At 51.7% G+C, this 143,683-nt stretch overlaps 1 long non-coding RNA gene across 2 annotated transcripts; it reads right to left on the minus strand.

Annotated features, from left to right (window-relative positions):
* Positions 1-1,755: 1,755 nt before the first annotated feature.
* Positions 1,756-66,139, minus strand: LOC138848808 (uncharacterized). Of its 2 annotated transcripts, none has more exons than XR_011386903.1 (4): positions 66,002-66,139; positions 53,737-53,874; positions 6,487-6,611; positions 1,756-1,891 (listed from the first exon to the last, which is right to left on the minus strand). It is a non-coding gene; the product is annotated as an uncharacterized lncRNA (long non-coding RNA). The 2 variants fall into 2 exon arrangements; XR_011386904.1 differs by lacking the exons at positions 1,756-1,891; positions 6,487-6,611 and adding exons at positions 13,273-15,613; positions 23,253-23,339.
* Positions 66,140-143,683: the final 77,544 nt, after the last annotated feature.

A 143,683-nucleotide genomic window follows, 5' to 3' on the forward strand; every position in this document is an offset into this window, starting at 1 on the left:
TGGACTTGAATGTCAAAAACAAAATTGTGAGCTAAAGATACCTTTTCTCCCTCTTTTTAAAAGATTTTATTTATTTATTTGAAAGTCAGAGTTACACAGAGAGAGGAGAGGCAGAGAGAGAGAGAGAGAGAGAGAGAGAGAGAGAGAGAGAGAGAGAGTTCTTCTATCCGCTGGTTCACTACCCAGATAGCCACAACAGCTGGAGCTACACTGATCTGAAGCCAGGAGCCAGGAGCTTCTTCCAGGTCTCCCATGTGGGTACAGGGACCCAAGCACTTGGTCCATCTTCTACTGCTTTCCCAGCCATAGCAGAGAGCTGGATGGGAAGTGAAACAGCCGGAACTCGAACCAGCATCCATATGGGATGCTGCCACTGGAGTCTGTGGCTTTACCTGCTATGCCACAGCGCCAGCCCCACCTTTTCTCTTTATAGAGGTAGTTGCTTCAGGAACTTTGTGGTAGTTTAAAAAAAAACACTGACTAGTTCAGTAGTTCAGGGTCTATCTGCTTGAATTTTGTGTTCAAGTTGGCTTCTGTGACCTCTTTTGGCTGTTAGACCAGAGCCACAGGTGAGTGCAGGATAAAGCCTGTTTTTCTTGAGCTCATTTTCTGGAGAAAGTAGCCCTCTGGGCTTCTTGCCTTTGCAGTTGGTCCTTCCCTGGCCTCTCCTGCTCTCTCCTAGCAGGCGGCTCTGGTGCACTCATGGCAGGTGTCCCTCCCTGGCCCACCTGGTCACATGAACGTGCATTCCCTCTCTCACTTTCCATAAGTCCTGCTCTCCTTGGAGTTCCTCACCTATGCCTGTGCTTGGAAGGCTCGTCTCTCTGGGGGCAAGCACTTGGAACACAACTTGAGATGCATCGGCCCACAGGAATCCCTCGAGTGTGGCACTGTCCTCACACAGCTGCCCAGAGCAGAAGAGCAATCTGAGGTCACCCTTCCCCTGGAAGCAACACCTACCACTTCCTTGTGTTCTTCTCCTTCAGCCGGACTGGACTTGGGCTTCTACCACCTTTATCACATTTGGTTGAATTCTTGGTTGAAGCTGAGTTTGCTTCGGATGCACGATAGCTTATCTGCTTGGGAAAAAGCGCAGAGCTCCGCAAGACAGGACGTTTTCCAAAGCACTCCCTCAGCAGATGCAGCCAGGCCTCCTAAGTTGGCCGCGCCTTCCTCCTTTACAAAAGGCAGCCCGAGTTTACCACTTGCTCTCAGTGTGTCAATTCTCTTCCCCGCAGCTCTCCCGAAAGCATCTGACCTCAGCAGTCAATACAGCTCTCTGTGGCGGCTGCTGCAGCTGCTGATCCGGGCAGTGTCTAACCTGTGGTCCTTGATGACTCCTGCCAATGCAATCCCCCGTTGGTGTACATGTGAAGTCACAGGTGAGTGCCCAGTATGTCTGGGTGAGGTCCGGGGGGTCAGCAGTGCTTGCTGACTCTGAACTTGATGCAAGAGAAATTCCACCCCGGGTCTGCGCCAGCTTTGCCTCCTTTGTATTTGAAATAAGACCATTGTATCTTATCTGGGGAAGGTCTCAGCTCTCCCTTCCAGATCTTTAATGTCCTCTTGGGGTTTTCCAGATGTTGCAACAGACGGCAAGGAAGGGCACCGGCTTTCCCATGGAGCGCTTGGTCCTAAAGTTTTCCGCCGTGTTCGCCGTGTTCACGTGTGTTGGAGATGGAGTCCTTCTTGTTTGGAGTGGTTTTGCTTGGACTCCACCATGGAAATGGCCTTTGTGTGGCGCCGGGACTCATGGCAGCAGTCAGCACCCACATGCTGGGTCCCTTTGTGAAACGACGGGGGGACTGTTGTGCCCATGCACCTGAGCTGCCTGAGTGCATCTTCCCCTCGTCTTCCCTTGGCATTCTGGCTCGTCGGTCTCCCTTCTGCCCTGAAACACAATGATTCTGTCGTCACCTCAGGGCCTTTGCACTTGTCAGTCCTGTACAAGAAAGCTCTTCTCAGGATCTCCACAGTGTAGCAGTGCCTCATCACTCAGGCCTCATCCCCTACACACACACACACACACACACTCACACACACACTCACACACATACACACACTCTCACACACACACTCACACACACACATTCTCTCACACACACATACACACACACATACACACTCTCTTACACACACTCACACTCACACACACTCACACACATACACACACTCACACACACTCTCACACACTCACATACACTCACACACTCACACTCACACACACACTCACACACATACACACACACTCTTACACACACTCACACACACTCACACACATACACACTCTCACACACTCTCTCACACACACACACTCACATACACTCACACACTCACACTCACACACACACACACATACACACACTCTCACACACACACACTCACACACACATTCTCTCTCACACACACACATACACACACACACATACACACACTCTCTTACACACACTCACACTCACTCACACACATACACACACTCACACACACACTCTCTCACACACACACACACACACTCAAGGCCCAGTGCTCTACCTTGATTCTTTTGTAGTGGTGATGGGTGCTTTGGTAGCTCCCATCAAAATGAAAGTTCCCCTCCCCTTGCATGTAGTGTTGAGTGCTCAGTATCTCTCTCCCTGGTAGGATTTTAGCTCTATTCAGGCAGGAATCTTGACTATTCCTTGCAGTCACGTGCCCATTGCAATGCACAACACATACAAGCACTGTGTAAATATTTGCTCAAACGAATTGTGTTGAATTCAAGTGAGGGATTTCAAAGGAAATCAATAAAGCTATTAAAGGTTGACTATATGTTTGGTCTGAGGGGCCACACAACCGGAACGAAGCCATTAAAATAAATGCCTTGAAATGAATGCCTCTTAACTTGGGATAGAAAGGAACATCCTACAAAAGCCACACTCAACAACGGAAGGATGGAAGGGCCAGCGCTGTGGCAGAGTAGGCTAAGCCACCGTCCACAGTGCCGGCATCCCGTATGGGCACCAGTTCAAGTCCCGGCTGCTCCTCTTCCAATCCAGCTCCCTGCTATGGCCTGGGAAAGCAGTAGAAGATGGCCCGAGTCCTTGGGCCCCTGCACCCACATGGGAGACCTGGAAGAAGCTCCTGGCTCCTGGCTTCGGATCAGCGCAGTTCTAGCTATTGTGGCCATCTGGGGAGTGAACCAGTGGATGGAAGACCTCTCTCTCTCTCACTCTCACTCTCTCTATCTTTCCTTCTCTCTGTGTGTAACTCTGCCTTTCAAATAAATAAATAAATCTTTTAAAAACTGACCATTGTTATTTTTAAAAAGTCTATGAAATCATTAGCAGTAGAGGGAACATGACAGATCTGGCAGTGCTGGTTGGGTTGACCAGATGTGCCCCTGACCAAAGAGATAAAGGTGGAGGTACACACAGACACAGACAGAGATAAATGGGCAGTCCACTTGGAGAGCTGAAGGGAGGTGCAGAGGATTAGAATCTGAGTGGCAAAACTGTACCACTGAGACCTCTGAGAGGCAGCAAAGGTGTGTACACAGCATGTGCTCCAGGAAGAAATTAATTAGCACATGTGGATGAAGAAATGTTTATTGGTAGGGAAAAGACTGGGCCGGAAGTGTTGATACATTGTCATTAAAGACCTAGTTCTCACAGGGCATGGAAATGCTGAATCTACAGACGATTAAAAGGAAGCAGCGCAACCCAACGATGATAGTGCACCAGGAATCAGGGGCCACAGCTACTGCAGTTTCATGCACCTCAGGTCTGATTTGCAAAATAAAGTGATTGGCAGAATATATCAGAAAAGACTCATTGCATTTATTTGAAAGACAGAGTTAGAGAGAGGGACAGAGAGACAGTGAGATCATCCATCTGCTGGTTCCTGCCCCAAATGGCAGCAATGGCCAGCGCTGGACCAGGCAGAAGCCAGGAGCAGACAACTCCATCCTGGTCTCCCATGTGGGTGCAGGGGCCCGAGGACTTGGGCCGTCTTCCACTGCTTTCCCAGGTGCATTAGCAGGAAGCTGGATCAGAAGTAGAGCAGCCAGGACTCAAAACAGTGCTCTAATATGGGATACCAGTGTCCCAGGTGGCAGCGTACCCCGCTACACAATAGCACCAGCCCCCAAGATTTATTTATTGGCCAGCGCCATGGCTCGCTTGGCTAATCCTCTGCCTGCATCGCCAGCACCCTGGGTTCTAGTCCCAGTTGCTCCTCTTCCAGTCCAGCTCTCTGCTGTGGCCCAGAAGGGCAGCGGAGGATGGCCCAAGTGCTTGGGTCCCTGCACCCACATGGGAGACCAAGAGGAAGTACCCAGCTCCTGGCCTCAGATCGGTGCAGCGCTGGCCATAGCGGCCATTAGGGGAGTGAACCAACGGAAGGAAGACCTTTCTCTCTGTCTCTCTCTGTTTATAACTCTCTCTCTCTGTCTCCCTCACTGTCTAACTCTGCCTGGCAAAAAATAAAAACAAAACAAAAAAAAAGATTTATTTGAGAGGCAGAGTTAGAGAGAGAGAGAGAGAAGGAGAGACAAAGATCTTCCATCTGTTGGTTCACTCCCCAAATAACCAAAACAGTCCACTGAGCCAAACCAAAACCAGGAACGAGGGACTTCTTCTGTGTCTCCCACTTAGGTGCAGAGGCTCAAGGACTTGGGTCATCTTCTACTGCTTTCCCAGGTCCCGGGCACATTAGAAGGGAGCTGGATTGGAAGAGGAGCAGCCGGGACTCGAACCAGCGCCCATATGGGGTGCAGGCACTGCAGGTCGTGGCTTTTACCCAGCTCCAGTGTCAGGATACATACTTTAAAAGATAGCAGAAGTCAACCTCACGGGCAGAATGCTGATGAGAGATTCTGGTGTACTTCCCTGAGTCTCCTGGGTGAGCCATCTGGTGTATTCACAGGGAGGGCAGGGAAGAAGATCCTGGCAATGTGAGAGGTTAGTAACCTGGCAAGCTGGGGGGGGGGGGGGGGGGCACTTTTCCCACAACTCTCCAGTTTGTGTTTTGTAGATTTAAAACTCTTCTGAAATGAAAAGCTTTTTTGTTTTTCTTTAAGAAATCAGGTATTTTAAAATAAGAGCAAACCTCGCAGTTCCTCGTTCAGGCCCCGGTCTTCTGATTCCGGTTCTTATCAGCCCCTGAATGATATCAGCCCCGAGACATCAGGCTTCCGCTGGGGCGGAAGCACATTTCCTAGCCGGGGCAGGCTCTCCGAAGAACGCCGGGCAGCCCCAGCACAAAACCGGACCGCGCACAGGCGCCTGGCAGCGTCTCCGGCCTCGGATGGCCGCCGCGCGTGCCAGCGCGTCTGATGCTCGGTGTGTTTTTCCAAGTCACGGCGCCTGCTCGGCAGTGGGCTCGCTGCCACGCTGACTGGGGAGAAGCGTCCGGCCCCCCCTTCAGCGCAGACACGGGCCCCCAGCCAGTGTCCGTCCAGCAGCCCGGCTGGGCAGGAAGCGGCCGCTTATGCTGCGGAAGTTTGGAGCACGCAGGCTGGCTCCGAGGCCGTTTGTTCGGCCGGCATTTACAACAAAAGACACAATGCTTTCCTGGAGAAAAATCATTACAGGAGCAAAAGTGAAAAACAAACTCCCACTCCCTCCTTCCCTGCTCGGCGGCGGGGATGGTCAGTGCCGTCTCAAACACTTGGGGCAGGCTGGGAGCAGGGATGGCCAGGAGGAGGGGCCAGCGCTCTGGCCCTGCAGTCCTTAGGGTTCAGTGCATCGCCTACACAGGAGGACGTAGCTTTCTGTGTCTGCAAACCGTGGGGCCAGAACACCTCAGAGAACTCCAAGCCAAGGGACAAAGAGCACATGGTCATTACAGACCTACAGGCCGCGGCCCTTGGCCTTGAACTAGTCCTGCCACCTCTTGGTGTCTCAGTTCCCATCTCTATAACATGGTGGTGGTGATGGTAACATTAAACAGGAATGGATGAGGACTGAACACACAGCACCATCAGTGGTGTGCAGGGTGCTCTCCGGATCTGCGGGCTGGTGTACTTAACACCCGCTGCTCCAGGGGCAAATGTTGGCTGACAGTTTGGTAGAGGAACCTGGACTCCAGACAGGTGTTGGCACGGAGGTTCAGGGTCTTTCATGGCTGCCCATAAGGAGCAGCCTGGAAGGAAACCAGCACCACTGAGGTTCATGCCTGTCCTGGGACAGTAGCCCGAGCACCAGACTGGAAATGGGAAAGCCATGTCATCCAAAGGTTCTTAGGACTTGCTGTGTGCCTGATACATTTCAAGAGGCCAGAGCAATGGGGAACTTGGAGCAAGTCACTTATCTGTGAGGTCCAGTTTCCTCATTTCTAAAGTTAGGGCCAGGGCTGGCATTGTGACATGACAAGTTAAGCTGCCACCTGCACTACCAGCATCCCCTATCAGGGTGTCAGCTGAGGTCTTGGTTGAGTCCCGGCTACTCTGCTTCTGGTTTAGCTCCCTGCTAATGCACCTGGGAAGGCAATGGATGATGGTCCAAGTACCTGAGTTCCTGTTACCCACGTGGGAGACCAGATGGCGTTCCTGGCTTCTGGATTCTTCAGCCTGGCCTGGATGGAAAATCTCAATCTCTCAATCTCTCTCTCTCTCTCTCTCTCCGTTGCTATACCTATATCAAAATAAATAAATGAATCGTTAAAAAAAAAAAAAAAAAACAGAGGAAAAGAGAAAGAAAGACACAGAGGCCGGCATTGTGGCAGAGCAGGTAAGGCCATCACGTGCGACACTGGAATCTCATACGGGCACCGGTTCGAGACCTGGCTGCTCCTCTTCCCATCTAGCTCCCTGCTAGTGTGCCTGGGAGAGCAGCAGGTGATGGCCTGAGTGCTCAAGCCCCTCTCACCCTCCCTCCCACATGGGAGATCCAGAAGGGGCTCCTGGCTCCTGGCCTCAGCCTGGCCCAGCCCTGGCTGTTGCAGCCATATGGGGAGTGAACCAGCAGATGGAAGATCCCTCCTCTAATCTGTGTGTGTGTGTGTGTGTGTGTGTGTTCCCCTCTCTGTGTAACTCTGAATTTCAGACAAATAAATCTTTAAAAAATAAATAAAAATTTTAAAAGAGAGAGAAGCAGGGAGGGAGGGAAAAAGGGTAGGGAGGAAAAGGGAGAGGAAGGAAGGAAGGAGATGGGAATGGAATTCCACTGCAGACAGGTGCTGTCTGGCGCGCTGTGTTGGCCAGCGCACAGGACTATGTTCTGAGAGCACACTTGAAGACCACACGGACGGCTTCTCCAGCCGCCACCCCCCCTCCCGGGGCAGCTGTGGCTGCTGGCTGACCTTAACAAACACACAGAAGATTTGAACCCCCCCCCCCACACACACACACCAGGTCCGTACGTGTGCAGTCAGGGGTGCAAGGGCTGTGTGAACACCAATGCTCACCTCCTGGGAGCTGTGGGCCCCAGTCAGGTGACAACACACACAGCCAGCGCTTGCCCACGGGGAGTAGCACGCAGGAAGACATTCCCCACAGAGGAAACAGCACTGCGCAGAGGGAAGTGGGGGCATGCCCTGCCGCCCAGCGGTGACGGAGGGCTTGGGAAACAGTTCCTGTACACCCCTGCTCGGTGCACTTCCTCCTAGCTGAGCCCTGCCAGGCCCATCTTCAACATGCCCTGTGTCTCTGCGATATCACCAGGGGCTGGGGTTTAAAATACCATCTGATTCAGAAAAAAAAAAGGCAAAGTGCAATACAGCAGACTCCAGGGGGAACAGGAATTGCACCAATTGCTTACCTGAGATAGAAACTGGCTTAATCTGGGAGCCTTGGTTAGGATTAGAAAAACATCTAACTAGATAACCCTTTGTTTCTACTTATTATCCAGCACTTAGAAGCTATGTAAGAAAAGATGAAACAGTGTATCTACATTTACAAACACCAATACCAACAACTTTATGGCAAAAAAGTGGGGGGGGGACACAAAAGATAAAAATCGAATGACATTAAGATCTTTACAAGCATCAGGAATTCTCTCTCTGTGTCTCTCCCTCTCTCTGTGTAACTCTGACTTTCAACTAAATAAATAAATCCTTTTTAAAAAATGTCTTAGGAATTCCTAGAAATTGGTAAGAGAATAAGATCCAGCAGGTGAACATGCTGTGAAATGGGACTGCTTGTACTGCTGCCATTACACGGAGGCCGGGAAAGCCAGAGACAGTGGCCAATGATGACACCTCCCCTGAGCCAGACGCTGCCCCCTGAAGCAGTTCACAAGGAGTGGCCAGCCCAGTGAGGCGGGCTCCACTACTGTCCCATTTATGGACAAGGAGATGGAGGCACCAGAGGCTGAATACCCTGCCCAGCATCACATAGCTTTCCCCAAGCCAAGTCTGGGGTCCCTGCTTCCAATCTCCACCCCCTGCCAATCAAAGAAGCTGATGGCTCCCACTTGGAACCAGCACAGAGGCAGAAAGAGGGGCACACCCTGGAGGACACCGTGCTAAGTAGAATCAGCCGGACCCAGGCAGAATATACCGCGTGATCTCACGTGTGTGTGCAATCCCAAGAAGCAGAGCAGGATGGTGGGTAGAGGAGCTGGAGCTAGGATTCAAGGAAGGTTGATCAAAGGATATAAAATCTCAGACAGACAGAAGGAAACAGTTCAAGACACCTGTTGTGCAGCATGATCACGATGATAGTGAACAGCCAAGTGTTGTATTTTGAAAATCCCTAAAGGAGTAGATTCTAAGTGTTCTCACTGTAAAAGAAAGGTATCTGATGCTAATTAGCTCAATTTGGGGTTGGTGCAGTGGGTCGTGGTGCAGTGGGTTAATTGACTCGATTTGGGGCTGGTGTTGTGGCACAGCGAATTAAACCATCTCCTGCATTGCTGGCATCCCATATGAGCACTGGTTCAAGTCCAGGCGGCTCTACTTCGCATCCAGTTCCCTGCTTACCCACCTGGGAAAGCAGTGGAAGATGCCAACCTGGATGGAGTTCCTGGCTCCTGATTTTGGCCTGGCCCAGCCCTGGTTGTTGTGGCCATGTGAGGAGTGAACCAGCAGACTGAAGATGTCTCTATGTCTCTCCCTTTCTCTCTGTCACTTTGCATTTCAAATAAATAAATAAACCTTTTTAAAAATTAGCTTAAGTCAATCATTCCACAACGTGTATCTATTTCAAAATAACGAGTTGTCTACCATCAGTACATGCAGTTTTTATTTGTCAGTTTAAGCAAAGAGTTCAACATCTGTGCCCTTCAAAACTAATTTGCATCTGGGTTCAAAGAACGAGAAAATCTCATAATCAAAAAGGTTTAGAAACCCAGTATGGCATACTCACTGCTTTTAGGGATTCACCTGGCACATTAGCCTATTCAAAGCTATGAGAAGTTGCACTAATAAAGCATGTTGAACTTGGCTTAAGCCCTTCCATAAGCAAAACCTATTAATAGTCTGAGCAGTCCATTTGGCAAATATCTCTTGAATTTCTAAAAGTTTGAGAGCTTGTTTTTATAACCTTTTCATCCTATTTTGCACTATAAATCCCTTTCCCTATGGCCTGGTGTCATTTTGGTAAATAACGGATCTTCCATAAATGCTAAATGAGAGGCGGTGGGTGAGAGAAAGGGGGGGGGGGTAGGACCAGGACATCTAATGATTGACAGTGAGGGAGGAGATGCTTCAGGAAGCCTGGGCAGCAGCCAGTGTCACTGCCTGGGCAGCAGGTGGGCCTGGGTGGCCCAGGGCACCCACCAGGAAGCTCAGGTTCGGAGAGACGGTGCTCCCCGGCGATCCTCTGTGGAATACTCTGCCAGGACCAGGCTCCCAGCAGGAACGGATTCAACTGCAGGAGACAGACCCTGTCAGTATTCTACTCTTACAAGAGGGAGTGGGAGAGAAGGCAAAGATGCACAGCCCTGGGTGCAGGTCCTGGTCAGAGCAATGAACTTGGAGGTCAGCCCAGAGAGCCAAAGCATGACCTCTAACAGATCCCTGCTGTTACGCCCGGACCCAGACCTGGCTGTACGGTGATGGGAGGCTGACAGCCTGTTTCCCGTCACTCAGTGAGTTCCTTGTGGAACCGAGGGGTTGATGTAAGAACGTCCCCCCTCACCCACGTGTCTCCCCCTGCTGTCACCTCGGGTGACTCACTTCAGCATCAGCGCAGACGCGGGTAGCTGTGACACTCATCTGTATGAGTTCAGGATCCACCAGCAGTCCCCACAGTGGAGAAACAAGCTATAAATAGCACTTTGATCTTGAACTGTAACAAAGAGCCCTTTCTTTCTTCTTCTTCTTTTTTTTTATTTAAAGGCATATGACTTCCTGATAATAAATTGTCTTTTCTGAAGTCATGAGAGCTTCAGACCAGGCAGGCACCACCTAAGATATGAAAGGTGTTAACCATGGGGATGGCTGACAATCAGGATGAGCTACGTAATTCTCAGCCTCAGTGCAAATAGAAACTCGGGGCCCCTTGTTTGCCACTGTTGAGAGAAGCAAGGCAGCAAGAGCAGAGCACCGAACACGCGAGGGCCCTTCCGCCTGCAGAGCCTGCACACCTGCGCCGGCTACCCCTCAAGGGGCGGGCCCTGCCTCCAAGGGTGGGACAGGCGTTTGCCTGTGCTGAGCGCCTTCTCTCCACTGGACGACTCGTGTCTCTGAGTACCGCACACTCAGCACCACAGATGGCTGCTCATGGGGCCACCCCCACCCCCCGCCAGCCAGACTGCTTAATGAGCCTGAGGATGACCTGACCACCAGGCAGAAGGGAGATGGACAGACACCACTAAGGCACCCATCCCTCCTTCTCCTGGTCTCTGGGAGACCCATGCATGTGCCTGATTTCCAATCTCACATTTTGCTTTCTCTTACAAGTATCAGAACTCTAAATTCACCGACATAGCACAGGTTGTGCCATCACAGCCCAACGTACGATAGCCTCAAATTATGCCAAGCATTGATTAGAACAAGCTCGGAAAGTTCTCCCCCTGCCACCGCTGCCCCTCTTTGATTTTATGTGTACACTGTAATGAAATACAGTCCTTTCAACGTGTGATTCACTTTTCCTCTACTAGTCAAAATATTTACAAAGCGCTTGATTCATAAGAAAGCTCTTACTACTGATGGAACTGTGAAGTTCATTTCCCAGTTCTGATTCAAGTGCAGCATAGAGCGAGCCGTGGGCAGAGCTCACTGTTTCACCGTCTGCTACCCGCCGTCGGGGAGGGCTGGCTCCTCTCGCCCCAGTCGGCAGAGCACACTGCACTGTTGCAATCATGTTTTACCAAAATGCATCTCGAGCCAGATTTCCCATCAGCATCCTCCATATGAGAGGTTAAGTGCTCATTCTCATGAAGCTGCCATTGCTTACAATAACTTTTGAAAATTTATTTGTTTTGAAAGTCAGAGTTAGAGAGAGAGAGAGAGAGAGAGAGAAGGAGAGATCTGCCATCCAATGGCTCACTCACCAGATAGCCCCGATGGCTAGCACTGGGCCAGGCCAAAGTCAGGAGCCAGGAGTTTCTTCTGGGTCTCCCATGTGGGTGGCAGGGCCCAAGCACTTGGGACATCTGCTGCTGCTTTTCCCAGGCCATTCTTAGGGAGCTGGATCAGAAGTGGAGCGGCCAGGGCAGGAACAGGTGCCCATATGGGATGCTGGCACTGCAGGAGGTGGCTTTACTGCCTACGCCACAACACCAGCCCCTTAAAACAACTTCTGAATTCACCAAGTGCCTTACTCACGAGCACCCTAAAAGGCGGCACTTTGTTTTCTGAGGACAGGCTGGCTTTCTGGAAATAGCCTGAAGTCGTCTGAAGTGAAGTGGAGACCAAAAAGGGAACCAGAAGTAAGCTGTGTCTTTGCCCTCAGCCAGCTGGGGCTCTGGTGGCCATGGAGGGAGGGCCTGGAGCCCCAGGGAGTCAGCAGGGCCCTGGATATCCAGTCTGGGCTGAGCGTGGGGCCATGGTCAGAATCCATCCACACTTCTCAGGGCGCTGCTCTGAACAAAACAGCATCTATTGGAATGTATGCATTTAGGTATGTTGGCCAGTCATGTGTTTAATCTCCTGGCTTTATAACGACATCTCATATGCATCCAGTTGTAAAGAAGCGTTAGCCTTGGCTTGCAGGCTGCTATCTTTTTAGAAACCTGACATTGGCGTGGGCATTTATCACAACAGTTACAGCTGCCACTTGGGAGGCCCACACCCCGTATCAGGGTGCCTGGCTTGAATCCCGGCTCTGCCTCCCGGCCCAGCTTCCTGCTCATGGGCACCCTGGGAGGCAGCTCAAACAACTGAGCTCCTGTCGCCCGCAAGGGAGACCTGAGTGGAGCGCCAGCTCCTGGCTTCAGCCTGACTCAGCCCTGGCTGTTGTGGCAGTCTGGGGAGTGAACCAGTGGATGGGAGAGCTCCCTGTGTCTCTGCTTTTCAAATAAATATTTTTTTAAAAAACCTACACATAAAAAAACTGTACGCTTTCAAATCAACTACCCACAAGATAAGACTGGTTGAGTGAGGAAAAGGGACCTGAATAAAGCCACCTTTTAGGGCTGGGTCTAGCCAGCAGCCACAGACAGACATCCCTCAGAGTGAGCAGCTCATCACACATCAAGACCAATGGTGGCCGGCGCTGTGGCTCACTAGGCTAATCCTCCGCCTTGCGGCGCCAGCACACCGGGTTCTAGTCCCGGTCGGGGCGCCGGATACTGTCCCGGTTGCTCCTCTTCCAGGCCAGCTCTCTGCTGTGGCCTGGGAGTGCAGTGGAGGACGGCCCAAGAGCTTGGGCCCTGCACCCCATGGGAGACCAGGAAAAGCACCTGGCTCCTGGCTCCTGCCATCGGATCAGCGCGGTGCGCCGGCCGCAGTGGCCATTGGAGGGTGAACCAACGGCAAAAGGAAGACCTTTCTCTGTCTCTCTCTCTCGCTGTCCACTCTGCCTGTAAAAATAAAAATTTAAAAAAATCCAATAAATAAATAAGACCAATGGTGCAGTTGCAAAGGAACTTGGATCATGTGCTCACAGTCCTCGTTTCCAGAACAAGTTAAAGTTGCTTGAAAAATACACACACACAGGTAACAGAGCACAAACGAACCCAAAACTTAAACCATGATGGAGTAGGAGTCTGTACTTTTTTTCTAGGGCAAATGACTTTTTTTTAAGAATCATTTTATTTATTTGAAAGACAGAGTTACAGAGAGAGATAGAGACAGAGAGAGAGGTCTTCCACTCTGCTGATTCACTCCCCAAATGACTGCAACGGCCAGAGATGAGCTGATCCAAAGCCAGGAGCCAGGAGCTTCCTCCAGGTCTCCCATGCGGGTGCAGGGCCCAAGGACTTGGGCCATCTTCTACTGCTTTCCCAGGCCACAGCAGAGAGCTGGATCGGAAGTGGAGCAACTGGGACTAGAACTGGGGCCATATTTGATGCTGCTGCTGCAGGCTGGGTCTTTAACCCACTGTGCCACAGCGCCAATCCCCAAATGACTTTCTCACAACAACTTGGGTCATCTCAGAAGTCCCACAGGGACCTTTGATGTCAGAGCCTATTTCTCTGGGTCGATGTTGACCACATCATGGAGTCCAGAGCCACTGTGGGGCTGAGAGCACTTCCCTCTGTTCCCTGTAATATGCTGTGGGTGAGCAGACAGGGCTGTGGGGAAACTGCTGGGGAAGGAAGTTTCCCACTCAAGCCCACGCTGGAAACTGGGGCCAATGATTGTCTGGGTTTTCCCTTTCTGTTGCCGAGATTGTATTTTATGTTAGCAACAGCTTCTGGCACCCCCATCCACCTGATTCACACAAAGCAACAGGGGTAACGGGGGGAACTCAGGACCCTGCAGACAGCTCTGGGGGCACATTGGGGGACATCCCTGAACACGCAGCCTGTCTCGCTGCAGCCTGAGCCTGCCAGTGGCCTTGCTGGGTGGTCCAGAGTGTGAGTAACAGCCAGGGCTTTTGTCAATTGACTGATCAGAATGTTTCAGACAGAAGCAAGCTGCTAAGATGATAAGGAATTAATAGTTAGAAATTGACAGGCCGGCGCCGTGGCTCAATAGGCTAATCCTCCACCTTGCGGCACCGGCACACCGGGTTCTAGTCCCGGTCGGGGCGCCGGATTCTGTCCTGGTTGCCCCTCTTCCAGGCCAGCTCTCTGCTGTGGCCAGGGAGTGCAGTGGAGGATGGCCCAAGTGCTTGGGCCCTGCACCCCATGGGAGACCAGGAGAAGCACCTGGCTCCTGCCTTCGGATCAGTGTGGTGCGCCGGCCGCAGCGGCCATTGGAGGGTAAACCAATGGCAAAAGGAAGACCTTTCTCTCTGTCTCTCACTGTCCACTCTGCCTGTCCAAAAAAAAAAAAAAGAAAAGAAATTGACTATAACCCATCCTGTGTCCCATCTCAGGTGCTAGGGCCAAAGCTGGGAGTTGGGAAAACGTTCCAGGTCCCCACACAGGTGGCATAAACCCAATGACTTGAGTCATCATCATTGCCTCCCAGAGTCTGCATCGGCAGAGAGCTGGAGTCAGGAGTCGGGAATCAGAACCAGCCATCAACTCCGACTCTTAAATCTGGGATGCAGAGGTCTTACCTGCTCGGTTGAATGCCCACCCCCACACTGAGCTGTTTTCCTGCCAGACATCAGGGAGGTATCTTAAGAGAGGAACACTCTTTCTTAATTGGCACAATGGCCCCACGTGGCTAACAGCAGTTGTGACCTTGGCCACTGATAGCCAGGTGGCTTCTGCCTGTAGCAGCAGAGAGGAAACCCCTCCTGGGACCAGGTGGGACGCCAAGGAAGGGGGACGCAGATGGACCTACTTGGCTCCTGCTTTTGTCTCTGATATGAAGAGTTTGCAGATATTTTCTTTAGAAGTTCATGGATTTCACTAAGTCGTCTAATTTCAGCCTGCAGGGAGAGGGATCACACGCATGAAGGCAACTTGGGGAAGGGACACTTACTCTCTCACAGGGAAGACAGAAAATGGGTGGTGCACGTCCAACAGGGCAATTCTCCAAGGTCTTCAGGAACCAAAGTCCTCCAGGGCCTCTGCTCTCCCACCTTCAGCATGCGAGGACCTTGTCCAAGGCCACGTTCCAGGAAGGGGGAGAGGTGAAAGGCAAAAGGGGAATTCTACCACCAGCTGCACCTGCCCTCCTCAAGGCTCCCAGAATCCTCACCCAGAGCCTCCACTTGTAACTCCTGAGTTGCACAGACAGCTGGGCCACGGAGTCTGGGCTCGTGCAAGGCCAACACCTGGGGCTGCCTTGCGGCCCTGCTGCCAGCCCCCGTGGGCGCATTTCCCCCTCTGGCCCAGTGCCCCACTGGCCTTGGGGCAGACAACAGGCACTAGGTCCAGTACACAAAGTGCAGCTTGGAGGACTGGGGGAGGGAATCCCCTTTTTTGTTTTTCCATTAGCCAGGCAAACATTTAACCCGGGTAGTTAGATAAGGTAGAGACAAAAAGAAGTCAGAAGAGATGTCGTTGACTTGAGTACTTCCACATGTGTTATTCCTTCAACTTCTCAGCGCAGTTCTAAGATAGAAGCAATTAGAGCCGTTTTGCACACGAAACGTCAGTGGATTTAGTGGGGCTCCAGCCTGCCTCGGGGGGCACGCTGGCAGGGCTGAGCGTGAAACCCAAGGGTCGTCTTGACTCCCAAATCTATGCTGCAAGGGAAAGTTGAAATAAAAATTCTATTACAATAACTAATAACAATTTATTATTTCACCTAAGTTGATAAAACTGTGGATTTTAAAGCCATGGAAGGGGCGCTCAGCTAGCATCATGACAACTCCCAGGTGTGCTCCCCTCCTGAGCCAGTGAAGGACATTAGACTCAGCATCTAAGCACCTTTTTTTTTTCCTGCAAATTCAGTGGCTTAAACATGAAGAAAAGGTTTATGTTAAGTCATCAACATACAGAAATAAATGCTCTTTAATTCCAAGATTAAGGAAATCAGATCCCTCGAGTGTTTGCTCAAAAAAAAAAAAAAAAAAACTGATGCAAGCATTTTCATCGTGCAGCACTAACTCGCATTTTCAGATTTCGGCTGACCCCTTCCTTTCTGATGGCCTTCTGGGTCTCCTTGTTGAACAAGCAGCAGAGAACAGGCAGGGAGGCTTTGAGCAGTCACACGCCCTTCTCTCCTCTCCACAGTCAGCCCAGCCCTGTTCTCTGGACTCCGGGCTCTCATCCTTCCCGCCCCCCACGGTAAAACTAAGGTGGCCCCGGCAGCTGTAGCAGTCAGCACTCAGGGACAGCATCACTGGGAGGTCTGAGCCCCGGCCAATCACTGGTGTAGTTGTGGCCCGCATCCGCATACTATGCATTCTGAAATCCTCTGAGGATGGGCTCCCCAGGAACTCAGACAGAGCACACCACGGCCAAGAGAGTGTGTCCTACCCAAGGTCATGCGTCCCCTGGCCAGCCCTCACCTCCTTGACATGCTGGAATGGTCCACGCACCCATGCTCTCCTTCCTTCTCTACAAACCTGTCTCCTTTGCCCAGGGGCTCCTTCCTCTATAGTCACCTCCTGTCCTGTCCAGGAGCCTCTCAGGACTGGCTCAGGCCATGCCCTTCAAACATCTCATCCCAGACACACTCCCTAGGTGAACCCAGCTTCCTTGAGCCATCCCGTGTTTCGTTTCTTCGGCAGCAAGGTGAGCACGGAGAGCACACATGTCTCACCAGGGCTGCCAGAAGAGGAGAGTGTGTGTACAGAATGCTGAGGTCAGCAGTCACAGCCCTGTTCCCAGCTGGCCTGGGCAGGTGGGGTCAGAGACATCCTTCAGACTGCCCTTGGAAGGAACAAGAGGGGATAGGATTTCCCTAGAAGAGAGGTCAAGGCTATACACCCCCTGGAAGGAAGGCAGTGGAGGAGGACGGCCAGCCCTGTGCCCGGGTGCTTCACACACTGTACTGGGGTTCCCCTGAGAAACCACGCTGATAGGAGATACACACAGAGACATGAATTTCGAGGCTTGCCGTCGTGGGAATTGGCACACCTCCTTCAGAGGCTGCGAAGACCCACGATCTGCTGAGCTAGTGATGTGGTTCAGTTCAAGGCCAGAGGCGTAGGCTGCAGGGGAGCGGATGTGTAAGCCCTGGTCCTGGTCTGCAGGCCTGAGAACCAGGAGTCCCAGGGCCCAGGGCAGGGAAGACGGACGGCTCAGCTCGAGCAGAGAACACGTTGGCTCTTCCTGGGTCCTTTTGCTCTACGGGGGCTCTGCAGGGAAAGACGATACCTGAACAGATCTCCTTACTCAGTCCGCCAACTCAAGTGCTCATTTCTTCCGAAAACACCCTCCCGGACACACCCAGAAAGGATGCTGGGCCAGCTGTCTGGGCATCCCTTCGCCCAGTCCAGCCACCACACACAATGAACCCTCAGACACACTCTGTCTCTGTCGCCTTCTTCCTCCTCTCTCTCAGCAAACGGCACCACCATGAACCTCACTGCTTGCCCTGGAACCTGGGAGTCACCCTTGGGTGCTCCTTGTCCTTCATCGCCCGCATTTTCCCCATCAGCAGACCCCACCCACTTTTCTGGATCACAGCCAGCACCCGAGCCCCAGCCACTGTCGCCCAATCCATTCCACACACACCTTCTGGAGCCTGGCCCAGAGCACGGCTGCCCGTCGGACACAGTGCAAACCGTGAGCTCCCCGCTGCAGCTGGTGTACAAGGCCCTGCACCGCCTGCCCCACCCATCTCTGCCCCCACCCCCACAGCTCCCCGACCCGCGGGGCCCTCAGTGGTGCCTCTGACAGCCCTCCCCAGCCCCGGCTCCCACACCTGCTCATTCTCATCCATCAGGTTCCAGCGTACCCTTTGCCCTCTTCCTAGTGGGCCTCCCTCAGGGCCCCGTAGAAAGTCGATCTGCTCTCTTCCTTTTACGGCCCAGATGTTTGGGCTCCCATCTCCCAGGTTCTTAAGTTGAAGCCCAAACCTCAGTGTGATATTTGAAACTGGAGCCTTGGCTGGCGCCACGGCGCACTAATCCTCCGCCTGTGGCGCCAAAACCCCGGGTTCTAGTCCTGGTTGGAGCGCTGGTTCTGTCCCGGTTGCTCCTCTTCCAGTCCAGCTCTCTGCTGTGGCCTGGGAAGGCAGTGGAGGATGGCCCAAGTGCTTGGGCCCTGCACCCGCATGGGAGACCAGGAGAAGCACCTGGCTCCTGGCTTTGTATTGGCACAGCACGCTGGCCGTAGCGGCCATTTGGGAGGTGAACCATTGGAGGGAAGACCCTTCTCTCTGTCTCTCTCTCTCTCACTGTCCAACTCTGCCTGTCCAAAAAAAAAAAAAAAAAAAAAAAAAGAAAAGAAAACAGAAAACAGAGGCTTTGTGGAGGTAATGGAAGTTAAACAAGGCTGTTAGGGTGAGGTTCTGATCCGCATGGATGAATGTACTTGTGCAAAGAAACTCCAGAGAGGTCCTCCTCCCTCTCCCTCCCTCCCTCATGCCCGCCTCTCCATCATCTCCATCGAGTTGCAAGCACAAATAAGAGGTCATGTAAGCACACAGCAGCTTCTGGGGCCAACTTGTCAAACACTGGCATCCCACACCAGAGTGCTGATTTGGGTCCCCGCTGCTCTGCTTTCCATCCAGCTCCCTGCTAGTGCACCTGGGAAGGCAGCAGACGATGGCCCCTCCCCATGCCAGGGCCCCTGCCACCCATGTGGAAGACCAAGATAGAGTTCCTGGCTCCTGGCTCCAGCCTGGATGGTTGTGGCCATTTGAAAAATGAAACAGTGGCTGAAAGGTCTCTCTCTGTCTCCTCCTTCCTCTGTGTGTAATTCTGCCTTTCAGATAAATAAACAAATCTTTAAAGGAAACAAACAAATGATAGTGGCTTCCTATAAGCCAAGGGATGAGGCCTCAGGTACAGCCCACCTTGCTGACATCTTCATCCCACCCTCACAGGCTCCAGAACTGGGAGAAATGCAAGCCCCCAGCCCATGGCATGTTGTCATGGCAGCCTGAGCTGCCCAGGATGCTCCTCGTCCTTATTGTCTGCCAACTGCTCACTTTCTCCAAGGTAGTGGTCCCCATGGATAAGTGGAAGGTACCCTGCGCTCACTACCACCCTCCCTAGGCACGGAGGAGGTGTCTGTGGAGTGAGGCAGGAACTCGACAGATCCATCAATCAGAGACTCCAAACCACCAGCCAGGAAGAGCAGGAATTGGGTCCCTCCGTCACCCCTCAGTCACCGTCCCCAGACTGGAGTCTGCCTTCCCGGGGAGCCTTTACAAGCACTACCCTCTAAATCGCCACTATTTGCCTATTTCTCATCCCAAAGTGAATGCAAGTCACTTAGGAAAATACAAATGATACAACACAATAGTGAGACAAAGAAGACAAAGCCACATGGGCGGCAGCCTGCACACGGCAGACCCCTGCTGGGCCAGCCACCCTCGGAGCAGGTCAGCCACGACACACAGAGGAGTCCCCAGCGGGCCTCCCATACAGATGAGCCCCAAGACCGAGAAAGGGCTTCAGGCAGCCCCTCCTTCCAGCTGCCGCAAGGTGAGCACACAGCATCGCCTCCAGCCCGAGGCAACACAAGCACAACACACATGCTCTCCACATGGCCATGCAATGAGGTCGGTGAGTACTTTGCGCACCTGAATTCTCTGTGTCTCTCCTGGACCCTGCTAGAGCAAACAAACCTTTACTAGACTCAGGCGACCTGGGCCCAGTGTTGTAAGGACACACTGCTGGAGAGCCAGGCAGGGAAGGTGAGGCAGCTCAAAGCCTGGGTTGGCCGCCAGAGCCCCTGTTGGCTGTGTCCTGTTGACAAGCGGCTCTGCTCTCAACCTGGGAATGAATCCTCTCCTTCCCTCTGTCCGCTGTCACCAATGAGGTGGATGGCCCCTACCCGCTCCCCACCATCAGGAAGCAGTCACAAAGCCAACTCTGGCTGCCAGTAAGGGCCGGGAAAGCGAGCCCCCGGCAGGAGCGGCTCTGTCCACAGGGACAGATGCACAGCTGTTACAGCAGCTGAGACTGTGTCCAGGGCTCAGGCGACCTCCGGAGCCAGCGGAGTCTGCAGCCCAGACCAGCTCCGCTCCCTGCTCTGTCTCGTCCAGGCGCCATCCCGCCCCATGGATGAGCTCCTCCCCAAGCACACGCTTCCCGGGCTGTGGTGACAGTTCACACTCCCCAGGTCCTCTGAAGCATTTAAAGAAGTGACTAGCTGGTGGGGCCGGCGCTGTGGCTAATCCTCTGCCAGCGGCACCAGCATCCCATATGGGCACCGGGTTCTAGTCCCGGCTGCTCCTCTTCTAGTCCAGCTCTCTGCTGTGGCCCAGGAAGGCAGTGGAGGATGGCCCAGGTGCTTGGGCCCTGCACCCACATGGGAGACCAGGAAGAAGCACCTGGCTTCTGGCTTCGGATCGGTGCAGTGCTCCGCCCATAGCAGCCATTTGGGGAGGGAACCAACGGAAGGAAGACCTTTCCCTCTCTCTCTCTCTCTCTCTCTCTCTCTCTCTCACTGTCTGTAACTCTACCCGTCAAATAAAAAAAAAAGTGACTAGCTGGGGCCGGTGTGGCGCAGTGGGTTAACGCCATGGCATGAAGCACCGGCATCCCATTTGGGCACCTGTTCAAGACCTGGTTGCTCCACTTCCCATCCAGCTCTCTGCTATGGCCTGGGAAAGCAGTAGAGGATGGCTCAAGTCCTTGGGCCCCTGCACCTGCATGGGAGACCTGGAAGAAGCTGCTGGCTCCTGGCTTCAGATCAGCGTAGCTCCAGCCATTGCAGCCATCTGGGGAGTGAATCAGATGGAAGACCTCTTTCTCTCTCTCTCTCTGCCTCTCCTCTCTCTGTGTAACTCTGACTTTCAAATAAATAAATAAATCTTAAAAAAAAAAAAAAAAGGAAGTGACCACCTTTGAACAGCCCGGATCAAAGGCAGAGACTCCGACTGTGAGCAGGTGGCTGTCCCTCCTTCATTGTGCTGTGGTTTCCGTCCTGTCCTCCTAGGCCGGCTCTGCTGAAGCCGCCGTACTTAGTTCCATCCTGGGCACTGCCCCTGCTGCCTCGCGCTTCAGGCACTTGGCCAGCGCACTCCACGAGTGTCACATATGTCTCTGTCTGCCATGTGTGTTCTCCATGCGTCCACAAACTCACAGGGGTTGAAAGAGTCCTAAGGAAGTGTTCAGTCTGGTGACCCATGCAAGGGATTCTGTGGCCAAATGGCAGTGGAAACCCAAAGGAATAAGGGAAATTTCCCTTGGGTCACTTTATATATATAAATATGTTATATATTATATAAATATATATTTTATTTATGTATTTTTTAAAGAATTCTGTATTTATTTGAAAGTCATGATTACAGGCAGAGAGAGAGAGATTCTGTCCACTGGTTCACTCCCCAAATGGCTGCAATGCTGGACCAGGCTGAAGTCAGGAGCTTCATCTGGATCTCCTATGCAGGTGCAGGGGCCCAAGCACTTGGGCCATCTCCCACTGCTTTCCTGGGCCATAGCAGAGAGCTGGATTGGAAGCGGATTAGCTGGTACTCACACTGGCGCCCGCACTGCAGGCCAGGGCTTAATCCGCTGCACGACAGCCGCCCCAGGCCACTTTTTATTTCAGGATGTCCCTGACTCCACAAGATCCATCCCTTGTCTGCATCTCTTACAGATTTTATCCCAAACTCATTAAATCATGCTTCTAACCTAGAATTTGGTAAAGCCATTCTCCCATTCTCTGGGAATCTAGCCTTGCGCACACACCTTCTCCTGTCACTCCCCGACTGACTTTACTCATGCTGATACATCTGTTTCCCCTAGCTCTGTTAGCACAGGGCCTACCTAACCTCTGTTCATCCCCTCCTAAGAAACACTGCTCAAACCGGATGGCAGAACATGACGAGAGCAGACGTCCCCGAGCCCAGCGGCTGGAGTCTGCTGCTCTGGTTCTGCCGCCTGGGCTCTGTGCAACACTGGACATATTACCTAACCTCTCTGTGCCTCAGTATAGACAGTGCAAAACAAGCTGTCAGCCGGCACCGCGGCTCACTAGGCTAATCCTCCACCTTGCGGCGCCAGCACACCGGGTTCTAGTCCCGGTCAGGGCGCCGGATTCTGTCCCGGTTGCTCCTCTTCCAGGCCAGCTCTCTGCTGTGGCCAGGGAGTGCAGTAGAGGATGGCCCAAGTGCTTGGGCCCTGCACCCCATGGGAGACCAGGAGAAGCACCTGGCTCCTCGGCCGCAGTGGCCATTGGAGGGTGAACCAAGGGCAAAGGAAGACTTTCTCTCTGTCTGTCTCTCTCTCACTGTCCACTCTGCCTGTCAAAAAACAAAACAAACAAAAAAAAAACAAGCTGTCAAGAGGGCCAACGTCATAGAGTCGAACGACAGTTGAACGTGTTAACATCAGGAAGGCTCGATAGGCTGGCTCTAGGGCTGCAAGGCTGAGCCAGGCCATGCCCCTGGCCTCAGGGAGTTTGCCTCAAGAGAAAGAGTTTCCAAGGAAAGAAACGACTTCATACAAGTCAGGAAGAAGCTGCACACTGTGGGAACGCCGAGGTTGGGGTGCTCAGTCCACCCTGAGCACGTGCACTATGCCACGTCATGTGGCATAAAGACCCGGGCGGCCCTCTGATGGGCCCTGGGTATATTTGTTTTCCACTGCTGTGTAACAAATCACCCCACGGCTCAGAGACATCAACCACGATCAACGTTCACTGTGTGACTCCGAGAGTGAGAAACCCGTGAGCGGCTCTCTGCTGGATGTTTCTGGCCCAGCCCCCCCCCCCCCGCCCCCGAGACCATGACAGGTGGCAGCAGGGGGCACAGTGGTCTGTAGTCCCCGCTTCCTATTGCTGGATGGGGTGTGTGCACTCCATGCACAGGAGGGGCAGGACGCCGGCCCGCGACAAGCGGCTGTTGGCCGTCACAGTGCCTCCCTCCCCCTGTACTGCTGGGGTGCAATACCAGGGAAAGCTGACAGCTAAGGGGATAAGCCGCTCCCCCTCCAGGAGGTGAGTCCCCATGCACTGCTATCCCTGGCCTCTCCAAACCCCGCCTCAGCGCAGGGCTTCGTGCATGGCTCAAGTTTGGGCATAGAGAAGAGCCTGGGCATCAGTGACAGCCCATGTCACATACATGTAACATGTCACATACATGTCACAGCACCCCCACGTTCAGGAAGGAAACCCACCGGCTCCCTGCTCTGCCTGCCCACCCCAGCAGCTCCAAGTGTCCCTGGCCTGTGGACGGACTCCTGAACTCCACAGCCCTCTGGCCCCAAGCTCAGCTCCAGGACCCATTAGCCACAGGCACGCTGTAGGGGCACCCACCGGGAGCCAGGTCTTCAGCTCTTGCGACTCCAGAGAGAGGGGCAGCGTGCCCAGTCGTAACTGCACACGGCGTGAGCATCTTTCTCCCTATAAAACCATCAGAGTACCTGAGTTATACATCTTATCAGGGACCATGTGCTGGGCAACTTTAAAATATCACACACACACACACCCCCCAAATACTGATGTACTATGCCAAGAAAGCGTCGGCAGTGAATTACTTCCTGCTCTAAGAGCCCGGATGCGGCTCCTGTCACCGTGCAAGTCGTCCACAGGAAATCCAAAATGGCCCATACTTTATCTTGAAATCTCACACAATTTATTGACATCTATAGCCACACAAGGGAAGGAGAAATATAATTTAAGTTCTTGTCTTTTATGACTGGCCCGAGTCATGAGAAACGCCTCGGATTTATCATCACGTCCAGTTGCCAGCGTTTATGGCAACGTTTAAACCTGTCATTTGACCCTGGACGTGTCATGGCTTGGGCCGCTCTGGGAGTTTCCAAAGAGCTCTGATTTCAGGACCAGAACAAATAGTTTAAGTACTTTTGCAGCTCATTGGAAAGCAAATTTGAAATTCGCTTAAGGACATTGCTAACCATGCAGCACGGGAACCTAGGGAAGCAGCAAGCTCGCCCTAAATTTATGTCTCTTTCCACCGGGGAATAAAGAGAGGAGTCCCTTTGCCAAAGAGTGGTACAACACTCCCTACGTGTTCATGGAAAAATAGAATTAAATGATACGTTTATTTGGGTGCAAAAAAATTCTGAAATCTATGTAGTTTTTCCATAATATGCACTTTTCTCTTCATGTTTTCAAGACTTCTCATGGGCATGGACTTCAAACTGTTTTGCAGCAAAATAAACTTACCTTTTAATTCCATTGTCCGTGACCTCATTAAAGCACCCATGTCAAAATAAACAAAACCGACAAAAGCAGGCCTTTGTGTGCCTGGAATGCAGGCTCTGTTCATTGGAAGCCCAAGGATCGGCCTTTAAATGCTATCGTCATAGCAAAGAGCAGGTACCCGCAGCCCTCAACCTCAGTGGGGCTCAGTGCACTTCACGACAGGTGTGGGCAAGCATGCAGGAGGCTGGGAGGGCCTCCCTCCACCCCTTCCCCCTCCCTTCCTTGAGGGAGCCTCCTTTCTCTGTGGACCCCTTGGTGCAGGGTTCCCTATCACCCATCAATCTTCCTTAAAGGTGTCTCCAGGACGTCACCTCCAGGCTGGAATGCCTGGAAGGCTTCCCAGTGCCTGGGCCCAGGAGATGAACTGGGATGTGCTGTTCTGCGCCGAGGCTGCCAGCCTTGCCATCCAGGTATAACTCAATCTTCCCTTCCCCAGCGTGAGACCCCTGCTCTAAGCAGCCCACCTGCCTCCAGACCTCGTTTACAACAGCCAGCGTGGCCCCAACCCTTTCTGTGTCCCTACCTGTTAAGATTTGCAAGACCCCGAGCCCTACGCTCCACGGCCCATGGGTGGGCGCACGGCTCTGGAGCTGCGCTGCCATCCTTTGGCCCCCCACCTCTCCCTCCTCCTCCCTCTACAACCTGAACTGAGCTGCGGAGGGGACGCCTGAGGGCAGCTACCGCCTCCCACAGGAAATGATCCTGCCCACGACCCAGTCCAATTCCTACCAAGAGCAGGCCCTCAAAGACAGGTTTTGAGCCCCATGGCCCCTGCACACTGTGGATACTTAATAAATGGTTGTTGAATGCATTTTTTATAAGATAGGCTTTGAAAGGCACAACTGAGTTTAACTGTAAAAATCGAATACTTGGAGGGCTGGCTCCGTGGCTCACTTGGTTAATCCTCCGCCTGTGGCACCAGCATCCCATATGGGCACCGGGTTCTAGTCCCGGTTGCTCCTCTTCCAGTCCAGCTCTCTGTGTGGCCTGGGAAGGCAGTGGAGGATGGCCCAAGTGCTTGGGCCCTGAACTCACATGGGAGACCAGGAGGAAGCACCTGGCTCCTGACTTCAGATCGGCGCAGTGTGCCGGCTGTAGCGGCCATTTGGGGAGTGAACCAACGGAAGGAAGACCTTTCTCTCTGTCTCTCTCTGTCTCTCACTGTCTAACTCTGCCTGTCAAATAAAAAAAAAAAAAATAGACTACTTGGGCTGTGAGCTAAGAAAGCTCACGCAAACTCTCTGACTTCGTAGAAGCCCGTGAAGTTTCCACCAACAGGTTCATTTTCTTACAGTCACGTTGGTGCGGAGCAGTGTTCACCTTCCCTGCAGGGAGGGGGAGGAGCTGGCAAAGAGGCAAAGCCTGGGGACACGAATGTAGAGGTCCCTGGGGGACGCTAAGCTGTCCCCTGCCTGCTTCTCTTCTGCAGAGTCTTCGTGGTGTGAAATAAAATCTGTAGAGGCCACTGGTATGCACTGGGTTCCTGCACTGGGCCCAGCAAACCAAACCCTAGAGAGCTGAATCGCAGTAACGGAGGAGCTTTAGTCGGCTGTGGGAGGCTCGGCGCACCGATTAGCCAATCAGGCTGCAACCTGGCTGCCTCTGCACCTCACTCCTGCTCCCTACAGAGCAGTCAGCTCCCGGGAGTTCTCCGAGCCTGAACGGGCTCTGAGGGCTGCCCGAAGCATGGATCCTTTTTTGGGTTTTGCTTTGCTTTGTTTTCAGTCACTCAAATATGTAAACTTGGGGCCAGTGTGCTGCGCAGTAGGCTAAGCCTCCACCTGTGGTGCTGGCATCCCATAAGGGCACTGGTTTGTGCCCTGGCTGCTCTACTTCCCATCCAGCTCTCAGCTATGGCCTGGGAAAACAGTAGAAGACGGCCCAAGTCCTTGGGCCCCTGCACCAACATGGGAGACCTGGAAGAAGCTCCTGACTCCTGGCTCCTGGCTTCAGCTAGGTCCAGCTCCAGCCATTGCAGCCATGTGGGGAGTGAACCAGTGGATGGAAGACCTTTCTCTCTGTCTCTCTGTCTGTAACTCTACTTCTCAAATGTATTAAAAAAAAAAAAAAAAAACCTTCATTGCATTTAATTCTTCTAGGGGATTTTCCTTGAGAAATAATAAGTATGAGGGAACTTCAAAAAGTATTTAGGAAAATGGAATTACAAGTTTATTTTGGTGCAAAAGTTTTTGAAATCTAGGCATCATTTTTTTTTTCATCAGACGTATTTTCCCTTGAATTGTTGGAAGACACCGGTGTATCTGTGAGATGGCAAAGCCTTCGTGCACATAGTGTGAGCTCGGGCTTTCTGTAACAGTTGCAGGCTACCGGAAACTGGCGGAGGCCTGGCAGCCAAGGAGAACACATCTCTCTGGGCTTCTAAAACCAACCAATGGGGCTGGAAAGCAGCCTGTTTGCTTTAAGCCCAGGGCCTGGGTCCTCCTCAGATGCAGGGACTCGTAGCAGCCAGAGGCAACACCCAGCATCCGCTTCCTTCGGGGCCAGCCCTTGTGGAGTGGAGAAGTAAGATGTCCTTGGACCCATGCTTCCCTGCACCTGTCCTGGGCCCTTGTGGCCTCAGAGGCTGAACCTAGAGCCAGGAGGACATGGCCACTTTTATTTTTAAACCGATGAGGAGGAGGAGGCCTTGTGGTGCAGCGGGCTAAGCTGCCCCCTGTGACACTGGCACCCCCTGGTTTGAGTTCCCGCTGCTCTGCTTTCTGTCCCTGCTAATGTACCTGGGAAGGCCTGGGAGGATGGCGCAAGTGCTTGGGCCCCTGCCACCCGTATGCAGTTTTTGGCTCCAGGATTTGGCCTGCCCTAACCTGGGCTGTTGTGGCCATTTGGGGAGTGAGCCAGCAGATGAAAGAGCTCTCTCTCTCTCTCTCTCTCTCTCTCTGAGTATCCCCCTCTCTGTCACTCTGCCTGTTGAATGAATAAATAAATAAATATTTTTTTAAAAACAACACAGAAGAACATGAGATTTGAGACAAGTCCAAGCCCAGGTGCCCAGAACCTACAGAATGTAGCCATGCCCCTGGGGTGAAGTTCACTGGGGTCCCTGACACTGAGGAAGTCCCTAGCGAAAATCCCCAGCAAGGAGGCAATCCCTAGGGATGGAGAAGCGGCAATCCATTCGGGTACAGACCTCCAGGTTGTGATCCAGGTCACAGCCATTCTCAGCCCGTCCTGCTGCTCCCCTGACTTGTGCTCAATAACCCTAACTCTGCTCAATCTCTCGGACTATGCTGCGGGATTCTTTTACCAGCGGCAACACGGATCTCAATCAATCGCTTCCCGCCACACCTGGGATCACACCTTTTGCACCAGGTAAGCAACAAAGGTTGGGGGGAGGGTTTCAGATGTGCTGGGTAGGAAATGTAGGCAGTAAGGTCCGAGGCACAGAGGAAAGAGGCACTCAGGTGAGCAGTGGGGTGAGTGGCCTTCACACACACAGGGTGGGACACACAGGCGAGGGACATTTGTCCTGCTCTGGGGGCGGGGACCGGGCATGGGACAGATGGGGGCCACAGGGAGAGGGTGCTCAGTGCAACAGCAGGTCCGGGGCGTGTTTCTAAGAACCTGGGTTCTGTGTGTTGCTTCAGACAGCTTCTTGTCACCAAGCTGGCGTATGCGGGAAGTGAAAGTGTAAAATACAGTGGTTTCAGAAATAAGGTGTTTATGCACCTCCGACGTTTTGAAAACTATTATGCTAGCAGCCAGTTCTAAAAGTTACAAAAATTAAGTGAAATGCTGTAAGTTTCTTAACTTCTGATCATTTCAAAGAAGTCCCAAGAGCATGGAAAGGCATCTTTACTTTTATTAGCACATTTCGGAGTGTTCTGTCACATAAAGGACTCAAATTTAAAAAAACAAACAAAAAAAGAAATTAAATTGTACTCTGCGTTACAAGACAAGGGGAGAACTGTCTCCAGCCTCCCCTCTCTCTGTCCCCTTGAGCAGACATGATGGGGGGTGTCTGGACAGTCTTGTTTGTCTCCCCCCAAGACAATCTCACCAGGCCCTGTAACAAGGCTGGTCCCCACCCCAGCTTTAGCAGAGAGCACAGGAAACGGACGGCTTCACCTGTACCTTGGGTGCAAAGCATGGGAGCTGGGGCAAGGCCAGGGTCCCGGAGGAACATGTGGCCTTTCAAAGCAAGCCCTGGCCCTCAGCTGCACAGAGGTCTCCGGACCAGAGGTGTGCAGATGGCTGCAGGGTCCTGGGAAAGGCCAGTGTCCTCTCCCACTTCATACAGTGAGCAGAAGGATGCCCTCAGAGCCCAAGGTGAAGGTCAAGGTCGGGATGGATAGAGTGAGATTTTTCCTCCTACAGATCACTCTTTGGGCCAGGGACACTAAAAGCTGTGTGTCTATATCACGGCCTGGAGCCCTCAATTCTGGACTTTTCGTCTGTAACTCATCCAAAACCCAGCTACATGGGGACCTCAGCATGGATCTCTCGCTCCCTTTGAGGCTGAGCACGGTCATCCTGGGAATCCCGGGACAGAACCGAGGCTGCAAATGCTAAGTTAGTGAGGAGCAGACATTTAAGTCCAGGCGCCAACACTGTGGAGCCGCAGGTTACACTGCTGCTTGCAACACCAGCATCCTACGCTGGAGCATTGGTTGCAGTCCCGGCTCTCCACTTACAATTCAGCTCCCTGCCAATGCACCTGGGGAAGCAGCAGAGGATGGCCCAAGGACTTGGGCCCCTGCCACCCACATGGGAGAGTTGGATGGAGTTCCAGGCTCCTGGCTTCAGCCTGGCCCAGTCTTGGCCTCGTAGAGATTCACTCCCTGATTTGGGGAGTGAATCAGCAGATAGAAGATTTGTGTGTGTCTGTGTGTGTGTGTTCCTAGGTCTCTGTCACCTTTAAAGAAATAAAATAAATCTTTTGCAAAATAAATAAATAAAGGAGCCGGCGCCGCGGCTCACTAGGCTAATCCTCCGCCTTGTGGCACCGGCACACCGGGTTCTAGTCCCAGTCGGGGCACAGGATTCTGTCCCCGTTGCCCCTCTTCCTGTCCAGCTCTCAGCTGTGGCCCGGGAGTGCAGTGGAGGATGGCCCAAGTACTTGGGCCCTGCACCCCATGGGAGACCAGGAGAAGCACCTGGCTCCTGCCATCGGATCAGCGCGGTGCGCCGGCAGCAGTGCACCAGCCGCGGCGGCCATTGGAGGGTGAACCAACGGCAAAGGAAGACCTTTCTCTCTGTCTCTCTCTCTCTCACTGTCCACTCTGCCTGTCAAAAAATAAAAAATAAATAAATAAATAAATAAAGGAAAGAAAAACAAGCACTGGGGTAGGTGCTTGGCTCAGCAATTAAGACGCCACTTAAGGTGAGCACATCCCACAGCTTATCTCGGTTTGATACCGTGCGCCAGCTCCTGACTCCAGTTGCCTGCTCAGACAGATCTTGAGAGGCCGTGGTGACGGCTCAGCTGAGTGGATTCTTGCCACCCATGTGGGAAACCTGGATGGAGTTCCTGTCCCAGCTTCAGTCGCAGCCAGGGGCTGCTGTAGGCATGCAGAGAACTCGCCATCAGACGGCAGCTCTCTCTCTCTCTCTCTCTCTCTCTCTCTGTCCCAGATGAATCTTAAGAACAGCATGCTCCTCAAGCAGCAGGACAAAAAGACGCGTGTTCACAAGCCAGCAAATGGGTGTGCCGGCCCCCAGCCTCACAGCGGAGGCAGCCTGGCCAATGATTACTCCCGAAGGGGTCCCCATCGCAGACCTTAAAGGCCGTGAGCAGTCTGCATGCAGCGACTAAGCTTTTCATTGTTGGAACTTTGAGAAGGTACAGACAAGCAAACCACTTGGGAGATCTTTAAACAGAACCTAGGCTGGGCTCAGGATCAGTGTAGAGCTGGACCTGACTTCTCTTTTACCCGGTCAATAACAGATTCTTGGCGGACAACTGGGACACCTCCAAATTCACATCTCCCCGGGACACTGAGAGAAGGGAGCGTGGGCACTGGGTGCCATCACCCAGGCTGACCAGGGACGGCTTTCGGGCTGCTGTGAACAACGCCTTAGCCTGCACAATTGGTGCATGACAGAAGTGTACGTCTCACAGCTCTGGAGGCTGGGAAGCGCACAGTGAACGTGCTAGCAGGTTGCTCGCTCCTCATACGTGGCACCTTCCGGCAGAAGAGGCAGGACAACTTCCTTTTATAAGGTCACCAATCCCGTTCCCGAGGGAATCGCTTCCTCAAAGGTCCCTCCTCTTAATGCTATCACTTTGGGGATTAAGCTTCCGCATGTGAATTAGGGGCAAGGTAAGAAGTCAGACCACCACAGCCAGCCCTCAGTGCGAAAGCACCGCCTTGGATTTCTACAGCTCCATCCTCCTGCAAGTGGCGCCCAGAAGTCTCGGGCATCACTGCCTTTAAGGTTCACCCATCACAGGGTTCAGGTTTGCACCCTACTCCCTCGCACAGACCACGGCTCTGGGGCCAGCCTCCCACTGCCCCCAAGGGACCTGGAAGGCAGCCTTGCTTTGGGGCCTCTGCAGGGTCCTTCCTTTACATAGTGTGAGACCACCACCTCTTCAGGGTCACCACCCCCACCCCCATGGGCCTACTTCTCCAAAGCCCTCAGATCTCAGCAGGAAAACTTCGTCCAGAACACCTGTCACTGGCCCCTCACCCACTGCGACTTCCCCCATCAAACTACTCCGCATTGCACTCCTGCTGTGTGCAGTTGCACAGGATGGGCACCTGTTATTGCTGCTCTGACAGCTACCACACACTTAGTGACTTAAAATGACGCTAAGTTACTCTGTTATAATTCTGGAGGTCTGAGGTCCCAAAAGGGTCTTATGGGAAATAAGGTGTAGGCTGGTTCCTTGTGGAGCCTCCACGGGGTAAAGAATGGATTCGCTCCCAGAATTCATTGCCTAGACAAGGAACCAGCCTTCACAAAGAGCGGCACAAATACGTTTCCAATTGCGGTTGTGACCACGTCTTGGGAGGAGAGGCTGGTGCTGGAGGGACTGATATTGGGCATCCGACCGAGACACTGGGCCAGGGAAGGCTCCCCTGAGAAGAACCACCTGGGCTTAGAGGCTGCTCAAGCGTCCACCAGGAAGCACCCTTTGTCCACAGCGTGTCCGCACTGTGTTCTCTCCCCACCTGTTAGTCATCTGAGAGACCTCTCAGTCACCAGGTCCAGTGTCACAGCATCACAGTGCTTACGTTCAAGTCACTCTTATAATGGCCCCAAAGCACAAGGCGTGGTGCTGGCAACGAGGACACAACAAAGACAAGGTGCAAAGTGCTGCCTTCAGTGAAAAAATGAAAGTTCACGACCCACTTAGGAGAGAAAAAAAACTGAAGGCTGAAGCTGTTAAAATCTACAGTACAATAAGATATTCTGAGAAACGCCGTGTTCCCGTAACTCCTGTTGTAGCATGCTATTGTAATTGTTCTATTTTACTACTAGTTATTGTTGTTGAGTCTTTCTTGCCTGACCTATAGGTTAAACTTGATCACAGGTGTGTATGTATAGGACAACACATAGTGCGTGCAGGGATCAGTATGTATAGGACAATGCATAGTGCGTGTAGGGATCAGTATGTAGAGGACAATGCATAGTGCATGTAGGGATCTGTATATGTAGGACAAGGCATAGTGCATGTAGGGATTAGTATATGTAGGACAACGCATGGTGCATGAAGGGATCAGTATGTAGAGGACAATGCATAGTGCGTGTAGGGATCAGTATGCAGAGGACAATGCATAGTGTGTGCAGGGATCAGTATATGTAGGACAATGCATAGTGCATGTAGGGATCAGTATGTAGAGGACAATGCATAGTGTGTGCAGGGATCAGTATGTAGAGGACAATGCATAGTGCATGTAGGGATCAATATATGTAGGACAATGCATAGTGTGTGCAGGGATCAGTATGTAGAGGACAATGCATAGTGCATGTAGGGATCAGTATGTAGAGGACAATGCATAGTGCATGTAGGGATAAGTATGTATGGGACAATGCATAGTGCGTGTAGGGATCAGTATGCAGAGGACAATGCATAGTGCGTGTAGGGATCAGTATGTATGGGACAATGCATAGTGCATGTAGGGATCAGTATGTAGAGGACAATGCATAGTGCATGTAGGGATCACTATGTAGAGGACAATGCATAGTGCGTGCAGGGATCAGTATGTAGAGGACAATGCATAGTGCGTGTAGGGATCAGTATGCGGAGGACAATGCATAGTGCATGTAGGGATCAGTATGTATGGGACAATGCATAGTGCGTGTAGGGATCAGTACATGTAGGACAATACATAGTGTGTGCAGGGATCAGTATATGTAGGACAACGCATAGTGCATGTAGGGATCAGTATGTAGAGGACAATGCATAGTGCGTGTAGGGATCAGTATGTAGAGGACAATGCATAGTGAGTGTAGGGATCAGTACATGTAGGACAATGCATAGTGTGTGCAGGGATCAGTATATGTAGGACAATGCATAGTGCATGTAGGGATCAGTATGTAGAGGACAATGCATAGTACATGTAGGGATCAGTATGTAGAGGACAATACATAGTGCGTGTAGGGATCAGTATGCAGAGGACAATGCATAGTGTGTGCAGGGATCAGTACATGTAGGACAATGCATAGTGTGTGCAGGGATCAGTATATGTAGGACAATGCATAGTGCATGTAGGGATCAGTATGTAGAGGACAATGCATAGTGCAAGTAGGGATCTGGACTATCCATGGTTTCAGGCATCCACGGGGCCTCTTGGAATTTCTGCCCTGCAGGTGAGGGGAGCCCACCAAAGCACTGCCAAGGTTTTGAGGCACAAAGCATGTGTTGGATGGAGACTACAGGCCAGAACACAGAGTGGGGCTCCTCCATGGCCACCAACCTGCTCAGATCACCACCTGGCACCACTGGTCCCAATCACCATGGTCCCAAATCACCAACATAATGTGAGTTGTGCAGTGCAGAACTTGAAGGTGACCAGGTGAGATCCACTGCTCCCTGCCCCTGGCTGCTCATCATTCCGACAACCCTGCTGCTCCTCCCCACCCCTGCAAGCTCGCCCTGGCCAGCCATGCTTGAGCGTACAGTCTCCTCTTTCCTCAGGTTGCCTGCAAGCACAGGCTGGAGACTGGGTCCGCGTGACTCCGGTGCCTGTGAGGCACCTGCATGAAAGTGCACAAGTCAGGGTGGGAGGTTAGGGAATGGCCAGGAGCCTCACCAACGACAGAAAGGTCAGGATTGGACTTCAGGTTCCACATGGAACAGAAGGATTTCCATGTTTTCCAACTTCAAAGTTAATCAACAATTCTCGTCTACATCAATATGTTGGGTTCAAAGTCCGCTTAAGAATGAGTGCCCTGTGCCTTCCCATTGTTACTAGAAGGAGAGTTTGACCAGAAAAAGAAAACCTGCCCTATTTGCACCACCCCAGGCAATATTCTTTGCCATTTTCCTTTTCCTTCTCTGTCTGCCATGTTTCCTTACACGTCCTGTGCCTTTGCTTACGTATGAGGGACAGATTAGGAAGACAGCAACGATAATGCTAATGATGCTTTTTTTTAATTGGAAAATGAGTCTTCAGTCCTTCCTTCCCCCAACCCACATGCATCCACACACTGGGCATCTTGCTAGTGCAAACCTAAGATCCAGACAGCAAGGCCCAACCTTGGTTCAGAAAGGAAACCTGACTACAAGGGAAAGACTCTGAGTGAGAGGTGGGATGGGGTGGGGTGTAGAAGTTACCAGAGTTCTTGTTGACAGCAATTTGGGAACAGGTTGTTGTATTTGAACGCTGAGTCGCTTCCCTGCCCGCTGGCCAAGATCAAGTGCATTTAGAACCTGAACTTGTTCATGCCCTGTGACTTAGTCATTTGGCTTTCAGCTATGCCTCACAAGGAGCAGGGATGTAGGCAAGTCTTGGGATCTCGACGTCTGGCACAGCCTTGTTTGGGAAAGCCAACAGCAGGAAGCAATCTTGATGTCTAACTGAGGAGGATGCCGCATCACGAACAGAAGGCCCACCTGTGCACATGGGCTTGCACCTTCCCTGGGCAGGCAGGGTTTCCTCTGCACCCCGCACCCCACACTAGGGGACACACAGGGAGTCCAGAGGTCCAGATGGACTCCCAGTGGGAAGGCGACAGCAAGGGGTGGCTTTGCGGCCAGAGCAGCACAGCTTCATAGCCCAGCTTGGTCTGACCTTGGCCTTGGCGGTGCTTCTATCTGCCCCTGGAGAAGGGCATTGCTGTTCTGAACCTACAGGGCTCTGGGGGCAACTGCCATTGCCCGTCAGTGGCAACGAGGCCTTGCCCAGGGTCATTGTGCTGGCATAAAGCAGAGCCAGGATTCCACAGGAGGTACAGTCAGCTCCAGAGTCAGACTTCTCTGTTCTTAGCCTGAGCTGCCTCCTCCTAGGTCATCCTCCCCAAAGCCAAGGCAGGAGCCACAGATGGACAGCCAAAAATAAGCAGGGACTCTGGCTGGCGATCTGAACCTGGTCTCTGTACTTGGGACACAAGGAGCCCTTCCAAAGGGTGAGAAAAATCAGCATCTTCCACTGGGAGGCCCTGAGTCCTGGAACTGGGGTGCTGAGGGGGAGCCAAAGAAGCAGTGGTGGCATTGGAAGGAGAGGCCCTGGACCGACCCACACTCGGGGAGGTGCACCCGGTTCCACTGTGCCACCATCAGCGTGATTCACCCACGGAGGAGGATGGAGGAAGTGCTTGGAGTGACCTCTGGAATAGGTCAGGGGCACGGCCCTGGAAGCTCCATGTCGGCAGCTGCCCCTGCCCTGCTGAGGTTCCCAGCTTCTGCTGCCCCAGACCAGGCACCGCTTCCCTCCACTGGCAGTGTTCACCTCCCCTCCACTGGCAATGTTCACTTCCCCTCCACTGGCAGTGTTCACTTCCCCTTTCCCTGGGAAGCAGGTCCTCCTCCTTCTGTCTCTGGACAGCCTTCCTCCAGGTCTCCTTTCCAGAGGGCATCTCTCCAGAGGATGCTGGCTAGTGATGATCTATTTAGAAGCAGGAAGGAACCCCTGGGACAAACTGAACATCGTTCTCGCATGTGAGCAGATCTCCTGGCCCCACAGCAGGAGGCCAAGGCAAGTAATCTGTCAACAGAACTCTCCTTCCAAGCCAGACCCAGGGAGACCAAACTGATGAACCCGCCTCTCTACCTTCCCTTCCATTCTCTCCCTCCTCCCCTCCCCTCCTTTCCCTTCTCCTTCCTTCTTGTCTCCTTTCTCCCCCCCCCTTCCTTCCTTCCTTCTTGCCTCCTTTCTCCCCTTCCTTCCCCTCCTCTTTATAGAGACCAAATGAAAATAAAGTTAAAGCACCCTGAAGATGCTCAGGGCATCAGAGCAAAACACCCCAAAAATCTGTGCAGGGACGTAGACCCCAGCATTTCTAAACAGTCCGACCCAAGACGCAGTCACCTTCCCTGTGATAGAAAAAAAATGACAGACAGACAGAACAAAGGGATGGCGGGCACCCGTATGAAGCACCCGTGGGGTACCAAGGGCACTCAGGAGCCTGTGAGACAGGTCTGGCACTTCCTGTTTGCTGGAGTTGAGAGAGAGATGGGTAGGGACATGGCTGGACCACAAGGTTCTGACTCCACAGCTCAAGCCTCTGACACCACCACTCACGTGCTACTCAAGCCCCCAAAGAGGCTGTTTCAAAACCAGTGACTTTGCCAAAAGACCACAACACAAGTAAAAGCAACCCACATATGTTCACACCTGGGAACTAAACCACAATGAGAACGAATGATACAGGGCCAGCGCTGGGGCACAGCAGGTAAAGCCGCTGCCTGCAATGCAGGCATCCCATAAGGATGCAGGTTCCAGTCCCAGTTGCTCCACTTCCAATCCAGCTCCCGGCTGATGGCCTGGGAGAGCAGGGAAGATGGCCCAAGTCCTTGGGCCCCTGTACACACATGGGAAACCTGGAAGGAGCTCCTGGCTCCTGGCTTTGGCCTGGCCTAGGGCTAGCCTTTGCAACTATCTGGGGAGTGAACCAATGGATGGAAGATCTCTCTGTCCCTTCCTGTATCTAACTCTGTCTTTCAAATAAATAAACAAATCTTTAAGGAGAAAAAAAGAAATAACTTCAGCTAAATATCCAATTTCATCACTCAAAAGTTCTACCTTCCACAAAACACAAGAAAGAAAACAAAATTCAGCCAAGTTCTTCATCAAACAAATAAATAAATAAATAAAAATTAGAAAAAATATAATGATGAATGATAAACAATGATGCAGCACGCGAATAAACCCTGTGACCCAAGTGGGAATGCGGGCTCATGGTAGCTCTTGAGAGCTGAGAGTGGAATATTCTGGAACATAGAAAGCTCATTGTCAAATCATCAGTAGCTCAAACCAGCCATGGCAGAAGTATTACCACCACTGACATTGGTCAACACAACATGGAGGCCTTACATTGCTTTCTGTTGCTTGGTTGGTTTTGCTTATTTATTCTGAGAGCCAACCACCCAGCACAGCCCTGGAGGGATCCTACAGATGCTGAAATAGCCAGATACAAAGAGGACGCTTTATAAAGAGTTCAGGAGCAGGCAAACTCATCACAGCAGTGGTCATGGGGAGGCATGGCACACCACTGGAGCTGGTCACGCTCTATATCTTGATCATGATGGTGGGTACATGTCCAGTGTGTGAATTTGCATTGAGCTGGGGCTGGGACTGTGGCATAGTAGGCTAAGCCTCTGGCTGTGACACTGGCATCCCATATAGGCACCAGTTCGAGTCCTGGCTGCTCCACTTCTGATCCAGCTCCCTGCTAATAGACTGGGAAAAGCATCGGAAGATGGCCCAAGTGCTTGGGCCCCTGCACCCACGTGGGAGACCCAGAAGAAGCTCCTGGCTCCTGGCTTCAGCCTGGCTCAGCCACCATTACAACCACTTGGAGAGTGAACCAGAGGGTGGAAGATCTCTATCTCTATGTTCCCCTCTTTCTCTCTCTGTAACTCTGTGCCTTTCAAATAAATACATAAATATTTTTAAAAAAGAAAATGTATTGAGCTTCACATCTATAGTGATGTATTTGTCACAGATACAGCTTAAGGGGAGAGGGCGAGAGACCTTCCACTCCCTTTTGTGAAAACAAAGAGACATCACCCATTCAACCTCTAAAAATGATCAAAGGAGGCTCTTCAAAGAGCACATGCCGGGCCCTCCATGCCATCAGTGCCCCACAGTCTCAGCTCAGATGTCGGCCTTGCCTTTCCCGGGGCCCCTCGTACTCCCCCCCTCCAGACCCCTGTCCAGGTCTTTCTTCCCTCTAACCCACTGTGACCATTCTTTGCATCTCTCTGTCTCACTAGATGGTGAATTCTAGGGTCGAGGGCCACTTCTTCCATTTCATCTCCCAGCACTGTTCCTTCTCCTCACCCCGCCACACCCATCGTTTTCTCAGAGTGATCTTATCCCTCCGACAACCCAAGTCTGCCAAGCATGTGTTTGCTTTGAATTAGCTGGCTGAGTTCCTTTAAGAACCGTCAAGAATAGATTTCCTGATAGAAATCAGAGTTTGTGTAGCAATAGTAGTCGTGTTAAGCAGCGTGTTCAGATGCTAATCTCACTTAAGCCCAGCACTGCAGAGCGTTTCCCAGGACGGGCTTCTAAGAAGCCAGCAGCCATGGGGCTTCAGCAGCAAGACTGGAAGCCGAGCGCACCCCTGGAGATCACGGTACTTGGTGCACATGCCCTCCGGTGATGCTTTTTCCTGTCTTTGGATCTTGATCATTTTTGCAAAATTAATAATCCGCCAAACTGGAATCTGTCACAAGCTAGTTAAAACCAGTCCATCTCTGGGGCTGACACTGAGGTGCAGCAGGATAAGCTGCCCCCTGCCATGCCGGCTTCCCTTATGGGAGTGCTGCTTTGAGTCTCCTGGCTGCTCCACTTCAGATCCAGCTCCCTGCTGATGTGCCCGTGAGGATAGCGGAAAGTGGCCCAAGAGCTTGTGCCTTCGCCACCCATGGTGGAGGCCTGCACGCAGTTCCAGGCTCCTGGCTTCAGCCTGGCCTAGCTCTGGCCATTGTGGCCATTTGGGGAGTGAACCAGGGTATGGAAGATCTCTTTCTCTGTCTCTCCCTCTCTCTGTGTGACTCTGCCTTTTCAGTAAATAAAATAAATCTTAAAAAACAAAAACAAGTACGTTTCTTATCATTAAAAATGGGATGTTATAAGTTGAGTTAGTGAGAAGATGAAAGAGGTGGGTTTCTCCCCATTCCTCCCACTAAGAACAGCCAGAGACTCCGGACAGACAGTCTTTGTAAAATAAATGCATAGATAAGAAGGTTCTAGGAGGCGGCGAGGACCTCAGGATCCAAGGAACAAAGCAACAAGGAGTTCTGTTAGTTACCTGCTGGTCTCGTACTCAGATATCCCAGACTTGGAGCTACGGAGGACATCCAACTGGAAACACCAATGAGCACAGAGACAGTGCCACAAGAGCCTGCTCTGCGTAGACGACTAGCAGGCAAACATTCAGGCGATCACCACCCTGCTCCAGCCGACACTGCACCAGCCGTATACAAGCAAAGCTGAGAGGGAAGTGGAGACTGGTCCATGCCCAGGCTCCCCAGGTGGCGTCGGGAGCTGGGACTTCTATCCACAGCAAGCCATAAGAAGCAGTCCGTGTCCCCGCGTGATGCCGTTGGAAACCACCTGGGAAGCCTGGCTTTCCATTCAACTCAGAGTAACTGGCCTCCTGCCCTGCAGGGTCCTCTCCAAGGAGCGTGGGGAGTCAGGGCTCTCATCACAGCACAGCAGTGGTGAGACCGACACCCCACCCCCAACCGGCGTGTCAGTTGAGGCCACAGGGGGAGCAGTAATGAGTCACTTCTGTCCCCTCCCAGCCAGGAAGGTATCAATAGATACCATAACTGATGGAACAAATGTTAGAATTATCTGACTACGATTTTTAAATAGCTCTCCTAAAAATGCTTCAATGAGCAATTACCAGGAGAAGTCAGTGGAAAGAAAGGAAGGAAGAAAAACAAAGAAACTCAGCCAATACATTTAAAACCTCAGTAAAGACCTACATTTACATTATTAAAGGGGGTTTATTTGAGGCACAGGTGTTTGGCACAGCATCCATACTCAGAACAAACAGAAAGAAATAGTAAAATATGAGAACAGAGATCAATGAAATTAAAACAGAAAAGAAATAGAGAAAATCAATGAAAGAAAGAGCTGGTTCTTTAAGAAACTTCTAGCAATTCTGACAATGAAAAAAAGAGAGAAAATACATATTACCAATATCCAGAATGAAATAAACTCATCACTACAGACTGTACAGACATCAAAAAGCTAATAAGATTAAACAACAGATAGAGTGTAAATTTAGCAACTTAGATAAAATGCGCCAACTCATCAAAATATCCAAACTACCACAACCTACACAAAATGTAATATATAATTTGAATAACCCTACAACTATTAAGGAAATGAAATCAATAACTTTAAAATTAAAAAAAGTCCCCAGGCCTGGAAGGGTTTATGGGAGAGAAAAACACTTTGAGGAAGTTTTTGATAATGATTTTCCATAAACTCCTGCTGAAAGAAGGAGGAAACACTCCTCAATTCATCTGATGAAGCTAGCATAATCCTGTTACCAAAATCAAGTAAATAAAGTATTTTAAAAAATCAACTGCAAATCACTATCACTTATGAACATAGATGCGAAAATTCTGAGCAAAATGCTTGCAAATAGAATACAGACGAGGGATTACGCACCACAACTAAGTGGAGTCTCCGACACGCTCAGTATCTGAAAATTAGTCAATATAACCTACTGTATCAACAGTGGGAAATCACATGACCATACCAACACATGCAAAAACAGCATTCAGTGAAATTGAACACCATTGGTGAAGAAAACTCTGGAAACTAGAGATAGTGTAACTTCTTCAACCTAACAAACAGCGTCTACAAAATGTCTAAAGCTAACATCCCAGAACCCAACCAATGAGCACACAACTACACCTGCAGCTAACTTTAGACTTCATGTGAAAGACCGGGTGCTTTCAGATGTTCACACCAGGAACAAGAAGAGGACGTCTGCTCCCTGTGCTTTTACTCAACATGCAACTGAAAGTTGTAGCCAGTAAAACACTGAAAGAAAACAAAGTAAAATGTATATACACCATAAAGTAAGAGATGCTTTCTGACTAGTTCAGATGACATGATTTCTGCATAGAAAATCGCAAGACCCTATCATTTTGTTATTTGTTTACTATTTGCTCTCTCCAATTCTTCCTCTTTTTTTTTTCCTTGACTTCCTGTGGACTATTCTGACATCTGGGAGTGTTCAATTTTTATTTAATTATATATTTTTAATAATGTTGCTTTATGCAGTTAGTAGTTGCCCTAACTATTGTCATGCACATATTCAAGAGTACTTCAAAAAGTTTTTTGTGGAAAATAAAATTAAAAGAAATTTATTATGCTGCAAAAAAATTTTTATAACCCATGTATATTTCTTCCATGACATGAATTTTCCATGACCTTTTGGAAAGTCCCTTGTAAGTATGGATTTCAAAAATATCTTGCACAAAAATAAATTTATTTTTTAGTTCCATGTTTCCACAAACTTCCTGAAGTACCCTCATATAACTAGTGTTGATGCTTTACTACTTCAAGTGAAGTTCCAACATCTCACTTTCATTTAAATCCATTTATCATCTGGCTTATTAAATGTAATCATCTTAGAAGTATTCCCTCTACATACATTGAGGACTACATGAAACAGTTTTATAACTTTCTGTTCAGCCATAAAATATAACAAGAAGTGCACAGGGTGATGGATAGTCTCTTATTTCTAGCTATCCATTTGTCTTTTCCTTTCTGAAGTTTCTAGACTTTTGCTATTAACACTTTTTTTCTGTTTGGAGAGGTTTCTTTATCATCCTTTGGGGATGACTGTACTACAAACAGATTACCTTAGCTTTCCTTTTTCTGTGAATGTTTTTATTTCTGTCAACCTTGAAGGTTATTTCACTGAATGTATGATTCTTTGTTTCCAGCTCTTGAAAAACATGCCACTTCCTTCTGACCTCCATGGTTTCAGATGAGAAGTCTGCTGTTGCTCAACTTGGTATTCTTCTACAGGAAAGGCATCATTTCTCTCTATTTGAAAGGCTTGTTCTTTGCCCTGAGTTTCCACAAGTCTTGTGTGAATTCCATTGAGTTTCTCCTATTCAGGGTTTTCTCAGCTTTATGATTCTAAAGAGTGTACCTTTTGTAAAATCTGGGGAAGTTTTCAGCCACTCCTAATCTTTTTTCAGTCCCACAGGGACACAGGGCGTTGTTGCTACTCCCACTGTAAGCAAATGGCACCACCCACTGACCTTGGCTTGTGAATTAAGCCTGGAATACAATGGGGCTCCATCTCTCCTGCTGTAAACAGGTTAAATCACCTGCAGGTGATCTGGGCATAGAGCTGTGGATGGGGGTTCCCACCAGGATTTTAATGGACTTCTTGGGTTTCTTAATCTATATCTGTTATCAATTCTGTGTTGAACACCTCCCTTGCCCCCAGTCTAAGAAATAAGATGAACAGCCAAAGAACTCACTACACTGCTGCTCTTCAGGTCCCAAGATCCCTATCCAGTCCTCCTTCTTTGCAGTCTTCTATAATGAGATCCTTTTACATTCCTCTGTCGGATGAATTCCAACAGCAGAACCGGGTATCTGGTTCTCCTGAGAGAAGGTAGACTGAGTCTATGGTGTCTCATCAGAACTGCAATGGCCAGCGCTGGTTTTTGACACGTGGTCTACGCAAGGCACTGCACTCCGCTCACAGACTTTGACGGCTGCCAGGTGCTGCCTCTGCCCTGCAGCGACTGGCTCCTCAGTGGTAGCCTTTGAGAAAGAAAACGTCTCACACAAGTGAATCTTCCTCTAACTCAAAGCTGCAAAGTCATTTTCTCTTTTAATTTCATAAGATAGAAAGATATCCTAAGGTATTGCACAGTCCTTAGTTGATGGACCAAGATCTAAATTCCTCTTGGTGTGCTCTGCCCTTTGCTGTACTTCTCTGCCTGTTTTTGGTACCCTTCCCCTGTCCAGCCTGCCAGCAGTCCCTCTGACATCACAGTGCCTACTCCTGGAAAGCTCTCTGTTTCAACCCTTACTTTTAATTTGCTGAAAGTCCAAGAAATCATACAAGCAAGACTGCTTTCTTGTGTCTAAATTAAAAGTAAATTGACTATGAAGAATACCTAAGAGACGTGTGTGTTGTGAGCCAGAGCTTGGGTGCTTAGAGTTTTGATAATATTTTGGCAGTTCAGTGGTTGTTTTGACTACATTCTTGCTTTTGGTTGGCTTCCAGATAATTGAGACTGCTAGAAAAGGGGTTTCCAGAAAGTGAAGTTTTCGCATTTTCTTTATAAACACCCTCTTTGTCCCCACCTTCCAGACAACACCTAACAGTTTGAAGCCCATGACAGACTTGAGTCCTTCTGCGATAGAATAGACTTTAAAAGTGAAGATATTATTTTCTACTTTTCTATGACAATAAAATAACTGCAAGGATTTTACTACACTTTCCAAAAGAAATCATTTCTGTGCCAAAATCAAGTATGAGACATTTCAATCCAAAATGAAATTTGACAATGCTATGGGTAACTTAATTACAGTTCTGCTACATGAAAATAGTATGGAGGCAAAAGGAGAGAGTCAGTTGAGCTTTGCTGGAAACGAAGTCCAATTGTAATTAACATTCACTGTGTACTAGATCACGCCATTTCCAAAATACAGACCACTCCTATGCCACACTCAGATTTTATTTACGAGGGACCTTCCATCACTGAGGCGAAAACTTGCAAGGCCACAGCACAGGCCTTAGAGTCAGACCTGGCTGGTCAATGGCCATGTGTGACTTACTGGGACAAAAAGAACAGATGAGCAAGTATTTCTACACTCACTCTTTTGGAGTCAAGAGAGTTCCCTACAATAACCACATATCTTAATTTCCTAATGGCCTTTGGCCAAGGTTGCTGAGTCTCTACTAATGGTGTATGTGTAAGAACTGGACAAACCATCCTTTTTTCTCTCGCTTCTGTCTTCCTCCCTCTGATGCATGATGACAAGAGCTGATCTGCACCATGTAGCATCCCCTCCAAACACACTGCGCAACCAACCATGAACTGTCAGATGATCACATGACTGTGCCAGAGTGTCCCTTTCCTACCTCGACACTGGTGATGTGGGAAATTACACCATGTCCCTTCTCAGCACTCTCTCCCCGCAGCTCAGAGAAGAGGAGCTCTTTAAGGACCTCGGCTCTCGGGGGCTGTTTACCATCCTTGCACAGCATGTGTGGCCTGGCACCACCCTGAGCATTGAATCTGGGCCAGCAGCTTCCACCTCTGGTCGTGTGTGACTGTGTGACCTCCTCACAGCTACCATGTAGGTCTTCCTGAAGCCTGAAATCCAAGGGAGTCCCATCTCGCCCGTTTAGAACCTTCGGGGAGCTCATTGCCTTACTGCCTGGAAGGGGAGTCAGGACCACCAGCTATGCAAAACTTCACTTCAACCTCAACCTCTCTCCTCCCCATAGCATAGAAAACACCCACTCACCTTTCAAGACTCAATTAAGATTCAGGTCTTCTATGAAACCTCTCGCAACGAGTCTGCACACCTTCCCGCCTTAGCAAGCAGAAGCAACAGCACATCGTCTATTCTGTAGGTACCATAACCTCATGAAGGTCTCCCTCTGTTGGATAAAGAAGCCACTGCAAAGCAGGAACTCTACACAGGATCTTTGTGTGTCCAGCTTTCTCCCAAAACACCTATTACTTAAGAGCACTCAGCAAATGTTTGACATGACAATGAGCACATCTTTCAGCTAGCAAAGAATTCCCAACACTTTCTGGAATGAAAGTCTTAAAAGGGGCGCCTGTGCTGTGGTATAGTGGGCTAAGCCTCCTCCGGCAGCACCCACATCCCGTATTTGCACCGGTTTTCATCCCAGCTGCTCCTCTTCCAGCCAGCTCTCTGCTATCACTGGGAAAGCAATGATAGATGGCCCAAGTCCTCGAGTCTCTGCACCTGCATGGGAGAGCAGGAAGAAGCTCCAGGCACCTGGCTTCAGATCACCCAGCTCCAGCCTTCGTAACCATTTGGGGAGTGAACCAGCAGATAGAAGACCTCTCTCTCTTTCTCTCTCTCTACCTCTCTCTCTCTCTCCCTCTCTCTCTAACTCTGTCTTATTTTATAAATAAAATAAATCTTTTAAAAAAGAGTTAACAGAGAAAGAGAGAGAGAGAGAGAATCTTCCATCCACTGGTTCACTCCCCAGATGGCTGCAATAGCCAGTGCTGGGCCAGGCTGAAGCCAAGAGCCAGGAGCTTCATCCAGGTCTCCCAGGTGGGTGGCAGGGGCCCAAACACTTGGGCCATCTTCTGCTGCTTTTCCCAGGCCATTAGTAGGGAGCTGGATTGGAAGTGGAGCAGCTGGGACACAAACCAGTGCCCATATGCAATGCCGGCATCACAGGCAGTGGCGTTACCTGCTATGCTACAGTGCCAGTGCCTGGGATGTTTTTTAAATTAAGAGAGTAACAAGTTGCATTGTAGAATGAAAATATAAAACAACATGGCAGGAAAAATTCAGATCAGTAATCTGTAAAAATTCAAGGTTAAATTTCTCCATAAAGGCAGAAATCCTGAAAATAGAGGGCACTCCTGAAATAAAATAATCCAAAAACATTAAAAATAAAAGGTACTAAAAAGGCATAGCAGGCAACTCCTAATAGATATCGGAATGGTAAGATTAATTTTAGAAAATAACATTCAGGGATAAATGCATCAAAGTGAATAAAGAAATTTTTTAATTTATAAAAAGTGGAATTTATATACCAGTCATCAATTTTTGTACACTTCATATTATGCACCTAACATAACTCCAAAATGCTGGAGAAATTGACTAACTCATCAAACAATGGGTACTTTTACACACCTCCTTGAAAAATCAACAGTTTGGATGGGCTCCAGAAAATTGAGGATCTAAAAGGTTTTACTAATATAATGAATAGAAATGATTTAATAGAGAACTTTTCCACTCAGTAAGCAGATAATATACATTCATTTGAAATACACAAAACTCTCAAAAAAATTGGCTTCTCAAGCTTCAAAGAAAACCTCAACAGGTCTCCCTCTCAAAGCAGAAATCTCATAGGACACCTTCACTGAACACAATTCCATAAAATATAAATTAATAGCAAAAGGAGAGCCCAAAGTCGAATTCATTGGAGACATATAAAAAAACAACTTCAAAAAACAGAAAAGCTCTAACAGTCTTGTGAACTATTTTAAAACAAACACAGGGCACTGCATATCAAAATATAAATTGTAGTCAGAGGTGTATTCTGGAGAAGATTTTTTTAAGTGAGAATTGATGCATTAATTGTCAACTCAAGAAAACAGAACAGGAAAAAAAGAAGTGCAGAATTAATGAATGCGAGAGCACAAAATTGAGATCATAAAATGTAGAGTTGTTTAATTTACCAAAAACACTTGTCATGAGAGCTAGATCATAAACTAGATAAGGGGCCAGCGCTGCGGCTCACTAGGCTAATCCTCCGCCTTGCGGCACTGGCACACCGGGTTCTAGACCTGGTCGGGGCGCCAGATTCTGTCCTGGTTGCCCCTCTTCCAGGCCAGCTCTCTGCTGTGGCCAGGGAGTGCAGTGGAGGATGGCCCAAGTCCTTGGGCCCTGCACCCCATGGGAGACCAGGAGAAGCACCTGGCTCCTGCCATCGGATCAGCGTGGTGGGCCGGCCGCAGCACCTTACCGTGGTGGCCATTGGAGGGTGAACCAACGGCAAAGGAAGACCTTTCTCTCTGTCTCTCTCTCACTGTCCACTCTGCCTGTCAAAAAAAAAAAAAAAAAACAAAAAAAAAAACAAAAAACTGCCTGTCAAAAAAAAAAAAAAAACTAGATAAGGGACTAAAAACTAGTCAAGAATTTAGAACTGAGATAAGTGTATGCATGTACGTGTGTGTTGTCAATTATGAAAATAATGGCACCTCAAAGTGAATATGAAAATTAAATGAGTTTTATCAGGATAGTCAACTATCCACCTATGGCACAATAAAGGGTAGATCCCTACCTCTCACTATAGACACAAAACAAATCCTAGATGCAGTAAAGAATAAACATAAAGCACACACTATAAAGGCATACAAAAAGTAAATAATTTTTTAAGGTAGACTAGGAATAAAAACGCACAAGCAATAAGGGAAAAGGATTATATACATTTTTCAATGCTGTACAAGGACAAAAACAGTTTGAAAATATATTGGAAAATACTTGCACTGCACATCTTAAATGATGAATTAGCATCTAGAACCTGTAAGCCATTTAATAAGAAAAAGTCACAACCTCTTTTTTCAAATAAGAGGGACTTACAAAGAGACACCAAGTCTACAAATGCATGCCCAGCCTTACTAGCGTCAGTGCTGATGCTTGTCACCTGCACCTGGCTGTGGGGAGCAGATAACAGGAAAGAAACAACAATGCCTTGCATGTGAACCCCTTTAGGAGACATGCAAAATAGCAATGGGAGGAAAAAAGAAAGCTTCCATGTTCTATAGGGAGGCACAATCCAAAGACATCTCCCACCAACATTGGAATCTTGACTTAAAGGCCCTCTTTGATCTACCACAAGTTGCATCTCAAAATTGCTCAGAACTTGGAGAGGAGCACAAATTTTTCTGTGTTTCCACCCGCATCATAAACAAGATGGCGCTTGTTTTCCTTTTTGGACTGCACATTCTGCCATGAGTCATGCAAAATTTCTCCTAAAAACTGACTCAAGTGTCAATCAAGTGCAATGATTTTTTTTTTTTCATGCAGGAAGCACCCAGGTCATCTTCCCAGGCTTGCAACACGAAACCAAGTCAACGTCTTGGCAACCACAGACCCAGGCTTGCCCACAAAAATCACCACCCCAGAGGCCCATGCCAGCTGAGCTTTGGTGGAGAGCTCTCAAACTAAGACCTAAGCGTAAGAGGCAGAATTGCTAGCTGACAATCAAGAGAACATCAGGGGACATGAACCAGGATGAAGGAAGACATACTAGTTACATCAGTACTTGCGACACATCACATGGCATCTGAGACATGAGGGCTTGCTCCAGAGACAAGACCTCACCTTCATGAATTACCACGTTTCATTATTCTATTTTTTTAATTGTGAAAAATACATGTGATTTGATATTTACCATCTTAATCATTTTTAAGTGCAGAGGACAGTGGCATTAAATACATTCACATTTTTGGCCATCCCCATTGCCATTCACCCACAGAACTCCTTGTTAATCTAACTGAAACTCCGTACTCACTCCCACTGCCCCCTCTAGCCTGTAGCAGCCATCTCTCTACGCACTAGCTGTATGAATTTGACTACACTAGGTACCTCAGGTAAGTGGACTCCTATGATACTTGTCCTTCAGTGACCGGCTTGTTTCACTTGGCATGATGTTCCCAAGGTTCAGCCATGTTGTAGCATGTATCAGAATGTCTTTCCTCCTTAAGTTGAATAATATTCCGTGTATATGTTTACGTATATTAGGTAGCGACATATTGTTCCACCATTCACCCATCTAAGAGCCCTTGGGTTGCTCCCACATTCGTCTTGAGAAATAATCCTATTTCTAAAGGCATCCAGAAGATCCCATAGGCCCCCAGTAACTCAGTGCAAAACCTTGCAGCAAGCTTTGTTGTCTTCAAAAAACTCTCGGGTCCAGCCTCATTTCTTTGTGCTGCACCTTAAGGCCATCTCCTCCTGTGTTCAGTAAAAGCTCTGCTTAAGCTCCACCACGTCCAGGCTGTAGAGCCTTGAACAATACCCTCCCACCTTTCCACACCTCCATTATCTCGTTGGTAAAGGGGGAAAATCCTTGCAGAGCTGAGTCACTTGAGTGTGTGGTGATTCGTTAACGCTGATGGTGACCGCGTTCGCGTTGCATCAGCCCTGGTGCTGTGCCTGCCCGATCATGTCTGACCTTCACAACAGTCTTGTTGGGCAACTGCCATTGTCATCAGAGAATGGAGTGTGTCAGTGGCCCAGGACGGCCGGAGCAAAGGGCCATAGACCTTGTCTCCAAATACAGTTACACTCTCAGATATAGGGGCGGTGAGGACTTCAGCGTGTGGACTTGGGGAGCTATGATTCAGCCCACGACAGAGAAGCAATGTCATAGAGAAGCTGTGTCCCTTTCCCAAGGTCGTGTAGTCACTACATGGGGAGTTGGGATTGGATTCCAAATTGGGTGGATTCCAGAAACCTCTAAGCCACTAAGCAATTAGCTGGGAAATAATTGCGCTTCTCCACAACCCAAGTCCCAGCACAGAACCACTAAAATAACTGTTGTCCCCCAAAGCATGTACACACAAGCACATGTGTGTGTGTGTGCACACAAACACACATACACACACACATTGTTGTTCTGACTGACCCAACTACATTTTTACAGTGATACCTGCTTTTGTAGCTTCAATATGAAATCACTCAGAATTTTCTAGTTTTTTAGGTTCTGGTAACACTTGACATAAACTATAAAAGAGGGAATCTTAGCTCAGTAGCTACTCCAACGGGAAAAAACATCACATGCAGGGTTGGTGTGCTGCCTAAGAAATGGTTAAAAAAAAATGCTCACGTATGTCAGTCTTGCTGCTAATACAGTACTTTACCAAGAAAACTGATAGGAAATACCACTACATACTGCTGCAGTTTAATAGTTTTGTGACTATTTTAAAATTTACTTTATATGAGTGAGGTTGAAGATCTTTTTCTTTTGATGATTATTTGTTGAACTCTTTACTTAGTGGATCCATTAAACCTTTGACTACATGTAAATTAAAATGCTACCTAGGGGGCTGGTACTGTGGCACAATGGGTTAAAGCTCTGGCCTGCAGTGTCCGCATCCCAAATGGGCACCAGTTCAAATCCCGTCTGCTCCACTTCCCATCCATCTCCCTGCTAATGTGCCTGGGAAAGGAGAGGATGGCTTAAGTCTTTGGGCCCCTGCACTCAGATGGGAGACTTGGAAGATGCTTCTGGCTCCTGGCTTCAGATGGGCTCAGCTCTGGCCGCTTCAGCCATTTGGAAAGTGAATCAGTGGATGGAAGACCTCTCTCTCTCTCTCTCTCTCTCTGCCTCTACCTCTCTCTGTAACTCTCTCAAATAAATAAATAAAAATTTCAAAATGCTATCTAAAAAAACAATTAGAAACAAAATCTACACCCCCTGGTCCTCCTTACCATAGGAGATCAAACCCACTGACCCCGATAACACCAACCATCATAAGAACCTTTTTGAGAAAAATAAGGAAAGCATATGTAAATCTAGAATAAAAATCCTTTTTAATGGAAGTGGGAGGACAGAATTTTCAAAGGATGGTGTGGTTTATTTTGCCATCTGATGAAGGTCAAGTCGACAAACATCACAAAACTAGTGATTTGACTAGTCTTTGACACTGCTTTATCACTAATCCTCAGAATGTTAAAATGGAATAAGAACCACCAAAACAAAGCACGGCCTGGGAGGGGGGCATTGGCACCGCAGCTAAGTGGCCACTGGGGGCACCCTCGTCCCACATTAGAGTGCTCAGGGTTTGAATCCTAGCTACACTGCTCCCTCTCCAGCCTACAGATAATGCACACCTGGGAGGCAGCAGGTGATGGCACACGTTGTCGGGTTCCTACCACCCACACTGGAGACCTGGAAGATGGAGTTCCGGGCTTCTGATTTCAACCTGGCCCAGCCAAAGCTGTGGTAGGAACTGTGGAGAGTGAATCAGCAACTGCAAGATCTCACTCTCTCCTTCCCCGGTCTCTTCCTCCCACCTCTCCCTCTCCCTCCCCTCTCTGTCTCTGGGCCTTTCAAACAAAATGAAAATAAATTAGTTAGTTTTAAAGACGTGGTTTTGAAGACTGTGAAAAGGGGCGTCACAGCGTCCGTCCCTCCGTGACGCTTTGTTCGTATTTGGCGCTACTTCTTCCTTTGGCGAGGGCCAGTCTTGCTACAGCAACTACGCTGCGGGCAGGGGACCCCTGCGTCAGCCCCACAGGCATCTGTGTCCCCGCGGGGCTTTGCTGCGGTCTGCTAAGACACTGCTCTTCTCACAGAAAGCTCTAGGAGATCGAGGCAGTCTCAAGGAGGAAGGATCCTTCCGTGCAGCAAAGAACAACGGGGACAGAGCAGCGGGGAGGCTGTAACCGTGTTTCCCGTGAGTCGCCTGCCAGCAGCCTCAGCGGGCAGCCGTGAGGGCACCAGCAGAGACGACTTCTCACGTCACATCCTCGTGATGCCCAGAGTCAACAGAAAAGTCAGAATTTGACTTGTTTCTCAAAAACCTCCAAGCCAAGAAGAAAGGAAGAAGTGGCTCTCGGCTATGTACCAGGCCTCAGAGCCTGTAGAAGTGACAGCCACCTAACTTGCATGGAGTTGGAAACTCTGCTGTGGCCCTGTGTGCATCATCTCATAGAGGATTCCTCACAGCAATGGCGTACGTCCCCAGTATTCATTTACGTTGTGTGTACACACACCCACATCCGGGGACCTCAGCAAATATACACAGAAATATGTGACATACATTTATGTATATTTTCTATGTAAATAAAATAACACACACAAGGAGATTTGGGTTAGTTTTCATTGCTATCCCAGGTGGATATTTGTTTGCAATTCCTTTTCTTTGTATCTGGAAAGACAACTGCATAATGCAATAACTCTAGATTTTTTTTTTTTTTTTTTGACAGGTAGAATTACAGACAGTGAGAGAGAGAGAGAGAGAGACAGAGAGAAAGGTCTTCCTTCCATTGGTTCACTCTCCAATTGGCCACAATGGCTGGAGCTGCTCTGATCCAAAGCCAGGAGCCCGGGGTTTCTTCCTGGTCTCCCATGCGGGTGCAGGGCCCAAGCACTTGGGCCATCCTCCACTGCCTTCCCAGGCCACAGCAGAGAGCTAGACTGGAAGAGGAGCAGCCGGGACTAGAACCGGCGCCCATATGGGATGCCGGCACCGCAGGCGGAGGATTAACCCAGTGCACCACAGAGCCAGCCTCAATAATGCAATAACTCTAAATCTAAGTTGATGGATATAAATGACAAAGATGTGATTTATGACAATAAGAGCATAAAGAAGAGGGAATGGAAATATATAGGAGCAAATTATTTTTTGTACTACTAAAACTGAGTCTGTATTAATCCAAACTAGATTGCTATCTTGTCACCAAAAAAACTCAAATATATGTATGTGCTATTTTACTTATATATAAAATATATTTATGTTTGAGACCCCCATTATGCATTTATTTAGACATATATATACATTTATGTATAAAAATGACAAATAAATTGGTAATAGAAGGTATCTATTTAACAAAAAGAGAATGCAGACACAGAGAACAAAGAGACATAAGGCATATAAAAGGCCATAAGGCATTTAAAAAACCATAATATGGCAAACATACACACTACATTATCAATAATTATGTCAAATGTAAATTGATTAATCTCTCCTATTAAAAGGCTGAGGTTGGAAAAACAGATTTTTTAATGATTCAAATATATGTTACTATAAGATACTGTACACATTTTATATCCAAAGATGCGAATAGGTTGAAAATAAAACACTAAATATATATGTCATGCCAACAGTAACCAAAAGAGAACTGATTGGCTATATCAATATTTAAAAAGGCTTTTAGAAAAAAATTGTTGCTAGAAACAAGGACATTTAAAGAGATAAAAAAAATTCAATCCATCAAGACGATATAACAAATAGAAACATATATGCACCTCACAATAGTGCTCCCAAAACAAATGAATCAAAAATTGGCTGAATTGAAGGGAGAAATAGACAAATCAACAGTAGGTGAGAATATTCAATATGACACTTTCAATAATGAATAGACTAATCAGACAGAAGATCAGTAAGGAAACACTATAAACCACCTTCTGTCATATAAAAAATATATATATGTATGTATGTGTATATCTATCTATATATATACACACACACACACACACACACACACACAGAGGGAGAGGGAGAGAAGGCACACTCCACATATTCAGCAGGTAAAGAATAATCTTTTAACCAAATGATGTGGAATAGCAAGATATCCACATGAAAAAGAACTAAATTGGGCCCTTACCTCACAATATACACAAAAAATAATTCATAATTGATAACAGGGGCCAGTGCTGTGGCACAGCAGTTAAAGCTGCTGCTTGAAGGGCCAGCATCACGTATCAGAGTGCCAGTTTGAATCCTGCCTGTTGCACTTCCAGTCCAGTCCCCCACTAATGTGCCTGGGAAGAGAGTGGAAGACGCTCAAAATACTTGGACCCCTGCCATCCACGTGGGAGACCCAGATGGAGTTCCTGGCCCCTCACTTTGGCCTGGCCCAGCACCTGCTGCTGTGGTGAGTATCAGCAGATTAAAGAGCTCCCTCTCTCTCTCTCTTCATCCCTCTGTAACTCCGTGTTTCAAATAAATAAGTAAGCAAATCTTTTATTTTAAAAAATTGATGAACAATCTAAAAATGAGGGCTGGGTGGATGTTTGGCACAGAGGTTAAGACCTCATTTAGGACACCTGCATCCCATATCAGAGTGCCTGGGCTCAAGCCCCACTTCTACTTCCCATTCCGACTTCCTGCTAATGCACACCCTGGGAGGTGGCAGATGATGGCTCAAGTACTTAGGTCTTTGGCACTCACGTGGGAGACTCAGAATGAGATCTGGGCCCCTGGCTTTGGCCTGGTCCAGCCCAGGCTACTGCAGGCATTTGGGGAGTGAGCCAGCAGGAAAAAAAAAAAAAAAAAGCTCGCTCGCTCTCTCTCTCTCTCTCTCTCTCTCTCTTCCTGTGTCTCTATTTCTCAGTTCCTGTGCCTTTCAAATAAAATGAAAAATCAAGGGACTGGTGCTGTGGCGGAGCGGGTAAAGCTGCCGCCTGCAGCACCAGCATCCCATATGGGCCCCAGTTCAAGTCCCCGCTGCTCCACTTCCTATCCAGCTCTCCGCTATGGCCTGGGGAAACACAAGAAGATGGCCAAGTCTTTGGGCCCTTGCACCCATATGGGAGTCCCAGAAGAGTCTTCTGGCTCCTGGCTTCAAATTGGACCAGCTCTGGCTGTTGAGGCCATCTGGAGAGTGAACCAGCAGATGGAAGAAGACCTCTCTCTCTCTCTCTCACACTCTCTTTCTCTCTCTCTCTGCCTCTGCCTCTCTGTAACTCTGCTTTAAAATAAATAAATAAATAAATCTTTTTTTTTAAAGAAAATCACTGAATAAGTAAAATTGTTTTAAAACAGAATAAAACTATAAAATACATAAAAATATAGGTATAAATTTTCAAGACCTTGGATTTATTAATGTTTACTGAATATGACACTAAAATCACTAGCAACTGAAAAAAACAGATTAACTGGATTTCATCAAAATTAAAAAGACTTGTGTGTTAAAGGATGCTATCAAGAAAGTGAAAAAAAACAACCCACAGGATGAGAAAAATATTTTCAACTTACCAGTCTGGTAAGAGTGCACTGGAGTTGTGGGCGGGGAACCTCGGGGAGGCGTGCACAGGAAGTGGGCCTGGTGCGTGGCAGCTGTGCTCATGCAGTGAGGCGCAGGTGTGGGATGAGGATTGTGTTCTCCCGCATCTTCTGTAAGGGAAGAACGTGATCATTAGCCTTTGGTTGTGGCGTGAGGCTGCACGTGGTCTATTCCTGCTGCCAGCGTGATGTCCAGGCTCTGTGTCCCTTCTACATGGGAAGGGTGTCACAGAGGAGACCAGCGGCTCAAACACCTTAAGATATCCCGGTGCAGAGCGGGTAGAGAAATTATATTTATCCCTCAAGAATCTCCAACTGCCCTGGAATCAACTGATATACTCTGCACCAGTGTCAGCCATGGTGCTTGAAACTCCAGCTCACTGACCATGCACTTGAAACCAAGTCTGCTGCTGTCTGCATTTCTCTCTGGAAAGTCTTAGGGAGGTGGTCTTCAAAGACATAAGCTAAACAAATTAAGGGAGCAAAGTCCGTTATGCAGACTATACAAAGAACATTTACCAGGCAGCAAGAAAAGGCAAATAACTCAATTTCAAAATGACAAAAGAATTTGAGTAAATTTCCTCCGAAGGCAATGTACAAATGAAAAACTGCTCAGCATCATTAGGAACACGCAAGTCAAAACTCACCAAGAGATATCATTTCACGGCTTTTACGATGGTTTTTTATTATTCTTTTTAAAAAGACAATAACACATATTGGTAAGCATGTGGAAAATTGGAGTGCTCATACACTGCTGGCTGGGATGCAAAATGCTGTAACTACTACTAAACCAGTTTGGCAGTTTCTCAAAAAGCTAAATATTGAGTTAGCACATGATCCAGCCACTTACTCCTATGCGTAAATCCAGGGGAACTTGAACAGATATCTGTAAGTCAATGTTCACTGTCTCATTGTGCACAATAACCAAAAGCTGGAAACAGTGTAACCGTCAATCAACAGATATGCGGATAAACAACATGGGGCACATACATACATACCCACAGTGGGATATTATTCAGCCATAAAAGGAACGAAGTTTCAATACATGCTACAATATGGCTAAGCCTTGAAGACATTTTGCTAAGTGAAATAGACCAGACACAAAGGGACAGATACTATGTGCTTCCACTTATGTGAGGTATTTGGAACAGGCAAAATCCGGCCGACAGAGATAGATTAGAAGCTACCAATGGGGCTGAGGGAGCGAGAACGGGGAGCTATTTCTTCATGATTACAGAGTTTTTGTTACGGATGATGAAAAAGTTTTGGAGCTCGAAGTGCTGATGGTTGTACAACATAATATGTAGTCAATGCTTTTAAATGGTTCAAGTGGCAACCTATGTGTTATATATATATACACACACATATATCCAACATTTTTAAAAACTAATAATTGAGGGGCCGGTGCTGTGGTGTAGCCGGTAAAGCCACCACCTGTGTGGCTGGCACCCCATATGGGCACCAGTTCAAGTCCCAGCTGCTCAAGTTCTGACCCAGCTCCCTGCTAATGCATCCAGGAAAGCAGAAGACAGCCCAAGCACTTGGGTCCCTGCACCTACGTGGCAAAGGATCCTGGCTCCTGTCTTTGGCCTGGAGCAGCCCTGACCATTGAGGCCATTTGGGGAGTGAACCAGTGAATGGAAGATCTCTCTGTTTCTCTCTCTCTCTCTCTCTCTCTCTCTCTCTCTGTGACTGTGACTTCCAAATAAATAAATCTTTTTTAAAAAACTAATAACTGGGCCGGTGCCATGGCTCACTAGGCTAATCCTCCACCTTGCAGCACCAGCACACCGGGTTCTAGTCCCAGTCGGGGCGCCAGATTCTGTCTCGGTTGCCCCTCTTCCAGGCCAGCTCTCTGCTGTGGCCAGGGAGTACAGTGGAGGATGGCCCAAGTACTTGGGCCCTGCACCCCATGGGAGACCAGGAGAAGCACCTGGCTCCTGCCTTCGGATCAGCGCGGTGCGCCGGCTGCAGCGCGCCAGCCGCGGCGGCCATTGGAGGGTGAACCAAGGGCAAAGGAAGACCTTTCTCTCTGTCTCTCTCTCACTGTCCACTCTGCCTGTTAAAAAAAAAAAAAACTAATAACTGAATATACAAAAAAACCACTGAGTCATGCATTTTAAACAAGTTAACTGCTGGATATGTCAGTTATATCTCAATAAAAATGTTAAATTCTCTAAGTAATAAAAGTACAAATCTTTATACAAAAAGTCATAAAGCATAACCGAGAAAAATTAAATGAAGTATGAATCAATAAAAGGATTACGATGTCATGGATCAGAAGTTCCATATTGTAGAATTTTCTGTTCTCCCCAACCATCCACAGATGCAATGAAATTCTAATCAAAATCCCAGCATGGTTGTGTGTGTGTGTGTATATGTGTGTGTGATGTAATAAGCTGATTCCAAAATATATAGAAATACAAAACTCCAAGAGTGGCCAAGACAATCTGGAAGGAGACCAAAGCTGGGGCAATTACACTGCACGTAAACCTCAGTGGGTCAGATAGTATGGTTTGTCATGACAAACAGAGGAATGGACAAATGGCACAGAACAGAGAGGACGGGAACAGATTGTCACACGGATGTTCACTGGCTCCACGCAACCATTCCATGGCAATACACTGGGGAAGGACAACAGAGCACGATTTTTCCAGTAAATGTTTGTGGGCCAATTTGACATCCCTGTGGAGAGAAGTAATCTTGATGCCTACCTGACACCCTATAGAAAGTCAATCCCAGGACTGTAGTGTCGTAAACCTAAACATGAACGGTAAAGCAGTGACCTTGAACAAAACAAAGATTTCTTAAAGAGGACACAACATCACTAGCAAGTAAATGAAAAAAAGACAGAATTCAACTTCATTAAATTGAGAATATCTGTTCTGGAAAAAAAAAAAAAAAGACACCATTCAGAAAGTGAAAAAGCAGACCGAATACTAGGCAAAAGCAACTGTAGAATATCTAACAAGGAACTCACGTCTAGGACATATAAAGACCATCTCCAAATCAGATAAAGGCTGACAACCCAATTTGAAAATAGAGCAAATAATGGGGTCAGCATTGTGGCACAGTGGGATAAGCCTGTGCCTGTGACTCCAGCATGCCGTTTGAGCACCAGTTTGAGTTCCAGCTGCTCCTCTTCCAATCCGGCTTCCTGCTGGTGTGCCTGGGAGAGCAGCAAAAGATGGTTCGAGTCGAGTATCTGGACTGCTGCCATCCACATGAGAGACCCAGATGGAGTTCCAGGCTCCTAACATCAGCCTGGCCCAGCCCCAACCATTGCAGCCATTTGGGGAATGAACCAGCAGATGAGATCTCTCTCTCTCTCTCTCTCTCTCTCTCTGCCTTTCAAATAAATGAATAAGTCTTTTTTTAAAAAAAATTTGAACAAATAATGTAAGCAGAACCTTCACAAAAGGATATATTCAAATAGCCAAAAACATCTGAAAAGATACACAAAATTATTAATTCACAGAGAACACACAAATTGAAACCTCCATGAGATCCAATGACAAACACTCCAGAAAATAGCTATCCTCCCAAGCGTTGGTGAGGACGACAGCACAAGGGATGCTCACACACTGCGAATGGGGAGATAACTTGGTTCAACCACTTTGAACCACTGTTGGGTAGTATTTCCTGAAGCTGGACAGCTGCACAGCTTACGACTCATGGCTTCCACTCCTGGCACATCCTCTACAGAAATGCCTACATATATTCTCCAAAAGACATGTGCACAGAAGTATTATTCGTGATAGTCAGAAATGAAAGCAACCCAAACATCCATCAAAGGAGACTGGGTGAATGAGTTGAATGCAAGGATAGGATTTGTACAAAGAGCTCCACACAGCAGTGGCAAGGAGCCACCACTCACCACACGGCGCCATCCCACAGAATATTAAGCAAAGGAAGGCAAAGCTGAATAAGAGTGCATACTGTGCGTTCGAGTGATACGCAGCTTAAAACAGCCAAAATTCACCTGCTGTGAGGAAGGTCTGACTAGCAGCTACCTCTGGAGGAGGCAATGCTTGGGGAGGAGCTGTGAGAACAGACTGAGCACCGTTGAAGTTCAATGCCCTTTATTTGGGGTGGTGTCCATGGAGTGCCGGCTCTGCAATCAATCATCGCAGTGTGATGCGTTGTGTCCTCCCCCCCCTCCCCCCGCCCTGTGTGTGTTCAAATGTCTACCCTCTCCCCTGAGGGAAAAAAGCATTTGAAAAGAAAAAGGTCATCCAAAAGCTTTCAGAAGGAGTGTTGGTAAAAAGTACTGCAGGTGCAGGAGAAGCTGTGCAGAACCTTCAAGCAAGACCGGATTCTTCCCTTATCAAATTTGCCAGGAGCAATCAAGGGCTTGCTCTAGCTGAAATGGAGCAGCTGCTATTTGAGTATCAGAAAGAGAGACATTTCGAAGAGCTGATTTGGGCCACATGGAAAACTTTATCTCATTTGCCTCCTCCCCCTAGTATTGAACCACCTCCAATTCCTGGCTGATAGTACAAAAGGAAGACATGTACATACACAGAAATGACAACAACAAAAAAAAAGAAGTGTCTCTGAAGATGACCAGGGAAAAGTATTAAGCAGCTTTTGGAAGGCAAGTAGGCAACACACGCTCAGCACGCAGTTCTGCACCTTGGCGCTGTCACCGCTCCTTCAACGGCACCGCTCACCAGCACAGTGGAGCGTGCGCCACATTGTCAGGCGATGTTCCGCACACTGGAAATGCGTTCACTTGGTTAATCTCACCGTCGTCATCCTCAATGAACAGTTGAGGATATTGAAGTACAACGATGTAGATGTCCGAGGGGCCCCCACCCGCAGCTGGAAGCGGGATTTATGGGGACTTGTGGACAGCAGCTTTCGGAAGTGGTAAAGAAGCGAACGCACGATTTGGAATTGAGCTCTGGCCCACGCGCTTGTGCTGCACAACCCCCTGATAACACGAGTCCAGACGGCCTCTGCGGACAAGTGGCGACTCTGCAAGCCTCTGTTCTCTCCCGGAGAAAAAGTCGTGGGGAATTCAAGTGCAGTGCACGTAACCCACGCACACCGAAGGTCCAGTGTCCATTCCTGCGAAAAGCACTTGGGTCTGTTTGATTCCCCCTCGGGGACACCACGTGGCTAATAAAAAGATGAATGGCCGCGTTTGTGTGGAAACGACCGCAAACACAGAACTTCACCGACGATAAATGATGTTCTGCTCGAGAGGGTCATGGACACGCTTCGGAAAGTTTGACTCAATCCCAGCCTCACGTGCTGCTCTTTCTTTGTTCTGTGAGATGCAATGACTGCCAGCCATCCAAAAAGACTTCTCCTCTACTGAGAACGCTGGGAGAGCCGATTTGGCAGTGCAGAAACTGGTCCGTGTTGGTGTTGCTGATAACCACCGCAGACGGTTCCCCCAGGGAGGGTGGCTACGAGGCGGGGCCCCCGAGCCCGGGAAGTGGCTCTGCACGGGCACGCAGCAGCAGCAGCAGCGCATGAGCACCGCTGAACTATGCCAAGAGCTGGCAGTACTGACGCTGCCCCCTCCCCTCCCTCCCACCTGGAGTGTTCCAGAAGCAGGCTGAAGGGGGGGTGGGGGGCAAGTGAGTAGTCTTTGCCCCTTCTCGGGGCTGGGATGTGAGAGCACAGATAGAAACTGGCCCAAGGATCCCAGCCTAACTCACTGGACCCTGGGCTGTCTGACACCGGGACAGCCAGCCTTGGGCTATAATTTGCTGCTTCATTGAGACCACATCTGTATCATGGGGGTTTTATAAATATCAGCTTTCAAAAATGTTAAGGAAGAAAAATAAGTGCAGAATTTGGAAGGCGCTGTGGATCAGTTGGGTTGTGGTTCGTAAGCCCATTACTTCCTGGTGTACAGCTGATTACTACCACTCAAGTCCCGCCCCCCCCTCCATCTACAACAGATGGAGTCAGCTCCTTCAACTATGTGACCAAGGGGCAGGGGCAATGTGTGCCCTAGAGTCTGAGGCTTCAGTTAAAACACCTGCATGAAGTACCTGGGCTCAAGTCCCACCTGTGGCTCCTGACTCCAGTTTCCTGCTAGTGTGGATTCGGGGAGCCAGCAGTGACGGCTCAGGTAATGGGGCTCCTGTCGCCCATGGGGGAGAACTAGGTTACATTCTCAGCTCCCAGCTTCCCAGACTGTTGTGAACATTTGAGGAGTGAAGCAGCAAATGGAAGTGTGCTCTCTCTCTCTCTCTAATAACTGATTAATTAATTAATTATTTAAAACCATGACCACAAAGGGAATCATTTCTCTTTATGCTAAGGTTGGAAAAGCACAATTCCACTGGGACAGAAGGAAATAAAAAGGAGTAGGAGGAGGGCAGCATTGGGTGCAGCAGGTTAAACCACAGCTTGGAAAGCCCACATCCTGCCTGCCCTGTGCTTTCCATCCAACTTCCTGCTAGTGGGCCGGGGGGGGGGGGGGCAGCAGATGATGGGCCAAGTGCTTAGCTTCCTGCCGCCCATGTGGGAGACCAGGGTGCAGCTCCTGACTCCTGGCTTTGGCCTTACCCAGCCCCGGCTGCTGCAGGCATTTGCAGAGTGAATCAGTGTATAAAACATCTCTCTCTCTCTCTCTCTCTCTCTCTCTCTCTCTGTCTCTCTGCCTTTCAAATAAATAAATAAAAGCAATTTGTAAAAAAAAAAAAATGCAAAGGAATCACATGACCAGTGAAAGTGTGATGCTGGCGTTGCTGTGCCCGAGTGGAAAAGTCTCAGGTGCCTCAAAGATCACCTTCCCAAGGAAGGAGATATGAGTCATGCCCTTACTTCTTTCCAGAACATTCTACAAACTTCATTCTCTCAACCACTGCAATACAAAGCTTTATATAAGTGGAAAATGTCAAAGCATGCAAAACATAAAAAAGTTGTTCCAATTCCTTAGAGTTTCAGTAATCATATTTCATTCTGAGGCACACACTCCTGCAAAGGTTCCATGAGCATAATCTAGTTAGAGCTGACAGCCTGCCTCCCACACTGGATGGACTCCAGGCACCCCGAAGCCTGAGGCAGGAAAAGGAAGACAAATCATGTCCTCGTCCTTCTACTGCACCTGCCCTGCTCTGGTGGCGGTGACCCAGGCGTGCTCCAAGTCCTCAGGTCAACCTCTGCAACATTGGCTGCAGGTCAGCCAGCACCAGCGAATGAAGAGAGCACCTGAGGGTCATTCCAGCTGCACTGCTCACCAGCTGGGAGAACCCCAAAGACACTGCTCAGTCTTTCTGAGCCCATCTTCATCAACCTGTAATCTCAGGCTAGTTAGATCTTTTTACTGGGTTGTGGTGAGATTTGAATAAATTAGCACAGCAAGCCCGGCTCAGAGACCAGCACAGAGCACCAGTGTCACATTTTAGCCAGACGTGGCAGGGCAGTGGCACCAGGTGGCTGTGCCATGGTAAGAGGGAACTGGCCAGGGGGTGCTTCTGTCTACTAACAACCCTGCCCCAACTCATCCCCCAGACCCCACCCACCACGCCCAGCCTCTCCCAAAAAGGAAACCAAAGAGCTGGCATTTAGCTTAGTGGTAAAGATACCTCATTCTTGGGGACAGATGCTGTGGCACAGCAAGTTAAGTCATCACTTGGGTTGCCTGCATCCCATATTGGAGTTTTTGTTCAAGTCCTGGCCACTCCGCTTCCAATCCAGCTCCCTGTAAATGTGTCTGCGAAAGCAGCAGATGATGGTCTAAGTACTTGGGTCCCTGCCCCATGTGGGAGACCAGGACGAAGTTTCTGGCTCCTGACTTCAGCCTGACCCTGATCCAGCTGCTGTGGACACATGGGGAGTGAATACTCAGATGGAATCTCTCTCTCTCTCTCTCCCTCTCTCTCTCTCTCTTTGTGTGTGTGTGTCACTGTCTTTCAAATAAATAAATAAATAAACTTTTATTTAAAAAAAAAGACACCTGAGTTACATCAGAGCACCTGGTTTCATTCCCAGCTCCTGCTCCTGACACCAGCTTCCTCTCTGTGCAGATCTTGGGAGGCAGAAATAATGGCTCAAGTAATTGGATTCCTGCCACTCATGTGAGAGACCCGGATTGAGTTTCCAGCTCCCAGCTTTCACCCCAGCCCAGCCCCAACTATTTCAGGCATTTGGAAGTAAGCCAGCAGATGGAAGCACTCTCTCTCAAGTGAATTTTTTTAAAAAATGTATTTACTTGAGCAACCTCCGCTGCTTCCCCAGGCACATCAGTAGGGAGCTGGGTTGGAAGTGGAGCAGCCGGGACCTGAACCTGCACCCATATGTGATACAGCATCGCAGGCAGCCTAACCTGCTATGCCACAGCACCAGCCCTGTCTCAAGGGAATTTTCAAATAGAATTTTAAAAAGGAAACCAAAACTCTGGTACTGATTCTGGTTCAACTACACTGTTTTGGTGGTTCTTTGTCAATAAAGACAGAGCTAATTCTCCAGCCTCGCAAAAAGAAAGCCATGCCCAGGACACACAGAGGGTTGTACTCTCTGCTAATCCAGCAGCCCAGATGCCCTGCCTGATGCCCAGAGCAGCCCAAGGCCACGGAGGATCCTCCTGTGTGGATGGGCAGTGTCTGGTCTGTGTGTCCTCGGCAGACACTGGCTGTCGAGTTGGAACCTTTCATCTGGCATGGGGTTTGCCTTTGAAACACCACCATTCTCTCTGAACACCACCATTCTCTCTGAGCACCACCATTCTCTCTGAGCACCACCATTTTCTCTGAACACCATCATTCTCTTAACATCTTCATTCTCTCTGAACACCACCACTTTTGTTTTACCCCCGTGCTTGGTATCCACAAGGCTTCATTTTCTAGAAAAGGAAGATAAGTCCGTCAACCTGAGGGAATGGTTTGGAGGTTTTTTGACCCAGATCTGATGGATAGATCATACAAAACACAAAGACGACCAAGGAGAGAACCCAGAACCAGAACAGAACCAAGAAGAGTGAAGACACACCGACGAGGCTCTTACCAGAGATTTTCCAGGCCCTCCCTCCCCAAAAATCTTCAATGGGCAGAGAAGTTTACAAATTTTGCTGAAGACCGAATTTCTTTCACAAAAAGAAAGAAAGCTACCTGAGCCATCCCCTCCTCTGCCAATGCTTATTGGCAATGCTATGGATAAAGCAAACCGCTCTCCCAAGAGTTTGGCTCTGGGACCTAATCATTTGCAATTTTTGCTTTTTAAGCTACTGCCAACTGCCACGGCGTGTGCTAGTCGTAGCTTGGTGGGCTCAGACCCCACCACAGCACAGAGACCCACAGGCCTGCCTCCTCCAGGAAGGCACTCAGGTTTCTGCACGATGTAGACCAGCTCTGACTGGAACCAGCACACAGATCCCGAAAGTACCTGCCTGGGTGTGTGTGCAGTGGGGAGGCAGGGTGAGGTGGGGGCACGTGACAGAAAAGGCGTTCTCTCTTGGGGACACACTAGTGTACCCCTCAGAGAAGCACAATGAAGAAGAGCGACTTCTCACTTCCACAGCCACGTTTGCACGAGGTCCCCCTTCCAGCTGCGGTCAGGCTGTGTCATCCCTTACTAAAAATGCAAGGAACTGCATGGCTGTTCCCTGCCAGGGGGTTCCCCGAGGCACCCTGGGCATGGGGGGCAGGGGACCGTCCTCTGCTCCCTTTCGACAACCAAGGACAACCGACGTGGGTTTGTTCCTTGTTTTCCCAACGAGGGTTAATCAAGCGATGACTGAAAACATCTTTGCCAAATCTGAACAACACAACCGCAGCCGCGAGACCAAATGGTTTCCATTCCCCGTTCGCTCTCCTCCCTTCTCGCCTTCGAGATAACTCCAAGCAGCCCGGCCCCACAGACAAGCTGATCTGTCTCCCTCAGGATGACCTCGCCAGAGCTTGCACTCCTGTTCTGTGTCACCCTGCTGGAAAGAGTTTTTCTTTTACTCCCGCCACGAGGCGAGGGTCCCCGTCAGAGTGACATCACCCGTCACGGCTCCCAGGTTCCTGCAGCTTCACCCCTACCCCTCAGCAGAAAGTGACGGAGACACCCACGACCAGCCCTGCACCAGGGCAGAGGACAGTGCCCTGGCCCTCACCCAAGGGACTGGGTCTTGCTCCCTCCCTCTCTCTGCCTCCCACTCTGCTGCAGCCACCTCAGTAGGGGTGCCTCCATACCAGCCTGCAGTTGTTAATGAAGCCCTTTAACTCTTTCTTTGCTGGTCCTTTTTAATGCAATCGACCTAAGCACAACAGGTTTGCACACTGGTTCCCAAGCGACAAGCTGAGACCTTAGAGAAGGTCACCAACCTCTGAGCCCCAACGTCCTCACCCGCCAATCAAGGGTGATGAAGATCCTATTTCCTAGCATGGAGAAATGACACGGGGCTTGTAGAGTGTTTGCCCTGCCCCTGGCACATATTAAGTGCTCAATAACCAGTTGTGGGGAGCAACTGGGAGCAACTCGGACTAAACTAAGTTACTGGAATTAAGACTTATTCTATGCATCTGCTCTCCCACAATATGGCGCTGAGAAGGGAGGAAACAGCTTCTACACAGCTGCCTCCAGTTCAACCAATAAACAGCAGGACCTGCTCCTGATTGGAGGAGAGCAGCGTACTTGGCGTGTGGGTAGCAGAGTTGGGATTGGTGGAAGAGGACTATAAAGGAGGAGAGAGGCAAGATGCACCAGGAACATCTATCTGAAGGAACACCTGTGCAGCCCCCGAGAGAGCCGGCCGGTGGTGTGCCACTCCCCCGCGGAAGTGGGGAATGTGGCAGGGGGAACCGCCCTTCCACGGAGGTGGAAGGGACGGTAGCCAACCCGGGAAGAACCAGCAGCAAACCTGGGAAGGGCCAAGCAAACAAAAGAACAGCACAGGGTCCTGTGTCGTTCCTCCACGAAGAGGGGGAGCGACATAATGGTGCCGTGACTCGGATATGAAGCCTAGGCAGGGTTTAGTGTCGTTCCCCCACGAAGACGGGGAGCGACAACCAGTACCGTTGGTGGTGGGAGGACGGTCCACTTCATAGACAGCGAGAGTTGGAGAAAAAAGTTGAATGTCACCTGATTGAAGTCCTCCATTTTACAGCAAGGCTCAGAAATTGGAAATTAGGCATTCAAGAGTGTGCAGGCACAGACAGGCACAGCTGGGATTAGAAGTCATGTCTCCTGGGGCCGGCACTGTGGCATAGTGGGTAACTACAGCCTGCAGTGTCAGCATCCCATGTGGGCGCTGGTTCAGGTCCTGGCTGCTCCATTTCCGATCCAGCTCCCTATTAGTGTGCCTGGGAAAGCAGTGGAAGATGGCACAAGTGCTTGGGCCCCTGTACCCATGTGGGAGACCCAGAGGAAGCTCCTGGCTCCTGGTCTCAGCCTGGCCCAGCCCTGGCCCTTGCAGCCATTTGAGGGGGGATGACAGTGAACCAGCAGATGGAAGATCTCTCTGTGTCTCTCTGTCTCTCCCTTTCTCTAACTCTGCCTTTGAAATACATGATATAAAACTGTCATGTCTCTTTCTACCCAATGCTCTCTCTGATGGCCAAATAGCCTAAGGCCTGCGGCTCTACATCCCCGTGACAGCCCTAGAGGGGCCCTGCCAAAGTGGAGCTGTCTGGTGGGGGACGAAGTAGGAGAACGTCTGCTCAACTTGAGCCACACTTTGTAACCCAGAGGCACCCTGGCCACAAGTCCCCACTCCAGCTCATGAGCCTGCACGGGGACATGTGTGCTAAAACCTTCCTCCCATGGGGAACAATGAGCAAAAAAGAGACAACCTTAAGTGCTGAGGAGATGTCATGGTCAAGGCCGTGGGCTGCTCCCACTAGGAAGTGGTCTTCACAGTCCTGCATACCAGGTGTTTGGAGAAGAAGTAGACCCTTCCCCTCGGAACCAAAGTTAAGGACATGACCACTGAAATGCCCTTGTCTTCTGATAGCAAAGTAGAGTTCAGTCTTGAGGCAAGCGACCATCATGCGTGTCACACTCCAGACCACCTAGATCTTTCAATCAAGACTCTCGGAAGACAGCAAACCCCAAACAGTGGCCACGTTGTCTGTCCTGGCCTTTGTAGAGCTGTGGATGCTGGGACGCTGTGCCAACAGCGTGACATCTGTGTTGTCCATGTCCCTCTCCCTCACCCCCACTGCTGCCCCCAAGCCTGCAAGTTCCAAGTCTCCTGCAGAGCCAGGCACACACCAAGCCTGGACGAGCCCTTTCCATGGAATTGGGACCACGACTCTCAAAGGCACATCCTGTCATGGTCCTCACTTACCAACAAAGGACAGCAGGTTCTGGGAAGACAGAGCGCTGCCCAGGAAGGAGGAGTCAGGAGCTAAACCCAGCAGCCTGAGAGGGGCACAGCTGTGCATGGCAACAGAAAAATACCTGTCGGTCTTTGCCCCCAGCTTCCTGTCACACAGTTCAGCACCCTTGAAACGTGCTGAGTGGCAGCAGTGCCCTTTGTGACTCATAGAGAGATCCTTGTATAACTCAGCTCTGGGGCTGTGCTAATGAAATGACCCTTGGATAGCTTCAGGGTGGCAGAGACTAGCCGCACTGGAAAGACCAAGGTGAGATTGGAGAGTTGGAACTTCCAGCCCCATACCCAGTATCCAAGGAGCAAGTTCAACCACATGGCTTGTGATGTTATCCAGCGTGCTTCTGTAACCAAACTCTAGACAACAACTTCAACAACGGGCCTTGGCAGACTTCCTAGTTGGTGAACACACGTGGGTACTTCCAAAAGTTCATGGAAGAATGGAATCGGGGGCCTGTGCTGTGGCGTAGTAGGTTAAACCTCTGCCTGTGGTGCCGGCATCCCGTATGGGCACCGGTTCTAGTCCTGGCTGCTCCTCTTCCAATCCAGCTCTCTGCTATGGCCTGGGAGAGCAGTAGAAGATGGCCCAAGTCCTTGGGCCACTGCACCCACGTGTGAGACCTGGAAGAAGCTCCTGGCTCCTGGCTCCTGGCTTCAGATCAGCCCAGCTCCGGCCATTGTGGCCACTTGGGGAGTGAACCAGCAGATGGAAGACTTCTCTCCCTGTCTTTCCCTCTCACTGTCTGTAAGTCTACCTCTCAAATAAATAAATAATCTTTTAAAACAAAAAAAGGAATGGAATTAAAGGATAAGTTTATGCAGGTGTAAAAAATTTTGCAATCTATGTATATAAGGGAGACTTTTTAAAGTTCATGGAAAACACATATTATGAAAAGGCTGCAAGGATTTTAAAATTCTTGGCCTCTAAAATGAAGTCCCCACATATTGACAAATTGGGAGGATCACACACTGACTTCATCAGGACAGAAGCTCCTGCACCTGTCACCCCACCCTCCTCCAACCCCCGCTTCCATCCCAGAACTTGCCGGCCTCTCTCCATCTCCATGTGGCATTTGGCATTGGCAGCCTCTATAATAAAACCACGATTGCTAAGTGTAGCACTTTCCTGGGCTCTGTGAGTCATTCTAGAAAATCATCAAACCCAGAGTGGGGGTCATGGAAATCCCTGCATTCCTAGCCAAGTAGGACAGAAGTGTGAGCAGCCCGGGGACCCTGGCTGCTGATGGTGTCTGCAGGAGGGGCAGGCTGTGGCCCTGAGTCCCCTAACCCATGGGTCTGAGCTAACTCTGGGTAGGAAACATCAGAATTGACTGGACTTGGAGGACACCCAGGTGGCGTCAGAGAACTGGCATTAGAACAAACAAAACTTTCATCCTCACGCTTGTGTGCTGGCCTGGTTTTCCCACCAGGTTCTCCCTGATCACATGCCTGTCTCCCAACATTGTGAAAACGACCACACTCAGGGGCTCTCTGTGTTCCACACGGGGCCAGGTGGTTACGAGACACCAAGAGTGTCACTGACCCGGAAATGTCATCACCAACAGGCAGATGATCTGATCTATCACAAGTTGGAAGACACTAAGAGACACGAAAAAACTGGTGATCTCCCCACCCCCAAATAAAAAGTGTTCTCACTGCCGGCACCAAGCATCAAGCTCAAAGGGCAGCATTCTGAACCAAAGACCCTTCGTCAAGGAAGCGCTGGGAATCTCCGTTCAGCAGCCTGTCCAGCTATCGGTGCTGGGTCAGCGGATTCACAGATGCCCAGGGATGACCTGCTAAACTGGCCTGCATTAGTGACCGGACAGGGGCCAGGAGCCTGCCCCCACCCCGGTGCTCACTTTTGTTACCCAGCAGTGTTGATACGCTTGGCAGGGCCTTTACATCAACTTTGCCTTGCCTTCATTAAACTTGAGGCAAACGTGGTGCTGGTGGGGGTGGAGGGAGTTTACGTTCTTTCCACAAATTTGTTGGGAAACACGGCTTTATTTAAGCCCATTCCTTTTGTTTTGTTTTGTTTTTGAAACCCAGCAGGCAATTCTCCATCTTGTTCTCCTAACTCAACACATAAAAGCCCCAGGTTCCTGGTGTTCCCTGCACCTCCCCAACAAAGGGGCACTGAAGGTTCTTCCGACAACAACATACATCACGCGCTCACAGACCCAAACTACTTTCACACACATCGCCCTGGTGCATTGTCTTCACAGAGCAGCAAAGCTATGGCCACCTTCCTTTCTAAACCTGAGAAGGCCAGAGCTTCAAAGAGAATGGCAAATGTTACTCACATCTGCTCTCCAGGGGCCCGAGTCTCACGCAGTTCCATGTTTGGTCTTTTCAACCAAAGGACCTATGATACTTGAGACCCACTCAGCCTGGCAGGCCCCTGGCCACCCGAACCTCTGAGCCTCAGTTGCTTCGCCTGCCAAATAAGGTTGATAAAGATCTCACCTCCTGGGAGGGGGAAATGAGACAGAGAATGGAAAGTGTTAGCACAGGGCCTGGCACGTAGTAAACGCCCAATAAACAGTATCACTGAGGATGGCGGTGGGTGGGTGCATCATTCAATTCACGGATAACAAGAGCTAAAAAAGAAAAGAAAAGAGCCACTTGGTTGAGCCCTCTCATTTTATGATGGGGACATCAAGGGTCAGAAATTAGAAGTTGGCCAGTGCCACGGCTCACTAGGCTAATCCTCCGCCTACGGCGCCGGCACCCCAAGTTCTAGTCCCGATTGGGGCGCCAGATTCTGTCCCGGTTGCTCCTCTTCCAGGCCAGCTCTCTGCTGTGGCCCGGGAGTGCAGTGGAGGATGGCCCAAGTGCTTGGGCCCTGCACCCACATGGGAGACCAGGAGAAGCACCTGGCTCCTGGCTTCGGATCGGCACAGCGCGCCAGCCGTGGTGGCCATTTGGGGGTGAACCAGCGGAAAAGGAAGAGCTTTCTCTCTGTCTCTCTCTCACTGTCTAACTCTGCCTGTCAAAAAAAAAAAAAAAAAGAAAAGAAAAGAAAAGAAAAGAAAAGAAAAGAAATTAGAAGCTAGTCTCCAGCGATACTCAAGCGTGTGTAGGCGCAGGTGGGGTCAGAAGTCCTATCTCCCTACACTCGGAGCTCTCTCCGGTGACCATGCTAACACCTGCCGCTCTGCTCCTCGTCATCAGCCCTGGGGGTCTTCAGCAGAAGAGGGCGCCCAGATCTCTGCCCTGCTTCCAGGCCTGTTCCCTTTTTCCTGGCTCTTTGCCCTTAAACCACTCTTCCCCAGCCTCCCGCTTGGGGCCCTCTGTTCTCTGAACTCCAGTCCATTCTCCAACCCTCAACACTCAAAGCTAAGCCACTGTTTTCCTCAACCACTGCCTCTGTGTGGAGACTGCAGGCAGCCAGAGGGCCAGGCGAAGGCCTTTGAGTTGTCCTGTTTGGCCTAATTACTGGGTGCAGAGTACGGGCCCAATAAATATTTGTTTACTTGAATCATAAACCCATAATGAAGAGTAACTCATGATGTGGTGAATAAGGCATTGGAACCACTAATAACAGCAGAATAAGAACGGTCATTAGTCCAGACAAGGACTGAACATGCTGTACCTCGTTTAATCCTCACCCAAAGCTACAGTAGGTAACATTATTATTATTCCCATTTTGCACCAGAGAGATCTGAGCTGCTGAGAGATCAAGTGACTTCCCCAAGATGATGTAACCAGTAAACAGTAGGGCCATGAGCCGGGTCGGGGCTCCCACTGCAACCCCATGGCTGGTCAGCCCCGAAAACCAGACCTGGGGCCTTGGCCATGGCCTCCACCCTGCCAGGCCTCGAGTTCTCGTCTATAAATTAAGGACCTGAGGGAGGCAATGGCACAAGCCCCTCCCGACTTGGGAACGCTGTGGTGCTCTCCAGACTTCTCCCACCTGTGACGTGTGTTCTGGGCAAAAGGCCACGGGAGAGAGGGTCTGGTGTTGCCCATACAGGATCCACGCGCTACTTCCTGCCAGTGCACGGCGACCTGGGCAAAGCCCTGCACTGAAATGCTGCTCGCTGGCTGAGCAAGGGCGGAAGAGGGAGGAGCAGGGGCATCTCTCCCGGAGAGTGCTTCTAAGCCTCGCTCCGTCTCGTTTGTGAAAACCCATGTGTGTGTGTGTGTGTGTGTGTGTGTGTGGTCCAAAGAACAGCTGATGTTTAAACCAGCACCAGCTTTGCATCGTAGATCCCAGCTGCTGGAGGGCCCTGGCAGTGCCCACCAGGGCCCCACCTCCAAAGCTGAGCCCACCAGCCCTGCTGCCCACTGCCTTCCTTTCTCGGGCTCCTGCACCACGCAAGTCTGCTTTGGCCCTGTCTAGAGTATCTTCCTTTCTCTTCCCCCAGCGAGTTTACCAATCCCAAGTGCCTCCATGGGCCCCAGGCCCTCCCACCACCAACACAAACTGGCACCTGGAAAGTGTGATGCCCACATGGCCACCTCCTGCGGCTCCAAGAAGTGACCGGTTCCAGGGAGCCAGAGGTGGCAAAGGGTGGCCTCGGTTTGCATTTCTCTGTGAAGAACGGAGCCTGGGCTGCGGTGCTTACAGCCCTGACACTCAGCCTCTGGGTCAAGCAGAGTCTTCCAGAGAAGGTGAAGCAGAGAGAACAGCGCAGGGACCTCTAGGAAACCCAGTTAGGGGCAGAGCAACCCACAGATGCTCCCGGAACTAGCAATGAGGACAAAGTGGCTGTTAGCAAAATGGCACCGTCTTATCAGTGGCGCCATCTAAGCCCCAGACATCATTTTAGGCTCTGGCCCCGTCGCCACCTTATACAATAAGCTTCCATCCTAAACCCAGCCCGGCTTACTAGAAATCGGGTGACCAAATGGCCCGACCACAAGCGTCAGCTCCACCCCCACCCTAACGGGATTTGCAGCTCCCACTTCCTTGCCTCTGCAAAGCTGTATAAGACCTGTTCTACCACAGGCTGCTGTCTGTCGGGTTTCCCCGACCCGACGATAAACCTCTCCCTTACTCCGGTGTTTGGTGTGTTTTAGGGTGGGATTTCCTTTTAGTGGCCCCAGAGTGCTCCATGCTGGCAGCCCCGCCTTCAAGGTCATGGTCTGTCTCTGCCTTCAGCCCCTGCCAAGAGAGGGTTCTGCAGGCAGTGCTCAGAGCCTTCCAGAGCGCTGCCTGTCAGGGCGTGAGAGGGGATTCGCTCCTCCTCTGTGCTCCCCTTCAATTCTTCACAAACAGCAGTGTTTGTGGCGATGCTGAGGACGCCACGCTGTCTTGGAGCCAGTGTGTACCCAGCAGTCAAGACACATACCCCAAACCAGAGTGCCTCGGTGCAAGTCCCAGCTCTGGTTCCTGACTCCAGCTTCCTGCTAATGCACACGCTAGGAGGCAGTGGGTGGCAAGGACTCAAGCGTTTGAGCCAGCAAACACTTGAGTCCCTGCCACCCACATGGGGGACCTGGATCGACTTCCTGGCTCCTGACTTTGGCCTGGCTCAGCCCCAACCATTGCAGGCATTTTGGGCAGTGACCAGTCGATGGGAAATCTCTCTCTTTGTCTATGTCCCTCTAATCAGTACATACTTTTTTTAAAATTTTTTAAAATGCTGACTCCCTCTTCCAGTTCTTCCCATCCACCTAGAGTCCAGTGTGGATACTTCACACCACTGTTCACGGCTTCTCCTTCTATGAAGGCCAAAGGCAGGCACAACAGGAGGAAGCAAACAGGGCAAAGCCAGTACTGCCCAGGACCCAGGGTGCCCACAGGACACAGCCCACGTCACTTTCCCACCTGTGTCTCTGAACTTGTGACCTTCCACAAACGAGCAATGGCCAAGCAGTACCTGGGCTCAGGCCTCCTTCCAAAGTCTCCAGTTTCTAAAGATTCCTTTAGGGTCTATTTTGTCTCTTGGTAGGAGTGGGAGCTCCAGTTCTCCAGAAAATATGCTTTACTTTTTGGAGCATGATGTGTCTTAAAGTCTGGATTTTCCATTGTGTTTTCTAAGTGAGACTCCGCTCTGGCCAAGTCTGCCTCTTAACAGGCCTCTGCCCAAATCTGCATCCCCCAAAGCTTGGCTTTTAGAGGACAACGAGGTTTAGAGGGAAGAGTCTGGAAAAGACAGGCCCGGAGTTGACAAACTGCTCCAGGGCCTGGGAGGAGGAGGTAGGAGGCCACAGAGCCTCCCACGGCCCCACCAACATGCACAAACTCCTCATTCATGCGGCTCATTCGCTGGGCTTTTGCTGAGCTTTGAGTAAGAGCATCACACACACACACACATGCACACACACACATGCACACACACACGCACACGCACACTGAAATCCCCACACCCAGTCTGCTCTCTCATTCCACAGGTAACCAACAGGTGATTGGGACATGGGTGGTTAGCACTGGGACAGTTAAAATACTGTTAAAACACAAGCCCCTCTCCCCATCACCAATGGCCTGAGCACAGACCTGGCCCTGGGAAAGCGGCTTCACACACCCTGGGCCGCCGGGACCCTGTCAGATCAGGCTCCTCCCCAGCACATCCTCACACGTTGGCTGTGGGGGGAAATGATCCTGACCAACAGGGACCTCTCCAGACACAGAAGCTCTGCCACTCTGTCTCCACCAGCACTGGAGCCCAGCTCCTTCCCTGGTGAGATCGGACAAGGGAAGTGGATGTCCGGAGGTCACACACTGCTCCCACACGCGTTATAATTTGGAAGAAGTAATAAGTCTCCAGCAACCAGACATTTTTTTAAATAAACATGTTTTAATTCCATTTCCTATGAACTTTTCTTTTAAGATTGATTGATTGATTGATTTGAAAGGCAGAGTTGCAGAGAGAGAGAGAGAGAGGGACAGAGAATCTTCCATCCTCTGGTTCACTCCCTAAATGGCCACAATGGCCAGAGCTGGACCAATCCAAAGCCAGGAGCCAGAAGCTTTTTCTGGGTCTCCCACATGGGTGTAGGGACCATCCTCTACTGCTTTCCCAGGTGCATTAGCAGGGAGCTGGATGGGAAGTGGAGCAGCCGGGACTAGAACCAGCGCTTATATGGGATGTCGGCACTGCAAGTGGTGGCTTTACTCACTATGCTACAGCACCAGCCTCACAATCAGGCATTTTTTAAATTTTTTTTAATTAAAAAAAATGTTCAGGAAAGCAGGCATTTAGCCTAGTAATTAGGATGCCCACATGCCACATAGCAGTGCGTGAGTTTGATTCCTGGCTCTGGCTCCTGACTCCAGCTAATGCAGACCCTGGAAGGCAGTGGCAGTGGCTCAAATACTTGGGTTCCTGGCACCCACCCGGGAGGCCTGGATTAAGCTCTCTGCTCCCAGTTTCAGGACCCCAGCTACTGCAAGCATTTGTTGACTGAACCAGTGGGTGGGAGAGCCCTCTTGCAGATAGATAGATACATAGATTGATATCTGCCTCTCAAATCAATAAAAATAATATTTGAAAATTCAGATTCTAGCTTCTCTTGCAAATAAAAAAAATCAGAAAATGTGGCAACAATGTGCCCTCACTTTCCCATGGCAAAAATTGGCTGGAGCTAAGTTCCATGGAGAACTCCACCTTCCCACACAGCCCCATTCCCCCTGTTCTGTGCCTGCTGTCACCTGCCCACCTGCAGGTATGTCACCTTGCACGCCAGGGAAGACCTGGGAACCTGGTTCTCCTGAAACACATCCTTCTCCTGCCTCAACCTCCCCACTCCCACCCCTGCTCCCCAGAGCAGAAAAAGCAGGCTCTGACTGGCATCTGGACGGTGGGAAATACCACCCCAGCTTCTCAGTGGTTCTGTGTGTGGCACAGTGATGGCTAGAAATGATCGTTGAGTAAGTAAGCGGGGGATTTGTCATCGGTACCGGACCTGCTTCCGAGTCTCAGACCTGGTTCTGAGCCTGATTTTCACAAAATACGATGTCCTGCTCTCTTTAGTCAGAGTGCGTGCATTTCCTTGAGAGATGAAAAGGGACAGAACCATCCAATAAGGCTTTCCGTGATGGGCGATTTTAGACGTGCCCTCGACTGGATGAGGAGTTGCATAGGGAATTGACGAAGGATTCCTGCTGGATTCGCCGGTGCGGGCGTTCTGCGGGAGGCGGGCGGGGGAGCCGGGGCACAAAGCATAGGAAATCTGCCCCTCGGTGAGGCCAGCAACCTGCACGCGACAGGATGGTGACTTCCTCTCTCCTGGAGCAGGGACACTTTCTTCTTCAGCCCGGTGCAGTTCTTGGCCATTGGTCCGGGGCACCAGAGTTCCCTGGCTCGGCCCTGTGGGAGGCAGATGGAGCCGGGGGACAGTCTCAGCCGTGGTTCTGTCGCTGACACTGTGACTACAAGTGACAGGCCTTGTGCTTCCTCAGTCTGCAGAGACTCCCTGGTCCAGTCTCCTTTCCGCCTGCCGTAAGTTTTCACTGCACATGGATTACAGAGTAAGTGTGCCATTAGGCAACATGGCAAAGCTGGAGGCACACACACATGTTTGAAAGGATTCTGTGTGTGTGTCTGTATGTGTGTGTATGAGCATGTGTGTACACACATGTATGTGTTTGCATATGTGTGTATATACATGTGAGTGTGTGTGAGTATGTGTATGTGAGTATACGTGTGCAACTGTGTGTGTATGTGTGTGAGTGTGTATTTGTATTGTGTGTATGTATGTTTGTGAGTGCATATGTGTGTGTATTTTGTATGTGTGAGTGTGTGTGTTTGCATGTGTATGTGTGTGTGACTGTGTGTATGAGTGTGTGTGAGTATGTGTATGTGTGTGTATATGTGTGAGTGTGTACATGTGTGTATTTGTATTGTGTGTGTATGTGTGTGAGTGTGTGTGCATGAGTGTGTTGGTATGTTCACTGTAAGGAACTGGCTCTCTCCATTATGGAGACTGAGAGGGCCATGATCAGCCATCTGCAAGGTGAGGACCCAGCACAGCAGCGGTGTGACTGAAACCCAGGAGGAAGGTGATACAAGGCCCAGTCCAAGGGTAGGAAAAATGAGATGATAAGTCCCAGCTCAGGGAGTAAGGCAGGACAAGAGGCAAATTCCTCCTTCCCCGGCCTGTGTCCTATTCAGGCCCTAATGGGCTGGAGACACCCACCCCACTGGGGAAGGCCATCTGCATCACTGGATCCTCCAACTCCAACACTAACCTGCAGCGCCCTCACCGTCACTGTGACAAGGTTTGGCCTGGGGTCCCTGTGGCCCCCTCACCTTGGCACGCTCTCTACGTTGACGCTCTCTACGACAGGGAGCCAGACTTGCAGGATTGGAGCAGCCAAGCCCACAGCTACGCCACGCTGGTGGGATCGCCGGCACCTGCCCATGGCGTGGTGAGCTTCTCTCCTGCTCCAAGTTGCACACCTGATTGGGAGGCACAGCCATAAACAGAAGATGGATCTATTGTGGTCAGCATAGTAGGGCAGCAGGTGAAACCACTGCCTATGACACCAGCATCCTAAATCAGACACAGGTTCGAGTCCTGGCTGCTCCATTTCTAACCCAGCTCCCTGTTAATGCATCTGGGAAAGCTGGAGAAGATGGCCCAACTGCTTGGGCCCCCACAACCCACATGGGAGACCTGGGTGGAGTTCCTAGTTCCTAGTTTCAGCCTGGCCCAGCCCCAACTGTTGGGATCATTTGGGGAATGAACCAGCGGATGAAGAATTCATTCTGTCTCTCTCTCTCAATCACTCTACCAGATAGATAGATAGATAGATAGATAGAGACAGACAGATTCTTCCCCTAACCACCAAGTTGTATAGCAGGTGTGATGCAGCCAGGTACCCTCGCCAGTATCGAGCCAGCTCCGGGAACACAGCCTCAGAGGGCAGACCTGCCACTGTAGGGCACAAACGGTAGTGACAACAGTGCTGTCACCGCAGGCCAGGCACCGTGCGGGGAACTAGGGAGTTTCCAAAGGAATCGGATTGAACATGAGCAAAGGTGGCCAGCTGACCTGTGGGCAGCTCCTCTAATGCACCTGTTCATGTCCTGGAAGGTATACATCTACCTATTAGTGCTACTTTACCTACCAGCTAACAGGGGCAGGATCACAGGAGGCCAAGCCCTCTCTCTCGGTCACTCTACCTTTCAGAGAGAGAGAGAGAGAGCTTTGCCTGGAGGAATGGCGTCATCACTGCTGGGGAGGCGCAACAGCAGACTTGAAGCCTGGATGGCCTCCCTCTCCCCTCTCGGAGACCTGTCCTTTGGGGGAGGCCTTTGTGGAGTAGCCTTTGTGGAAAAGGCATTTGTAACTGTTAGAAACATGAAACGACCCGTAGATGCACTTGCAATGAACCCTACATGATGAAACATCTCACAGTTCTATTTCATTCGGCAGTGGTACAAAAACTGCAAGATAAAAAATAGAGATCAAGACAAACATAAAAGCCTACTGGTCCCTTGTCTAAGAAAGCTCAGCTGCTCTTCCCGAGCCCCGCCAACATTTTAGGTCTGTTCCCAGGAGGGGTCACAAGCTCTCCTGCACACAAGGACCAGCAGTTACAGGGGCAAACGTGGAGACCCCGCAGCCACGGCCCCCTCCCATAGAGCAACCTGGTAAAGGCAGAGCTGTGCAGCCAGCCCCCTGCCTGCAGTCTGGTGCTAAACCGCCACTCGGGTTCTGTTGCGGTCCAGGGCTGTGTTTTCCTCCTGTAATCAGGGCTGTGAGAGGCAGGCTCAGTGCTGGCGCACGGCTCAGCAGCACCCTCGTGCACAGGAGTTTTTTGGAGGACACTTTGGCAGCATTTATCACAGCCTGAAATCTCTTTTCACCCTGCCAGCCCGCTCCCAGGACTCTGCACGCGGATACACAGTAAGGAGAATGACTCGTGGGCTTGTTAGAAAACACGACGGGAATGCCCCTTACTTAAAGGACGCGTCACTGAATCACCCGTCCTGAAGCAGTCATGTAAGGGCCGTGCCCACGTCCCACATCAGAGGGCCTGGCCTTGACTCCCAGCTCTGGGTCCTGACTGCAGCTTCCGGCCAGTGCAGACCCTGGGAGGCAGCTGACGGCTCCGGCAGCTGGGTCCCCGCCACCCAGTGATGAGCTCCTGGCTCCTGGTTCCAGCAGTGGCCCAGCCTGCTGTTGTGGGCATTTGGGAAGTGAGTCATCTCTTTCTCCCACCCCCCTCAAATAAATACATAATTGAAAAAAAAGAAGTGACTTAAGACTGAACAGATTGACATGGAAAGATGGACATGAAACTTTTTTTAAAAAAACAAGTCACAGAAAAATATGCATATTAGGCTCCGCCCTTGTTGGGTGAAGTGGAATATTCACAGGTTCATATCTGCATGTTTGCATATATGAAAAACATCTGGAAGGACCATCAACAAATTATCAATCGTGGCTGTGGCAAGAGTGGATTTTAGGGTGATTTGGACTTTATAGATGAAGCTACTGACTGGTTGTTTTTGTTACTGGTGTATTTTATTTGAAAGTGAAATTTTAAAAGTATCAGAGGTTTGAAAACCAAGAGATAAGCTGAAGTCAGTGTAACTGCAGGCCTGAACTCTACAAATATTGAGGTCTGGAGCCCTGCCTTGGTGCCCACCAACGACACCCCCATCTTCACCCCACCCCCTGGTGTCTGCAAATGGGGTGATCCCAGGCTCTGCTAGGATCGGGATGAATTCACTCTGTCCCAGCACCGAGACCTGCGGGCCCCACCCCTCTGTGGGCGTGTCCTCTGGAGTCTCTGCCCTGCCCCTAGTTGGCCCAGATGCTCTTTTCAAACAAGTCTGCTTTCCCTGGAGGGTTCCACCCGGCCTTGTTCCAAAGCCCACCTCTTAGGGAAAGCGCGGGGCTCCCGGCCCTCCCCGAGATGCTGAAGGCATCTCCGAGCCATCCAGAGAAGAAAGGGGCGACTTACAGAGACCCAGGGAGAGGGCAGCAAATGGCGAGTGGACTGGGGGAGCCCGGATCCACCTGCTCAGAGTCTGGCCATGAGTGGGGGGTATTAGGAGAGATTTTTGCCTCCTTCTAAGGACCTTGCTGATTTTCCTTTCTTGAAAAGTAGACAGGGGCCTGCGCTGTGGCGTAGCACGTAAAGCTGCCGCCTGCAGTGCCGGCATCCCATATGCACAGTGGTTCGAATCCTGGATGCTTCACTTCCCATCCAGCTCCCTGCTGCAGCCTGGGAAAGCAGTAGAAAATGGCCCAAGTCCTTGGGCCCCTTCACCTGCATGGGAGACCTGGAAGAAGCTCCTGGCTCCTGACTTCGGATCAGCTCAGCTCCAGCCATTGCAGCCATTTGGAGAGTGAACCAGCAGATGGAAGACCTCTCTCTCTCTCTCCCTCTCTCTATCTGTAACTCTCCCTCTTGAATATATAACATAAAATCTTTTTTTAAAAAAGGAAAAATAGACATACGTGATTTTTATCTTCAGACAACATAAGCTCTGAAAAACAGCACAGGCCTGCCCATTCCAAGTGAGCGAAATAATTGCGTGCGACATGCTTTTGTCTATTTTCATTCACGACAGTTTGACACAGACTAGGGATGAGAGCCCCGCTTAACCACGTACAAACAGGGATCTGCAGAACTGGGCGAGGGAGCCAGCATCATCCATGACAGATGCTACGTCAGTTCAAGCTTGCAGGAAGCCCTCCCATACTGGGGGCATGCAGCGATGGTGCCCCAGCCACATGGAAAGAAATGTTTTGAGCCGTGTGTGGCAATCCCAGCTAGAGTAACCACATTCTGATTGCTCTCAAAATATACATCGATTTGCAAGCAGCAAATGCAAACATGACAATGCCAGCCTGTCCATGCCACAGCCCTGACCGAGTAAGGGTGGACCTCAAAAAACAATTGCATAGCCCTGGTTATAATCTGAAATGGAAACAAACAGAAGCCTGGCCTTGTGGGAGGGGGCTCAACTGCCAGACTGGCACTGCCCCCACCCCCAAATCCAATCCTTTCCTTCTCTTCCCTGAGGAGTCCTGGCTCCTCTTCGGGCGCCCTGAAGCTTGAGGCTGTGGCTGATCCAATGGTGCTGAGCCAGGGGCATGAGTAGGTGAGGAACAGGAAGGAGCAGCACCTGCGGTGGAAGGACCAGGACTCTGCTGCTTTGGGAAACGGAGCAATGTTCTAGATAACTGAAGTCCAAAACACAACGGGACCAATGTGCACTACATTTGCTGATGGGTAAAACGCAAAGCAGCCCTTCGCTAAGCAAGCCAAGTAAGCTGTTTGCCACCTGGGTCTTGGTGATCAGGCACCTGGCTGCATGGATGCCCTGAATTCTCCAAGGAGCTCAGTCGAGCAGGAGGCAGCAGCCCCAGCATGTCCACAGGACAGAGGGACAGCGTGGGGCAGAGGGATGACTCCAGACCACATCCGCCAGGCTCCAAAGCTGTCACCTTCTCACAGCTCCAACCACAGCTGCAGAAGGTGAACACGTAGAGGGGAGATGGGGTAAATTTAATGACAAAACAAGAAAGCAAGCTTTGGGTTCCAAGTTGTATCAGTCCATGACAATTGTCAACTTTGCCCACTTCGTTCAACACTGAACTCCAGGCCTCTAAGAGTTCCTGGGACGCAATAGCAGCTCAATAAACAATCGCTGAACAAATGAACCCGCGAGTGAAATCACGGGGACAACCAATGCCTTGTAAATGCATGACGGCGTCACTCAGTCCCAAGGGAACATGGGACTTGCAAGGACACTAAGATCAAGAACCGCAGGTGCGCAGGTGCAAACAATGCATTCTCTGCAGTGCGTGTGCCTTCACACAAGAGCATGTGTCGTGCTAGGTCACGTTAGGGAGAGCAGTGATGTGAGGCGCTCTCTGAGAGCAAGTGTGGCTGTCTGGAAGCTCCAGAGGAAAACGGGACTCCCCGTGCATGGGGGGCAACGCGGAGCCCCCGCTAGGCTTGTCCGGCTGCAAGATTCTCCTCCGGCCCCAGGGAAGCGCCATGTTCCCCTAAGTTTCACCTCCATCAGAGCAATCCTAAGTTGTCAACCGTCCCCACCACCCTCCAAGGGGAGAGCCCTGCTCCTGGGTGGCGGTGACTTCTGCTGAGCTCTGGGGCGGGGCTGCAAGGGGGAGCTAGGGCAGAACTGAACCACTGCTGATAATCAGGACGGGCGCTTTGTAGCTGGGGGGAGGGAAGGCGGAGGATGGAGTGACAGGGGAACACCAGTGCTGGGACCGAGACGGACCAAGCTCAAAGCTATAACCCAAGTCAAGTCCCATCATACCCGGCTTAGGCATGTCTGCCCCCACCTCCTCAGCTTCTGCCGATGGGATGGGGTGTGGACCCTTGGGAGACAAGCAAGTCAAGACACGTACTTCCTGCATTTGCCCTTAAATTCACCCAAAAGTTGGATCCTGACGTTACCCATTCTGATAGGCAGGAGAGCTGAGAGTAAGAAATGAGCGAGTCGCGACCAACTTGCAGGTGACAAGGACGGACTGAACGCTTCCCCCAAACTAAGCCAGTTGTGTTGAAAACCTTAGACTCCAGACAGAAGACTGAGACGGGGCTCTCCCAGAAATCAGATCCTGACCCTTCCAGCCACTGAAACGCTCAAGTCATCCTGGTCATCATGAGATCGTCATCTTAACAAATGATGTTGGTGTCGGGGCCATTCGACAATGACATTGAGCCAGTTGGAGTTTTCAAGATCCCCCTTGAAAAGTGCCAGGCCGGCGTCGCGGCTCACTAGGCTAATCCTCTGCCTGCGGCGCCGGCACCCCGGGTTCTAGTCCTGGTCGGGGTGCCAGATTCTGTCCCTGTTGCTCCTCTTCCAGTCCAGCTCTCTGCTGTGGCCCGGGAGGGCAGTGGAGGATGGCCCAAGTGCTTAGGCCCTGCACCCCATGGGAGACCAGGAGAAGCACCTGGCTCCTGGCTTCGGATCAGCGCGGTGCACCAGCCGCAGTGGCCAATGAGGGGTGAACCAACGGAAGGAAGACCTTTCTCTCTCTCTCTCTCTCTCTCTCTCACTGTCTAACTCTGCCTGTCAAAAAAAAGAAAAGTGCAATCATCCAGACTGGGGTCGGGGAGCACAGAGGAGGGAGCTGTGGCTCTGGGGAGTCTGTGCACGGAGCTCGTAGGCAAAATGCTACCCCCTATATAGTGGGCAATAAAATGCAACGTTGGCCACCTCTGAGCCAGGCCACAGAGCTCGCCCCTGGAAACCCACGTAACATGGACCAGAAGGGACGCCAACGTTCTGACCTGGCTTCAGCACCCCTCCTCCAGCCCTCACCCCCGTCGCCCTCGGCCAGCATAAATGTCCAGCCATGTATATCCAAACAGGACAGTTCCTACAGAACTGACCAGAAAAACAGAAACATCACACACTTAAAGTACTGCCACTGTCCTTATGCGGCTCTCTGCTTGAAGGTTGCAATGGCTCTTCCTCTACTGCATGGTCTTCAGGGTTTGGTTTTTCCCTATAAGAAAGGAGAACTCAAACTATATGTGCAAAATGAGCATCAAGATAGAAAAGCCAAGCCTCTTAGATCCTGAGCGCTCAGTGTGTGACCTTCCTAACCCACAAGGTCCCTACAACAGATGAACACGGCCGCCCCTCCACGGGCGTTCCTAAGGGGGTGAGGTCCCCCCCTTGTGGCCACCCCGGTTGTATACAGCTCTAATTTAATGACAGCACAACACCACATTCAATTGTTACTTACAGTTCAGTGGGCCACGAGGCTGGATACGGGGTGCCTGGATTCCCCATAAAGGGTCTTACAAGACTGAAATCAAAGGGTTGGCAGGCAGGGTTCTTGTCCAGAGACTCAAGGGGAGACTCTGCCAAGTTCATTCAGGCTGTGGGACAAACGAGTTGCCAGGGTTTCCTTGATGGCTATCATGTGTGCTCCCCGCCACTTGACTGTACCACGGAGATCCTCCCCCCCCACCAGGTTCTTCTCACATCCTGTCACCAGAGGAGCCCAGACCCTTCTGAGAGCCCACCTGCTCAGGTCAGGCTCACCCAAGATAATCAATCCCCTTTACCCAAAGCCAGTTTATTTGGGACCTCAATTACGTCTGCAAAATCTCTCCCAGCGGCACCAAGGTTTGTGTTTGATGGAAAAGCGGAGAGAAGGGGCGTGCGTACCCCAGGGCAGGATTCCCGGGAGCCATCGCAGTGGCTTGGCCTCACTTCACGTGCCCCACCGTCTTCCCTACTCAAAGCGAGCAGGAAAAGTTTCCCTAACTGCTAACTATTTCAATATGCTAGAAAATGAAACTTCTTTTGGAACTGATCATCTATTCTGTGGCCAAACTGGCGAAGTTTCAGAGAGCGAATAAAGTCCAGCCTTTTCTGAAACCTGTTTGCACAGAGCGTCGTATTAAAGAACAGAGGGGCCCCTCGAGCACTGCAGGCCACTGGATGGCGCTCCCAGCACAGCCGGGGGCCGGCACAGGTGGGCGTGACGGGGGCTCAACAGCACTCACTGTCCAGTGGAGCTCTGGGTCACCACGTACATCCCCGTCCAGGCCGAACCTTGAAGATGGCTCAGGCCTGCACTACATCTCACGTTAGGGTTTCGATGTATGTGTCTCTCCAAAATGGAACCCTCTAGGCGATGGTAAGAGGTGCAGCCTCCCCTGTCCGTCTCTTTCACGATGTGAGAACACCAGGATGGCGCCTTCTATGAGGAACAGGTCCTCGCCGGACACAGAACCTGCCAGTGCCTTGACCTTGAACTCCCCAGCCTCCAGAACTGGGAGAAAGAAATTTCTATTTTTCATAAATTGCTCAATCTAGAGTATTTTTATTATGGCAGGTCTAGACAAAGACACCCAGCCAGGCAACGAAACTCCCAACTTGAGCAATGATGTGTCTGTAGAATCGCTCCCATTTCCTGCAGGTGACTCAGGGGCAGGTCAATGCTAAGCTGAACAAGTTGGTGGGCTGATGAGGTTCCCACCTATGACACAGGCCTCTTCTGCCGCCTTCACAGGGAGGAAGGCGGAGGAGTTTGCACAGAATCACTGCCCACAAAGCACAGAGAAAAAGAGGAGAAGACGACAAGGCTGGCCTGCTCACAACCCAACCTCAAACCCCCGAGTCCTCCGAGACTCCGTGCCCACGCTGTCACTGCTGCCCCGATGGGAACAGAGCAGGCTGGTGTCGGGGCCACTGTGTGTGTGAAATGCAGGGCCCGCGGCCCACCCCAGGAGCTCACACCTGTCTCTCAGAGGTGAGGGTCCAAGGCGCAGCGCCACGCTGACGGGGGCTCCCGGAGAACCACTGCTCACTGCAGGATTTTCCTCTTGCGAGGAACCAGCTCTCCACTTCCTCCTGCTCTCCACGGCCCCCATCACCAACCCCGCCCAGAAGCGGCAGCTCTGAACTTGGAGCATGGGAAACATTTCCTGATAGAGCACTGGGACTCCTGATCAGGGCCCCTCCCACAAATGGAGCAGAGCTGGGGACGCTGCCTGCTGAACGCCGCTGGGGACACCATGTGGACCTCGCAGCCTGGCGGGGGCCGGGGTCCCTGGCTCCCAGAACACTGAGACCTCTCCTGGGGAGCCGAGGGCCTCACGGTTCTCAGAGCACTTTCTCGTGCTACGGCTTTTGCCCCTGGCAAGTCTAGGAGTGGAGGCAGAGCCTACGCCCAGGGAGCCTGTGGACAATAGAGCACCCAGGACAGAATGTGTCTCTTATGCACGTGGTGATTGGACTCCTTACAGAGGGTATGTCAGTTCACATGCCCACATTCAGAAATTGGTTGCATTTCTATAATCAAGGCTACCAGGGCTGTGCTGGGGTGCAGAGAAGCATCCATTTTGGGGGGGCGGTATTTATGACACTTTTTAAGGGGTGAGGAATATGACTGTCATTCTCTCAGTTCAAGCTGTAGAAGAAGAAAACATCACCCGGGGCTGATCCCGGAAGAGACCCAGAAGTTTCAAAAGCTCTGGAATGGTACCGTGGCCTCAGGATGAAACACAGAGGCACTCCTGAACCCAATAGAAGCAGTAGAAAACACAGCCTGCCTTCTGGGGATTTGTCAGAGCAAGGGATGGAAGGCAGCGCCCCCTTGAGGACACTTAGAAAAATTGGCGGGGACTTTCCAGTTGTCACCAGGATGGGGCAGGGACACTGATGGCACTTGGCAGGTACAAGTAAGAACCCCAGGCCATTCCCTCACAACAAAGGATGGCCCACGTCCCAGCTGATCTTCAAACATCCTCATTGACATCCGCGAAGGTAAAACTCCATTCATAAGGATTGAACCTGAAGCCTAATTGCATGCAAACACTGTGCATTTTTCTCACATGCCTTGAAACACACTGCACTGCCCAGGAATGCCCCCTCTGCACACACCAAGAGGAAACTATGCTTTGAGATTTTTCCAAGAGCCCTTCTGCTGTCTGGACAATCAGGGGACCAACAGTTGCTTTCCAGGTATTTCCGACGCCGGCACCCCGCCCTGGCTCCCATCTTCACCAAGTTGGTGGTGGTTCAATGTTTAGAAGCAAGCCAGCATGATGTCATTCATAAAATCAGCTCACCAGCAGGGCGCAAGGTCAAGGGGCTCTTGGAGTGTCAGTTGGAAGGAAGAGGAGAGGAAAAGAAGGCTGAGACAGCTGTCTGTGCTCCCCCAACATCTCAATGCACCTCACTGACCCACATCACAATTTTGTCCAAGATAGAAAAATGTCTGTCAAAGTTCCCTTTGGGGAGGGGATGAGGTCACTGTAATCCAAAAATAGGTCATATTATTGCCCCCAGATCCCTTGCAAGGTTCTGTCTCCCACACCAAGAAGAACCCAGGGTTGCCAAGAGACATCCTCAGGCCGTGCTGTTCTCAACGATTTCCCTTTGCGGTTAAGTCAGACACCACATTCTCAGCTTGAAGACATAACCAAGCCGGCGCCGCGGCTCACTAGGCTAATCCTTCGCCTTGCGGCGCCAGCACACTGGGTTCTAGTCCCGGTTGGGGCGCCGGATTCCGTCCTGGTTGCCCCTCTTCCAGGCCAGCTCTCTGCTATGGCCGGAGAGTGCAGTGGAGGATGGCCCAAGTGCTTGGGCCCTGCACCCCATGGGAGACCAGGAGAAGCACCTGGCTCCTGGCTTCGGATCAGCATGGTGCGCCGGCCACGGCGGCCACTGGAGGGTGAACCAACGGCAAAAGGAAGACCTCTCTCTCTCTCTCTCTCTCTCACTGTCCACTCTGCCTGTCAAAAAAAAAAAAAAAAAAAAAAAAAGACATAACCTGGAATTGATAGCCACAGGCACGGCCCTGGTTCTGCCCCGGCACATCACCTAGCACAGGGTCAGTGGGCCCAGATCCAGGTCTCAGCTCTCTGCTTTCTGGACAGGGTCACTCTCAGCCTCCAGTTTCTGAGAGACAGCAGGAGTATCCATCCTGTAGGGCTGTGGTGTGGGGTCCTTGGACAAGGTTTAGAGGAAGCGTGCTCTCCCTTTAGTAATGATGACGGCCCCACATCTGTGTTGTCCAACACTACTGTCCTAGAGAGGGCTTGGTATAGCTTTGGGCTTGGGGGAAGGGTGAACCCTTTCCTTCACATTCCATCCTCAGTGATATCTCAGCTTGGGGGTCCCTGATACAACGTAAGGGCATCCTTAACACTCCACTGGGGTGACGCTGGGAGCACTGGCAAGCTGGGTGCCCTCAGTCATGCAGGGATGCTGCTCTTCCCTGGGCTCCTGCAGTGCCCTGCCCGTCCCCAAGGCTTTGCTTAGAAGCTCTCCCTCCATGACACTAAGCTCTGCAAAGACAGGTGATGAGCCTCATTACCTTCTGTCGCCTACAGCTACGTACAACTGGGCACTTAATAAGTGCTGGGGGTCAGCGCTGTAACGTAGCGGGTAAAGCTGCCACCTGCAGTGCCGGCATCCCATGGGGTGCTGATTCGAGTCCTGGCTGCTCCACTTCCCATCTAGCTCTCTGCTATGACCTGGGAAAGCAGTAGACGATGACCTAACTCCTTGGGCCCCTGCACTTGTGTGGGAGACACGGAAGAAGCTCCTGCTCCTGGCTTCAGATCAGCATGGCTCCCACTGTTGCAGCCAATTGGGGAGTGAACCAGTGGATGGAAGACCTCTCTCTCTCTCTCTCTCTCTCTCTCTCTCTCTGCATCTCCTTCTCTCTTTGTATAACTCTGATTTTCAAATAAATAAATCTTTTAAAAAAATTAAGTGCTGGATGGATGATTGGGTGGACGGATTGATGGACTGATGGATGGATGGATGGATGGACGGATGGATGGATGGATGTCTAGATGGACAGACAGACAGGTGGCAGCAACCTCAGCCCAGGTGGGAATGCCCATGCAAGTGACCACAGCATCAAAGGCGCTGTCTCCATTCCCCAGGAAGCAAGCAGCTCCCCTCTCCTGCCCGCAGCCCTTCTCCTAGGTTCCCTGAAGCCGCTGAGACAGGAGAAGTTGGTAGTAGTTTGGGTTCATCACAATCTCTCAAATGATTTTTCAAACTCTTGGCGTAGTACCTCAGACCCTCTGCCAAGCTCTAGTCCATTGGTTTTCAAACCCTAGGGAAACGTTATCTGAATGTTTCCAATTCATTTATGCTCAGCTCATCAAAATGCCATTTTATAAGAGCTTTTTAAACTCCAAAAGGTCTGGGAAACTTTCCTCTCATATATTTACATGTGGAAAGCAGCAGCCTGGCGTCTCCTGTTACACGAGAGCCCTGCTGTGCCACCAGGCCCCTAGCTCCCCTGGCCATCCCCACCGGCCCCAGGAAAGCCTTCGCAGACTTGGGGGCAGACGCAGCCCCGGCTCTGTCAGGATGGTAGCGTCCAGGCCACCTCACCTCCACGACCAAGAAAGAATCCTCAGGCCCTTGTGGGACGTGGAAGTCCCAATGCAAGCATTTTAGAAAGACCCCTAAGTACAGGTAAAAAGTCTTCAGAATGGCGCTGGTGAGAGAGGGGACACATTCGCCACCAGAAACTCTAACGGCATCTTTGCTTCCTCATCCCTCCCCTCCTGACAAAGCGTAAATGGGTTAAAACTGGATAGTGCCCCCCGCCAGGCACCCAGAGCCTTGCTGGATCCAGCGCCCCCTTAAAGAGAGGCCAGGAAGCACCTGGAAGGAGCCACCCTCCCCACCAGCCCCAGCTCATTCTTCACGCAGCCTGGACTCAGAGAGAGCAAACCCATGATACCTGCTCCAGTGCCCCTGCTCGCTCAGGCCACCCTCTGCCCCCTCCATCCACCAGTGACTTCCTAAATCTAAGGGTGGAGTTAGGCTCCTCACGCATCACTTCTCTACCTTCACCTCCTAACTCAAGCCTCTCCCGGGGAGGTGCAGGGTGGAGGGTACCAGGAATCAGACAAAAAGCAGAAAAACACAAAATTGAAAAAATCAAGAAAATCAATGAAACAAAATGCTGGTTCTAGGAATGGGGCGGGCGCTGTGGCTCAGTGGGTTGGGCTGCTCCTTCCTACGCTCACATCACGTGTCAGAATGCCAGCTCCAGTCCTGGTTACTGAGCTTCCACTCCAACTTCCTGCTAAAACATCCGGGGGAGGCAGCAACAATGGTGCCAGTGCTTGGGCTACGTGGGAGCCCCGGGCGGAACTCCAGGCTCTCAGCTTCAATCTGAACCAGTCCTGGCATGGTGGTCATCTGGGGAGTGGAGAAGAGGAAGAAGATCTCTCTCTCTCTCTCTCTCTATCTCTATCTCTATCTCTCTCTCTCTCTCTCATAAATTGAAATAAATAAATAAATAAGCATTAAAAAATACATGACAGGCCTATACAATTTGATCACTGAGAATAAAAACTGTTGACAAGTATGAACACCTTTTTTTTTTTAAAGATAAACCTCTAGCAAGATTGGAAAGGGGATGTGGGGGCTGGCGTTGTGGCATAGCTGGTAAAGCTCCACCTGCAACCCACATCCCATAAGGGCACCAGTTTGAGTCCTGGCTGCTTCACTTCCAATCCAGCTCCTTGCTAATGCACCTGGGAAAGCAGCAGAGGATGGCTCAAGTGCTCAGGCCCGTGCACCAATATGGGAGATCCAGAAGAAGCTCCTGGCTCCTGGCTCCAAGCTTTGGTCTGGCCCAGTCCTGGGCATTGCAGCCAATTGGGAAGTGAATCAGCAGATGGAAGATTGTGTGTGTGTGTGTGTGTGTGTGCATGCACCCATCTCTCTGTGTAACTGACTTCCAATTAAATAAATAAATCGTTAAAATAAATAAATAAGGGGCCAGCGCTGTGGAGTAGTGGGTAAAGCTGCAGCCTGCAGTGCCAGCATTCCATATGGGTGCCAGTTGGAGTCCCAGTTGCTCCACTTCTGATCCAGCTCCCTGCTATGGCCTGGGAAAGCAGTAGAAGATGGCCCGAGTCCTTGGGTGCCTGCACCCATGTGGGAGACCCAGAAGAAGCTCCTGGCTCCTGGCTTTGGATTGGCGCAACAGTGGCCATTGCAGCCAACTGGGGAATGAACTAGTGGATGGAAGACCTCTCTCTCCCTCTCTCTTTCTCTCTCTGCTTCTCCTTCTCTCTCTGTGTAACTCTGAATTTCAAGTAAAATAAATAAATCTTTAGACATAAATAAATAAATAAATAAATAATAAAAATTTATTCTAAAATTTATACATAAAAACAACAGAACCAGAATAGCAAAAATAATTTTGCAAAAGAGAAAAGTAAGGAGTCACTCTACCCACTTCTAAGGTTGATTGTATACCTACAGTCATGGAGATTGTGTGAGTAGAGAAACTGACACACACCAATGGGACGGAGGCAGAGCCAACACGCAGCCCCACATCAGAACAACCAACTCGTTTGTCAGAAAGGTACAAAAGCGATTCGACGGAGAAGAAGAGATTTCTCGGCAAATGGTGCTGGGGTACCTGGGCAGCCAAAGTCAAAGACGGAAGCAAGGAAGAAGCTGGTCCTGCGCCTCATGACGCATGCAAAAATTAACTCAAAAAGGGACCAGATACTTAAATAACAGATGTAGACCATGAACTGAAACGCATGGGGAATCTTCAGAACCTGGAGCATGGAAGAGTCCTTACACTTGAACTCCAAAAGCACCATCCATAAAGGAGCATCATTCCTAAATCAGACTGCACCAAAATTAATCTGTGAAAGACCCAGCTGGGGGGTGGGGGGACGAGCTACAGCCTGAGCTTCAGCTCCCTACTGTCGCCACAGCCGATCACCACACATGTGGCAGCTTGGGACAGCACCCACTGGCTATCCGCCGGTTCTTGGGGCTGGCTCAGCTGGGTTCCCTGCCCCTGATCCGGCAGGCCAGGAAGGACTCGCGGGATTCATCTGCGTCCAGACGCTCTCTGACTGTTGGCAGAGTTCAGGCCCCTGTGGTCGGAGGCCGGAGGTCCTCACTTCCTCACTGGCTCGCAGCCCGGATCCCGGATCCTGAATCATGCTTACCTAGACGCTTCCTGCATTCCTTGGCTCGTGCCCCCTTCCTCTGTCTTGGAGTTAACACAAGGTACTGAGCCCTGCTCACACTTGAAGTCACCCTAACCTCCTCTTCTGCCCACTCCTCTCACTCCTGCTTCCTCTTTCACTTTTAAGGGCTCCTAAAATCATTTTTTTTTTTTGACAGGCAGAGTGGACAGTGAGAGAGAGAGACAGAGAGAAAGGTCTTCCTTTTTGCCGTTGGTTCACCCTCCAATGGCCGCTGCGGCTGGCGCACCACGCTGATCCAAAGCCAGGAGCCAGGTGCTTCTCCTGGTCTCCCATGGGGTGCAGGGCCCAAGCACTTGGGCCATTCTCCACTGCACTCCCGGGCCACAGCAGAGAGCTGGCCTGGAAGAGGGGCAACCGGGACAGAATCCGGCGCCCCGACCAGGACTAGAACCTGGTGTGCCGGCACCGCAGGCAGAGGATTAGCCTAGTGAGCCGCGGAGCCGGCCCTAAAATCATTTTGGACCCATCCAGATGATCACCCTATTTTAAAGTGAACAGCTGTGATGGCATGTGGTGCTGTGGTTAAGTCACTGCTCGGGATATCCACATGCTGTATCAGAAAGCCTGCTTGCAAGTCCCAGCTCTGCTCCCCACTGTAGTTCCTCTAACAGGCACCCTGAGAGGCAGAAGGTGATGGCTCAAGTACTTGGACCCCTGCCCCTCACGTGTCAGCCTGGCCAAGTCCTAGCTGTTGCAGGCATCTGGGACATGAACCAGCAGACGGGAGCCCCCACACTCCCCCTCTCTTGCATAAGTAAAATAAAGTTTTAAATCATGAAAGCTTAGTAACATAACCTACATCTGAAACTCCCCTAAGCAGTACTTAGGCTCATGTTTGGTTTTATAGTGACGGGGTAGGATTCTTGGGTGGCATCTTTAAAATGTTGCGTATCACAAACTTGGGGAGAGCATTTGCAAACCACATAGATGACAAAGACTATCTACACTCTATATAGAGTATGCATGTGTGTGTGTATTTAACTCAAAACTCAACAGAAAAAGGTGAGAAGATATTCCAATGAAGACGATGTGCACACGCTCTATAAGCACGTGGAAGCATGGTCAACATCACACGCTATTAGGGGATGGAAAGTAAGACTACAAGGAGCCAGCACTACCCACCTGTCAGAACTGCTCAGACCAAAATAACACCACCGCCAAAGGCTGGGGAGGACGTGAAGAAACTGGATCTCCCACGCACGGCTCCTTGGATTGTAAGAAGATACAATGGTTCTGGGGAATCGCTGGCAGCTTCTTAAAGGCTAAACACATGCCTACCTTTCAACCCAGCAATTGCAATCCTGGGTTTTTTTATCCCACGGAAATGAAAACCTAGGTCCACCCAAAATCCTGGACACACGTATTTGTTGTTGCGTTATGTTGAAAGACAAAAACGAGAATGAGCCAAGAAGTCCTTCCACGGGTGAACAGTTAAACAATGATACATCCATACTGTAGATGTATTAATCAATCTTCTCCAGCAAGACAGAACAAATAGGGTGTGTGTGTGTGTGTGTGTGTGTGTGTGTGTAGAGACAGAGAGAGGAGAGAGATTTTAAGGAATTTGGCTTGTATGACTGTGAAGACTGAATGGCCCCCAAATGCGCAGGGCGACAGACTGGAAAGAGCTGACAGCTCCAGGTAGAAACCCCACTTCCTTATTCATCAGGCTGAAGCACATTGTGGAGAGTCATCTCCTCTCCTCACAGCCTGCCCGTTTACATGTTAACCTCATCCAAAAAATACTTTCACAGAAGCAACTAGAATCATGTTTGACCAAGTATCTAGGTACTAGCCAGCATCCAAGTGTAGCCATCACCATTGGGTCCCTCAGTCATAAAGAGGGCTGAGCCGTGGGTACACGCAGCAACCTGGCTGCGCCTCAGGGAAGAACACCCAGTGTCAGAAGGTCTCACGCTGCATGAATCCATTGACATAACATGTTCAAAATAACAAAAATACAGACATGGAAAACAGACGAGTGGTTGCCGGGGGTGGGGGGGAGGTGGGGGAGGGGAAGCAGGAGGGAGCACTTTGTGGTGATGGAGCCGTCTGGTCTTGATTACAGCGGTGACTGAAGGCATCCACACATGTAATACAATACCATGAATCCATGCACACATGCTGCTCCGATGCCAGCTCCTGGTTTGAACATTGTGCTATGATTACACAAGATGCAACCGATGAGCCAGCCTCAGTGGGAGGTACCCAAGACCTCTCTGTCCTATCTCTGCAACTTCATGGGAATCTAGAATTATTTCAGAGTCAAGGCTTTTAAAAAGAGAATCAGATAAATCTCTGGCACACAGTCCATATACGAGTGTCAGCAATAAACATCTATACCTCCTGAAATACTCTAAGTTATTATCCTCTTTCTGTTTTCCTTTTTTTTTAACCAACAATGTGCAAAACATTTCCCTCTGAAGGAATTTAGCCGAGCACCAACTGATAACTATTAATAACCTTGGCGGGAAGTGGGAAAGGCCCCTTAGACGCAACAGTCAGGATGTCCCTGCCGGAACACCAAGCAGCTCTGCAGTGGCCGAGGTCCTGAATGGCCCCTGGAGGAAAGGCTGACCCCTCCCTCCCTCCATCTCCGTGCTAGGTGGTCCTGTGAGTGCGGGGGTGGCAACAGCAGGCACAAGGGCACATGGGAAATGGTTGCAAAAGTTGTTATTTTCCGTTATCTTACCTTCACTTTTTAAGATTTATTTATTTATTTGAAAGTCAGAGTTACAGAGAGAGAGAGAGAGAGCGGTCTTGAGTCACTGGTTCACTCCCCAATTGATCTCAACGACCAGAGCTGTTCCGATCTGAGGCCAGGAGCCAGGAGCTTCTTCCAGGTCTCCCACGTGGGTGCAGGGGCCCAAGGACTTGAGCCATCCTCCACTGCTTTCCCAGGCCACAGCAGAGAGCTTGATTGGAAGTAGAGCAGCCGGGACTAGAACCAGCGCTCATATGGGATGCTGGCACTGTAGGCAGCGGCTTTACCCGCTACGCCACAGTGCCGGCCCCTATCTTACCTTTTAAGACAAACCAATTTCCCTTCTTTTCTTTTCTCTCCAAACCAGCAGCTGTAAGTAAAGAAGCACCACCACTGGCAAGGGCCACACGAGTCAGCACTAACAGATCCCATTCACAGGAAAATAGCAAACCCACAGGGAAGAACAGTGATTCAGAATTGTCTTCTGCAAATTGGGTAAATGATAAATAGCACAACTTTATTGGCACACAGTTCTGGAGGCTAGGACGCCCACGATGGAGGGGGTGACCCGTGGGGAGGGCCTTGGTGCTGCGTCGTAGGTAACACGGCACAAGGACAAGCGAGCGCACGAGGCAGGAGGTGGGTAAGAGGGGCTGAGCTTACAACAAGCCCACCTTTGAGAAAACCAACCTACTCTAATCCAGTGCCGCCGGAGAGCTCTCTGGGCCTAAGCACCCCTGGATAACATTGCAGTGGCAGTTAAACTCCAGCCTGAGTTTTGCAGCCGGCATTAGAACCACAGCATACCTATTCGTGCTAGCAACTGAAACACGCATGCGCGATTTGAGTTTGAGGCTGCACGGACTGGTCTCAGCTGACCCTGCAGGATGAGAGTAGACAGCATTCAAACTGCCTTCCAAACAGCGCTCTGCAGTGTGAACCAGGTAGACACGGCTTCAGGGGACCTAAAGGAGCTGCGAACAACAGGTCAGCCACCGACAGTCTCGAATCAAAGGTGGAGGGGAGGTTTGGGTTGTCATGACCAGCGCTGGCTCCTGGGAAATCAGCCCACAGTGTTTTCCCATGGTGCTGCTCAGTCCTCTGCCCAACAACCTCGCCTCCTTCTTGCCTCTCGCAGCGCCCTGGCCCTCCACCACATCAGTCAGGTGTTAACTGACCCCGGGCTCAGCACCTTCCGTTCCCTCTCCCCCACCCCACAGGCATGAGTAAGGAGCTCTCCTTCCTGCCTGTGGCTGCTAGTGAGTCACCACACCGTCCTGGGCACATTTCGGAGGACTGATGCAATGCACTTTGCATGACTCATATTTCTCTCTGTCATTAAATATTCTTGGAAAACATGATTTTTAACGGCTACAAATATGGCCAGGCCCATCTGGTGCTTGATGTTGCCGCTGGGGCTGGCAGAAGCTCCGTCCCCTGGTCCCCTGACCCTTCGTCCAGGGAGGAACGCGTGCCCATGTGTGTCCGTTCCCAGACATCCTCTCGCTCACCAGGGCCTCAGCAAACTGAGCCTGCTTTGCATGCAGGCACCTAAACATCAAAACCTGATAGACACACACACACATGCACATGCACACGCACGCGCACACACATGCACACACGAATGCACACACGCACACACACCAATGCACACACATGCACACACAAGCGCACACATATGCACTCACCCGAATGCACACGCGCGCACATGCACACACACGCACTGCACACACACGCATGCGCACACACACACAAGGCAGTCTAGCCAAAGAGGAATCAATGAATTTTCTTTCAGGCGTGAACACTGCTAGACACCCAGCACACAGGCTCAGGAAGACAACCTGAAAGAATCCTTGGCTGGGGGTGTTTTTAAAATATTACGCTCACCACATGTAAGACTCATTTAATAAGCACTAGGTGCCCCAAACCCTTAATTAGAAAGTACGAAAAGTCTAAATTACTTCAAATAAGCCTTGAACAGATACTGTAACATTAAAATTATTATCACAACACTCCTCACCTCTTAGGAATTCAAGAGGGTGAGGGGGAGAGCCAACTTTCTTTTTTATTTTTTAAAGATTTATTTATTTATTTGAAAGGCAGAGTTACACAGAGAGAGAAGGAGAGGCAGAGAGAGAGAGAGGGGCCTTCCATCCAATGGTTCACTCCCCAGTTGGCCGCAACGCCGGAGCTGCGCCAATCCAAAGCCAGGAGCCAGGAGCTTCTTTCAGGTCTCCCACATAGGTACAGGGACCCAAGCACTTGGGCCATCTTCCACTGCTTTCCCAGGCCATAGCAGAGAGCTGGATCGGAAGTGGAGCAGCCGGTCTTGAACCAGCACCCATATGGGATGCTGGTGCTTCAGGCCAGGGTGTTAACCCGCTGCACCACAGCCCCAGCCCCAGAGAACCAACTTTCTGAAATCCACAGGGCAGCAGCCAGGTCAAACCTTCACATTTGTCTTCTGCAGAGCTAAAGCAGAAAGCGAGGGGTGGGCATTGGGCCTAGCAGCTAAGACAGAGCGGTTGAGGTGCCCACATCCCATACCGTATCAGAGACCTGAGTTCAAGATCCATCTTTGCTCTCAAGTCCAGATTCCTGCTGGCGCAGACCGTAGAAAACAGCAGACAGTCACTGAAATACCTGGGTCCCTGCATCCATGTGGGAGACCTACCTAGGCAGAGTTCCCAGCTCCTGGTGTTGGCCTGGTCCAGCCCTGGTCATTGCAGGCATTTAGGGAATGAACCAGTAGACAAGAGTCAGCTCTTTCTCTCTCTCTCTCTCTCTCTCTCTCTCTCTCTAATAGAGAAAGGACACACTCCTCCTCCTCTGTGTAGAGCACTCAGCAGAAGTCATGAGAAATCAGACAAGGGTAGGAACAGGCTGGTTTACTGAGCACATATTAGGCCCCAGGCATGCACAAAGCTCTTTTACATAAATTATCATCACCCCTCATGGCAATACTTTTGGTCCACAATGGCAAGGGGAAGGACGCTTCACCACAACAGCTCAGATGCAACAGTCGGGACAGCAAGTGCGGTCAGCAAATTGTGCTCCGAGGCCGGGGTCCTGAGCCCCTGCCCTCCACGTGGGTGCTCCTGGGCCCAGGTATGACAGCATCATTCTTTCCACTCCTGGCTATTGCTGGGTTGCTTCCCTGCTGGCCTTTAATCTTCTCAAGCTTGTGCTTACCCATCCAACTGGACAGACAGAACAGGAAGCAGTACCATTCCCTTCTCCCTGCTTGCCTGGGGCAGAGGTAGACCTCCCACCCCAAGGCTCTCCTAGAACCTTCTATTCCTCCACCAAGAGACAGGATCTCACTCCCTACCTCACGGATCTCGCTTGCAACCAAAAGAAATACAGACCTTCCAAGGCTGGGAGGTAGATGGAAGTCCACCTTGGTGGCTGGAGAATTGAACCCCCAAGGACAAATCTGACAGTAGCACCACCTTGAGGCCATGACATTGAGAGAAAGCTCCAGCTACATGTGGGTGTCTGACGTCTCAGCTGATAGCCAGCATCAACCACCACCAACACAGCGACCTTCTGATACCTCCAGGTCTCCAGCTGTGTGTCCCAGTGACTGAGACCTGGACAGGCAGAGCAGAGACTGGTCAAGGAGGGCCGGGCAACCCGTGAAACATGACTACAATAAGGACATCCGCAACAGTCGTCAACAAGAGTTACCAGCTCTCAGAGTACTTGTGGATACTCCAGAAAACTCACATTTCCCTGGAATCTTACAGCTCACACCAAAAGACACTTGATAAAATAAGCATTGAATGTCCCCAAGTTTTCCAAGTTCATAGCCCCATGGAAAAGCTGAATTAGGGAACCAGGCGATGTCAGGGGCCCAGCTGGAGGCTCCTAACCTGGCCTCCACAAGCCAAGGTCTGGAATTGCTAGAGGGGAGAGCCGGGTCTGCCGAGTTCTGTTTGGAAGCTTCTGCCTCTACCCAAAGGCCCAGCAGACAGACTGCAGGCAACCAGTGGGCTGTCAAAGAGCGGATCTCAGAGGCTGGGACGGAGAGATGCGGAGAGGTGGGTAACAGGTGCAGGGGTCAGGTGGAGAGAAGGAATAACTTACTGTGCTCCACGGCACAGAAGGGTGACTGTGGTTGACACCAACCAACCTTATGTGTCAAATTAGCTACAGGGAGGGTTTTGAATGCTCCCAACACAAGATGATAAAGGCCTGAGGTGATGGGGAGGTCAATGACCCTGATCTGATACACTATACACCCGGAACCTACAATTACTGTTTATCAGTCATATAACTGAGAAAGAGAGAGCCAGGGTGGGTCCATCTCAGATGCACTTCCCCATTGCAGAGAGAGAACTGAGAGACCCTGACTCTTCCCAGTGGTAGGACTTGTGGTGCAAGTGGTTGAGGAGTGGAATTGAAAACAACACACGGGGGGCCGGTGCTGTGGCACAGCAGGTTAAAGCCCTGGCCTGCAGCACCGGCATCCCATATGGGCGCCGGTTCAAGCTGCTCCACTTCTGATCCAGCTCCCTATTGATGCACCTGGGAAAGCAGCAGAGGATGGCCCAAAACCTTGGGCCCGTGCACCCATGTGGGAGACCCAGAGGAAGCTCCTGGCTCCCGGCTTTGTATTGGCTCAGCTCTGGCCTATGGCCATTTGGGGAGTAAACAAATCAGTGGATGGAAGACTCTCTCTCTCTCTCTCTCTCTCTCTCTCTCTCTCTCCCTCCGCCTCAGCCTCTCTGTAACTCTGCCTTTCAAGTAATAAATAAATAAAATTTTAAAAAAGAAGAAAACAATATGGCAGCCACAGTCCCCCACCCTTGTGGACCCGTGAGTGTGTGGCTCTCACCAGTCTCCCATTCAGACAGGGCCTGGCTCCTCCCCAGGGCAGGTTAGCGAATTGGGTAGAGACAAAGCCCTCACCCCCACACCCCAGCTCTGAGGGAGGAGAGAGGAAGTCTCCGCCCCTGCACGTGAACTGGAGGACACTGACACCAAGAAGGGGTGGCAGCTTCTCTCCCAGGCGCTCGTGTCAAAGCGGTGTTCACAGCTCACCCTCTGCTCCGAGAGTGGGCTCACGAATTCCAGGAAACAGAGGCCAAATAAGGAAGGCGGCCTCCCACGTGGCCCCCACCTGGGACTCTCAGAGGCGGTGCTCAGCCTGGCCTCGTGCTGCCCCGCACCAAGTGCGAACTCACTCTGGTCAAGTGCTGCTTACACAGGAAGGAAGGGTCACGGCCAGTCACACGCGGAGAGAAGACACCTGCCCACCACCACCAGGAGGGGCCGACGGGGCCACACAGCACAAGCAGCAAGGCTTGCTCCAGACACACGCGACTCCCTTGGAAGCAGGAGCAGAGGAGCAGGGCGCCGGGCTCCTCGCAGGTCTCCCCTGCTCCACGCTGTGTGTCCAGGTCTGATAGACGGGAAGACCAGGCTGGGCAGGTAAGGGGCAGCAGACTCAGGGGACTGCACTCCTGCAGCTCCTGTCAGGTGGGAATACAAAAACCAGGGGCTGGATTTAAAATTAAAAAAAAAAAAAGTTTCTCTTCTGGGGGCCTCTGCCCCCACCCCCAATTATCCTAAGAATACCTGTAAGCTTCGGAGAGCATGAAGCAGCTTCCGGTGGATGGCTCACCTCGTGTGCTACCAGCTACAGATCCCGTATACAGCAGGTGCTCAATGAATGTCCATCTAATCAAGGGAAAACTTGGGAGTGGCTCCTGTGGATCCTAGGACCTTCGAGCTCTAGGTCCGGACTTCCCACAGTCCCTGCCAACTCAGCAGGTGTCTGGGAGGCTGGGCAGAGCCAAACCGCCCCCCACCCCTACCCCGTTCATGAGTGGGGCCAGCAGGCACTGTCCCCCCACAGACCTCATCCATGGCCTCGGAAGCCTCAGGGCTCCCAGCACCTTGAGCCCCTGAGCACTCGGCTCGGCAGCTCCTGGCATCACCCCATATCGCCCAGTGACGAGCCACCTCACCCCTCCTCCCCACGGGCCTCCTGGAACAGAGCCAGCCCCTGAGTGCGGGATTGGAGGGCCTGCCGGAATCCCTCACGGGCAGCTTCCAGCTCGGGCTGGGCCTCATCCCCATGGAATTCCAGTCTCCTGCCCAGGATGGGCTGGAAGCAACATGATCTCATCAACGGGCCATCTTGCATGGGCGCTTGTAAGGGCTGTCTTCGACCACAAGACTCCGGGCTCGCCTGCAGTCACTGTTCAGGAGCTCACGAGCGCTTTCTGCAACTCCCCCTTCACCCAGGCCGTCCACTCCCCGCAGGGCCATGCACAGGCCGCCAGCCCTCCATCGGTCACTCACCCACAGGAGCCCCAGTATCTTGCTTGTCCTCTTGCTTGCACTGTCCTGTGGCCTGTTGATAACCACACAAGGGAAGGGGACAGTGAAGGATGGCACACGTCGGGCACAGCAGTTGAGCTGCTGCGTGGGATATGCCACATCCCCTATCAGAGTGCCCGGGTGCGAGCCCTTGCTTCCTCCTGATTGCAATTTCCTGCTAACGCACACCCTGGGAGGCAGCAGATGGCTCAAGGACTTGGGTCCTTGCCACCCACCTGGGAGACCTGGATGGAGCTCCAGCCCAGCCCAGCCTTGGCTGTTGTGTGCCTTTGGAAGCAGAGTGTGTGTGCGCGCATGTGTGTGTGTGTGTGTGTGTGTGTGTGTGTGTTTCTCTTTCAAATAAACAAATAAGTAAACCATTTAACAACAACAAAAAGGTGGCCCTTAAAGCAACCAGTGATGCACCAACAGACGTCTCACCCTCAACTCCTCTTTAAAAAGTGTCACTTCACTTTCTTAAGATGAACCACAACAGATTCCTGTGACAGCTGAGCTGTCTTCGGCAAGGCGGGCACGCTCAGGGCAGTGGGGTAACCGTGGGCAGAGCCACGGCGGCCAGCAGCCTCTGCCCTCCCAGACAGCTGCTGGCTGCCCTGTGCGGCTGGCCTTCTCCCTCCAAGCCTTCTGATAGCCCCGGGTGTCTGACTCACGCAGCTACCCTGACTCTTCTCTGCCAGCCGCGAGGGCCTGGGGAGGCAGCAAACCTTAAGAGCTCCCCGTGTAAGCAGAGAGACTCCAAGCACCCCCCGATTCGCAGGCATCTCCGAAGCCTCTGGCCCTGGCTTGGTAACAGGGGCCCAGGATAGCTGTGCTGTGCACTGAGCAATAAACACCTGTCCCACATCCCAGCCCCCTGTGCTCCCAGCTGCAGACTGAGGCCCTTGACCCTGCCCAGCTCTGCGTCACCGACCTAAGCCGTGGTGCGGGAACAACCAAGATGGGGTAGGAGGGGGACATCTAGGTCACCTTGGACTTCAGGTTTGAAAAGGGAAAGTTCCTTTTATCTGCTTTCCTGGCAGGTCCCAGCTGCTTCAGGCTCAGGGCCCAGGGCCTGAGCTGCTGCCTCCCTTCCCTTTCACCCTGTGCAGAGAGGAGTAGACTTGTTCCTAGCCCCACAGTCTCCTGTCTGAAGGTCTCTGCAGGAGAGCCCCAGCTGCATCCTTGCCGGCATGAGGCCCCAGGGTGGGCAGGCGGCACCTGCCGCTGGGGAGGCAGACGGTCTTGTCCGCATGCTGGTGCTGGTAGCCAGGAGTACAAGCACCGACATCCATCAGCATGGGGCTGCCCGGCCAGGTGGAGCGGGAGCGCAAAGCAGTGTTTGGACAAACACGCTGCTTTTGTTTTCATCCTGAGCTCAAGGTGAAGAGCTGTGGGCTCACGGGAGCCAATGCCAAGGTCTGAGTGCCAGGTGGGGAGCTCCCCTCCAGAGCACTGGCCTAATGAACGGACAGTTCAAATGAAGGAATCGATTGCTTGATCCCAAGCTCGCTTTCAAAGCCATGAAAATACACAACAGTATTTCCGCCCGGATGCCACCTCCCTCCCTCTCCTGGGGCTCACTTCCGGCTTCCTAAGTCCCAGTTGTGCAATGGGGAAGCCTCACCTCCTGCCTACAGGGAGCTGCAGAGAGCAAGGCAGCACCCCTTCAAACAGACACCCAAACACCTGTTTTTCTTGTTAAGTAAAAACAAGTTCAGAGTCACAGCAAAACCATGAAAGCAAACCACAAGTGACCTAAGGATTTCTGACTCACCCCCTCGCCTGGGTACTTGGTGACATTCCACCCAAAGCCATCAGCCACCTGCAGAGGCTCTGAGAACTGCAGATCAGCAGTCCCTTTGTCTGTCTCCCCCGGGGTAATTACCCGTGTGTGCCCTGCCCCCAGATGGCTCAAGCCTACAGAAAAAAGAAAAAAGGAAAAAAAAAAAAAAACCACCTTCCCCCTAAGCCCAAATGACTAAGAAAAGCTGGCAGGGACCCTCCCTGACCATAATTGTGGGAAACCTCTTGCAAAACAGTTTTCTCTGCAAGATAAACTGTGTCTGTTCCCAGCAGCCGAGTGCCACGCCCCGGAGAGCCGGTGAGAGATTTCCTTCAGAAAGCTCCAGAAAACATCGGTTGCCCCTCTATGCTGGGAATAACAATCAGGAGTTACTTACACCTTGAGAGAGATGATTTTTTTTTTCAAGTGTCACCTGCAGCACAGACACAACACGCACATGGTTCCAGGACAGACACAACACGTGCACAGTTCTAGAAACCAGAGTCATAAACTCCCCGGGCTTGGCAGCCGCAGTCTGGCTGAGGTTCAGCCACTCGCCAGGTACAAGTCAAGGCCCCTCCCTTGCAGGACTGCTGATCCTGCTGTCCAAGCGAGCACAGGGTATGGCGGCCCCATGGCCTTCCTGGAAGAGGTGGTTGGCAGGGGAACAGCCATGCTCATTTCTCATGCTCACACCTGGCGGGAACCAGGACCGAGTTGCAAGCTCATAGGTTGCATGGACCACACTCAGCCCCAGTGGGTTATGGGTGGCCTGTTCCCGAACACTGCCTACCATGGGTGCTGCCCGCCATGGGGGACTGGGCCCCTCTGACCCACCAGAGTCTCCCTCACTGCAGGGACAGGAAAAAAGACGAGCCCCTGGCACCTCCCTTGCTTGCAGTGCAGTGCCCTGTGGCCAGCTGGGCTCCCTGCTCCCTAAATGCTCACCAATGGACACAAGGTCAAGGCCTCACTGCAGGGAGCCAGTAGGAGGCCAGAGAATACACAGATCAGGGATGTGAAGGACTGAGCTTGTCACTGTGTCTAGTAGATGGTCTTGCAATAAATGATCACAACCACTTAAGTGGACCGTGCTATTAGCCCATCTTATAGAGGGAGAACACGAAGCTGAGTGACATGAACACATGATGGCAGCAACAGGTGGGGCGTCTGCTGCTCTGTGGCGCCACCCGCTGGCAGGTGGGAGAACAGGCCGTGTCTCACTTTTCAGCCACAGCCCTGAGAAAGGCATCTGGGAGGGTCTAAGGCTTGACCCTCACCCCAGGGTGGCCCTGGGCACTGGGGCATCTCAGGAGAAGGTGGCGGTGCGCTCCAAAGGGGCTTCTCTGGGTGCCTCCCCGGGCACTGTCGTCAACCGGATTCAGCAGCATCGCATCGGCTGGATGCAACACGTTTTTAGCTAAGACATCGTTGCACATCTAAGTTCCAGAAAGAAATTCGTGTGCTGTATAGTCCCTCTTCTCTGAGAATCACCGGGGGCTCTGAACACGGCAGTGAGCAGGAAAAAAGAAAGCCTGAACCTGAGGAAAAGGCCAACACCACCCCGGAAGCCACGGCCCCTGGTCCAGACGCCCAGGGCGGCCCTCCTCGGACTCTGGGAATCTCCACTGTGCGGAGCCACAGTGTCCACGTCCATGGGGGTGGCGGGGTGAGAGGACGTCCAGCCTTGGCGGACACTGTTGGTCAGGGACAGAGGAACCGCTGGATGCCCGTTTATCGCAACTTGGGTGATTTACATGGATTTAACCTAATCCACGGAGTCTTTAATAATCGGGATGCCCCAGAGATGCAAATAAGAACAACTTCCATAGAGACATTAAGAAGGTGTGTGGAACATTCTAGAAAGAGCTCAGGGCTGGCACTGTGGCTCACTTGGTTAATCCTCTGCCTGCAGCACCAGCATCCCATATGGACGCCAGGTTCTAGTCCCGGTTGCTCCTCTTCCAGTCCAGCTCTCTGCTGTGGCCCTGGAGTGCAGTGGAGGATGGCCCAGGTGATTGGGCACCTACACCCGCGTCGGAGACTGGGAAGAAGCACCTGGCTCCTGGCTTCGGATCGCTGTAGCTCTAGCCATGGCGGCCATTTGGCGGGTGAACCAATGGAAGGAAGACCTTTCTCTCTGTCTCTCTCTCTCTCTCACTGTCTAACTTTGCCTGTCAAATAAATTTTTTTAAAAAAAGCGCTCCTTGCCAGGCCTCTGTATTATCGTTGGGATTTCTACCAGGTCTCACACAAGGTCAGTTCTCGGCATCTTCTCGCTTCCTTCCCCCTGTGGCCTGCAGCTCTCGAGGTCACACGTCCGAGCTTGACCTGGCCCTGTACCTGAGGAATCCCGGGAAGAATGGGGCCTCCAGGAGGGGGGCGTCACCTGCACAGCCCCCCGCTGAGGCTGCTGGCACTGCTACTGGCCTGGCTGGTGCAGCTTTGGGTTCTGGAAAGCAACTTGGCAATCTGGGCTTAGAGCCTTTAAAAAAAACAAGTTTATGTCCTGGCAATAACCCTTCTGGCAAACCATGGAGAGGAACAAATCAGCCACTTGGACTCGTTTGCAAAGATGTCCACTGAAGCTTTATATATAGCTGTGAAAAACTGACAGCAGTAAATCTGTCCCACAATATGGGATTGGTTAAATCATTATGGTGCATCCACTGCATCAAATATACTGCGTCAACTTCAAGATGGGGCTTTTCAGACTCTTCATGATGCAGAAACATGGGTCTGATGCAATGTTAAGTGGGAAGGTACAGGTCTAAATGGCGTGAATACAATGAATCCCAAAACACAATCCAGTGATACCCACAGGTGCATCTACCTGGACCCACAAAAAACAACAAAAAGTCAAAAGGAACATCTCTGGATGGTGAAATTGTGGCTCATGTTTATGGTATCTTTTTTTTAAAAAATCTATTTATTGGGGCTGGCGCTGTGATGTAGCAGGCAAAGCTGCCGCCTGCAGTGCCAGCATCTCATATGGGTGCCAGTTCGAGTGCTGGCTCCTCACTTCCGATCCAGCTCTCTGCTATGGCCTGGGAGAGCAGTAGAAGATGGCCCAAGTCCTTGGGCCCCTGCACGCGCATGAGAGACCAGGAGGAAGCTCCTGGCTCCTGGCTTCGGATCAGCACAGCCTCAGCCATTGCAGCCAATTGAGGAATGAACTAGAGGATGGAAGAGTTCTCTCTTCTCTCTCTCTCTCTCTCTCTCTCTCCCCTTCTCTCTGTGTAACCCAGACTTTGATCTATTTATTTATTTAAAAGACAGAGTTACAGAGACAGAGGGAGAGACAGGGAGAAGTCTTTTATCCACTGGTTCACTCCCCAAACGGCCGTAATACCCAGGGCTGGACCAGGAGCTTCTTCTGGGTCTCCCATGTGGGTGCGGGGCCCAAGGACTTGGGCCGTCTTCTGCTGCTTTCCCAGGAGCATCCGTGGGGAGCTGGATTGGAAGTGGAGCAGCCAGGACTCAAACTGGCACCCATAGGGGCTGGTAGCGCTGCAGGCAGCAACTTAACCTATATGTACCACAACGCTGACCCCCTATGGTCTCCTTTTTAAAAAGATTTATTTATTTGTAAGGCAGAGTTACAGAGAGAGAGAGAGAGAGAGAGAGAGAGAGAGAGATCTTCCATCTGCTGGTTCACCCCAAATGGACCCAATGGCCAGGGCTGGTCTAAGCTGAAGCCAGGAGCCTGGCGCTCCATCTGGGTCTCCAAATAGGTGGCAGAGTCTGAGTACTTGGGTCGTCTTTTGCTGCCTTCCCAGGCGCATCAGTGGGGAGCTGGATCAGAAGTGGAGCAGCCAGGACTCCAATATGCATTGTCAGCATCACAGGCAGCAGTTAGGTCAGGGCACTGCAATGCCAGCCCTTTGTTGTCTCCTTTGTTCCTTTTTTTTTTTTTAATTTTTATATGGTGCTTTTGCAATTCCTTTAAAAGCCACTGAAAACAAAATTTCAGCAAACATTACAAGAAAAATATGTCCCATAGCGAAGCATGCAGGTTGGGGGTGAATGGAAAATGCTCTGTGTGGAATTTCACTAAACACTGCTGTGGGAATCCAGAGCTCCTGGCCTGGCCTGGCTTTGCGCTGGCAGAGCCAGACGTGATGCATAATAGCAGCCTCTTACCTCGTCAGCAGCAGCAGGACAGGGCAAGGGCTAGGGCTGAGCTGCAAATAATCACATAAGAAGTCCTGAAACTCAAGGCCAAGTGCCTCGGCACACCTGCCTTACAACACACAGCTGTTTCAGGATTTTTAAGATACCGCGGTATAGACAGCAGGAGACTTACGTGGAGACGTAAGGGGCTGAAGATGCTCATCCCTCCCCCGACCCCGCCCAGTGTCAGGCATGAGAGGGCCGCAACCTCCGCCTCCATGACACCCTGGCCGTAGCAGCAAGGAGGGCAGGCCTGGTGCACGGGGCCCCCAGGACTCCAGCGGGGCCGTCCCTGACCCAGCTGTGCTCGGCTCCACGGAATCACCCCTGGACCTAAAGCTCCCCTACCTCCACTTCCCCAGAGGTTCCGACAACAACTTCGCTTCTCCAAGAGAAGCCAGAGAAGCTGGCCTCAGCCCCAGGCCTGCCCTAAACGTGCTGACAAAGCAGTGCAAGGAAGCCCCTGCTCCTGACGCAGAAGCACCCAGAAGTCCTGTGCCTGGGGGCAGCGGGGGACGTGGCATTGTGGGACCAGCCTGGGGGGGAGCCCAAGGCCATGGTGCTGTGCCCACAAGTCGGAGCAGCTCCGCAGCCGGCCTGCAGCAGCACCAGGCGCTCTTTGGAGAGCCTACCGAGCTCCTGCTGTTGCCAGGACAACGCGAGGACTCCCTCAGCCTCCCCGGCTCCCATCACTGCCTCCCCTCCCTTGAGGCTCTCGGACAATTCAACAAAAGCAGGAGTGAAGACTTGGAAGGGTAAAAAAGCTACAGCAATGCAAGTTATTTTGATTTGTGGAAAAGCTTTTGTCAAACCACAGAAATAAGCCTCAGGATGCAGTCCCTGATGAAGTCAGGAAGAACCGGATGCTTCCTGCTGCAAGCTGAGGAATCAGGACCAGAGGTGACTCTGCCCCTGCCCACTGGCTGCGTCCCTAACGGCACAACCAGGGTGGGGATGGGAGAGCAGAGGAAGGCAAGAGGCGGAGCATCAGCCCGGCCCACAGTGACCCCGGAGGGAGGTAGGGAAAGGCTGGGGCCCTGGCAGCTGCCAGGGAATAAAAGGGTTGGTGGAGTGGAGACTGTAGAGGCTTTGCCATGTGCTCCACGCCCACGAGGACCCTGTAATCTTTACAGTGATCTCTTGAGGCTGGGCCCTCCCTGGATGATGGGGGTGGGGCTTTCCCTTCTAAGGCAGGCCAAGGGCTCCCGCGTGCCCTTTGTGGGCGGCACTGTTCAGATCACAGAGCGTCGGAGCAGGAAGGATCTGTAGGCTGGTATTTCCCAAAAAGGCTTTTTGCGGTCACGGCGCAAGGGAAACGCTTGCGGAGCACCGGGTTTGCAGAGCCTGCCACACACGGATGCACGTGTCACCGAGAAGGCAGCAGGGCCAACAGCCTCCAGACACACCTGGCCGTGCAACCCTGCTGGTGAGACACCCACTAGCACCTGGAACTCAGTTACTGTTTCCAGTTTCCAAAGGGGCAGCTGAGGGGGCCAGGGTTTGCCCAAGGTCAGAAACAGCTCCAGCCCTCTCTGTACTCCCCTCAGACTCACCAGTGCCCAGGTGAGTCCCACGGCGCCCAGCTGATTCCACATCACCTCAGACACCACGCTGTGAGGGTGAATATTGTAACTGAACTTGGCAGCCACCCTGACACTCCGTGTGTGGGTGTCCAGCACGAACGGGGTGGGACTACTCACACCCCAGCTCCCTGTAGCACAGGCTTACGCGACAGTTCAGTCGGGTAGGGGGCTGACGGGACAGGGGAATCTAACCAAGGGTGTGGACTTGGAAGAAGTCACTGCAGAATCCTGCTCACCCCCCCCCCCACCAAGCCCTCGCCCCCTCCTGGTTCAGGGTAAGGCCCCCTCCTGTGCGAGCACCCTTCACTGTGGTCCGTGCTGGGAGAGAGTGCTTTGTGCAGCCCTCCCAAGGATGGCTGGTTGGGGTCTTTTTTGGAGAGCTTTCATCTGGGTACGTGTACTAGGCGTTTTCGGTTGCCGCAGGCTGGGTGAGTGATAAGGAAAACAGGGTTTATCTTGGCGTGGAGTTCTGGAGGCCCAAGGTCACGGAGCTGTGCCTGGCGACGGCTTCTTGCTTACAGCAGACAGGGACAAATCCACTGGGATTCAGTCACGGGGACCCCACCCTAATGACCTTATCCAATCCTAGTCACCTGCCTGCCAAAGCCCCCCCCCCCCCCAACACCAGGTTCTGAGGCAGGCTTGGGATGCCTGCACGCCATGTTGGAGTGCCTGAGGGTCAGTCCCAGCTCTGCTCCCAATTCCCGCTTCCTGGGAGGCAGCAGCTGACGACTCCAGGCGCAGCGTCCCTGCCACCCACTTGGGACAGCTGGACAGAGTTCCCAGCTCCTGGCTTCTGTCTGACTGCACCCTAGCCATTGTGGGCATTCGGGCAGTGAACTAACGGATGAGATATTTACCTCTCTTTATCTTTCTCCACCCCCCATTTGAACTTAAAAAATATTTAATGAAAAGGAAATGGCACAGGGTCGATCCCGTGGTGGAGCGGGTTGAAGTGCCACTCGCAAAGCCAGCATCCCACGTGGGCGCCAGCTTGAGTCCTGGCTGCTCCACTTCCAATCCAGCTCCCTGCTAACACACTGGGGAAGGCAGCAGGAGATGGCCCGAGTGCTTGGGCCCCTGCACCCATGTGGGAGACCCAGATGAATTTCTTGGTTCCCAGCTGCCACCTGGCCCAGCCCAGGTTGCTGTAGCTATCGGAGAAGTGACCAAGTAGATGGGAGATCTCTCTCTGTAACTCTGCCTTTCAAATAAAATAAATCTTAATCCATTAGGATGAACGGCACAGGAGGGGGAAGCCGCCCACAGGACGGCTGGGCTGAAGGCAGGAAGAAGAGTTCACCGCCCAAGGGTTTGGGCAGGCCGCTCGCCATCAGAGGCCCCATGGGGGGCTGCGCAGGAAGAGACAAGGATGTGGGAGGAAGCCAGCGCCCCAGGTGTCCCCCTTCAGCTGTGAGTGGCCGGTCCCACCAGCGTCCCCGCTGCGCACGATGCAAGGTTCTGGCCTGCGTGAGCCAGCAGGTGAGGAGGAGGATGCTCCCCACCCCTCCAGGGCCAGCTGAGTGCCCTTGCTCGGCACCAGCACAGGCAGGCGTCCTGAGCCTTCTGTCGCGCTGTTATCTGTGTGGGTTGCATGAGAGAAGGCGCCGTAGCCTTTCCTCACCATATCCCCATGGCTCCACACAGCAGTAGCGGTCAATAGGACTCTCGCCCAGAGCTGTCGCAGGCCAGGCACTGTTGAAAGCGCAATCGATGATGTGCAACATGGCGGCTGCGGTTAAAACCAACGTACTGCATTTTGAAAATTGCAAAGGGAGTACATCACACATGCCAAAATAAGTATGAGGGGTAGGGGGTCCTTGAAAATTTCCACGGGACATGGAATTCAAAGATAAGCTTATTCGGGTGCATAAATTTTAAAATACATACACACTTGCAAGTGAGCTAACACACAGGTTAACAAGCTTGACATATTTATATTCCAAACTATCAAATAGTACACAAGAAATATACAGTTAGTACCAGTGTAAACATTTTAAATTTTTTTTAAAGATTTACTTATTTATTTGAAAGGCAGAGTTACAGAGAGGCAGAGACAGAGAGAGAGGTCTTCCATCCACTGGTTCACTCCCTAAGTGGCCGCAATGGCCAGAGGTGGGCCCATCCAAAGCCAGGAGCTTCTTCCAGGTCTCCCATGTGGATGCAGGGGCCCAAGACTTGGGCCATCTTCTACTGCTTTCCCAGGCCACAGCAGAGAGCTGGATCAGAAGAGGAGCAGCCGGGACTGGAATCAGCACCCATATGGGATGCTGGCATTTCAGGCCAGGGCTTTAACCCACTGCACCACAGCGCTGGCCCCAACATTTTTAATTTTTAAAATTGCCCACAGTCAAGTAAAGTCATGTATGGGGGTGCATTCTGAGAAATGTAGTATTAGGTAACTTCATCATTGTGCAAACATCAGAGTGTTATTTATACACGTCTAGCCGGTATAGTCTACTATATAGCTAGGTTTTATGCTCTATGTCATATATGCATTCCATTGCTGACAGGAAGTCTGTCACGTTAGCACCCCACTGCACCTGCACATATATATGAGATGGGCACTATTATAATCTCCATTTTTTTCAAGATTTATTTATTTATTTCAAAGTGAGAGTTACAGAGAGAGAGAGGGAGAGACAGAGAAGGGGGGCGGAGAGAATGTGAGATCTTCCATCAGCTGGTTCACTTCCTAGATGGCCATAACAGCCAGGGCTGAACCATGAGGAAACCGGGAGCCAGGAGCTTCATCCGGGTCTCCCACGTGGGTTGCAGGGGCCCAAGCACTTGGGCCATCTTCCACTGCCTTCCCAGGCGCATTAGCAGGGAACTGGATCGGAAGTGGAGTAGCCAGGACTTGAACCAGAGCCCATATGGGATGCCGGCATTGCAGGCGGTGGGTTAACCTGTCGAGCCACAATGCCGGCCCCTGAGCCTGTGTTCTTAGCCGCTGGCCACTCTGTCTCAGGGAACGTGTGCTGAGCAACCAGTCAAGGTTGGTTAGAGAAGCTGCTTCTTATGTAGCACTGCTGGGGAAGAAACGATGCTACAGTGGATGCTGGTCAGCTCCCGGTGTAACGCTAAGTGCATTTACGTAACCACGGATGCAAATACAGCACAGCTGCTGAGAGCACTAACCGGAGGGGAGCCACAGGGAGCACAGACAGCAGCTGTCCTGGGAGGGGTGAGGGAGTACTGGATTCGACTGGTAGTGACTTGCTCCCTTGCGTTTTTCTGGGTCTGGATTATTTTGATTTACAGAGCTCATGATCTGCTCTTACAAAGACCTTTTGAAAAGGTCAGGATCAAATCCCTCCTGTCTGGAGTTCACTGTTGAGTTGGAGCAATGTGTCAATAAAAAGGAAAAGGTACAAAATCCACCCTGACCAATGCCAGGGGGAGGCAGCATGGGGTCGGAGGGAGCCCAGGGGCGGGGCACCTGCAGCAGGTGCGGCCTGATCCAGAACAGAGAGGGAGCAAGTTTGCTCCTGCAGGGGCTGGAGGTGGGGCGGCACCAGCTGAGTTCAGCTGGTTTCCTAGTGTTTGTCAGAGGTGAGTTAAGTGCAAAGTTGGTTTCAGTGTGTCCTTGCGTTTCCTGAGCGAAAAATGCGCAAAATGATGCAAGACAGCACGTCACTCTGTCTCTCTTTTCTCACCAGCTAGAAAATCACATACTGCACGCCCCAAATGTTTGCTTGGAAGCTCCAGGCACGGTAAAGGGGGCCAGGCAGGCCCGGCTCGGTTGTGGGAGAAGCCAGGCACACACACGACTTCTCCCAGAACCGAGACACCGCAGAGGAGCTTCTGGGAAGTAAAGCCACAGGTGAGTCAGCAGCGGCGAAAACATGTGGACAAAGCTGCGGCCACTCACGCCACAGCAGCACCACAGCAGTGCTTTCCCGCGGGATGGCAGGGGGCCCAGGTCACATGAGCCCCCAGTGAGTGCTCCCACAGCCCTCAGAGCGGCCTCCGCCCATGCAGCCCCAGGCTGGCCAGGGTCAAGCCAACCTCTCCCTGGAAGGAGCAGAGCCTCATTGCCTGGCTCGATCAGGACTCTGCAGGACCGGATCGCTGGTACAGCGCGTGCAGGATGAAGACCCAGGCGGCAGCGAGCAGATGCCCGCCAAGGCGCTGCCCGAGGGAGGAAGGAGCCCCGTGGCCCATCTCTGGTCACAGCTTCCACAAGGAAGCTTGTGGAGCTTGTTGATTTGCTGGGACTCGGTTCCCTGATGGACAAAACACACCTCTGAGTGTGAAAGGAAATCTGTGTGCACAGTGCTGCAGCGGAAGACAACTCAGAGACACAGACGGGCTCTGGCACTGGAGCACGGTGATTCAGAAACTGCCGTCTGCATTGACAACATCCCATATGAATGATGGTTCAAGTCCTGGCTGCTCCGCTTCTGATCCAGCTCCCTGCTAATACGCTTAGAAAAGCAGCAGAAGATGGTCCAAGCACTCAGGTCCCCGCCACTCATGTGGGAGACCAGGATGGAGCTCCAAGCTCCTGGCTTCAGCCTGGCCCAGCCCTGGCTCTTGCAGCCATTTGGGCAATGAACCAGCAGATGGAAGATCTCTCTCTCTTCTCTCTCTCTCTTCTCTTTCCTTTTCCTCTCCCCCCACCCTCTTTTTGCTCTGCCTTTCAAATAAATAAATAAACTTTTTTTAAAAAACTAGAGAGTGAGAACTCAGCCCTCTCCCTCCAGTGCTGGGCATGAAATAGACCCCCGAGTACCGCTGACGTGCCTGGCTGGAGTGAACCCAATGAGAATGACTCACGCTGTCCTCAGAGACCTCATATTGTGGCTTCTACTATTATCTCCATTTACAACGCAGGACCCTGAGTGCCAGAGAGGTTAAGAAACTCGCCATGGTCACACAGCAGGTAAATGGCAGAGCCAACATTGTGTTTTCATTTGTAATTATTTATTTGAGAGGCAGAAAGAGAGAGAGTGTGTGCTCCCATGTACCAGACCAGGCCAGGCTGAGGCCAGGAGCTGGGAACCCAATCCTGGCCTCACAATCTGGGGGCAGGAACCCATTTACTGGAGCCATCACCCCTGCCTCCCAGGGTCTGCGTTAGCAGGAAGCTGGATCAGGAGCCGGAACCACATACTGAACCAAGGCACTCCCATGTGGCATGCAAACATCTTTAAAAAAATGATTTTATGTGAAAGGCACAGTTACAGAAGAGGGAGAAACAGAGAGAGAGAGAGATGGATCTTTCATCTGTTGGTTCACTCCTCAGATGACCACCATGGCCAGTGCTGGGTCAGGCTAAAGCCAGGAACCAGGAGATTCATCTAGATCTCCCTTTCCCAGGCCATTAGAAGGCAGCTGGATCCTAAGTGGAGCAGCCAGGACATGAACTGGCACCCATACTGGAAGCCGGAGTCACAGGCAGCGGCTTTACCCGCTACACCACAATGCCGGCCCTGGACACAAACACCTTAAAACCAGCATCTTAACTAGGCCACAAGCCCGCTGCAGGGCTAAGAGCTGAGCCCAGGCAGGCCAACCCCCAGTCGTAGGCTCTCACCACCTCCTGGTCCTGAAGTGTCTCAGTGACTGCCACTCTCCAAGTTGTGTGCGTAGAGAACAGACAGCGCCCCGTCTCCGCGCAGAGCACACGTCCAGCGGGAGCAGCCGCTCACCCAAGGGCGTCTTCGCTGCAAAATGCAGCAGTGTGGTGGGAAACAGATGAATTCTAGGCCCTGCTTGCCAAAGGCAACAGAGCCCCTCACAGACTTGGCTAAGCACAAAGCCAGCAGTGTCCACAATAAGACCAGACAGAGAGGGGAACAGAAGGGATCGGGAGGCCGGGATGGGGCAGATATCGTCCCCCAGCGGGGCCGCAGCTGTGGTCTGCCCAGCACAGGCTGACCCGGTGCCGTCTGCGAGTCTGGAAGATTTCGCAGAAGTGACCAATGGGGAAGCCTGGGTGAGTAGGGCCCCCCAGCTGTGCTCCTGTCCCACCATGACCAGGCAGTCTCCAAGGGTCCGGCCAGCAGCAGCCACCTGCCGCCCCCATCGCTGGGACTCGGGTCTGCCCCCACTTTCATGCTGAGCACCACCAGTCCTGCTGAGGCTCAAGTCTCCAAGTCCATGGGCAAAGGAAGGCAGAGGGCTGGCCTTGTCGCTGGAGGAGCAGGTGCTTCCCCGAGGCACAGCTCCTAACCCAGCCCCACGGTCCTAGGCCGCCCTGTGAAGCACACAGCACCAGCACCGCTGGGAGCGCTGGCAGCAGACCCAACTCTCCCTGTGTTCTCAGTGCACTCAGGCACGGCCTGGTGGATGAGTCTGGGAGGAGAAGGCGAGAGGCACAAAGATCAGGCTCCTCTGGCTCCTCGGTGAGATCCAGGACAGCACCTGCAGACACAGTGAAAAACGCACTTCAGATGGTCAGCGAGTGAGAGCCTGCATCCCCAGCAGGAGGGCAGGGAGACTGGCTGCGTCCATTCTGCAGTGTCACAGCAAAATATCAAATGCCGGGCAGCATGTGAAGAGAGCAGGTTGGAACCGACATTTGGAAGTGGCTAAGATGCTGCCTGGGACGCCCGCATCCTGTGTTGAAGTGCTGGGTGTGTGTCTGGCTCCCACCCTGATTCCAGCTTCTTTCCACCCTGGGAGGCAACAGGTGATGGCTCAAGTGTTTGGGTTCCTGCCACCCATGGCCCAGCCCCCACTACCAGGGTATTTTGAGGGTGAACCAGTAAATAGGAGTGTTCTCTCTCTTTTTCTTTCTAATAATTTTTTTAAATAAATTTGGAAGAATTTTTGAAGGAGTAGAATTAACCCCTCTTAAAAGCCTCACCTGTTGACACCAATACCTTGGCAGCCAAATTCCCAGCACACAGGCCCTTGGGGGACAAAACACCCCTGAACCACAGCAGCGTCCCCACCCCACCCCACCCCCAACAAGCTGCCGGGAGCCAGGCGTGCAAGCGTGCTCCACCCAGGGGCACCCAGCAGCACTGGCCTGCTGCCTGCTCTCTGTCTTACTCTCCTGTTTTCTTGTAATAAGTTTATCAGGCATTCAAGTAACAGCCAAGTCTTCACTCACACAAACCTCACAAAGTCTGCAGAGCGGTGCCAGCGTGCAGGGTGTATGCAGGCACACAATCCCGTGTGCTGTTACTTCCATCTTTCTGCGGCAGAAAGAAAGAAGCCTGGCGGTGCTGCCGCCTCTCCGCCTCCATCACCCACTCATCATCGTCTTAGGAATTAATTACCCGCTTGCTCCAGGCAGAATTCAGGAGTTTGAAGAAGGCCGCGGGCGATGTGCAGAAAGAAGCCTGCAGAGCCAGACAAGCAGCGTTTGATGCCAGAGAGCAGAAGAATCCTCCAAGGGTGGATTGTGCTATTTGAACATTTACTCTACAGCCCTGCCTGCCTCTGAAGCTACCAGTCCTCCCATAGAAGAACGGGGGGTGATGAGTTTATCAACAGAGAACAGCCGAGGGATGAAACGACTTCAAGAGAACTCCCGCATGCAGACGGGTTGCTGCCAAGCTAGTAGCTTGATTTTTTTGAAATCAAAGTATACAAGAATAAGGCAATGCACAGTAGCAAACAAGCCAAGCTCATCAGAAAGGACAGGGGGAAAGGGGAAGCATCCAAAGACCTTTGTTTTGTTCCAGAAGCCACTTCTCCGGGAAAGTATGCAAAACGTCTCCCAGTGCTGTCGCATTAGAATGCAGAGGAAGGTTTTCTAAAACCGAGGCTTAATTAAAAATTAGCAATAATACAGTCTCAGAGAAGTAGACAGTACAATAGCAGTTACAGAGCCCAGGGAGAGGAGAAGTGGGCGGGGGTGGGGGGAAGGATGGTAATTGGTACAGGGTGAAGTTGGACAAGAAGAATAACTTCTGTTTATTTTCTTTTTATTTTATTTTATTTGAGAGAAAGAGAGCGAGAGAAATCTCCCATCTGCTTGTTCACTCCCCACTAGGAACTGGGCCAAGCCAACACCAGCAGCTGGAAATTCAATCTGGGTCTTCCACAGGGTGGCAGTGACCTGGCTGCTTGAGCTACCCCTGCTGCCTCCCAGGGTGTGCATTAGCAGGAAGCTGGAATCGGGAGTGGAGCCGGGACTTGAACCCAGGTACTCGGACATGGGATGTGGGTGTCCCAAGCGGTGTCTTCACCACTCTTGCCCCAGAGGAATAATTTGTAACGCCCACAGCATGGTAGAATATCTGTGATTGACAACAAACAATTAATTGTACGCTTCAAGACAGCTAATGAGTGGCCCATCACAAAGAATGGATCAACATCGGAGGTGACAGATATGCCAACGACCCTGATCTGATTCTTACACATCACAGTCACGGGTTGAAAACATCACATTGTATCCCATAATAACAACGACCATGCACCCCTTTTGAAAATGTACAAATAAAAGCTCATTAAAAATGAATTGGCAATAATAAAGCCCAGAGTGATGAAAGAAATTCATGAACCGAGAACAGCGTTGGTAGGAATAAGCAGACATGGCTGAGTGATTAGGACTGGAAGGCCAGGGAGAGAACTTGACATTTTGAGAAGCTGTGCTCTGTTCATGCCAGGTTGAGTGGAAGCTTTTAGTGTAGGATTGGGGCATTTCAAATAGCAAGGGAAGTGTGCATTGCAAGCATTCGATGATGAATCATGTTCTCAGGAATATGAGAGTCCTGGGGGAGCAGCCTCCAGAGAGAAATCAAAGCTCTCTTCACCTCTCCATCTTTGTCAGGGGTCTGACGTGCAACCTTCCAGAACTTTCTATGTTTGCATGCACTGCTAGTAAAATGTGCCACATCCATCATTCCACCACTTGCATTCTTTACTTAACAATTTGTCATGAAGATCTTTTGATAAAGAGCTTTTTTCATAGCACACAATAAATTGAGCCGTGACAATAGCTTCTCTTAAACGCTGGCCCCTCCCGTGTGTCACCCAGAACCCCGGGAGGGAATCACACTTTGCAGGCGACTGGGGTGCGGGGTGAAATGGTCCCAGTCAGGTGAGGTGCCCTTGGATTGCCCAGCGGCCCCTGTCCAGCCGGATTCTTTCTGACTCCCTTCTGGGCTGCGTTAAAGGCAGAGTTTACAGTTGAATTCCATAGGCTTTCAGTTACAACCCCCTCCCCCAGGGAGACCCAGCCAGGGGACAGGGCGCCCCACCCACAGTGCTGTGAGAGTACAAAGCCCCTGGCTGTGCCTCTCCTCCCCCGGCTCTGAACACTGCATGAGGCTCTGTGACACGTCCACCTCAGAAGTGTCTGGGTAAAAGACAATGACCTGGTCACTCACAAAATCCAGAAGTGGTGGAGGCAAGAGAGGCAGAGCTGGCACTGTAAGGCCACCATGGTAACCCAAGGGGTCAAGTCCCACCCAAAAACACTTCATCCCCTGGTTTTCAATTCCCACCTCCTTGTCTGGGAGCCACGTCTCCCACCTCCCCCTTATTCTATTCCTACCAAGTCTCCCTCTTGCATCTCCCCACAGGAGACATCCTTGGGATGTAACTGTTACTCAGCCTCTGCTCAACGTAGGGAGAAGGAGGCCAGGGTGTCCCAGCCCTGCCACCTTCCTGCTTGGCGGGCTCGGAGCTCGCTGCCTCTCCCTTGTCGAAGCCAAGGCTGGAAACATCCTTCTCTGTCCAGGCTCCCTCCAGTTCTTCCTCTGGGGGCCTGAGCACTGCTCATATCCCCCAGCAGCTGTAAGAACGGCCACAAGGTACAAGAACTCCCTTCTACGGGCCAGACGTGGGGCTCAGTGTTCTCCTCATAATCTTTTTTTTTATTATTATTATTTGACAGATAGAGTTAGACAGTGAGAGAGAGAGAGACAGAGAGAAAAGTCTTCCTTCTGTTGGTTCACCCCCCACATGGCCGCCATGACCAGCGCTGTGCCAATCCGAAGCCAGGAGCCAGGTGCTTCCTCCTGGTCTCCCATGCAGGTGCAGGGCCCAAGCACTTGGGCCATCCTCCACTGCCTTCCTGGGCCACAGCAGAGAGCTCGATTGGAAGAGGAGCAACTGGGACTAGAACCCGGAGCCCTTATGGGATGCCAGCGTCGCAGGCAGAGGATTAACCTAGTGAGCCACGGCTCACCTAGGGCGCCAGCTCTCCTCATAATCTTACACTAGCCCTGCGGGACAGACAGAGCCACTCCGTTTCCCAGATGGAGAAGCTGGCTACCATTCCAGCCCAAGCCTGTCTGACATCCATGATGTTTCAATGCCTCCGTGTACCTGTTCCCTCTCTGAAGAGCAGCAATTAGCTTAGTGGTTGAGATGCCCGCTTCCTGGGTCGTGGTGCCTGGGTCCACGCCCAGCCCCAGCCCCTGACTCCAGCTTCCTGCTAATGCAGACCCAGGGAGGCAGCACTGGGGGCTCACGTGGTTGGGCCCCTGCTAGCCACGTGGGAGATGTGGACTGGGTTTCTGACTCCCAGCTTTACAACCAGACACTGCAGGCATTTGAAGGATTGAACCAGCAGATGGGAACTTGCTCTCTCTCTGCCTCTCGATAAATTTAAAAATATTTTTAATCTATCCCTTCAACCATAAAACCTAAGTCCAGACAGCTGTAATCATGTTACAAATCACTGTATTCCTTGTAACAGCCGGAGAGAAACATTATCAAAACACAGGGTCCAGCTTATTCTCTGATCCACAGCTTCCACACACAAACGTGGAACTCAGTGAACTGCTGGCTGGATGAGCAGGTGGCGAGACAGAGCTTTCCGGGTAGTGAAGGAGACTGCTACAATGAAGTCAAACAAACATTCCCCGGTTCACAAAGCTGTGTGCACGGATGTGTCACCCAGTGCTCTGCCTTCAGCAGTGGCCAGCCCCCAAGGGATCAGGCAGGTTAGGGGTCCCCAGGGACGCACCAGCTCGTACTTCACCCCAGGTGAGACCACACATCCCAGCCCCACAGAGCCCACAGGGCCATGGTGAGTCACCACTCCCGACCCCAGGATCAGCGAGCCCCGCTCTGTGGTCGTCCTCTCACACGGGGAGGGGAAAGCTATTCTTTTGTTCCCTGTGCCCCCTCCTCCACTTTAATGTGGTTTGGGGAGGGAGGGAGGCCCTCACTGCGGTGTGGCTTCAGGGCAGAGTAACCACAAAACAATCATACAGCCACAACTAAACTCAAAATTCAACTCACCGTGGCAGCGTTCCTCGGTGTGCTAGTGCCCAAAGGACCTCTTTGTCGCACTGAGTTGAACTGAGTCATCCTTCGAAAATATCCGTGTGTGTGTGTGTGTGTGTGTGTGTGTTACAGACACCTACATAGGCCTACAGATCCAAGGGCAGGGTGACAAAGAGGACAGAACCCAGTTCCATTGTGTTTATCCCCCTATGTGTAAACTTGAAAAATCCACTTGCGGTTAATGCAAGCAGCTGCCTCCTACCTGCGAGGGGAGCACGTTTGGTCATCTGGGAAAGCAGTCCTGCCAGGATAACCTTTTCCACTCTGCTGATTCGAGAATGTCAACCAGCCCGGGAGCCCACGCGGCACCCAGCACTGTGGCTTAGAAGCACAGAATCTGTGGGTACTGCTCCTAGGGAGGGTGCTTCTAGGCTAACTGTCCCCTCCAAAGGAACATTTTAAATAAGAATTGGGACGCAAATACCACGCCAGGTTGCAAACCTGAGAGGCATCTACTCAAAGCAGCATGTTCTGTGATTCCCGTCATGTCAGGACGGACTTGTTCTCGGATCAGAGTCTAGCTCACGGGGTAACACTGACCCACCTCGCTGGTCCCGCTCTGCCTGGGCTCGGCCCCACGGCTTCCCCAGCAGATCAAGCGGCGCTTTGTTGGCCTTCCCTGGGAACACCAGCTCCGCCACAGTCCCCGCGCGGCTTCAGAGCCGAGCCCTGGAAACTGAAAGCCGCTGACCTAGCGCGTGACCCCAAGCTCCCACAGTTCGATTTTTCTTACACTTTTTTTTTAATGTTTGGTCAATGGTTTTATGAAAACAAGACCCATTTTTAAAGACTCTTGAACAGAAAGCTGTTTCAACTTTGGACTTGAAGAAGTGCAAGATGCGGCAATTTCTGGAATGCTGTTGCCCATCCTCCCGCCTTCCACACGTCTCAAAACAAAAGGGTGCTCCTGGCGACGCAGACCCCACGTCTGAAGCACCTGTGGGTTTCTCCCACCCAGAATGACTGACGGTGCCACGAAAAGCCACTCCTCCCAGGGTGCCACTGAGACAACACAGAGTCAGTCTTGGTCGGCATTCCCAACTTTTGGGTAACACTATCCATGTTTCCTTTCTCCCCTTTGTCTCCACATCTGTAGAGGTCCATGCTGGCCCTAAGGGGAAAAGTGAGCACCACAGGGATTTGTAGTAATTTGCAACCTCAGAGTAACACAGTGGGTGCTGGGAAATGCAGGTGGTACCACCGCCTGTCAACGCTGCTTCTGTCCCAATCTCTGATAAAGTTGAATTTATAAATCAGGCACAGTAAGAGATGAGCAGCCATCATCAATTACAACAACCTACGGTAATGAAAGTTGTTCGAAAACTATCATTGATCATTTCTGGAATTTTCCATCTAATATTTTCAGTGCACAGCTGACCACAGGTAAACTGTGGAAAGCAAAGCCACAGACCAAAGGGGATACAGTCCAAAGCTCGGGCTGGGTGGGACCAAGGTGACTCCAGGGCCACGGGCCCCAGAGCAGACAGTGCATACAGAACACCAGGTACGCCGGCCTCTGCCTCGCACACCACAGCAGCTTTGCCAAGACCACAACCTGCCTCTCCCGCCTCCCATCCGGCGCTCCTACCCCACAGACAAACCACGAGCTCTGGCTGGAGCCCCGTGGACAAGGCAGGGGACGAGACCTCGCGGAGCGTACCCCAGTCTTAATTAGAGATGTGACAGTGGCCAGGGCTGGCTGCCGGGTCCCCTTGGTGAGGTTCCTGGAGGCTGTTCACTCACTTTAAAGAGGAAACAGGAAGCCAATGGCCAGAGAGAAATGGCTGCTCTAACGTGAGTGACAGTGCTATTTCCTCCTCGCCTTTAGCACGGTCGTCCATGAGAAATGTCTGCTCAGCTATAAGAACGAGAGAAAAATGTCAAAAATGTCTTTTGTGAGTCTTCTGTGACATCTGACGTTTTGTAGGTTTGGCTTTACACAAGCTAGTGTGGAGAGCTGTCACCTCCATCAAAGCATTATTTTTAAAGTTAGAAGCTCGGCTCTCAGGATCAGGCTTCTAGCCCAGGGGTTACGATACCTGCACCCTATGTTGCACTGCCTGGGTTCGATTCCTTGCTCCGTGACAAACTCCAGCTTATACCACTGCAGACCTTGGGAGGAAGCAGTGACAGCTTAGGTAATTGGGTTCCTATAACCCAATTATGTGGGAGACCTGGAGGGCATTCCTGGCCCCCAGCTTGGCCCAGCACAGCCCTGGCCATTGGAGGGAGCCAGCCAGTGAACGGAAGAACTCTCTGACTCTGTCTGCTCACCAATAAAATTGTTTTTAATTTTTTAATTAAAAAAAAAAACCTTGACAGTCACCCTCTTCTACATATACATATACAAAAGTGTGCTCACTTATGTAACTCATAAGCGGGAGAACTAGCAGGATGGCAGAGGTGGGCTCAGAGCAGTTGAGAACAGATGCGTAGTCTGTTGCGGGAGGAATGCTGAAATGAGCCTGCTAGTTACACACAAACCTGGTTAATGTTCATGAAGCAAGGAAGGTGTAGGGTCTGGATGACCCTTCCAACCAGACAGAAACCATCGGCATCTTTACTGGACAAAAATTATATCTAGCTTATCTTCCACCCGTTAACAGAGTTTCATATGAATCTCAGTCCAGATTAGCTGTAGTTACTGCCGCGGTCCAGGTGGTGTGTGAATGTGGCTTCATGAGTGTTGGGGTGGGGGCAGGGGCTGGCTTCTGGACACGTTTCAAAGGAAGGGCGCACGGGCTCTCTGAGGGGCCTGGTGCCAGGCGTGACAGTGAAGAGACAGTGAAGATGATCTGAAGTTATCACTCTGAGTGCAAGTGTCTCACTAAGGTAGCTTTTGGTGAGGCAGGGCAGAGTGGGAGCTGGAGGAAGAACAGGCCAGGAAGGGGACGCAGATGAAGAATTCAGCTGGGGACGCCTCACAGAGAAGCAGGAGCAGCTGGGGCGGACGCAGCTGGCATTGCACAGCTGGAGCTCGGGGGTCCTGGACTGGCCCCTGCCTGAGAACACGCTCAGGCACCTGGCATGTTCACCTCCACACGCTACAGGTCATGGAGTAGGCTTCGGAGTTTCAGATTGCGGACAGTTCCTTGTTAGCAGACACACGGTAGCACGCAGAAGAAACCCAAAGCCAGGGGCAAACCAGGCCCTTAGAGAGTTCATGGAGAAACAGGAGAAAGCCCCGGGAATGAGCCTGGGGCCCCAACCACGTGTGTCTAGAACAGGCTTTCCTTATGAAGGCATGTGGAAAACGAAATCAAAAATTAACGTACTACTGTGGTGCACAAAGTTTGTGAAACCTGTACTTTATATAATACACATTTTTCATAAACTTTTTGTTTTTGTTTGTTTTTAAAGATTTATTTATTTATTTGAAAGTCAGAGTTACACAGAAAGAGGAGAGGCAGAGCGAGAGAGGCTTCCATCCGATGGTTCACTCCCCAGATGGCCGCAACGGCCGGAGCTGTGCCGATCCAAAGCCGAGAATCAGGAGCTTCTTCTGAGTCTCCCACATGGGTGCAGGGGCCCAAGTACTTGGGCCATCTTCTACTGCTTTCCTAAGCCATAGCAGAGAGCCATAGCAGAGAGCCATAGCAGAGAGCTGGATAGGAAGTGGAGCAGCTAGGACTAGAACCGGTGCCCATATGGGATGCTGGCACTTCAAGCCAGGGCATTAACCTGCTGCGCCACAGCGCCAGCCCTTCATGAACTTTTTGAAGATAATTTATACGCATGGATTTCAAAACTTTGTTGCACTAAAATTATCTTCTGATTCCAACTTCCATGAACTTTCTTTTTTTTAAAGATTTTTTTCTTTATTTATTTAACAGGTAGAGTTACAGACAGAGAGAGAGAGGTCTTCCCTCTGCTAGCTCACCCCCCAAATGGCTGCTATGGCCAGCGCTGCGCCAATCCAAAGCCAGGAGCCAGGTGCTTCCTCCTGGTCTCCCATGCGGGTGCAGGGCCCAAGCACTTGGGCCATCCTCCACTGCCTTCCCGGGCCACAGCAGAGAGCTGGACTGGAAGAGGAGCTACCGGGACAGAATCCGGCGCCCATATGGGATGCCCGGTGCCACAGGCAGAGGATTAGCCAAGTGAGCCACGGCGCTGGGCCCCATGAACTTTCTTTTAAATTTACTTATTTATTTGAAAGTCAGAGTTATGGAGAAGGAGAGGCTGAGGCAGAGAGAGAGATCCATCCGCAGGCTCACCTTCCCAGTTAACTGCAACAGCTGGGGCTGGACCAAGCCAAAGCCAGAAGCCCAGAGCTTCATCCAGGTCTCCCACATAGGTACAGGGATCCAAGCACTTGGGCCATCTTCTGCTGCTCTCCCAAACACACTAGCAAGGAGCTGGATCAGAAGTAGAGCAGCCAGGACTCAAACCGGTGCCCATATGAGATGCTGACACTGCAGGTGGCAGCCTTACCCACTATACCACAGTGCTGGTCCCTCCATGAACTTCTTTTAAAAATGATTGATTTATTTATTTGAAAGGCAGAGTTGCAGAGAGAGAGAGAGAGAGAGAGAGAGAGAGAGAGGAAGATCTTCCATCTGCTGGTTCACTCTCCCAAACAGCCACTACAGCTAGGGCTGGCCCAGGCCAAATCTGAGAGCCTAAAACTCCATCTGGGTCTCCCACATGGGTGGCTGGCAGGGACCCAAGAACTTGGGGCATCATCTGATGCTTTCCCAGGCACGTTAGCAAGGAGTTGGATCGGAAGTGGAGCAGCCAGGACTCAAACAAGTGCCTATACGGGATGCCAGCATCGTCCCGGGTGGTGGTTTAACCTACTGCACAATGCTGGCCCCTCCAAGAACCAGCCACAAGTCCCTATGTCCAAACACACTGGACTGCTCTCTGGGGGGCACTGAGTCTGGTCATTCCTCTGCCTTCCAAGTCCACTGGCCACGGCCCACGTCATGGGAGCCTTTGCTGGAGCCATTCCAACCCTCACAGCCCTCCCATCTCCCGGTGAGGTGTCTGGGTTCCCCCCACTGCCCACTGGAGGAGGATCCACCCAGCTCCTCCCTTCCACCACCCAAGACCATCTGGGTTCCATCCACCCCGAGAGCACTGCACCTGCTCTTTCAGCACGAGCCAGACACCTGCTGCCTGGGGTCCCTAACACGCTCCTTCTCTCCGCTGCTGGAGAGAGGACTGCGTCTCTGTGTCTGGGCTTCTCTCCTGCTTGGCCTGGTATCCAACACATAATACATACGAGTACTTCAAAAAGTTCAAGATCAGCTTAGGGGCCAGTGTTTTGGTGCAGTGGGTTAAGCTGCTACTGAGACACCCACATCCCATACCAGCATCAGTTTGCATCCCAACTGCTCTGTTTCCAATCCAGCTCCCTGCTCATGAGCCTGGCAAGCCAGCAGAAGAGGGCCCAAGTGCTTGGGGCCCTGCCACCCATGTAGGAGACACAGATGGAGTTCCAGTCTCCTGGCTTCAGCCTGGCCCAGCTCTGACAATTGCAGGTGTTGATAAGACTTATGTCAGTTGCATGGACAAAGAGAAGGGCCATGCGTCATGGTGCCCGGGTGACCAAAGCCCTGTGTGACCCTTGGTCTGCCACCTGCTGCACGCGAGTCTGCAGTGGTCCGAGTTTTCCCCTCCCAACGATCTGTGTTGAGCCAGCACCTTCCTGATGCTTCTCGTGACACAAACAAGCATGGCCTCTCTCCTCCTACGTTCTGACTTCTCATCCCGTGTGGCCACAGGGCATTTGGAAGAGAAGAAGGTGACACTCAACTGGGGCCCGGCGCCCCCAGCCCCCGTGACCCCCTCTCCAGCCATGATGAGGGCCCCTCCCAGAAGAAAGCCTCTTCCTCTAACTGTAAATTATTTCTAAATTGTGTATCCTGTTCAATGTGTTTCAAAATTGAAAGAAAATACTTCTCCCACAATTATAGTCATTTTGAAACTAAACCCCACAGTTTCCCAGCTCCTTCCAAACCTACTCATTTTAAAGCAGAAAAATACTCCCGTTTCCCAATATGTTCTTTATTGAGTAACCCAGGGTGTGTACAGTGGACCGCCCTGCTCTCCGGGGTTGCGCTAGGACCACTGGCCTGCAGACAAATTAGGTAATGTCGAACGCTGCGCTCCCTGGGCCAGCAGGGAGGGGGAGGCACTGCAGAGCGCACCCCTTGCGGGATGCGGGTGGGAAGGCTGAGACCAGCAGCAGAGAGGCCGGCCCCAAGGGAGGCGTGGCATCGGAGGTCTAGCGCGTGCTGGGTAGGGCTCCCCAGTGCCATCCTATGGGATGGGGGCCTCACAGGGTCCCCAGCTCTAGGACAGAATCCCCAGGCCTCTCCCAAGACAGAGCCGTCCCCCACAGCTCTGAGCTGTGACAATGTCTGTGCCAGCCATTTCTCTGAATAAGAAGAATCTAGATGGCTCTCCCTAAATCAGGCTTCGATGAAATGAACCCCACCTACACTCGACTCTGGGCCCGGAGATCGGAAAGCAAAGCTGTTGGAGCCGGCACTGTGGTGCAGTGGGCTGAGCCGCCGCCTGTGACTCCAGCAATCCATATGAGCACCAGCTGAGTCCCAGCTACTGCGCTTCGAATCCAACTCCCTGCTAACGCACCTGGAAAGGCAGCTGAAGATGGCCCAAGTGCTTGGGCCCCTGGCTCGTGGGAGACCCAGACGGAGTTCCAGGCTTCTGGTTTCAGCCCAGCCCAGCCCTGGCCACTGTGGCCACTTGGGGAGTAAACCAGCGGATAGAGGTGGGGCACACAGGCCTGGAGACACACCTGCTGTGAAATGTACAAGGTCAAGCCCACAAAAGTGACTCAAGGAGGTAGGAGCTGAAGGGCTCCAAGAGAAGCAAGTTCAAGAGTTACAGAAACTTGGGGATGCAAATGACTTCCCAGGTGAACCAGGTGGCTCAGGGCCTGCCCCAAACCAGGATGCCTCCAACATCTGGAGAGGGTGTCTGTGCTAAGAATCTTGCAGGACGCTCCAGCTCAAGGCCAAGTTAACAAGTGTTTCATCCACATCACTTTTTTGTTTTTTTTGTTTTTTTTGTTTTTTTTAATGGGAGTCAGTTTTCACCAGGTGTGAGACACAGACCCATTGACCCCAAGCCCCGCATGTGGCAGAAGCCTTCCTCAGCCCCAGACACTTGTCATCTTGGATTTAACTTTGACCCTGCTTGGCCCTGCTGCACGTGGGATAAAGGTCAGGAAGCCGAGCAGCCCAGCATGCCATGAACGTCTCCGTGATTAATCACTTCCCACCCAATGTGACAGTACAGATATTTTTCCCTCTCGTCTTCAGGCATTATCTCAACACAGGATAAACTTGAAACTGCCCTTAGAGGCGCACACGTAAGACTGACACATGAGGAGCCTGCAGGCACTCGGGAGACCTGGCTCGCACATGCACTGTGAGGGCAGGGGTCTGTTTTCCTCGGGAGGAGGACAAAGCAGACCTTTGTACGGAGCCCCAGGGTTCACAGCGAGGGTCGCCTTACCCGCAGACATGCTATCATCATTTGCCTAAAGGTCAAGGAACTTGATTGCATGTGGGACCCAACACACTCTCCCTAAGACAAGACACAAATGGATAGCCATAGATTTCAGCAAGGCCAGTCTCTTGGATTGAAAGCACTCGTTTTCGTTTTTGATTTTTTTAACCCAAAAATGGCACTGCTACCCTGGACAAGAGTCTTGGGGAACCTTATAAAGTTTAAACATTCCTTCACCCTGGGAACCTGCAAAGCCACTCCTAGATATTTCCACACAAGAAACGACAATGGGAGTCTACGCAGAGACCTGCACGTGAATGCATACGGCAGCTATACCCATCACCACCAAAATCAGGAAACAACTCAGTGTTTTCCTACACATGAATGCAGAGCCAAACTGCTCCATCCATCTGATGCAGCGCCATCCAGCAGCAGAAAGGGACCCACTGGAGGTACACACGGTGACAAACACGTCTCAAAACGACCACGCTTGGTGAAGAAGCCAGACACCAAAGCATACATACCTTGGATCCTGTTTCTATGAAATTCCAGAAAAGGAAATCTACAGTGATGGAAAGCAGGTCACTGGTGTCTGGGGCTCAGCGGGAGGAGAGTGGCCTCAAAGAGAGCGGCTCAAGAGAGCTTTCTGGTGGGTGATGGCGTGTTCAGTATCTTGGTTATCTCGGTGGTTACACAACTACACATGATTGCAGACGTTCATAAATGAGCACTTTCAATAAGTCGATTTTAACTCTTGCGAGTTGTATCTCAACACTTGCAAAGGCTCCACCTCCTTATTCAATAGTCAGGCTGCAGACCTTGACATTCCTCACCGTGCTTGCACAATGCATCTCTGTTCCGGAAGGTCATGGTTGTGTGAACAGGAGACTGTGAGGGCATGCCCGGTGTCCCGTCCCTTGCAGGACAGGGGGCTCTACGACTGGACAATGGTATGCCGATAGAGAGACAGCTTGAGCCTGGCCTGGCCACCCACGGACCCCAAGGGAAGCAAACAGACCTCAAGCCTCCCACTCCAAAGAGGATGCCCTGTATCACCCACACAAGAGAAGCCCCACGGACAATGGGGTGAGACCACGGTGAGAGCCAGCCCTGAGGCCAAAGCAGAGACAGAGCAGGGGCTACAGGGCCCAGAGAGGAGCACGGGCCTCGCAGGTCAGCCCCGTGAGCTCCCGGCCCACAAAAGGCAGGCCACGGCGAGCCTCAGAAATTTGCCAGAACAGGTCGTGAGGAGGCCAAGGAGGTTGAGCCATGAGCATCCGCTTCTGGGAGTAAGTCAAGGGAAGAAGGCAGCTCCACGAAGGCCAGAGAGACAGGAATGCAGCCGGCCCTCCGTGCCTGCAGGTTCCACATTCGCAGATTCAGCTGGAAAAAAAAATTCTAAATGAGAATCCAATAATTAAAATAATGCAAATCTTAAAAACACAGTATAATCACTATTTGCATAACATTTGCATGGTGTATGCACTAGAGCTAACCTAGAGGCGATGTGAAGTGCACAGGAGGACAGGGGAGGTTCTATGCAAGGACTATACTATTTTATATAAGGGACTTGAGCAGTCGCAGAGTTAGGTACCTGCAGGGGTCCTGGGACCGCCGCACAGCAAATGTCAGTGCTGAGACCCAGCATCCCCATAGCAGCGGTGGGGAACGGCCGGCCCAGAGGCTGTATAAGGCCCCCAGAATCATTTGGTCTGGCCCTGCCGGGGCAAGTATGCACCTCTGTTCCAGAAGCCGTGGACAGACAGACCTTGAAATTCGGTACATCTCCAGCAGGCTAATTTTTCCGTTGATCCTTTGGTATGGCCCGCGGATGATGCTATAAATCTCCACGTGGCCCTTGGCAGAAAAGAGGCGCCTCACCCCCGCAGGTCTTGCCAGAGTCTACAAAACCAAGATTCTCTTGTTCTTCCTCACTAGACAACACGCCACAAAACTTCTTCCTCTTTAGGGGACAGACGCTGAGCTTCAACTTGGTTGTTTTTGCAAATTTACACATGCACAGAGCCTGGGAAAATGCTTAAGCAAGAGTGTGAGATGCCAACGGCTGGCGTCTGCAGCTGAGCAAGCTGACCACACTCCCTTCCCGCCACCTCGCCCGCCTGGGAAGGTGTCGGGCAGACCGGGGAGGGCCATCGCTGCCACATTCCATGCCGACCGACAGTACCCACTTCTTCGGAATTCTTCGGAATAACAAAGGAATCATCACAGGGACTCTGGATGACCAAACCCTGGATGACACCAGCAATACCACAGCGGCCCCCAAATTAAAGGTTGCCTCTGCCAGGCAGGGAAGGGCCGCGGGGGCACCTCCAGCCACCGCCCTCAGCCTCTGCGCAACGCTGCCCACGTGCACAATTGTAAAAGTCACAGGAAAGTACCAGGCTTTGCCACCAAGCGCCCGTGAACTCACAAGGAAACACAAGAGGGTGGCTGACGCCCTGACTCAGCAAAGAAAACACAACTTTTGCATTTCCCAGGCATTACGGAATGCCCCGCCCCCTCTTCTCCCCTCCCCCCCCCCATCTGTCTCCTTCACCTTCTCCACATACCCTCAGCCCCTCGGTGAGGCTCAGTGGACAGTCCCGTCCTGCTCCGTGTGCATTTGCACAGCCAGACGTGATCCAGGGAAAGGGTCAAACCACACACTAAAGCCTTGTCCGGCTCCTGAGCGGCAGAGCCCCACCTGCCTTCACCTTGCCCTCTCTGCTGTACCCCTAGGGGGCGGCTTACATCTCCCCTGCATTCCACACCCGCATAGACACAGGGTGCATCCTCGTCCCTCTGCCCTGGAGATACTCAGCAGCCAGCTCACCAGGATCAGGGACAGGCTGCCTGGGCGGCCATGACTCCGGCGCAATTCCTCTGCTCCCCTCCAGCCTCCCACACCCAGCCTTCCTGGGCCCTTGGCCTCAGTCTCCATTTCCCCAGCTGGAAAGTGGGAGGGCGCTGCTCCCACACGGGCATGTGGTAAAGAATGAATGTTGTGAAAGGCAAGCTGCAAACCCTGAACTGAGATCACTACCAGACAATCTTGCCAAAGTTCGCAAAAAGCCGTGGCCTACAAATAACCCAGTTTTCCATTATCAACCCACAAATATCTCAAAGCGTACTGTACTCAATGAGTTATGTGATTTTTTTGAAAAAAAATAATAAAACTGGAATTCTCCCGCACTTGAAGCCCTGCGCCTGTTTCAGAGGTAGCAGCAGAGCCTTCCTTCGCAAAGCTGAGTCTTCCAAGGTCTGACCCCCCACCCAGGTTTTAAAAACCTTGTTATTTCTTTGAAAGGCAGAGAGACAGAGACGGGCAGAGATCTTCTAACCGCTGACTTACTACCAAAATGCTTGCACCAGCTGGGGCCAGGACAGGCTAAAGCCAGGAGCCAGAACTCAACTGGGGTCTCCCATGTGGGTGCCAGAGACCCAACTATTTGAGCCGTCCCCTGCTGCCTCCCAGTGTTAGCAGGAAGCTGGAATCGGAAGCAGAGCAGGGACCCAAACCCAGGTGCTCCATACAGGGTTTGGGCATCGCAAGGGGCATCTTAACTATGACACCAAATGCCTGCTGCTGAACCCCCATTTTAACCAGGAAGTAGAGTGCCTGTGTAGGAACTTACATCCAGCCATAGCAGGCAAGGGGTCCCAAAGCCGGGGGCCGACAGCTGGGCCCCTCCGTCTAGCCATGGCAGGGAGCCCGTCCACCTGCCGCTGCGGGCTGTTGGCTGGACGCAGCTGCTCCCTCCCCTGCCGCTCTCCACTCTGCCGACACGCCGGCTCGGAGCAGAGAGCACCTGTGCTGTCCCAGATGCATCCCCAGACACCATGAGCTCATTGCAACCTCCTTACAACCCTGGCGCAGCTGTCATTATCCCCATTTAGTAGGCGAAGAAGCTACAACCCAGAAAGGGGAGGAACCTGTGCTCGGAGCAAACAAGCGTCCAACGTGGGACTCAGATGTGGGTGAGCCTGGGCTCAGCACCGCAGCTGTCTCCCCAGAGACGCCAGCACGTGATTGCCCCCCCCCACCATGAGATGTCTCTGATTCTCAGCTCTCTGCGGGCAGACGGCCTCGTGGCTGACTCGCGGTGGCTGCAGAGCAGTTCTGTCCAGAGATACTTGAGGGGGCTTTGTGCGATGAACGGAGATGGGGAGGACAGGTCCTAAGGCAACCGTGTATGGCAGTTGGCCAGCCCCAGAGAGTGACGGGAGGAAAGGCGGGGCCCGCACCTCTGCAGACCACTGAGCTGTTGGATCTGCAAGAATGTGCCGTGTCTCTGGTGATGTAAGACGGTAGTCAAAGGCCTCGGAGCCCAGTAGCCCCCACTCCAGGAGTGTATCAGTGAGGGGAGCCCCCTGGCAAGGCCCACCTGACTCAGCCTTGCTCCTCTAGGAGATCTGGGAATTCCACTTCCAGCTATCTGCCCACAAAAATTAAAAACAGGGAATTGCACCGGGAGTGCAGTGGGTAAAACTGGCTTCTTTGACTCTGGTATCTCATATCGGAGAGCTGGTTCCTGGTGCTCCACTTCCCATCCAATTCCCTGTTAGCTGGGAAGGCAGTGGAAGATGGCCCAAGGACTTGGGTCTCTCCCCATAACATGGGAGACCCAGAGGGAGTTCTGAGCTCCTGACTTTGGCCTGGCCAGTTCCAACCGTTGTAGCCATTTGGTGGGGCAAAGTGAACCAATAGATTGAAGATCTCTCTCTCTCCACTCCCTTTCTCCTCTCTGTCCATCACTCTGCCCTTCAAATAAATAAATATTTTTTAAAAGAAAGAAACTGAAAGCACTGTGTTGAAGCAATGTCTTATGCTCATGTTCATAGCAGCATTGTCCTCAACAGCCAAAAGGCAGAAAGTCAAGTGTGCACCGAGAAGCAAATGGAGAAACACAATGAGGTGTGCACCTGCTGTGACAGGAGCAGCACCAATAGGATGTGTGAAGGGTTTATTACAGGAATGGGCTCCTCCTGTTACGGGGGCCAAAAAGTCCCACCACAGGTCTCAGAGAGAAAGTTGGGTCTGAGCCCAAAGGCCTGAGAATCAGAGGGGACAGGGGCATCATCACCAACTCAGCTGAAATCCTCAGAACCTGGGGGAGGGGGTCCTGGCATCTGAAGGCTCAAAAACCCAGAGCTCCAAGGACAGGAGCAGATTGTTGCCCTCACTCAATGAGAGAGAGAGAGAGAGAGAGTTTGCCTCCCTCTACCTGTGTTCTATCCCAGCAAATGGGGTGATGCTCACCCAATCTGGTGCGTGTGAGTGGATCCGCTCCACTCAGCCTCCTGAGGCAAGTGCTGGTCTCTTCTAGAAACACCCAGAAATACCAGGGTACCAGCTATCTGGGCAGTCCTGGCCCAGTCAAGATGACACATAGAATGAACCATCACACACACAACGTAATATGATCCAGCTCAAAAAACAGCATGGATAAACCTTGCAAACATTGTGCTCAGAGAAACAGTCCAGGCACAAAAAGACAAGCGCTGCAGGATTCCAGGTATACAGGGTGCCCAGCGTCGGAGTCAGGCTCACGGAGACAGAGAGGAGAAGGCACTTTGGTGGCCAGGGGTGGCAGCTGCTGAGTTGTTTCACAGGTGCAGAGTTTCCATCTTGCAAGGTGAAAAGAGTTCCACCGCTGGCGCCGTGGCTCACGAGGCTAATCCTCCACCTTGTGGCGCCGGCACACCGGGTTCTAGTCCCGGTCAGGGCGCCAGATTCTGTCCCGGTTGCCCCCCTTCCAGGCCAGCTCTCTGCTGTGGCCCAGGAGGGCAGTGGAGGATGGCCCAAGTGCTTGGGCCCTGCACCCCATGGGAGACCAGGAGAAGTACCTGGCTCCTGCCATCGGATCAGCGCGGTGCGCCGGCCGCAGCGCAGCAGCCGCAGCGGCCATTGGAGGGTGAACCAACGGCAAAGGAAGACCTTTCTCTCTGTCTCTCTCACTCACTGTCCACTCTGCCTGTCAAAAAAAAAAAAAAAGGAGTTCCAGAGGTTGGCCACACGACACGAGCGCTGTGGATGTGCTAACGCCACTGGAGCACACAGCTGAATGTGGCCAAAGTGGCAAGCCCTGTGGAATGTGTATTTTACTGCAGTGAGAATGTTTTATAGAACAGCAGCCACTCGTATTAAAATCCTCACGGCCCCGCCGTTGGGAAGATCCCACCCTCTGTTTTGCTGTGATGCTGTGCCTCTGCCCTCACACACAGCTGCTGCCAACTTTATTAATGTAGAACAAGACTCAAATAAACTCTCCTTCGGGGAACGGGTAAACCCGAGAAGCAGGCAGCTTTCCAGGAGGAAGGAATAAGAAACAAGCAAACGTCACTGCAGAAGGTGTCTCCTTCAGGCAGCAAGGGTGGGAGAGGGTGTGGGAGGGAATAATCACCGTATTCCTAGAGTTGTACTTAGGAGATGCATGAAGTTTGTATTCCTTAAACAAAAGGTTTCTTTGGAAAAAAATTAAAAATAAAAAAATAAAAAGAAAGCAGAGACTCTGGACATCCTGATAGTCAATTTCCAGAGATGTGACTTGGGGCAAGTTAATCAGCCTCTTGGTGCATCAGTGTCCCTTGGAGGGCAAATGAGTGGCTGAAATACACAAATCCTGGGGCCGACGCCATGGCTCACTTGGTTAATCCTATGCCTGCAGCGCCAGCATCCCATATGAGTGCCGGGTTCTAGTCCCGGTTGCCCCTCTTCCAGGCCAGCTCTCTGCTGTGGCCCAGGAGTGCAGTGGAGGATGGCCCAAGTGCTTGGGCCCCTGCACCCGCATGGGAGGCCAGGAGAAGCACCTGGCTCCTGGCTTTGGATCGGCGCAGCGTGCCAGCCGTAGCAGCCATCTGGGGTGTGAACCAATGGAAGGAAGACCTTTCTTTGTCTCTCTCTCTCACTGTCTCTGACTCTACCTGTCAAATAAATTTAAAAAAAAAAATCCTTCAGAAACGTTACTGATACCTGTGGTCTGTTAAATAAAACAAATCTTATAATAATAATTTTTAAAAAAAGAAGCTGCTCCTTCAGTGAGTGGCCTGACCCTGCAGGGGGCTGGGGAGGTGGGGGAGCTTGCCCTGTGCAAGGTGACCTTGTCTCTCCTGAAATGGACATTTGGGGGTAGGGGGTGGGGACAGGGTGGGCCTTGGACCTGCTCCAAGCCACAAACTGCATTATCATTGTCCTTCCGGGTTCTAAATGTTTCTTTCACTGAGTCACAAAGGTTAGCTGGCTCTTATATTTACAAACCCGCAGGGATTTCCTTATATAGCTTGTCCTCAGGAGACCTCTTGGAGTGCTCCCTCCAACCTCAACCCCTCACTGGCAGCTGCTTCTTAGCATGCGTGTTTACAGAAACACCAGTAGTTAGTGCATGCTCCTGGCCATGTGATTAAGCGTTGCCATCAAGCTCTGGCTGGATTAGAAATACATCTTTCCCTTCTGAGAAAGCTCGGAGGGAAACAAAGCCATCAGTGGTGTGCAACTTGTGCCACCTACTGGTCACTTACGGGATCACATGTCAAAGACCAAAGACGGGCAAGGGCTCCAATCACCCGAGTGTCATTTGAGCAAACAGCCCCCTGAATCATCTGATTCATAAAGAGCCCAGAAGAAGGGCCCTCCAGGAGATGGGATCATAGTTAGTTATATTGTTTGCATGGTTTTCAGAATTGGGGACAAGTGGAGCCCACCTCACTGGGATTTCTAAGTCTGGTACAATAGAAGTATCTGTAACTGTAAATGCCATGTATATTCCCGCCCTTGCTGCTCACTGACAGCTGAATGGTGTGGGTTCTCTTATTCTCGTTTTAGAGGCGAGGAAATCCAGGCACAGAGAGGTCCAATTGCTGGGTAAGCATCTTTCTCACGCACACTGGGAAATGAAGTGTTGTTGAGGTCCTCGGTGGCAAGTGGCTCTCAAACATACTGGGTCCCCTTTTGCCTTCTTCTCAAAGCAAGTGTGCTCTCATGGAGATATGCAAGTGTTCTCTTTTCTTTTTTCTTTTTCTTTTCTTTTTCTTTTTTTTTTTTTTTTTTGACAGAGTTAGACAGTGAGAGAGACAGAAAGAAAGGTCTTCCTTCTGTTGGTTCACTCCCCAAATGGCTGCTATGGCCGGCGCTGTGCCGATCCGAAGCCAGGAGCCAGGTGCTTCCTCCTGGTCTCCCATGGGGTGCAGGGTCCAAGCACTTGGGCCATCCTCCACTGCCTTCCCGGGCCACAACAGAGAGCTGGCCTGGAAGAGGAGCAACCGGGACTAGAACCCGGCACCCATATGGGGTGCCAGCGTCACAGGCAGAGGATTAGCCAAGTGGGCCACAGTGCCGGCCCCGCAAGTGTTCTCTTAACAGCCTGGACGATCCTGTTTGAAAATTCTACAAGGAAGGGAGCGCCCCCCAGCGTCATAACTCGCGCTTCACTTCCGGGTTCATTTAACAAATACGGACTGACCGTCTTCCGGGTGCCAGGCAGGAGAGCGGGTGGGGATGTCACCACCTTATGGGGCACTTGTGACGAGAGCAAACATTTGGCGATTTCTCAGATACAAACCAATCTTAAGTGGCTGGTGGTGGCTCCAGTGATCAGGCCCTGCCATGCACAGGAGAGACCTGAGTGGAATTCTTGACTCCTGGCTCCATCCAGGCTCCTCAGATGACTACAAACAACAGCCAGTGCTGGGCCAGGCTGAGGCCAGGGGCCAGGAGTCGGTTCACGTCCCGGCTGCTCCACTTCTGATCCAGCTCCCTGCTAATGGCCTGGGAAAAGCAGCAGAGGATGGCTGGAGTGTTTGGGCTCCTGCCACCCACCTGGGAGACCAAAGAAGCTCCTGGCTCCTGGCTTCAGTCTGGCCCAGCCCTTGCCATTGCAGGCATTTGGGGGAGTGAACCAATGAACTGGGTGCCCTACCTCTCATCTAGCTATCTTCTATCTCATCTATCTTTCTCTTTATCTCTATCTTTCAACATTTTTTTTTTTTTGCAACTAACCTTAAATCATGACAATCACCCTGAGGACATTTCTGTCCCAAAGCCCACTCGCCATTCACAGAATGTTGGGCATCAAGGGAGCAGGCGTGGTCAGTGTGCAAAGGTGACCGCTCGGCCGGCGCCGCGGCTCACCAGGCTAATCCTCCGCCTAGCGGCGCCGGCACACCGGGTTCTAGTCCTGGTCAGGGCGCCGGATTCTGTCCCGGTTGCCCCTCTTCCAGGCCAGCCCTCTGTTGTGGCCCGGGAGTGCAGTGGAGGATGGCCCAGGTGCTTGGGCCCTGCACCCCATGGGAGACCAGGAGAAGTACCTGGCTCCTGCCATCGGATCAGCGCGGTGCGCCGGATGCAGCGCGGCGGCCGCGGCGGCCATTGGAGAGTGAACCAACGGCAAAGGAAGACCTTTCTCTCTGTCTCTCTCTTTCTCACTGTCCACTCTGCCTGTCAAAAAAAAAAAAAAAAAAAAAAGGTGACCACTCCCCCCCCACACACACAAAGATCACCACACCCAGGGCACACCCCTGAGAGACCCATTCTAAAAACTCGGTTGGGAGCCACATTTGAAGTTCAGGAGAACAGGTCGGCATGACAACCTCAGCAGTGACACGCCCACCTCCCTGCCCCAAAGAAGGCAGCCGAGGGTTCAGTGTGAGTGACAGCGGCCCTGAACCACTGCTCCCTTCATCTGCACCCCCGAGGCGCACTGCCTGCTTCCGGGCTCCTGATACCCAGACCGTGCCCGGAGGCCACTCCTGTCTATGGCGTAGACCCACAGGTAACACCTGTACTTGGGATCCATCCAAGCTCCCTGGGGGCCCCATTCTCCTTCTGGGTCTCCAGGGCCAACCCCCGAAGGCTGTGGGGTGGGTATTGCTCTTCCCCTCGCCCCTCCCCCACTCAGGGGAGCAAGGCCCAGGTTCCAGGCAGAATCAGGATGGAAACTCCAGCTCCGAGCTCCACGCTCAAAGAGAGACAGAAACTCAAGCCCACAGGAAACTGGAAGATGAGACTAAGGAGAAAATTCTCATACATCATCTGCCTCCAGACATACTGCTTCTGCCTCTCTCTTTGACTTTTAAAGAAATCTGGGACGAGGTAGGGGAGTGTCTCCCAGTGGGGCGGAGCGTGGCTGCGTGCTGGGGGGAGCCACAAGGGCCGAGAGCTGAGCCTGCATCATCAGACCCAGCAGCTGGAGGGGCCAGGCTGCAGGTGACAGTCCTGGTCCTGGGACAGGTCTGGAAAGGTACGGTTGGACATGGTTGTCGGTGGACTCCACACCAGTCCCCCCTCCTGCTCTCATAAAGAGACAAAGCCCAGAGAGGTTCAGGCGTTTTCCCAAAGGCACCCCAGCTTTGTAAAGCCTGGGACAGCCCCCTAGCCCTGAGAACCATGGGAAATCTGCAGGCACCATGCGGTAGGGACAAGATGAGAACTTCTACCTCCTCGGTGCCTTTCCCCTCCTTGTGCTTCTGCCAACACGGACGGATGACTTCTTTCTGAGGTCCAGGGAAAAATCAGCCACTTATTGGTGCCGTGGAGATGAAGGGAAGAGGAGGACCGGCGATCAATTCCCGTGAGAGAAAAACATTACCAGCAGGAGAGGGTGAGTGGCAGGTGTGCCCGGTCCCCATCCCCGGCTGTCCCTCCAGCCTTGGATGGAGAACGGTTTGCAGTGAGCGTGAGGGAATGAGGGCAGAGCAGTGCACACTGTCCTCCAGGCGCCCACTGAAAGGTGGGCGGGGGGCTTGGGCCGGTGGGGGCCGGGGCAGCTAGAAGTGTTCAGGTGCCAGGGAATTTTAGGAGTTAGGATGGATCGCGTGTGAGGGGACATGACGGGGAACTGTCAGGACACCCCCCAGGAGGGAGGGGGAGCTACTTCCTGAGACAGGGCACGCACCAGAAAGAGCAGGTGTGAGTGCAGCCAGGATGCACCCGGGCCGGAAGGTGTGGGCCCCTGAGGAGCCAGCCAGAGGCCTGAACTGGGCATCCTCAGCGTGCGGATGAGCACGGTGAAGAGGGGCTGCGGAGGAAGGCGATGGCAGAAAGAGACCACAGCTGGGAAAGCAAGCAGAGCCTCCCGCGGTGTTCAGGGTCTGGGTCGGGGGTGGGGAGGCACCAGGAGGGAGCGGAGACTTAGCCCGTCTTCTGTAACAAATCGACACATCGCCTGAGGCTGGCACTTCCTGAAGAAGGCGGCCTTTCAGCTCCCGGCAGGTTTGGGAAGCTGAAAGGCCGAGGTGGGGCAATGAGCGGTGAGGGCATCGCAGTGGTGGGAATGCGTGCACAAGTGATCTACTGGTGAGACAGGAGGCCAGGGGGACTCCGGTGCCAGGCTTGCTGTTGGGCAATAATTTGGTCTCATCCAGTGTCCGCTAATAATAACTGATAGAATTAAAGAAGAGAGAACGACCCAACATGGGAAGCGGGATACACAGCAGACTCCTAGAATGGCAGATGTCCTAAACAGCACTCTGGCCTCAGAATCAGCCCTTAAGGCATTCAGATCTGGCTAAAAAGCCCATGAGTTTCTCAGACACAGAAAGCTAAGACACTGTGGCAATAAATGACCTACATGAAAGATCTCTGTGAGTGAGATCCCAGTGGAAAGAAGGGGCCATCAAAGAAGGAGGTAACTTTCTCTGAAGGGAGGAGAGAACTTCCACTTTGATTATGACCTTGTCTAAATAAGGTTGGGGTTTGTGAAATCAAGAAGCTTCCATAGCCTTGGCAGCTCGTGACAAGAGCCTCGGGTGATCACTGACGTCATAAATAAGAGTGTCAATTGTTAAGTCAACAACAGGAGTCACTGTGCTCTTACTCCGCATGTAGGATCTCTGTCCTTAATGTGTTGTACTATATGAATTAATGGTAAAACTACTACTCAAACAGTACTTTATACTTTGTGTCTCTATGGGTGCAATCTGTTGAAATCTTTACTTAGTATATACTAAGTTGATCTTCTGTATATAAAGATAATTAAAAATGAATCTTAATGAAGAATGGGATGGGAGAGGGAGTAGGAGATGGGATGATTTGTGGGTGGTAGGGTGGTTATGGGGGGAAAAACACTATAATCCAAAAGTTGTACTTTCGAAATTTGTATTTATTAAATAAAATTTTCTTAAAAAATAATAATGCCGTCTCCTAGGAAGCACACTGATGCCTTCTGGGGGCAGCGCCCCCGTGACCTAACCAGCTCCCAGGGGCCACCACACAGAGGAGCAGGCTTCCAACCCAGGAAGATTTGAGGGCAGCTCAACCAAAGCCGAAGCACAGCAGGCGCCCGGGAGGCAGGAGGGCCAGCACAGCCTGGGCTGCCCCATGCCGAGGGCACCAGCCCCGGGGGTGGGGCCAGGAACAACAAAGACTAAGAACATCCAGGGAGATCTCACAGGTAGCTTCCGAGGCTCCTCCCCGACCACTCCCATCCCGTCCACAAGGGCTGTCAACACTGGAGACTCAAAGCAGTGACCTGCACCCTGTGACTCATGCACCTCCCAGTGTGCAGGTTTTATATCAGTGAACACACACACACACACTCATATCACACACAGACACACACACACACACTCATGCCGAAGCCCCCGGCCCTGGCTCCCCACCCTGGGCCCTGCGGTGTGGGGTGGCTTGGGGTGCGTGCATAGCTGGTTTTGCTTCCTGACAACCCAAAGCCAATGCGTCGGTCAGGGTTTCCAGTTGTGAACGCTAGAAGCCCCTCATGCTAGTTCTAGGAGTAAACGAAGTATTAAGGAGAAAGACATACACCAGCCACAGAGAACTCGAGAGAGAGCTGGCCGTGCCACACACAGCCCTGACCCGCAAGGAGCCGCTGCTCCCAGCACCCCCTGAAGCTGCTGAATCCGGAAACCGCTTCCACAGCCATGTGCCCCTGCCCGGCCCTCTGCACCTCAACCCACACCAGCAGGGCGTACAACCTCGACTGGGTGCTGGGATTACCGGGCCTGAACACACGAGGGCGCTCTTCAAGGCAAGAGGAGCTATGACGTCACCTTGTGAGATTCCGCTTGGGAGGGCGGGATTTACGCTGCGGGAGGGATCCAACAGCGAAGTGGGCAAGCAAAAGAGCAGAGGAAGCTGCGGGAGGCCAGAGACACACACAGCAAGTGCACAGACCCCTCCAGCACACTGAGAACCCAGAGGGGCAGGGCGGGTCTGCAAACCCGAGCTGAGCCACAGGAGGAAGGCAGCACTTCCATTGGAACCACAGCGGAAGCAGTGATGGAGACTGGAAAACCAGAACGAATGGTCCGCCACAGCCGCGGGTCATAGCGGCGGGCCACAGCCGCGGGACACGGCCTGGAAAACCCAGGCGGCACCGCTGGAGAAATGGCGGGGCCTTTTCATCGGCTGCCTGTCTCAGGAGCCACTGTTGGCCCCCTGATATCCACCACCTTGAAAAGTGTGTGGCTTGGTATTTTTTGCATCTCCAAAAAAGAAGACAGAAGCCCCTGGGTAGTTTTTTCATAATAACACATCATCCGTGAACTCTGTGAAGACTCCTCATAGCCATGGATTGCACCAAGACAAACTTAGCTTATATTCCATTTTTCATTAGCTTTTAAAATTGTGTGAATATAGGCCAGTGCCACAGCTCACTAGGCTAATCCTCCACCTTGTGGCGCCGGCACACCGGGTTCTAGTCCCGGTCGGGGCGCTGGATTCTTTCCCGGTTGCCCCTCTTCCAGGCCAGCTCTCTGCTGTGGCCAGGGAGTGCAGTGGAGGATGGCCCAAGTGCTTGGGCCCTGCACCCCATGGGAGACCAGGAGAAGTACCTGGCTCCTGCCATCGGATCAGCGCGGTGCACTGGCCGCAGTGCGCCGGCCGCGGCGGCCATTGGAGGGTGAACCAACAGCAAAGGAAGACCTTTCTCTCTGTCTCTCTCTTTCTCACTGTCCACTCTGCCTGTCAAAAAAAGAAAAATTGTGTGAATTTATTTTGTGTATTTGAGAGGCAGGGAGACAGACAGAGAGCCCTGAAGCTGGCAGTACGGAGCGTAACTGAAATCTGCCATGTGGGTGGCACGGACCCACCTGCCGCCTCCCGGGGCGGGCATTAGCAGGAGGCTGGACTCTGAGGGGAAGCTGGGACTAGAACCCCGGCACCCAGGGGACTCAGGGGCGCCAGTCTGCACCTGCACCTCTACCCCAGAGCCCACCCGGCCCGAGCTCTTTGAGGCACCTGTTGTCCTGAGTTAAGGATTTCAAGAAGGAGAATAAACCCCGTCCGTGTTGCCTCGTGTCATCTGGAAACAGAACGCGGTGCCATGACAGAGTGTGAGAATGGGGCGGGAGCGGCCGCCCCTCTCCCTGTGCACCCCAGCAGGGCGCTCGGCCCTCACACCTGTGCTTATTGCGTGCGGCAGAGTGCCCCAGGTCTCGGTCCTTCAAGCCCCTGCCTTGTCCCTCACCCATCCATGTCCTGTCCCGGCCTCATGGTGGGAGGGGTGTCGGACTTGACCGTGGGACTTGCCGACTGAACAAAGCCCTTCCTAGCTGGCACTACACTGCACAGGCCCTGGGAGCGGCTCTCAGGCCTCTGTAGAAAGCTTCCCCTCCTAGGGCCAGCGCTGTGGCATAGAGGGTAAAGCCGCTGCCTGCGGTGCCGGCATCCCATAGGGGCACCAGTTTGAGTCCCAGCTGCTCCACTTCTGATCCAGCTCTCTGCTGTGGCCCGGGAGTGCAGTGGAAGATGGCCCAGGTCCTTGGGCCCCTGCACCCACATGGGAGACCAGGAAGAAGCTCCTGGCTCCTGGCTTCAGATCGGTGCAGCTCTGGCTGTTGTGGCCAGTTGGGAGTGAACCAGCAGATGGAAGACCTCTCTCTCTCTCTCTGTATAACTCTGACTTTCAAATAAATAAATCTAGAAAAAAAAAAAAAAAAAAGAAAGAAAGTTTCCCCTCCCACCCTGAGAGCTGACTCCTGCAAAAAGCAGAAAGTATTTTGGGGCAGGAGTCTGAGCTGGGAGCCCAGACCAGCGCCAGTCGGCACTTGCTGGAGTCCAGATCCTGAGTGTGTTCACCCGTGACACCTAAAACCATTCACCACAATGGCATACTGGCCTGAGAGCTGTGACCAGAGACGCACTTCAACTCTTAATATGATGCAACTCCTCTCCCCATACAAGAGGGAGCAGGTGAGGCAAAATAACAAGCCCCACCCCCAGCCCCCCAAGATGAACCTGCAGCCTTAGGAGAAAGACCTCAGAAGAAACAGGGCCTCTGCCCCTGGGTGACCACTGGGAGGTGGCCAGCCGCCAGGAGCCCGGGGCAGAAGGGGCCTCGTGGTGGGGCGGGAGGTGGGAGGCACAGGGGCACTGAGCCAAGTTCATGGGCGGGGAGTGGCACCTTCTCCCTGTCGGGCTAATGGCACCCTCGGGACTTCTCGTCTCCCAGTGCAGGGCCCAGCTCTGCCCACCCAGCCACCGGGCCCCAGCGGCGACTGCACAGACCCGGTCTGTGTTCTCACACCCACAGAGGGGAGGGGAGCATGAAGGGCGGATGGGGGCACTAGTACATCCCCCTCCCGCTCTGCACCCACGTTCCTGCCTTCTCGGGGGGGTGTGTTGTGAGGGCTCTCGTGTTGCTGGTTGGCCCTGAGGTCAGGTGCGGAAAGATGAGGACAGCTCCCCCCAGCCCAGCCCGGCCTCCCCTCACTCTGCATGGAGCCCTCAGCTCCTGGCCCTGCTGCTCCCAAGGAGAAGGGGCTCCCCCCTCTGCTCCCCTGGGGCCTCCCCCTCCCACTCACCTCCCACATCCCCTTCACTCCCGCTGCCCACTGAACTCCACTGCCCTTTCAAATAAATACTTTAAAATCAAATAATTCAGCATGTAGGAACTGAAATACTTGGGGCACATAAACCCAAAAGTTCACCTAAATTATTGTGATGAATAACAGAACAAAAAAAAAAATACAAAGGTAGAAACTGGTATCAACTCCTTGCCCAAGTGGCTTTTTCATTTAAATAAACAGAGGACCAAGGAGATTCAAGTCTTCCTGCCACGTCACCGACCCGTGGCAGCCAAGAAGACAACTCCGTGGCCACTGAGCCCTGCCTGTGTTTGGCCACGGCCCTCCCAGCCCCCGCCAGCGCTTCCAGCAGCGCCTGTCTCTGGCCCCACCCACGGGCCTGTAACCTGCAGATGCACCCGGGCACGGCTTCAAGGGAACACCCGGCTGTTGGTCCAGTAAATGGGATCAGCACTGGCAGCCTCGTGTACACAGCCCCCCCTCCCCGCGACCACCACCTCTGGGGGAACCTCACCACGGACCCCATCTCTGCTGCCAGGAACGGCAAGCACTTACCAAACACCCCAGACTGCACAACGTCCGAGCCTGCACTGAGCCGCCTAAGGAAGTGTTCTTATTAGAGCAGCAAGAATTCCTCACACTCACGGAACCGTCTACACTTTCAAAACACTTGCCCGCATCTTCTGGTCCCTCAACAACCACACAGAGGGGCGGGCGCTGTGGCATGGTGGGTTAAGCCACCACCTGCAGTGCCAGCATCCTGGATGAGCACTGGCTCGAGTCCCAGCTGCTCCACTTCAGATCCAGTTCCCCACTAACGCTCCTTGGGAGACAGTGGAAGACGGCCCAGGTGCGTGGATCCCTGTCACCGACGTGGGAGACCCGGATGGAGTTCCTGGCTCCTGGCTTCTGCCTGGCCCAGACCCATCCTTTGCAGCCATTTGTGGGGTGAACCAGCAGAGGGAAAAGCACTTCCTCTGTCACTCTGCCTTTCAAATAAATAAATAAATCTTTAAAAACCACGGGAAAGAGCTAAGCATCTGGCTTATTTTACTATAGATTCCTGCATCCTAACAACTTCAGATGGTGGCATTTTCACAATGATCCGAAACTACATATCCCCTAAGCATGCATAGTTGCCCCTCAGCCCCTGAACCCCATGGACACTAAAGTCCCAAATGCGCAAGTCCTTTATGCAAAACGGAAGCCACCCTTCATTGGTGGGCTATAGTCTAAGTGGCCCCCCGGGTTCTGCACTCACAGCTGCTCTTCGGGCCTTCACTGCAGAGGGGGCGCTCCGAGCCAACAGGAGCCCACACCCCGCGCCCCCAGCTGCCTGACGGACCTCACAGCCAGCCTTGCCTAGGGCCGTTCTGGTTCTGAGGGACCCAGGGGCAGGGCCGGCTTCTCCCTCGTTATGGAGAAGGGCCTGGCCTTCAGCTGTGTTGGCGCAGGAGCCAGGCATATGTGAAGTCGTAAGCAACACAGCCCAGGGCCGCCCATGTAGGGCACCGCGTTCTTCCCGGGCGCTGTCCGGGATACCTCAAATGCCTAGTGACCCCCAATGAGCCCTGCCTCCTATGCCAATAAACCACGCCCCCAATGCCAGTGGATCCCACCTCCTATGCCAATGAACCAGGCTTTACATCCCGGCTCCTGAATAGGGCCAAACTATACTCTATCAAAGTCCAAACAATAGCTCACCGAGGAAAAAACCAGCTAGCCTTTATACAACCAAGAAAAAATGCGGAGGGTGGGGAGGCGGCACTGTGGTGCATGTTAATCCTCCACCTGTGGTGCCAGCATCTCATATGGGTACCGGTTCTAGTCCAGGCTGCTCCTCTTCCAATCCAGCTCTCTGCTATGGCCTGAGAAAGCAGTAGAAGATGGCCCAAGTCCTTGGGCCCCTGCACCTGCATGGGAGACCCAGAAGAAGCTCCTGGCTCCTGGCTTCGGATCCACCCAGCTCCGGCTGTAGCAGCCATTTGGGGGAGTGAACTAGCAGGTGGAAGACCTCTCTCTCTCTCCCTCTCATTCTACCTCTCAAATAAATTTAAAAACAAAAAGAAGTTGAAATGGATTCTGTGTGCACACAAGAGACAGTGTAGCAGAAACCAAAGGGGCTGAGCCTTTCGTCTTTGTTGGCACCAGGGGAGGGGTAGGGAGTCTTTCCTCCTTCAAAAGCACAGACTGGCACACAGTGATAAGAAATGACACAGAGACCCCTTCTGCCCTTCGCCCGGCTATAGAGTAATCCTACCATCCGGACAGGGTAACGGAAGGAAGTCTCTGGGTGGTGTCCAGCCTCAGCCATTCAGTAATCCACCCAGCTTCCCATGCACTGTGTGTGTGCACGCGTGTGTGTAGTGCTGTGAGGTTTTATTGCGTGTAGGTTTCACATGCACTTGGCTGTGTGTGTGCGCATGTGTGTAGTGCTGGGAGGTTTTAGTGAGTGTGGTTTGTGTGGCCACCACACACAGTTGCTCCCTCACACCATCTCTTCCGCAGCCACAGCCACCTCCCGCCCTCCCGCGCCCCCACATCGGAACCACTAGTCTGTTCTCTATCTCCGTATCACTGCAATGGCTCTATAGACGAGAGCAGGTGCTCCCAACACGGAATAAAAAGACAAGTTTATTTTGATATACAAATGCTTGAAATTCGTGCATGGCATTTTTCATGAACTTTCTGAAGACTGTCACAAACAGAATCCTGCAGATTCTACAGGAGATCAACTTGTCTGCTCAGCACAGCTTGCTTGAGATGCACCCACGCTGCTGCTTTTCAGTGGCGATCAGAATTCCGCACTTTCTGAAAACACAGCAAAGCAAGAAAACATCCAGAGGCCTCACGGGCTCCAGCTGCAGGGGTGCACAGGGTGCCCCTGAGGTCTGTCTCCATCGAAGCCGTCAGGTGGAACAGCGAGCCAAGGACAGGGAAGAGAGGTGCGCAAAGTCATCACACACACCCGGCTCTCATTTCTTCCCGACGTGCAGGCACTTTGCTTTTCTTGCTTTTTTATTTTTCATGAATGCTGCCTTCAAAGCCACCACTTCCTCTGTTGGATGATGCTTGTGAACAACAATGGCTTTACGGAAAAAAATCAAACTTTGACAACAAAAAAGCTGCTCTCCTGGACTTCTGGTTATGGGCAAGAGAGAGCAGACAAGCCTCTCTCCTCCACCTTCTGAGAACCATGGAAACACTG

Source organism: Oryctolagus cuniculus, chromosome 2, assembly GCF_964237555.1.
Source record: "Oryctolagus cuniculus chromosome 2, mOryCun1.1, whole genome shotgun sequence".
NCBI classification, from domain to species: domain Eukaryota; kingdom Metazoa; phylum Chordata; class Mammalia; order Lagomorpha; family Leporidae; genus Oryctolagus; species Oryctolagus cuniculus.